The sequence below is a fragment of the Vigna angularis genome, chromosome 10 (assembly GCF_016808095.1).
Source record: "Vigna angularis cultivar LongXiaoDou No.4 chromosome 10, ASM1680809v1, whole genome shotgun sequence".
Taxonomy (NCBI): Eukaryota; Viridiplantae; Streptophyta; class Magnoliopsida; order Fabales; family Fabaceae; genus Vigna; species Vigna angularis.
The window spans coordinates 25915838-26060016 of record NC_068979.1 but is presented as its reverse complement, the minus strand read 5'-3'; the positions used below and the strand labels follow the sequence as shown (position 1 = coordinate 26060016).

General features: G+C 37.1%; 6 protein-coding genes, 1 long non-coding RNA gene and 1 other non-coding gene across 19 annotated transcripts; 4 read left to right on the top strand and 4 right to left on the bottom strand.

The window, feature by feature from the left end:
* The first annotated feature begins 73900 nt into the window (after positions 1 to 73900).
* LOC108335297 (ureide permease 1) lies at positions 73901 to 77421 on the top strand. 2 transcript variants are annotated; one of them, XM_052869891.1, is made up of 8 exons: positions 73901 to 74056; positions 74141 to 74355; positions 74915 to 75053; positions 75277 to 75451; positions 75667 to 75704; positions 75797 to 75897; positions 76098 to 76472; positions 76994 to 77421. In XM_052869891.1, exons 2-8 carry the CDS (start codon positions 74209 to 74211, stop codon positions 77144 to 77146), a joined length of 1128 nt encoding a protein of 375 aa, XP_052725851.1. In that variant the 5' UTR covers positions 73901 to 74056; positions 74141 to 74208; the 3' UTR covers positions 77147 to 77421. The 2 variants fall into 2 exon arrangements, with proteins under 2 accessions (XP_052725851.1, XP_017426770.1); XM_017571281.2 differs by having other exon boundaries at positions 73943 to 74355.
* A 4430-nt stretch (positions 77422 to 81851) lies between these two features.
* Positions 81852 to 89011, top strand: LOC108334934 (pentatricopeptide repeat-containing protein At5g50280, chloroplastic-like). The gene is made up of 2 exons (XM_052869889.1): positions 81852 to 82702; positions 83946 to 89011. Exons 1-2 carry the CDS (start codon positions 81900 to 81902, stop codon positions 85090 to 85092), a joined length of 1950 nt encoding a protein of 649 aa, XP_052725849.1. The 5' UTR covers positions 81852 to 81899; the 3' UTR covers positions 85093 to 89011.
* Positions 89012 to 89230: 219 nt separating this feature from the next.
* On the bottom strand, positions 89231 to 95769 carry LOC108336136 (protein root UVB sensitive 3). 5 transcript variants are annotated; one of them, XR_001832819.2, is made up of 17 exons: positions 95546 to 95769; positions 95404 to 95461; positions 95195 to 95254; positions 94916 to 94954; positions 94771 to 94833; positions 94532 to 94588; positions 94298 to 94361; positions 93072 to 93155; positions 92723 to 92805; positions 92480 to 92609; positions 91792 to 91884; positions 91323 to 91461; positions 90892 to 90932; positions 90612 to 90799; positions 90315 to 90411; positions 89815 to 89924; positions 89231 to 89582 (listed from the first exon to the last, which is right to left on the bottom strand). XR_001832819.2 is itself a non-coding variant. In XM_017572489.2 (17 exons), the coding sequence occupies exons 1-15, from the start codon at positions 95668 to 95670 to the stop codon at positions 90316 to 90318; spliced, it is 1320 nt and encodes a 439-aa protein (XP_017427978.1). In that variant the 5' UTR covers positions 95671 to 95769; the 3' UTR covers positions 89232 to 89582; positions 89884 to 89924; position 90315. The 5 variants fall into 5 exon arrangements, 3 of the variants coding, with proteins under 3 accessions (XP_017427978.1, XP_052725850.1, XP_017427977.1); XM_017572489.2 differs by having other exon boundaries at positions 89232 to 89582; positions 89884 to 89924; XM_052869890.1 differs by lacking the exon at positions 89815 to 89924 and having other exon boundaries at positions 89233 to 89582.
* Positions 95770 to 99131: 3362 nt separating this feature from the next.
* TRNAN-GUU (transfer RNA asparagine (anticodon GUU)) lies at positions 99132 to 99205 on the bottom strand. The gene has a single exon. It is a non-coding gene; the product is annotated as a tRNA-Asn (tRNA).
* A 22-nt stretch (positions 99206 to 99227) lies between these two features.
* Positions 99228 to 104448, top strand: LOC108336028 (pentatricopeptide repeat-containing protein At1g69290). 7 transcript variants are annotated; one of them, XR_001832800.2, is made up of 3 exons: positions 99228 to 99600; positions 100772 to 103245; positions 104134 to 104448. XR_001832800.2 is itself a non-coding variant. In XM_017572319.2 (3 exons), the coding sequence occupies exon 3, from the start codon at positions 101076 to 101078 to the stop codon at positions 103041 to 103043; it is 1968 nt and encodes a 655-aa protein (XP_017427808.1). In that variant the 5' UTR covers positions 99228 to 99600; positions 100772 to 100911; positions 100995 to 101075; the 3' UTR covers positions 103044 to 104448. The 7 variants fall into 7 exon arrangements, 6 of the variants coding, with proteins under 6 accessions (XP_017427808.1, XP_017427807.1, XP_017427806.1 ...); XM_017572319.2 differs by having other exon boundaries at positions 100772 to 100911; positions 100995 to 104448; XM_017572318.2 differs by having other exon boundaries at positions 100772 to 100911; positions 100990 to 104448.
* LOC128194362 (uncharacterized) lies at positions 104002 to 105392 on the bottom strand. The gene is made up of 2 exons (XR_008245808.1): positions 105126 to 105392; positions 104002 to 104383 (listed from the first exon to the last, which is right to left on the bottom strand). It is a non-coding gene; the product is annotated as an uncharacterized LOC128194362 (long non-coding RNA).
* A 56-nt stretch (positions 105393 to 105448) lies between these two features.
* On the top strand, positions 105449 to 113443 carry LOC108335828 (probable inactive purple acid phosphatase 1). The gene is made up of 13 exons (XM_017572001.2): positions 105449 to 105691; positions 105836 to 106053; positions 106195 to 106286; positions 106655 to 106721; positions 106864 to 106986; positions 108090 to 108182; positions 108411 to 108540; positions 108652 to 108733; positions 109154 to 109286; positions 110816 to 111021; positions 111121 to 111246; positions 112168 to 112477; positions 112729 to 113443. The coding sequence occupies exons 2-13, from the start codon at positions 105883 to 105885 to the stop codon at positions 113032 to 113034; spliced, it is 1839 nt and encodes a 612-aa protein (XP_017427490.1). The 5' UTR covers positions 105449 to 105691; positions 105836 to 105882; the 3' UTR covers positions 113035 to 113443.
* On the bottom strand, positions 112620 to 119712 carry LOC108335829 (magnesium transporter MRS2-5). The gene is made up of 7 exons (XM_017572003.2): positions 119500 to 119712; positions 118187 to 118799; positions 117798 to 117868; positions 114291 to 114419; positions 113862 to 114197; positions 113526 to 113573; positions 112620 to 113418 (listed from the first exon to the last, which is right to left on the bottom strand). The coding sequence occupies exons 2-7, from the start codon at positions 118614 to 118616 to the stop codon at positions 113188 to 113190; spliced, it is 1245 nt and encodes a 414-aa protein (XP_017427492.2). The 5' UTR covers positions 118617 to 118799; positions 119500 to 119712; the 3' UTR covers positions 112620 to 113187.
* Between the last annotated feature and the right edge of the window lie 24467 nt (positions 119713 to 144179).

Genomic DNA, 144179 nt, shown 5'->3' with positions numbered 1-144179 from the left:
TATTATGCAAGTACAGGCATTGCACCATTGTTAAAATTTGTTAGAACCTGTATTAAATATTTCAATGCTGATTTCAAGCACTTACAATTATCAAATGTAAACCCTAACCTGATTTGCGGAATTCAATTTGCTCTGCAGATTTCAGCTTCAAAATCACCCAATTTGGAAGACAGCTCCTCTAAAATGTTTAACCCCAAATCGCGATTTCTGCAACCCAAACCCTAACTCAGAATTTTTTAATCGTTACCACGTGAACTTTAATCAAAATCACATGTTTACCCCTTATGCAGTCACGTTATGAACCTAAATAGCCACGTTGCACAGATCACTCCACGCTGTCAGTCGTTAAATATTTAATGCCATGACCAAAAAGGATTTAATTGTACACTTTTTTCACAAGTTGAGACCACATCGAACTTTTAAAAAAGGTAGGACGAACTTGAACATTTCCCATATAAAGAGGGACCAAAAGAGGTATTAAGCCTTTTGTATTTATAATAGAAACTATTTGGATACCAAAAATTTAAGTTTATAAATTAGTATATAAATTAATCAAAAAACTAATTATTATTATTTTTTAAATAATTATTACTTAATGATTTTCTTGTGGTATATAAATATTTTATAAAATTTAAATTCATTCATAAAATTTAATTTTAATGGGAAAAGAGAAAAACAATTATATGAACCATAATCCTATAGTAGTATGAACAAATTTCATCACAAAACCTCATTTAATTCTTTAAAATTATAACTAACTTGTATCATTATGTAAAAAATTCTCTAAGAATGTATACTTTTCTAAATAGTTATACCATAATAGTAATAAATAAGACGTTTTCATTTAAAAAGAATAAAGATTTGAATTCAATATAACGTTAAAGTTATTGTTTTTCAATAGGATTCTAAAATTTAAAAACATGTAGAAATATAAATTTTAAAAAGCACCCACCACCAATTATTTGACCACTTTTACATAAGTAATCCTGGCCATACATCGTTTATGTATTGTATCCAATGGTCAGAAATAGCAGTTGACTATCAGCCGGTACTTCCAACAAAATTTGACTCCTTCCGTTGAAAAAGACATTTAATAATGAAAAGTTATGATCATTGCAATTACGTTCGGAACACGTGTTTGAAAAAACTAATTTTTTTCAAAGAATATTCTTAAAGTAACTGTTAATTTATAGTAGGTTTCTATTAATTATTTTATATATATATATATATATATATATATATATATATATATTCTACATCTTTTCTTATGACGATCTATGTTGTGAGAGTGATTGAATTTTTAACGTTTATGATTATTAATATATTTTAATAATTATATCATGATCCAATACATTATGTTTGGATTTTTCTTTCTGAAAAATCAATTTCAAACTCATTTAAATATAAATTGATTGTTGTCAAAACCATGAGACTTAATTAATTAATTAAAGAAAATGTTAGTTTACACACTTGATTCTCTTAAGTTTTGAAGAAAACTTCACATCACATATTAGCTTTTTTTATATATTTTAATTTTATTGATAATTTTATCTTTTAAGTGTAGCATTAGAATAACAACATTGAATTATAACTCGCCACAATAAGAAGAAACAAGAAATATCAAGAATGAATCATGATAAGTTTTTTTTTTTCTTTTTCTAAAGATATATGTTGTGGAGTTTCTTGAAGAAGAAAAGATGACGCAACAGTGGAAAGATTAATGGTGGAAGAAGCTTGGAAATGTTGGAAGAGGGTATGATAAGGTGGTACGTATATGTAAGGATAAGCAGTGAGAAAACTATCTAGGAAATGATAAGGACGTGGAATCGTATTCAATATATATGTAAAATATAATATCTCAAATATAATATTAACATAATACGTACAAGTATAATCATTTATGTTTTTAATTCTAAAATTAAGAGTTTCAAAAGTTTATATATAAACATCCTCAATATAATAAGTCTACTTGAATTATTTTATATATAGTTTTATTAACTTAAATATCAAAACAACTTGATGACATAGAGCTCTTTCTATATTATTAATATTCAAATTTTGGTTTATAAAGCTTAATCATATATCAATACTTAATCATATTTCATCTTTACCATAAGGGCATTTTACATAATTTGTAAACATGTCAATTTATATATATATATATATATATATATATATATATATATATATATATATATATATATATATATATATATTTTTTTTTTTTTTCTTTTATCACATTAATAAAATCACTTATGAGTTTTTTACTCATTTATTTTCTCAACCTTAATTTAATAAAGTTTATTTTCATTCTATTTTTCTTTCTCTCTTTTTCATCTTTTACTATCTTATTTTCGCTCTCTCCAAACCAAGTATAAAAGTTTCACTTTGATTATTATTGAAAATTTAAATATGAATATAAATTTCACATTGAATAAAAATAAATTAAATAACAATGTCATGAAATTATTATTTTAATAAAATTTTGAGTAGGAAATGGTATTAATATGTGTTGGAGTCAAGTATGATTATATCCCTTATCTAACTTTTATATATATATATATATATATATATATATATATATATATATATATATATATTCAATTTTCAATAATTTAGTGTGTGATGTGATGAGGGAGCCATATGAACTATGGAAGTTAATGGTGAAAGCATTTGGTAGAAAAGAGAATTTCAAAACTATTTAAGCAATGCTGGAAAGAAGTTGGACAAAAAATGGATCATGATGACAACCTTTCTTTCTAGTTGAAATAGAGGAATCCAAAAAAGTTGTGAGGATATATATGCATGATTATACCTAATAGGATACATATTGATATTTTCCTTAAAAGCTTAAAATTTTCTAGAATTTACGTAGAGATCCATGTTGATCTACATTATGGTCATAGATGGAGTTAGAATTTGTCTTTTGAGAGTGTAATTGGCGATGACATTTATAAAAATTCTAAAATTTGAAAAGATTTAAATAAAAATCTAGACAAAAAAACATATAATATTATAAAATATAAGATGACTATATGAGTAAGATGCTTATAGCATGTGTGCAAATATCTATCGTTCTAATTATAAAGGGTATGAAAACAAGTTATTTAGAGAGGATAAAAGAGTTAGTCTTAAGTTAGTCACTACAGGAAAAACAATTAATACCGACGATTTATTACCGAAGGCCTTTTGGCCTTCGGTAAATGTAATTTACCGAAAGCTTTTCCGAGGGCTTGTGTAACATGACTTTACCGAAGGATTATAGCCGTCTGTAATGGACATGAGTGATTATCGAAGGCAAACGATCGTCGATAAGTGAGTAATGTTTATCAAATTAGAAAGTCAAATATTTCGGAAGCATTTCGCGAAAACTCCTTCTTCCCTCCAATCTTCACATTCTCTGCCCTAACTTCATCGACGAACTGAGTGGCTGGCTTGTGCAGACTACTTCCCACCCTAAGCACAATCTGGATACGCTTCTTCTCCACTCCTCCATTATAGGTGAAGTGTCCCATTCTCCCATCTCATTTTGTGTTCCTGTTACTGTTTTGGATTACGCGTCAATGGTGTAACCTTTTTCCTTGTAGCGTTTTGCAGTGTTCTGAGCTGAGAAAGGTGGTGGGTGGCTGAGTTGAAGGCTACCATTGTCGAGGGAGGATATTGGACGACGCGGCATGGACGAGGCGGCGTAACCAGGGCAGTGTCGCTGCGTGACAAGGTCTTCCAGTACTGCTTCAGAGGCTATCGAAGGGGCTACCGTCGAGGTAAGTTGTTATTTTCATTGATGAACTATGAAAGCTAAGAAGCATTTCTTCTGACTTTGTTAAATGTATGCTCTGAATTATTTTGTTCAATATGATTTGGTATAGAAAAATTGTTCAAAGTTGACATTTTGATTGGTAATCTCATTTTTTAGAATTAGGCATTTTAAAACTAAAGCAAGGTAATATCAGTAGATTATGAAAACTGATAACAGTTACTCACTGAGAGTAAAAAGCTACTAGTACACCTAAAAAGCCAATGACATGTTGTTAACTGAAGGGCAAGACAAAGGATTGCACGAAAATGGAGGAAGTTTCTATATTGGCTAAACTTTTCTCAATTCCACCTTGAGAACAATGTGAATCTTTCTGGGCTGGGTACTGTTAGGACACAACCTCCTATTATGAAGGTCCATAAAAGAAGAAACAAGGGAAAAGAAAAATGCAGCTATTTGTTTTAATTCAAATAGCTCTGAAATTTGTTATTTAAGTTGTTGTGTTGGGAAACTTGTATAAACATAGGTGTGTTTTCAAGATTGGGAGGGAGGGAGAAAATTAGTTGATTAGTGGGACGTTCGTGGACCCTCAAAGTGTGTGTCTGTAAAGGAATTTTTGAAACTTCTACACGCAGTTCTCAATTCCTTTGTTTGAGTTTCCTTTCTTTCTTTTTTTTTTTTTTAGTTTCTGATCCAGTTTCTATAACATTCTTACAGCACTTCCAATCCTTTCTGACAATCGAACTTAACCATTTTAATCATTAAGTATCAAAAATCAAAAAGACCAGTTTTACATATCTTCTACTGTGATGAAATCCTGAAGCAAAGTTACAAAATTAATAACATTATTTTAATTGAAAAAAAAAGGCAGAAATATTAGCACAATACCTTTTGAAGAACATGCACCTTTTCCCATTTTTCTTCAACCAACCTATAGATGTGCATTGCATTATTGTTTGGACTTAAAGCAACCACTACAGAAGGAGATAACTATATTATAATATTTGAAGAAATATTTGAAGAATTAACAGAAGCAGTAATAATATGCCTTAAAGAGGATAAAAAGCATAAAATTTTCTACTCAAATGCACTCTCCTTTGTCTCTCAGTAGTGGTACTGGTAAAGTGGTTGGTCCTTTTCCCCCCTCTCTTTTTCCCCACATCTTGAGTGAACTCCACCACCCCATTTCCAAAATCTTGGTTGGCAATTCCAGTGCCTTGTATGACCCCCCCTCCTCCAAAGGCAAAATCATTTCCAAGAGCTGTGGGAGGTGCTTGCAGGTTCAGATGCAAGAAAGGGTCATAGGAAACAGATGAGACGTTTGTGCTGTTTACTGTTCCCATAGGGCCAGAGAGTTTCGGAACATTGGTGCTTGGGTTTTCAAAGGTCATTGGCAAGTGGAAAAGGCTGAGGAGATCTGGTGTTGGTGTGGAATAAGGAAATTGGTGATGATGGTGACCCCTCTCAAGTGCGGAGGAGTGAGTGGGGAAACAATAAAGCTACTCACATGAACCATGGTTTTTCACCACTTGCACAAACTGGGGGTTGAAGTTATTAACTTGATTGTATGAGTTTTGTTGAGGGTGTGCAATGATTTCCATAGCAACAGCAGAAGCATCTTCTCCACTGGAAGATGTGTAGGCTAAGTTTTCCATCCCAAGGGTGTTTTGGGGCTGCATGCTAGTCAGAGACATAACTGCCTCTGATTTGGAAACCATCTAGGAAAAACAGTCTTGTGCCACCATCCCATTCAGATCAAAGTAACTACTTTCTTCGTACATGTTTGGACCCCCACTGATTTTGATGTTTGCCTCTACAAACAAAAGGTCTAATTAATATAACATAGGAACTAATGCAGCTTATAGAAAACAAAAGGGTCAATAAATTACTGATTTGTAATCTTCCAATGTTTCACAAAATTTCATACAATTGATAGAAGTTTTTCTATAAGAGTGGCTGTGTGGGAGAGGTGTAATTCTCTTGGTGGTTTTGAGGTTACATAGACTGTGAAGGCTTTTTCAAGTGTAATGCTTCAGCCTTTGTATTATTCTAATATCAAATTTATTATTACATGGAATGTATGATATTAATATTGCAATATTAAAAAGAACAATCCCTTTCCTAGCCAATGCCTTATGCATGAGGTACCTACAAGAAAGCAAGAATGTGACACTGTTTTGGCAATCTGCATAATTTGAGCATGGGATTATGTTCAGCAGTACATGGATCATTTAACATTTAATTTGCATGATTGAGAACAATGGTGGATGTAGATCCACCAGGATTAACTTAATGAGACAGAGTGTTTTACTTGCACAATTATAGGAGAAATTTGGGATTGGTCTTGAGTTTAATTGTATACTGTGAGTTGCACTGCAACAATAATAACTGCATAATTTGAATATAGGTAGTTGCATGTGTTGGTCTTGAATCTTGTTGTACTAGACTTAGGTTCAGCAGTAAGTTGAAAGTAATACTCACATGAACAAGACTCTTAGAATGTTTCAGTTGTGTCTGTCAATTTAAACTGCTAATTGTTCCAGTGCTTTGATTTGGTTTGGAAAGTGATGCCTAATCTTTGTTTAGGGGAAGTAATTTCTGTAAAATATGTTATAGAAATGAAATCATTGTTTGGAGTTGAATGTTGTTGCTGTTCAGTCCAACAAACATGTTATAATTATTGATTATTTGGTGGCCACAGGTGGAACTGTATTAGCAGCAATTAGACCTGTAAGTGATTTCCTCTTGCAGCATTTTACGATTGAAGGTACTCATTTGTCCTAAATTCTCTTTTGCAAGAATAAATGTCTTATTAAGTGAATGTATTTCTGTGGTGAGTAAGTAAAGATGCATTCAGCTTTGATTTCTCATGATTGTAGACCATGGTTCACTTTAAATAAAAGTTTCATACATGTAACTGTCTAAAATGGTTAAGTTTGCTTTCAATTGTAGAAGTTGGTGTTGCTAAAGTAGTGCACTGTGCTTGTGTGATTGGTCTCTCTGATCTCAAGGTAATGGCTGAACTGAATCATTGTTTTTGTAAGTTCTGTTTTAGTATGTAGTGTTACAAAATTCCATATTCTTCTTCACATGCTCAAGTAAAGTATCATTTCCAAATTCATTACCTTTTTGTCATAGTTTGAGTGATCCCCTAATGGTTAGAAGTAAAAATGAAACGAGCAAAGGTGACACATTCAGAAATGAAAACTTGGCTTTTGGCACTATTGAAATTAAATTACAGAGAGCTTTGGAAGAGGAAGAGGCGAGAGCCTCTTCCAGGGCCGTGTGTCAACACTCAATTTCGTCCGGATTGACTAAATATTTTTGTTTTATTGTATTCTCGAAAAATTAAAAAAATGTGTGTATATAAAAAGAAAAAATATAATAAAAAAAAAAAAAAAAAAAAGAGATGAAAACGTTCGTCCAAACAGTGACCGTTCGGTTCTCCCCACTGTTGCTGAAACCGTTCGGTTCTCCCCACTCTCAGCTTTTAATCGTTCGTTCTTGATCATAACAGACGTTCGGCCAATCGGTCTCATGGACGTTCGACAATCATTGGATCGTTCGTCATATACCGTTCGTCCGTACCTGACCATTAGCGTTCGTCCTGCATCATTTGGCGTTCGCTTTTTCCTCTTCAAAACGTTCGTCCTCCATGTGCGTTCGGTTTATATTTGTCTTATGAGCGTTCGGTCATCACTTGAACGCTCGGTTTCTCACTTGAACGCTCGGTTTCTCACTTGAACGCTCGGTTTCACTTTTGAACGCTCGTCTCATACCGCCCCTTAGTGTTCGTCCCCTTTACCCTACATACAAACGTTCGTCATTTCTCAGCCCAGCGTTCGTCTTTCACTGTAGCTTTAGGACGAGCGTTCGCGTTCGTTCTCAAGGATCGTTTGTCCTCTGCATGGCGCGACCGTTCGTCCTCTATTGACGTTCATCCTCATTTGTTCATACTCGACCGTTCGGCCATTCATTCCTTTTGGACGATCGTGCGGTTTTTCTTTGGTTGATCCTCTGAACGTTCGTTCTTGGCTACTGTTTGCGTTCGGCCATGTTTCACCTCGTGAGTGCTCGGTATGAGCGTTCGTTCATTTAATATGAACGGACGTTCGTTTTCTGTTTGACCGAGCGTCCAAATAGTTGGTGGCTGCGTTTTAAATTTGTCTGAGCGTCAGTGAAGATTCCCACCGTCGACTGCCAAAAATGTCTGCCATGTGAAAGCTGCAGAAGGCATGGATCTTTGGAATTTAAAAGAGGGGTGAAGCAGAGAATATTCCTGGCTAACACTTCCGTTTGTCTTCCACGAGCTCCCACATGACGCATCTGGAACGGCTGCCCTTGCAACTCTGTAATATCAGACTCCACTATTTCCACCTCCCGCTGCCGCTACCCACGACTAACAGTCTGACAAGCCACTCGCAGCATGGGTTTATGCGTAAAAAAAAAAAAAGGGAGAAGAAGAGAATCACTTTGCTGGCACTCCCACCTGAGTTTGTCTCCCACGAGCGCCCATCTGGCTCCTCTGTACTGATTTCGGTTAGCCTCTGAAAGGCAAGCAGCTCACCTTCAGTATGGGTTTCCCGAATAAAAAAATGAAAGGAGGGAATCATTTGGCAGAGGCACTGACTTTTTGTTTGTCACCCACGCAATGCCCAGGGGGCACCCATCTTACACCAGGGAGGAGGAGGAGACTTCGGGGGGGAGAGGGGAGGATCCTGATTCTTTCATCCTCCATTTTTTGGGCACACAGCCGAGATCACCACCTTCATCCATATTCATTCACCACATTATTGAACACCATGACCTTCAACTCCAACATCGTATGACCACCACCCATCACCAACACCTCACGGGTCAGCCTCCCAAAAGCCGCCTTCACCTCCATATTCCCACATAACCAACAACTCACGGCCAGCACACAACAGCAAAGCTTCATCCAGCCGCTACTTTGAGGGAAGAAAATGGAGATGGGCAGGAAGCAAGGAAAGAAACGGCAACAGCAGTGGCAGTAGCTCTTCATCGAACCAAGCTCAGGATCTTGAATATGGATGTAGAGTAGGGAAAACACAAGAAAAAGGAGGGGGAATCTCCAGCAAGGTCAGGGCGGCATATCCATCTTGAACACCAATACCTTATACACAGCTCACACTCTGGGCCCCTGGGGAATCATCTTGAAGACCTGGGAAAAGTTGACTTCACCGGATCTTCATTTTTGAATCACCAATATACATTGCCTGGAACCCATTTTTCAGCCCACCATTATTCATCCATACCCTTCGGCCATCACTTTCATCTCCAACATTCCACCACTGGACCTAGAATTGACCCTTACGGCAGATCTCTCTCGAACACACTACTCTCCACCCCCTCACCTGTAACCATTCCAACCATACTTCCTTTTCACTCCCAGCTTCTCATCTAAAACAATGAAAAACACGCCCTAATGACCAGCTCATCTGCAACTCAAACCCACTCCTCCTTCACCTTACCACCGCAAGCCACCGTGAAGCTTCCATCACGCACCACCACGTTAAAACTCTGCATGTGGCAGTCTCCATCGCAGCCTCATCCACCGCCACCCAAACTCACCATTTCCTCCTCAATATATGCTTCTTCATAACCCCATTCTCTTCCGCCATCTTCATCCCTTACCACGCGTCACTGCACCCCCGCCAACCATCACCAATCTTCATTTTCATCTTTCCCTCATCTTCACCCTCGAACCCGCTACCACCACTGTTGCTGCTACTCCGAGGTTGTTGTCGTTCTCATCCTCATCTCTGCATGCACTCACCCCCAGCTTCAACCGCAATTCATCAACCACCGAGAGAGAGTTCCACCAAGTAGCTCCCATCCAAGCTTGAAAGAAGACTCACGGCCTGGAAGAAACTCTCCACCCTTGTAACTTCCAGAAGCCAGTGCAGCAACTCTCATGCATGCAAGCTGTCCAGGAGCTTCTCGGTAGTATAAACACTGTCCTAGCCACCCTCGGGCACCCATTATCACCTTCATCTGGAACCTCACGACCAACTTCATCATTTTCTTCCTTATTACCTCACCCAACACCATCATTCTTACACGCGGCCAACACCTCATGCCCACTGCCTGGGGACGCTGACGCCCTCTGTTACTATTTTCCAACCATCGACACACACAGCCAAACACCCACAACCAGCCCTCCATTTTCATCCTCATTTCCAGTAACTATTCTCACCCAGTCATCACCTTCATCCGTATGCACCAGTCACATAACCATATCCACACTCACGGCTATCACCCTTCCACGTCTTCTTTCACCAGAGAGAGGAAACCGCTAGAGAGGCTATGGGAAGGGGAATGCCATAGAAAGAGGAAGGAACCGAAGTGGAAAGGAGGGATCCGAAACGAATAACTGTGGGTACTGCGAAGAAGCTGCAAGCGGAGAGAAAGAAGAAAGGAAGATTACAGAGAGAGCAAAGAGGAAGCTACAGGAAAGAGCACAACACTTGAAGAAGGCCACGGAAAGCGGAAGAAACGAAAGGAAGCTTCAAGAGGTGTGTGTTTAAATTGATTTGTTTTCATTGTTGAAAGGCATCTCTGAAGTACGTAAATTTTTTTTAGCTATGATATTGGACTGCACGTCAAAGACTATCTCGTATGTTGATGTTACTGTGAATTATAATGTTGCACTGAGTTCATGTTATCTTTCCCATGCCCATTATTCAATCTGAATTTTGAAGATTCATGCTTAATCCACCAATTCACTGTTTCGTCTTCCTATCATTAAATCATGTCCATATCCATACATCCGGCGTTCCTTAACACAAACCAAATCACCCAGCCACCTTACGCCATCATCACTGAGACCACTGGTTCATTACCGTTACCTCCCACCATACACCAATCGTGAAACCTGATAATACCAGGAATCATCATTTCCTCTACAACTATTGCTTCACTGCTTTATCATCTCGAATCCTTCAATCACCACCTCTAACCACCGCCGGTCACCATGACCATTTCATTCATCAGCCACTACATGGCACCACCACGGCACCACCAAAAACCCATCTTCGAGTCATAGCCATTATTATCTTTCCATCACCATTGCCTCTGTCAGCCACCAGCTATCACCACCAGCCATTGTGAGTGCCACCAACATCCCATTCGAACTCTCATTTTCGTTCCCTCCTCTGTGAATGCGAGCTCGTGAAACTCCCTATCACCATCTTTCCTCCCAGCCAATATCGTCACCTTCACCGTTACCTCTCACCAACGACACAACCTTATTTCCATCTTCAACCTCACCACCACCATCTCCACACCTTATACACTGACCTCACGACCATCTCAATCTTCATTCAACACCCTCTCCAGTAGGAGGACCTTGATCTGGAACACCCGTAACGAACAGGGGCTTTCACCTCTTCACCCGTGACCATCTCAACTTCCACTCCACGACCATCATCTGGCACAAACCATTTTCCTCCATCACGGCTAACCTCACAAAATCACCAACACCTATAATCTTCATATTATTTCTCCATCATCATTCACAGCCAACTTCATCACCTTTATCCTTACACATGGACCATCACCATTCATCTTTATCCTGACACCTTATCCCACGGCCAAACAGCCTATCACCTTCATCATCCTTCACACCATCTATAACATCCTAAACTCACGGCCAACATCCAACATCAATCATTATACGTTCTCATCTACAGGACCTCAGGCCGCCATCCTTGCCAGCTACCATTACTGATCCTCATAACTACGCGACCATCACTCACCATACCTGTCATCATCACCATATCCAGCATCTGGACCTCACAGCCAATCTCCATCATCCTCACCAGAACGAAACTGAACCTCCAGCAAAGTCACCGGGGCATATTCAAACCGTACTCCACCACCAACATCATTATCCATTCACGCCAATCCTTCAATCATGATTTACTCATCAGTCACCTGGTTGCACCTCCACGGGACCACCAGGAACCCATCTTTGAGTCACAGCCGTCATCATCCCTAGCCCCCTCAGCCGCCATTGCCATCCTCAATACTACCGTCTAGCTCCCTCATCACTTTTGCACCACTGTAACTCTCCACTACCCATATTCACCCACTGTCACAAAAAAAGGACACAAGCTCCAGCTTCATCACTACTGATTTTCCTCTCGAACACCGAACCGGTACTGCACCTGTCACAACCTCCAACTACCGTCATCTTCAAACCACGGGCCACCACTCCAAACTCTTCTCCATCCTCATCACATCATTCTCAGCCCTCTTTACTGCCGTGAACCTCTATTCCTCTCCCCATATTCACTGGTCATCATCAACCTCCCAAAACACCCCACGGCCAACTACCCATCCTCCATATTCACACTCACGGTCCATAATTAAACGCTCGTTCCCAACGAACGTTCGTCCCCAACGAGCGCTCGCCGAAACGAGTACTCGTCATTCACCTCATTTCTCAGCATCCGTCCTTCATCGCTCAACGAACGCTCGTCCCAACGAGCGCTCGTCATTTCACCCCTTTCCCAGCGAACGAACGCTCTTCCAAACGAACGCTCGCCTAAACGAGCGCTCGTCTTCCCAATGGACGTTCGTCCTCAGCGGTTCTTTTTTTTTTATGAACGTTCGTCTTCCCTAACGAACGTTCGTCCCATGTACAGTATCCGCTCCTTTGTTTTTTTTTTTATATATATTTGTTAAACTTGTTTTTGTTTTTACATAAAAATTACAAAAATCATAAAAATTGTAAATAATAAAAAATATATATAAAACGTTAAAAAAACATTTAATGTAATAAATCGGTATGAGTACTCGTGCGATCGTACGCATCAGCCTAGTACTTATTGCCCAAATATAAAATAAATAAAAAGCCGTGTGAGTGCTCGTGCGATCGTACGCATCAGCCTAGTACTCATTACGCAAAACAATAAAAAGAGAAAGCCGTGAATCAAACACTTTTCTCTTGTTTTTATCTCGGCCATCTGCTAGATAATGGTCGAGCGCACTTTTCTCTTGTTTTTATCTCGGCCATCTGCTAGATAATGGTCGAGCGCAATTTTCTTTTTTTTATCTCGGCCATCTGTAGATAATGGTCGAGCGCATTTTTTCTTGTTTTTATCTCGGCCATCTGCTAGATAATGGTCGAGCGCACTTTTCTCTTGTTTTTTATCTCGGCATCTGCTAGATAATGGTCGAGCGCACTTTTCTTTTGTTTTATCTCGGTCATCTGCTAGATAATGGTCGAGCGTACTTTTCTCTTGTTCTTATCTCGGCCATCTGCTAGATAATGGTCGAGCGCATTTTTCTTTTGTTTTTATCTCGGCCATCTGCAAGATAATGGTCGGACGCACTTTTCAAATTTTGTTTTTATTTCGGCCATCTGCAAGATAATGGTCGGACACCTTTTCTCTTGTTTTATCTCGGCCATTCTGCAAGATAATGGCCGAAAGCACATTTCAGTTTGTTTTTATCTCGGCCATCGCTAGATAATGGTCGAGCGCATTTTCGTTTGTTTTTATCTTGTTTTTATCTCGGCCATCTGCTAGATATGGTCGAGCGCATTTTTCTCTTGTTTTTATCTCGGCCATCTGTAGATAATGGTCGGTGGCGCCTTTTCAGTTTGTTTTTATCTCGGCCATCTGCTAGATAATGGTCGAGCGCACTTTCTTGTTTTTATCTCGGCATCTGCTAGATAATGGTCGAGCGCACTTGTCTCTTGTTTTTTATCTCGGCCATCTGCAAGATAATGGTCGAAAGCACCTTTGTTCTTCTTTTTTTTATCTCGGCCATCTGCTAGATAATGGTCGAAAGCACTTTTGAATATTGGTATCTCGGCCCTCTGTAAGACAATGGTCGAGCCCAATTTTACTTTCTGTCATTGGTATCTCGGCCCTCTGTAAGACAATGGTCGAGCCCATTTTTTAATTTTTTCAAACGACCCTCTGCATGGCAATGGTCAGGTACAAATTTTTATTTTTTCAACGACCCTCTGCATGGCAATGGTCAAACCAATCAAATTCAAGTTTCCCATTCATTTAATCTTGTCTATTTTATTTATGCAAAAAAAACACAAAAAAAAAAAAAAACACAAAAAAAAATTTAATTAATTCGAAAACAATTCCCTGTTTGTTCCTGATTCTTTTTCTTTGAAATTTTCTCAGTTTTTCCTTGTGTATTTTGAAATCGAACGAAATTAGTATTTTTATCTTTACTTATCTTTTACTTTGATAATATGAAAAAACTTGTTTATCATATGATCTAGTAAATAAGTAAGAGGGGCGCTGTCAACACTCAATTTCGTCCGGATTGACTAAATATTTTTGTTTTATTGTATTCTCGAAAAATTAAAAAATGTGTGTATATAAAAAGAAAAAATATATAAAAAAAAAAAAAAAAAAAAAAGAGATGAAAACGTTCGTCCAAACAGTGACCGTTCGGTTCTCCCCACTGTTGCTGAAACCGTTCGGTTCTCCCCACTCTCAGCTTTTAATCGTTCGTTCTTGATCATAACAGACGTTCGGCCAATCGGTCTCATGGACGTTCGACAATCATTGGATCGTTCGTCATATACCATTCGTCCGTACCTGACCATTAGCGTTCGTCCTGCATCATTTGGCGTTCGCTTTTTCCTCTTCGAAACGTTCGTCCTCCATGTGCGTTCGGTTTATATTTGTCTTATGAGCGTTCGGTCATCACTTGAACGCTCGGTTTCTCACTTGAACGCTCGGTTTCTCACTTGAACGCTCGGTTTCACTTTTGAACGCTCGTCTCATACCGCCCCTTAGTGTTCGTCCCCTTTACCCTACATACAAACGTTCGTCATTTCTCAGCCCATCGTTCGTCTTTCACTGTAGCTTTAGGACGAGCGTTCGCGTTCGTTCTCAAGGATCGTTTGTCCTCTGCATGGCGCGACCGTTCGTCCTCTATTGACGTTCATCCTCATTTGTTCATACTCGACCGTTCGGCCATTCATTCCTTTTGGACGATCGTGCGGTTTTTCTTTGGTTGATCCTCTGAACGTTCGTTCTTGGCTACTGTTTGCGTTCGGCCATGTTTCACCTCGTGAGTGCTCGGTATGAGCGTTCGTTCATTTAATATGAACGGACGTTCGTTTTCTGTTTGACCGAGCGTCCAAATAGTTGGTGGCTGCGTTTTAAATTTGTCTGAGCGTCAGTGAAGATTCCCACCGTCGACTGCCAAAAATGTCTGCCATGTGAAAGCTGCAGAAGGCATGGATCTTTGGAATTTAAAAGAGGGGTGAAGCAGAGAATATTCCTGGCTAACACTTCCGTTTGTCTTCCACGAGCTCCCACATGACGCATCTGGAACGGCTGCCCTTGCAACTCTGTAATATCAGACTCCACTATTTCCACCTCCCGCTGCCGCTACCCACGACTAACAGTCTGACAAGCCACTCGCAGCATGGGTTTATGCGTAAAAAAAAAAAAGGGAGAAGAAGAGAATCACTTTGCTGGCACTCCCACCTGAGTTTGTCTCCCACGAGCGCCCATCTGGCTCCTCTGTACTGATTTCGGTTAGCCTCTGAAAGGCAAGCAGCTCACCTTCAGTATGGGTTTCCCGAATAAAAAATGAAAGGAGGGAATCATTTGGCAGAGGCACTGACTTTTTGTTTGTCACCCACGCAGTGCCCAGGAGGCACCCATCTTACACCAGGGAGGAGGAGGAGACTTCGGGGGGGAGAGGGGAGGATCCTGATTCTTTCATCCTCCATTTTTTGGGCACACAGCCGAGATCACCACCTTCATCCATATTCATTCACCACATTATTGAACACCATGACCTTCAACTCCAACATCGTATGACCACCACCCATCACCAACACCTCACGGGTCAGCCTCCCAAAAGCCGCCTTCACCTCCATATTCCCACATAACCAACAACTCACGGCCAGCACACAACAGCAAAGCTTCATCCAGCCGCTACTTTGAGGGAAGAAAATGGAGATGGGCAGGAAGCAAGGAAAGAAACGGCAACAGCAGTGGCAGTAGCTCTTCATCGAACCAAGCTCAGGATCTTGAATATGGATGTAGAGTAGGGAAAACACAAGAAAAAGGAGGGGGAATCTCCAGCAAGGTCAGGGCGGCATATCCATCTTGAACACCAATACCTTATACACAGCTCACACTCTGGGCCCCTGGGGAATCATCTTGAAGACCTGGGAAAAGTTGACTTCACCGGATCTTCATTTTTGAATCACCAATATACATTGCCTGGAACCCATTTTTCAGCCCACCATTATTCATCCATACCCTTCGGCCATCACTTTCATCTCCAACATTCCACCACTGGACCTAGAATTGACCCTTACGGCAGATCTCTCTCGAACACACTACTCTCCACCCCCTCACCTGTAACCATTCCAACCATACTTCCTTTTCACTCCCAGCTTCTCATCTAAAACAATGAAAAACACGCCCTAATGACCAGCTCATCTGCAACTCAAACCCACTCCTCCTTCACCTTACCACCGCAAGCCACCGTGAAGCTTCCATCACGCACCACCACGTTAAAACTCTGCATGTGGCAGTCTCCATCGCAGCCTCATCCACCGCCACCCAAACTCACCATTTCCTCCTCAATATATGCTTCTTCATAACCCCATTCTCTTCCGCCATCTTCATCCCTTACCACGCGTCACTGCACCCCCGCCAACCATCACCAATCTTCATTTTCATCTTTCCCTCATCTTCACCCTCGAACCCGCTACCACCACTGTTGCTGCTACTCCGAGGTTGTTGTCGTTCTCATCCTCATCTCTGCATGCACTCACCCCCAGCTTCAACCGCAATTCATCAACCACCGAGAGAGAGTTCCACCAAGTAGCTCCCATCCAAGCTTGAAAGAAGACTCACGGCCTGGAAGAAACTCTCCACCCTTGTAACTTCCAGAAGCCAGTGCAGCAACTCTCATGCATGCAAGCTGTCCAGGAGCTTCTCGGTAGTATAAACACTGTCCTAGCCACCCTCGGGCACCCATTATCACCTTCATCTGGAACCTCACGACCAACTTCATCATTTTCTTCCTTATTACCTCACCCAACACCATCATTCTTACACGCGGCCAACACCTCATGCCCACTGCCTGGGGACGCTGACGCCCTCTATTACTATTTTCCAACCATCGACACACACAGCCAAACACCCACAACCAGCCCTCCATTTTCATCCTCATTTCCAGTAACTATTCTCACCCAGTCATCACCTTCATCCGTATGCACCAGTCACATAACCATATCCACACTCACGGCTATCACCCTTCCACGTCTTCTTTCACCAGAGAGAGGAAACCGCTAGAGAGGCTATGGGAAGGGGAATGCCATAGAAAGAGGAAGGAACCGAAGTGGAAAGGAGGGATCCGAAACGAATAACTGTGGGTACTGCGAAGAAGCTGCAAGCGGAGAGAAAGAAGAAAGGAAGATTACAGAGAGAGCAAAGAGGAAGCTACAGGAAAGAGCACAACACTTGAAGAAGGCCACGGAAAGCGGAAGAAACGAAAGGAAGCTTCAAGAGGTGTGTGTTTAAATTGATTTGTTTTCATTGTTGAAAGGCATCTCTGAAGTACGTAAATTTTTTTTAGCTATGATATTGGACTGCACGTCAAAGACTATCTCGTATGTTGATGTTACTGTGAATTATAATGTTGCACTGAGTTCATGTTATCTTTCCCATGCCCATTATTCAATCTGAATTTTGAAGATTCATGCTTAATCCACCAATTCACTGTTTCGTCTTCCTATCATTAAATCATGTCCATATCCATACATCCGGCGTTCCTTAACACAAACCAAATCACCCAGCCACCTTACGCCATCATCACTGAGACCACTGGTTCATTACCGTTACCTCCCACCATACACCAATCGTGAAACCTGATAATACCAGGAATCATCATTTCCTCTACAACTATTGCTTCACTGCTTTATCATCTCGAATCCTTCAATCACCACCTCTAACCACCGCCGGTCACCATGACCATTTCATTCATCAGCCACTACATGGCACCACCACGGCACCACCAAAAACCCATCTTCGAGTCATAGCCATTATTATCTTTCCATCACCATTGCCTCTGTCAGCCACCAGCTATCACCACCAGCCATTGTGAGTGCCACCAACATCCCATTCGAACTCTCATTTTCGTTCCCTCCTCTGTGAATGCGAGCTCGTGAAACTCCCTATCACCATCTTTCCTCCCAGCCAATATCGTCACCTTCACCGTTACCTCTCACCAACGACACAACCTTATTTCCATCTTCAACCTCACCACCACCATCTCCACACCTTATACACTGACCTCACGACCATCTCAATCTTCATTCAACACCCTCTCCAGTAGGAGGACCTTGATCTGGAACACCCGTAACGAACAGGGGCTTTCACCTCTTCACCCGTGACCATCTCAACTTCCACTCCACGACCATCATCTGGCACAAACCATTTTCCTCCATCACGGCTAACCTCACAAAATCACCAACACCTATAATCTTCATATTATTTCTCCATCATCATTCACAGCCAACTTCATCACCTTTATCCTTACACATGGACCATCACCATTCATCTTTATCCTGACACCTTATCCCACGGCCAAACAGCCTATCACCTTCATCATCCTTCACACCATCTATAACATCCTAAACTCACGGCCAACATCCAACATCAATCATTATACGTTCTCATCTACAGGACCTCAGGCCGCCATCCTTGCCAGCTACCATTACTGATCCTCATAACTACGCGACCATCACTCACCATACCTGTCATCATCACCATATCCAGCATCTGGACCTCACAGCCAATCTCCATCATCCTCACCAGAACGAAACTGAACCTCCAGCAAAGTCACCGGGGCATATTCAAACCGTACTCCACCACCAACATCATTATCCATTCACGCCAATCCTTCAATCATGATTTACTCATCAGTCACCTGGTTGCACCTCCACGGGACCACCAGGAACCCATCTTTGAGTCACAGCCGTCATCATCCCTAGCCCCCTCAGCCGCCATTGCCATCCTCAATACTACCGTCTAGCTCCCTCATCACTTTTGCACCACTGTAACTCTCCACTACCCATATTCACCCACTGTCACAAAAAAAGGACACAAGCTCCAGCTTCATCACTACTGATTTTCCTCTCGAACACCGAACCGGTACTGCACCTGTCACAACCTCCAACTACCGTCATCTTCAAACCACGGGCCACCACTCCAAACTCTTCTCCATCCTCATCACATCATTCTCAGCCCTCTTTACTGCCGTGAACCTCTATTCCTCTCCCCATATTCACTGGTCATCATCAACCTCCCAAAACACCCCACGGCCAACTACCCATCCTCCATATTCACACTCACGGTCCATAAATAAACGCTCGTTCCCAACGAACGTTCGTCCCCAACGAGCGCTCGCCTAAACGAGTACTCGTCATTCACCTCATTTCTCAGCATCCGTCCTTCATCGCTCAACGAACGCTCGTCCCAACGAGCGCTCGTCATTTCACCCCTTTCCCAGCGAACGAACGCTCTTCCAAACGAACGCTCGCCTAAAAGAGCGCTCGTCTTCCCAATGGACGTTCGTCCTCAGCGGTTCTTTTTTTTTTATGAACCTTCGTCTTCCCTAACGAACGTTCGTCCCATGTACAGTATCCGCTCCTTTGTTTTTTTTTTTATATATATTTGTTAAACTTGTTTTTGTTTTTACATAAAAATTACAAAAATCATAAAAATTGTAAATAATAAAAAATATATATAAAACGTTAAAAAAACATTTAATGTAATAAATCGGTATGAGTACTCGTGCGATCGTACGCATCAGCCTAGTACTTATTGCCCAAATATAAAATAAATAAAAAGCCGTGTGAGTGCTCGTGCGATCGTACGCATCAGCCTAGTACTCATTACGCAAAACAATAAAAAGAGAAAGCCGTGTGAGTGCTCGTGCGATCGTACGCATCAGCCTAGTACTCATTACGCAAAACAATAAAAAGAGAAAGCCGTGTGAGTGCTCGTGCGATCGTACGCATCAGCCTAGTACTCATTACGCAAAACAATAAAAAGAGAAAGCCGTGTGAGTGCTCGTGCGATCGTACGCATCAGCCTAGTACTCATTACGCAAAACAATAAAAAGAGAAAGCCGTGTGAGTGCTCGTGCGATCGTACGCATCAGCCTAGTACTCATTACGCAAAACAATAAAAAGAGAAAGCCGTGTGAGTGCTCGTGCGATCGTACGCATCAGCCTAGTACTCATTACGCAAAACAATAAAAAGAGAAAGCCGTGTGAGTGCTCGTGCGATCGTACGCATCAACCTAGTACTCATTACGCAAAACAATAAAAAGAGAAAGCCGTGTGAGTGCTCGTGCGATCGTACGCATCAGCCTAGTACTCATTACGCAAAAAAATATAAATATTACAGCAAAAATACCAAAAAATATAAAAATCTTCAAAAAACCAAAAACATCTACTTTTCAAAACAACGATCAATATCGCCTTCCAGAACTACGTGATCCTTGATTCTCCATCAAAAGTGGAGATACGTAGGAGCAAGGCCAGTCCTTGTCAGGCTCACTCTCCCAAAAATCCAAATCATTTTCCAAACAATTTCTGAAACAAATTTTCAAACAAATTTCTCAACAGTTTCTAAAAGAACTACGTAACCCTGATTTCTCACATGAGAATACGTAGGAGCAAGGTTAATCCTTGTCGGGCCCAAAAAGCTAAAAAATATTGTTTGTTTTCTTTAACATTTTATTTTAAGGGAAAGTTAAATACTTTGAAAACCACATCCACATTCGCACATTTAGTTAAAGGTACTGCCTTAGGGCAGGCGTTGTAGGGTGCTAATACCTTCCCTACACGTAACCGACTCCCGAACCAAGAATCTGGTTCAATTTGACCGTGCCTTATCATTTTATGGTTTTTCCGTAGTTTTCCAGAATAAACTATGGTGGCGACTCCAAAATCTCTTTTCAAAATTATATTTTAATCTCTTTTATTGGATCGTCGTCCCGTCGCGATTCCGGTTGCGACAGATGGCGACTCCACTGGGGATTATGAGAGAGTCAGGCCATTTAATTAGATGTGCGAATTTAATGTGGTTTTTCTTTGTGTTTTTCTTCCCCTTTTTCTTTGTCTTTGTTTGATATTTGTCATAATTGTATATGTGTTTGTTTTGATTATATTGAACTCTAGGGTAGAAAACATGTTATATCTGCCTGGGAATTTTCTGGTTGTTTTGCAGGTGAGGGTTTGGGGTGTATAAGTGCATTCTCCCTTCACACACACACGTCATATGCATATCATGAGTGAGGCCCTATACCCGGGTCTGAGCGCAACTTAGAAATAGAGGGGTTGTGTAGCGGTGTCACTCTGGGATGTACTTCCTGTTTGGCTATCGTGAGAACCCCAGCCAGAGTCTGTTCTTTTCATTTGTGTCTCCACATCTAGTTGATTACTCTGACTGTTGTGGAGAAACAGTGAAAAGAGCCATAGCTCTGGTGGCCTGATTTAAGCATTAGGAAGCTATCCTTGTGAGTGCATATATTTGGCCTTAGAACTTTTGTCATCCAACCTTTGATAAGGCACAAAAGGGAGAAATGTGTATTCCTATAACCCTCATGTTCGCTTAATAAAAATCACGCACCTTGTACATATCATCATATTCTCTTTATCTTTTTTTTCTTTCTTTCTTTTGCTTTTTCCTTTTTCTTCGCTCATTGTTTTTTTTATAGTCTTGTCACGTTTTGTGGATTCTAGTGAAAAATTATAAAGTTGTGATTAAGGCCTTAAGCTAAAAAGGGAAATTAACATGGAATTTTGAGTCAAGAGGTATTCGAGTTCATGCATTTTGACGAAAAGATGCACGTCGAGTAAAGGAGGATAATATTGGTGGGGTTTAAGAATTTGTTGAGTCTGTTAGAGGTGGAGGTTCAAACATCAGCAATTACTACTTTAGCCCAGTACTATGATCCACCACTAAAGTGCTTCAATTTCCAAGATTTCCAACTAGTACCACCAGTGGAAGAAGTCGAGCAAGTCTTAAATATGGAAAAGACTCCATACAGCTACCTTGAGCAGTATATCCTTGTCTTGCAGTTAGCGAGGATCAGGAAAGTACACCCAATGAAGTTGGAAAGCGAGTTCACAATCAAGGGCAAAGTGAGGGGCCTTCCTCAAAGATACTTATAGGAATACCTACATCGTTTGGCTTAAAAGGAAAATTGGGAAATGTTTACGGATGTATTAGCTCTTCTCCTCTATGGTGTCATGCTTTCTCCTAAATGTCAAGAACCTCGTCGATTATGCCGCTATGAATGCATTTGTGGGAGACAAAGAGCGCTGTGAGAATCTAGTCAGTGCCATCCTGGCTGAAGTTTATGGGACCCTTAATCGTTGTTACGAACTTAAAGGGTGAAGGATGTTATGTTGTCTACCAGTGTTGTATATGTGGTTCATTTCCCGTGAGACTGGAGATGCCTTAAATTCCCTGTACCCCATGGACGAATTATTGTAGTATGTAATCGATTACAAGGACATTTGTAAACGATTACCCGAGAGAAAATTGGATTTTGTACAAAAAGTCCATCACAGGTACTCAGTCAGGTGAACATGGGTCACCATTGGAAAAAGAAGTGACTTTTAGGCATTTTTGCGCTTGTCTTAGGCTGTTCCTTGTGAACCACATGTGAAAAGAGTAAATGAATGGGCGCAACTTTGTGCAAGTTTAAATGAAGAACAAGTTAAATGGTGTGTCCCTTGGCAGCATAGATCGCAGATCACATATCATTGCAGGAGGTATCCTAATGTACCCCTCATGGGTATTAGGTGTTGTATTAATTGCAATCCTGTGTTAGCGCAAAAAAAATTTGAGTATCCTGAGAGGATCGCTAACACCTGCATCTCTCGCCACATTGCAGATCATATGAGGAATGAATCTTCGCTGAAATGTTCCATCAAGTTAAAGACAATTGGGGGCAATGTTGTTCGCTTCAATGAAAGGCCCGAGATCATGAACTGTTAATGAAAGTTTCCCTTAGCCAATGAATCACAGAAAGGGTTAAGACAATCAAGTTGTAATGCAGATTAATTTCCCCTACCCAAATTATGAGAAGAAATTTCAAAATGATGAGCAGTGGATAGAAGCAACAATGACAAAACTAGAAGGAATGTCGGCGTTTAGCTAAGAGGGAACATAAAAGATTGGTGAGTCAGATGAAGAAAGAATATGTCGTTGAATAAGGACAAGCTAAAAGAATTGGAAGAGAAGTCTCTCACAGCTAGCTTCCCTTGCCAATGAGGCCATTAAAGACGTCCCTAAGTTCTTAGCTGATATTGAGTTTGTAATGTCAATCATCAACCCGCTTGAGGGGACTGAAACTTTCCTCAATTGCTGCAAGAAATTGATCAGACAAATGAAGAATGTGATGACCAAAGCCTGCGATGGTTGACCAAGAATTCCTATGTCTCGCATTTTGGGAACTTCTGAATGATGAATCACCTTATTGACTCTGTTTCGTATTAATTTCCAAAATTATACCGGGCCAAATATTTTCACAGCTTTATAGTTTCTGACTAGAGAATTTGAACTTGGTTTTCTTTTCTTTTCTTTTCTTTTTTATTTTTATTTTTATTTTTTTCTTAATTTGTTTCACAAAAAAAAATACAGTTAAACATCTAAGACACCCTAAAGGACACGAACCAGTGGCAAAATCATGGAGAACCAAGTAGAAGTTCAAGAGGGAATGAAAGCCGATATCCAACAGCTGAAGGAACAAATGAGACAAGTCCTAAGGACCCTGGATGCCTTACAAAGTCCTGGATGTTTATGCACACAACGATCACAACAAGGAGTTCCAGAAGACACAAACTTTCCCTTCCTATGGTCTTCCCCCGAATTATACTCCACCCTCAGAAATGGATTTGAGACATCTTGACGCTCAAAAAAAAAAAAGTCAAAGGGGACACAGTTGAAGTAGGAAACGAGTTTGGGGGGCAACCGTTTGGATGGTCCTTAGGAGAATTATTGTAAGCACTAGGAGGACAAAGCCACCTGAGTTGAATAAATCTGGTCAGCATGTCATCACATCAATGTTGAGGTTGTCAGGCACAAATTTGAAGAACTGTAAAAATTGTGAAAGCCATAGAAGGTGGATGAAATGCCAAGTTTGAAAATGTTGCAAAGTTTGAATAGGCTCAGATCTGATGGTACTTCCAAAATTCAAGTTTCCAGAGTTTGAGAAATATCGGGAAAGAGATTATCCCCAAAGCCATCTATGGCAAGAAAATAATGGTTCATGCATGTGATGGAAAGTTATTAATTCTTCTGTTCTGAGAGATGAGCTGGCATTGCCTCTAATGGGAGTACTCATCTCGAACCTTGATGCATCGGCCTAGGGAGAATCCGGTGGATGGTTTTCTTGAGACAGTGCAAATATAACATGGATGAAACATCTCATAGAGCATGATAGAGAAGGAGTGTGAATTATTCAAAGAATATGCCCAAGGTAGAGAGAAAAATTCTTCTCAAGTAGAACCACCTCTGAGCAACAAGAAGGTCACTACTGTACTCTACAACCATCATGAACACATGATAAGCAATGAGAGGTTGAAGGAGGAAGAGTCTCTGACAGGGTGCGGAGCTGAACCAAAGTACAGAAACGCTCGACACAAGCACACGGACAATCACCCTATGGACGACAGGGAGTACTTCGCTAAGAGCACAAGTGGACGTTCGCCCAGTGAACAGAAGAGGACGCTCGTCCACAAAGAAGAAGTGGACGTTCGTCCTGTGAAGTGGACGCTCGTCCTTCAGCTAGAAGTGGACGCTCGTCCAAAATGAGGCAGCCGCTCGTCCAACCAATGAAAGCGAACGCTCGTCCTTCAGCTAGTAGATGACGCTCGTTCAAGAAGCGCACGCCCGTCCAATACAGAGAATTGGACGCTCAAGTGGACGTTCGTCCACAAACTGAAGAAATGGAGGCTCGTCCAGCACACACAATTGGACGCTCGTCCGTAAAACTGAGTAGAACGCCCGTCCAAGAAGTTAACGCTCGTCCATAATGGAAGTGGACGCTCGTCCTGCACGTGATCGTCCAGGGCGTTCGTCCTATAAGTGGACGCTCGTCCTTCAGGCTGAAACGGACGCTCGTCTATGCTGAAACGGACGCTCGCTCGAGCACAAATGGACGCTCGTCCAAGCGAAATAGACGCTCGTCCAAGCTGAATTTGACTCGCCTCTAACGCGCTAGTCCATCCGAACAGAAGTAGACGCTCCGCCTGCCTTTAGAAGAGAACTCTCATTGACGAGATGGAAGAGGACGCTCGTTCTCCAATGAGAAGATGATGTTCCTCGAGAGAAGCGCTCAATTGACGCTCGTCAAGATATCGGTCCGTTAAGATTTCAGTGAATTCTCGTGCGCGATTTTCCAGAGAGCTTCAAGCCCGGGCGCGAATGAGAAGGTGTCAGGCACGACGTTTGCAGATGTATCTATTTAACCTCAAAACGCGAAGGAAAAATGGGTCTTTTGGTTCATTAGAGGCGCAAATTTCATGGGAAAGATAAAGAGAAGAGCTAATTCACATTTTACTGCCTATCCCCAAATGTCGTATTGAGGAGGTTGCCAACTTCACTCCAATCCCTATGACCTATGCAGAGTTACTGCTAAATCTTCTCCGCAGTAACCTCATAAAGATTTGTCCAACCAGGCCTATACAACCTCCGTATCCAAGGAGCTATGACGTAAATGCCAGATGTGATTATCATGGAGGGGCGCGTAGACATTCAATAGAGGCATGCAAGGCTCTAAAACGTAAAGTGCAGTCTTTGATCGATTCAGGATGTTTAAAGTTTGAAGAAATGTAATCTAGCACTGCGGCAAGGCGTGAGTTCACCTCTACAAATGCCATGGACGAGTGAAGAGGACTCTCGGATTATTTGGAAAGCGTAAATTATTGTAAAAGTTGGAACTGATGTTGTTTTGATCGAGCTTTAATTTGTCTCACTATGAGGTTTACGCTCATTGATATCACGCTTTCATTCATGAACTTTTAATGAGAACTTTCATTACTTGGTATCTCCAAGGTTTACTGGAAATCATGTCCTAATAGGGTGTCACCAAACAAAAAAAAATGATGATATAAAAAAAAAGGGGTTTGTCTAATTTCAAATTGTGCAATTTTGTTTACGAGTTCTTTGTTCTTTTCCTCCCATTTCTTTGTCTCATATGCATAATGATTTCAAAATTGTGTTCTTCATGCTCACGGCGTTCATTTCATTCGAAGTCTTTTTTTCGTATTTTCTTTGTAAATATTTTATTTTCTTTTGAACCCGGTTTTCCATCATTTTGTTTAAATTAGAAATTTTTGTTAGACTGAAATAAAAAGAAAAACCATAAAAATATTTTTCATTTCATCATTGGAGCAGAATTACAGTAAGGTCGGAGATATTTTTGAACAATGACATCATTCTGAATACACTCATACGATCTTAACTTTTGATAAGTGAAATAAAAATGCATAAAAAAGAAAAAAAACAGATATAACAAAAAAAAGAAAGAAAGTCCAAAGTCACAAATTCAAATAAAGGCAAAAAAAAAAAAAAAGCGAATAAAAACAAAAGCAAATAAACAGTGTTCAGGGTTCGATCACTGGTGATCGTTAAGTTACAGACCAAAAAAAAAATAAGTAAAAGGAAATTTAGCGAAAGTATTCCCGAGCTGGTTGCGGTGGTCTGAGGGAGAGCTCCGTCGAGGGAGCTCTGGTCCGGAATGTGAGAAGCATGGGTGGAGCGATTTGCCGTCCGTCCCTGTCGTCGTCAATGATGATCGGAACCGGGAACAAGTTCAGCAGCCTCGGCGCCCTCATGATCACCCAGTCGTTTTCTTTCCAAAAAAAAAAAACAAAAAAAAATTGTCAATAATAATAAGAGGAGAAAATTTTCAAAAAAAAAAGGATGGAGGTGATCAGGGTACTTACCATACATGTACAGCGGCAGTTGTGAAAACTGAGTGCCAGTGGGGTCTACCTCCGCTTGCCAGCGCCTGACCCGATTGCCGTGGTTGTTAAACCAGCAGTGCACATTGTATTCAGTAGCGTCTGCAAAAACTCTTAGTCGAGATGCAATCTCGACGACTTGCGCTCTGCTGGGATGTGTGACCCCGTAGTTGTAGATATGGGTCATCATTTTGACCTGATCTTCAGTAGGTCTCCACCGCTGACTGGTGTACCTCTCCATCTCCATCTCGTTCATCTTTCCTCTCTAAGTTTTCTAAAACAAAAAAATAATAAAAAGTAAAAAGAACAAAAATATAACAAAGGCATAAAACAAAAAAAAGGTTTTTTTAGTGTTTTCTTTATTCGTTTTTGTTTCCTTTTAAGTTAATTTTTTTGTCCGGTCGGTTTTTATTATTTCAGTGTCTGGTCTCGGATCTGTTTCACGGTCCTTGTAAGAGGGTCCTAAACGGATCTATGTCCTTTTGTCCTTGTCCTTTTGTCCTTGTTCATTTGTCCATGTCCGGTTCTTTCAAATAATTTATCTTTTTAAGTTTTCTGATTTTATGGGGTACGTGGCGTTGTTCTACCCGATTGTCTCTGCCATACCTTCAATCGAAGGGAGATTAACGTTTGGTTTCCAGCCTATATACCCCTTAAGTTAAGACAGTTGTGTTTTTAAGTGTTTTAAGTTTTTAAAAATTTAAAAAAAAAAAGAGAGAAAAGAGAAAAGTAGACTCAGAAAGAAATGCAAAGAAGGGCAAGATGGAAATAAAAGCAGACAAAGCGGAAGGCAGAAGAAAATAGAAGAGCTTGCAGAAAGGAAAGCAGAAAAGAAAAAACATAAAGGGGAGAGGGGAAGTAAAGCAAGAATGAAAAGCGAAAGCACAAAAGAAAAAGCAGAAGCAGAAAGCTAAAGAATCAAAAAGGGACAACACAGAAAGCATCGAAAGAAAGAAAAATAGAGAAAGGTGAGAAGGGCAGAGAAACAGGAAAACTTAAAGGAAAGAAAGAAGATCGAAGAGTTTAGAGGACTTACCTGGAAGTGGAAGGCTTACAGAAGCTCGTCGCAGCCCTGGGACGCCTCCGAAAGCACACGGGGGCAGAGGCTCCTCGCAGAACTCAGACGCTCAAGGAAGAGAGGAAGAGGGAGAAGGAGAAGGATAGAGAGAGAGCGAAATCAGAAAATGTCGCCCAACGCGGAGGAACTCTCGACTTATAGCTGAGCAAATCCACTGTAGCTACAGTTCCGGTCACTACAACCGTCTGGTGTCGGTCTGATTTCTTTCTGAGTTTTAAAAAATAAATAAATTTGAAAATCTGAAAACGGGTAGGGTTTTGTTGGGTCGATCCGGCCCAATTCAAGACTTCTTGGATGATCCGATTTCACCAAAAAATATTAAAACAAAAAAAAAATCAAAAATATGATAAATAGAAATTTTTCCAAAAAAATAATAATTGGAGTGTTGTAAAATTTGAAGTGTTCAAAATTGTTCTTCATTTGCTTGATAAAGGACATTTTTCAGGTTCATTGGGCCTCATTACCATGTTAGCTTTCTTTGGACCCGATTCTTTCTGAAATATAAATTTGAGTGAAGAATTATTTTGGCATGTTTGTAATTTCACATCACACCATTTTGTTTGATTTTTATTCCTTCTTCTTCTGCATTTTAAAAAAAAAAGGAAAAAAGAAGGGAATAGTGCTCGAGCCCATTAGGCCCAATGGCCTTCGTGGTTTTCTCTCGAGCCTACTTCTTTTGAAAAGATGTCAAAAATATTTTTGTTTTCACATTTTTGCTGTTGAATGATGTTTTGTACTTTTGTTCAAATTGTCTTGTGTGATTTTCTTTGAATCTGTAACAAAAAATCTCAGAATGAAAGATGAACAGTTTTTGAGCCCATTAGGCCCTTTGTCATATGTGGTTTCTCCTGAACCAGTGCATCTGAATTTCTAAAAAAAAAATAATAAAAATCCTTGTTTGTGTAGATTTTGTGTTTTCAATTCATATTTTCCCTTTTCATTTGTGTGAACAATTATTTGTGCAAAAAAAAAAAATGTGTGTTTTCTTTGTCATCTTCTTGTGACAAGTTCACACGGCTCAGGTCATCTGATCCATTGGGTCAATGTGCCTGGTAAGTCCAACTTCCTTCTTTGTTACTTCTCCTCAGGGCTGATCCGATCTGGATTTTCCTGTGTCAGAAAGTAAAAAAACAAAAAAAAAAAAACATTTTTATTTTTTTTTTTAAAACGTTTTCCTAAATCAAATATTCTCATATCATTCTTGCATTGCTCACCAAGCCTAGTTTCTGCACTGGTTCCCAAGCCCTTGTTTCCATTTTGGCTCAGAATGCCCATTTCTCATACTGGCTTGCAAAGCTCAGTTTCCATACTGACCCGCAAGGCCCAGATTCTACAGAGACCAAAAAAAAAAAAAAAAATCTCAATTTCCACAACAACTCATAAAATTCCATTTTCCATTGGCCAAGAAATCCCATTTCCCCAATGGCCAAGAAAGCCCCTTTTCCCATGTTGGTCTGCAAAGCTCAGTTTCCATACTGACCCGCAGGGCCCAGATTCCAAAAAAAAAATCCCAATTTCCCCAATAGCTCACGAAGCCTATTTTCCATATCGTCCCTTAAGGTCCAGTTTCCAGGCTGGTCCGCGAAGCCCAATTTTCAAAAAAAAAAAAAAAAAGAATCTGTTTTTCAACTAGCATCATCATTTTCATTTCATATACTTTTCTTCATGCATAAAAAAAAAAAAATACGCAAAAGTTTGAGTCATTTGTTTTCAATGCAAATCATCCAATTTATGAGATTTAAGAAAAATGTAATGGATGTCATAATCTCCTGAAGTCAAATGATCAAATCACATATTTCTTAAGAGATATCTGTGTGTGCATTGCTTGAAAACATCATCCTTCAGCCTTCACCTAACCAGAGATTGACCCAATCATGTTCTTGAGCCCAAATAATAAACACCAAGTTTTACACTGGGGCAGATTTTCCGTCATCTCCACTGGCTTTCATTTGGGAGATCCTAAAATTCGTTGTAAAAAAAAATGAAAAAAATGACTCTGTTGAGATCATTTAGTCTTTGTCTCTTAATTGATCTTTTGAAAATAAAACAACCAAATTTTGAAATGATGTGTGGCCATTTTTCTTCATCCAAAAAACAAAAATATATCCTTTGATACCCAATTTGAGCCAATAAGAAATTTCTTTTCAAATTTTACCTGAAGAAGAGTTACCATCACAGTAGAAGTCGACTCAAGTTGCAAGAAGAACACACTTAGTGATCAAATGAAGCGAACTCCTCAAAAGTGAAGCAAAAATACAAAGAATCACAAAGTGATGGCAAGCAAAGAATGAAATTTGAGAAAAGGGCAAAGTAGTCAAAATAGTTTTGACGAATAACTGATACAAAGTATAGATGGTAACCATTGTTTTTTCAAAAAAAATACCCACAAAAATTTATTTGGGCCTTTATATCCTTTCTTTCAATACCCTTTAGCCCAAGCCACATTACAAGCCCAATAAAAGTCCACACAGATTGAATAATGGTTGTTTAAATTTTCATAAAGCTTAATTTCTGAGATAAGACAAAAATGACTAACAATGCAGTTGTAAAAAAAAAATGACGAAAAAAATATATAAATCGGATGAATGGAACTTCTTTTTGATCAAAATTAAGATTTTACAAAGGAAAATCAAACCGTTTGGGGCAATCTTTTCAAGCCAATCCTTTCCATATCCATCACAAATTCCTGAACACATTCAAATCCCATTCAAACTCTTCCCCCGGGTCCCAAACTTGGGGCAACTTTGTTAGTCTCAGATTTGTTCCATCTGAACCCTTGTTGGGCCTCTCAGATTTGTCCGTACTGAAATTCATAGATCCACCCTCAAGACAGGGGCAGACACTTTAGGGCTTTGTATGATTTTGAGTCCATCTTATCATTCGTAAACCCAAAGTGGGGGGCAACTTCTTGTGGAACCTCGCTTAATTGACTCATACCCAAAACCAAGGCAATTTGTAACTTTCATATGTTTCGACCCATTCAGAGTATTGAGCAACTTTGTTAAATCACCAAAATTTTTCATCTTGAATATTCAAAGCTCATACAAAGATTGGGGCATCCCCTGTTGGGCCTTGCATGATCTTGGTTCGCCCCGAACTTCAAAGAAATTCATCACCACCAAAATTGGGGCAATTTGCGAATCCCACATGATATTCTCACTCCCTGATTCCTGACTTATTCCCTCTCATTTCAGATACATGTGTCCATACCAATACTTCTACCATGTTCCAGAGCAGTTTCTGGGTATCTACTACCTCATATTGGCCTTTGTAGCCATTTTAAGGAGTAAGAGACTCAAGTAGTCAACCCGGTACTCTCCAAATCCTTCCAATCATCCTCCACATATTTTTTCCAACCCCTGATATCAAGCATGTACACACTAGTATCTCGTCAAGAAATGCGTAGCACACAAGCTCCATTTTGAACAGTTGACTTTAGGATTGGACATCCATGAAAGGAAATTGGAAGTCTAGATCGTCATAAATTGGATGTTTTCAAAGGAAACAAATTGAAAAAAATGTCATAGTTTCATAATCTTCCAATACATCATGTACATATTTTCATCAACTTTGATTTTGCCTCCATGTATTCATCAAATTTTCTTCCTTCAAAAAGACAAAAAAAATCAACATGTATCAAAGTTTTCTTCTCATTTCAAAATTTTCATCAACCAAGTTTCTCTTGCATATCAAGATTCCATATACTTGTACAAAAATGCAACACCTTGTTTCTTAATTTCAAATTTTCAAACAAAAAAAAAAAAATCAAAAAAATCAAAGTCAAAAATCAAAAAAATTTCTCAAAATTTCAACCAATTCCAATTTTCAAATTCAAAGCAATCAAACACTTTTCTCTTGTTTTTATCTCGGCCATCTGCTAGATAATGGTCGAGCGCACTTTTCTCTTGTTTTTATCTCGGCCATCTGCTAGATAATGGTCGAGCGCACTTTTCTTTTGTTTTATCTCGGCCATCTGCTAGATAATGGTCGAGCGCATTTTTCTCTTGTTTTTATCTCGGCCATCTGCTAGATAATGGTCGAGCGCACTTTTCTCTTGTTTTTATCTCGGCCATCTGCTAGATAATGGTCGAGCGCACTTTTCTTTTGTTTTATCTCGGTCATCTGCTAGATAATGGTCGAGCGTACTTTTCTCTTGTTCTTATCTCGGCCATCTGCTAGATAATGGTCGAGCGCATTTTTCTCTTGTTTTTATCTCGGCCATCTGCAAGATAATGGTCGGACGCACTTTTCAAATTTTGTTTTATTTCGGCCATCTGCAAGATAATGGTCGGACACCTTTTCTCTTGTTTTATCTCGGCCATCTGCAAGATAATGGCCGAAAGCACATTTCAGTTTGTTTTTATCTCGGCCATCTGCTAGATAATGGTCGAGCGCACTTTTCTCTTGTTTTTATCTCGGCCATCTGCTAGATAATGGTCGAGCGCATTTTTCTCTTGTTTTTATCTCGGCCATCTGCTAGATAATGGTCGAGCGCACTTTTCAGTCTTGTTTTTATCTCGGCCATCTGCTAGATAATGGTCGAGCGCACTTTTCTTGTTTTATCTCGGCCATCTGCTAGATAATGGTCGAGCGCACTTGTCTCTTGTTTTTATCTCGGCCATCTGCAAGATAATGGTCGAAAGCACCTTTTGTTCTTCTTTTTTTTATCTCGGCCATCTGCTAGATAATGGTCGAAAGCACTTTTGAATATTGGTATCTCGGCCCTCTGTAAGACAATGGTCGAGCCCAATTTTACTTTCTGTCATTGGTATCTCGGCCCTCTGTAAGACAATGGTCGAGCCCATTTTTTAATTTTTTCAAACGACCCTCTGCATGGCAATGGTCAGGTACAAATTTTAATTTTTTCAAACGACCCTCTGCATGGCAATGGTCAAACCAATCAAATTCAAGTTTCCCATTCATTTAATCTTGTCTATTTTATTTATGCAAAAAAAAAAAAAAAAAAAAAAAAAAAAAAAACACAAAAAAAATTTAATTAATTCGAAAACAATTCCCTGTTTGTTCCTGATTCTTTTTCTTTGAAATTTCTCAGTTTTTCCTTGTGTATTTTGAAATCCGAACGAAATTAGTATTTTTATCTTTACTTATCTTTTACTTTGATAATATGAAAACTTTGTTTATCATATGATCTAGTAAAACCTAAGTAAAGAGGGGCAGCTGTCAACACTCAATTTCGTCCGGATTGACTAAATATTTTTGTTTTATTGTATTCTCGAAAAATTAAAAAAATGTGTGTGTATATAAAAAGAAAAAATATAATAAAAAAAAAAAAAAAAAAAAAAAGAGATGAAAACGTTCGTCCAAACAGTGACCGTTCGGTTCTCCCCACTGTTGCTGAAACCGTTCGGTTCTCCCCACTCTCAGCTTTTAATCGTTCGTTCTTGATCATAACAGACGTTCGGCCAATCGGTCTCATGGACGTTCGACAATCATTGGATCGTTCGTCATATACCATTCGTCCGTACCTGACCATTAGCGTTCGTCCTGCATCATTTGGCGTTCGCTTTTTCCTCTTCGAAACGTTCGTCCTCCATGTGCGTTCGGTTTATATTTGTCTTATGAGCGTTCGGTCATCACTTGAACGCTCGGTTTCTCACTTGAACGCTCGGTTTCTCACTTGAACGCTCGGTTTCACTTTTGAACGCTCGTCTCATACCGCCCCTTAGTGTTCGTCCCCTTTACCCTACATACAAACGTTCGTCATTTCTCAGCCCATCGTTCGTCTTTCACTGTAGCTTTAGGACGAGCGTTCGCGTTCGTTCTCAAGGATCGTTTGTCCTCTGCATGGCGCGACCGTTCGTCCTCTATTGACGTTCATCCTCATTTGTTCATACTCGACCGTTCGGCCATTCATTCCTTTTGGACGATCGTGCGGTTTTTCTTTGGTTGATCCTCTGAACGTTCGTTCTTGGCTACTGTTTGCGTTCGGCCATGTTTCACCTCGTGAGTGCTCGGTATGAGCGTTCGTTCATTTAATATGAACGGACGTTCGTTTTCTGTTTGACCGAGCGTCCAAATAGTTGGTGGCTGCGTTTTAAATTTGTCTAAGCGTCAGTGAAGATTCCCACCGTCGACTGCCAAAAATGTCTGCCATGTGAAAGCTGCAGAAGGCATGGATCTTTGGAATTTAAAAGAGGGGTGAAGCAGAGAATATTCATGGCTAACACTTCCGTTTGTCTTCCACGAGCTCCCACATGACGCATCTGGAACGGCTGCCCTTGCAACTCTGTAATATCAGACTCCACTATTTCCACCTCCCGCTGCCGCTACCCACGACTAACAGTCTGACAAGCCACTCGCAGCATGGGTTTATGCGTAAAAAAAAAAAAGGGAGAAGAAGAGAATCACTTTGCTGGCACTCCCACCTGAGTTTGTCTCCCACGAGCGCCCATCTGGCTCCTCTGTACTGATTTCGGTTAGCCTCTGAAAGGCAAGCAGCTCACCTTCAGTATGGGTTTCCCGAATAAAAAAATGAAAGGAGGGAATCATTTGGCAGAGGCACTGACTTTTTGTTTGTCACCCACGCAGTGCCCAGGAGGCACCCATCTTACACCAGGGAGGAGGAGGAGACTTCGGGGGGGAGAGGGGAGGATCCTGATTCTTTCATCCTCCATTTTTTGGGCACACAGCCGAGATCACCACCTTCATCCATATTCATTCACCACATTATTGAACACCATGACCTTCAACTCCAACATCGTATGACCACCACCCATCACCAACACCTCACGGGTCAGCCTCCCAAAAGCCGCCTTCACCTCCATATTCCCACATAACCAACAACTCACGGCCAGCACACAACAGCAAAGCTTCATCCAGCCGCTACTTTGAGGGAAGAAAATGGAGATGGGCAGGAAGCAAGGAAAGAAACGGCAACAGCAGTGGCAGTAGCTCTTCATCGAACCAAGCTCAGGATCTTGAATATGGATGTAGAGTAGGGAAAACACAAGAAAAAGGAGGGGGAATCTCCAGCAAGGTCAGGGCGGCATATCCATCTTGAACACCAATACCTTATACACAGCTCACACTCTGGGCCCCTGGGGAATCATCTTGAAGACCTGGGAAAAGTTGACTTCACCGGATCTTCATTTTTGAATCACCAATATACATTGCCTGGAACCCATTTTTCAGCCCACCATTATTCATCCATACCCTTCGGCCATCACTTTCATCTCCAACATTCCACCACTGGACCTAGAATTGACCCTTACGGCAGATCTCTCTCGAACACACTACTCTCCACCCCCTCACCTGTAACCATTCCAACCATACTTCCTTTTCACTCCCAGCTTCTCATCTAAAACAATGAAAAACACGCCCTAATGACCAGCTCATCTGCAACTCAAACCCACTCCTCCTTCACCTTACCACCGCAAGCCACCGTGAAGCTTCCATCACGCACCACCACGTTAAAACTCTGCATGTGGCAGTCTCCATCGCAGCCTCATCCACCGCCACCCAAACTCACCATTTCCTCCTCAATATATGCTTCTTCATAACCCCATTCTCTTCCGCCATCTTCATCCCTTACCACGCGTCACTGCACCCCCGCCAACCATCACCAATCTTCATTTTCATCTTTCCCTCATCTTCACCCTCGAACCCGCTACCACCACTGTTGCTGCTACTCCGAGGTTGTTGTCGTTCTCATCCTCATCTCTGCATGCACTCACCCCCAGCTTCAACCGCAATTCATCAACCACCGAGAGAGAGTTCCACCAAGTAGCTCCCATCCAAGCTTGAAAGAAGACTCACGGCCTGGAAGAAACTCTCCACCCTTGTAACTTCCAGAAGCCAGTGCAGCAACTCTCATGCATGCAAGCTGTCCAGGAGCTTCTCGGTAGTATAAACACTGTCCTAGCCACCCTCGGGCACCCATTATCACCTTCATCTGGAACCTCACGACCAACTTCATCATTTTCTTCCTTATTACCTCACCCAACACCATCATTCTTACACGCGGCCAACACCTCATGCCCACTGCCTGGGGACGCTGACGCCCTCTGTTACTATTTTCCAACCATCGACACACACAGCCAAACACCCACAACCAGCCCTCCATTTTCATCCTCATTTCCAGTAACTATTCTCACCCAGTCATCACCTTCATCCGTATGCACCAGTCACATAACCATATCCACACTCACGGCTATCACCCTTCCACGTCTTCTTTCACCAGAGAGAGGAAACCGCTAGAGAGGCTATGGGAAGGGGAATGCCATAGAAAGAGGAAGGAACCGAAGTGGAAAGGAGGGATCCGAAACGAATAACTGTGGGTACTGCGAAGAAGCTGCAAGCGGAGAGAAAGAAGAAAGGAAGATTACAGAGAGAGCAAAGAGGAAGCTACAGGAAAGAGCACAACACTTGAAGAAGGCCACGGAAAGCGGAAGAAACGAAAGGAAGCTTCAAGAGGTGTGTGTTTAAATTGATTTGTTTTCATTGTTGAAAGGCATCTCTGAAGTACGTAAATTTTTTTTAGCTATGATATTGGACTGCACGTCAAAGACTATCTCGTATGTTGATGTTACTGTGAATTATAATGTTGCACTGAGTTCATGTTATCTTTCCCATGCCCATTATTCAATCTGAATTTTGAAGATTCATGCTTAATCCACCAATTCACTGTTTCGTCTTCCTATCATTAAATCATGTCCATATCCATACATCCGGCATTCCTTAACACAAACCAAATCACCCAGCCACCTTACGCCATCATCACTGAGACCACTGGTTCATTACCGTTACCTCCCACCATACACCAATCGTGAAACCTGATAATACCAGGAATCATCATTTCCTCTACAACTATTGCTTCACTGCTTTATCATCTCGAATCCTTCAATCACCACCTCTAACCACCGCCGGTCACCATGACCATTTCATTCATCAGCCACTACATGGCACCACCACGGCACCACCAAAAACCCATCTTCGAGTCATAGCCATTATTATCTTTCCATCACCATTGCCTCTGTCAGCCACCAGCTATCACCACCAGCCATTGTGAGTGCCACCAACATCCCATTCGAACTCTCATTTTCGTTCCCTCCTCTGTGAATGCGAGCTCGTGAAACTCCCTATCACCATCTTTCCTCCCAGCCAATATCGTCACCTTCACCGTTACCTCTCACCAACGACACAACCTTATTTCCATCTTCAACCTCACCACCACCATCTCCACACCTTATACACTGACCTCACGACCATCTCAATCTTCATTCAACACCCTCTCCAGTAGGAGGACCTTGATCTGGAACACCCGTAACGAACAGGGGCTTTCACCTCTTCACCCGTGACCATCTCAACTTCCACTCCACGACCATCATCTGGCACAAACCATTTTCCTCCATCACGGCTAACCTCACAAAATCACCAACACCTATAATCTTCATATTATTTCTCCATCATCATTCACAGCCAACTTCATCACCTTTATCCTTACACATGGACCATCACCATTCATCTTTATCCTGACACCTTATCCCACGGCCAAACAGCCTATCACCTTCATCATCCTTCACACCATCTATAACATCCTAAACTCACGGCCAACATCCAACATCAATCATTATACGTTCTCATCTACAGGACCTCAGGCCGCCATCCTTGCCAGCTACCATTACTGATCCTCATAACTACGCGACCATCACTCACCATACCTGTCATCATCACCATATCCAGCATCTGGACCTCACAGCCAATCTCCATCATCCTCACCAGAACGAAACTGAACCTCCAGCAAAGTCACCAGGGCATATTCAAACCGTACTCCACCACCAACATCATTATCCATTCACGCCAATCCTTCAATCATGATTTACTCATCAGTCACCTGGTTGCACCTCCACGGGACCACCAGGAACCCATCTTTGAGTCACAGCCGTCATCATCCCTAGCCCCCTCAGCCGCCATTGCCATCCTTAATACTACCGTCTAGCTCCCTCATCACTTTTGCACCACTGTAACTCTCCACTACCCATATTCACCCACTGTCACAAAAAAAGGACACAAGCTCCAGCTTCATCACTACTGATTTTCCTCTCGAACACCGAACCGGTACTGCACCTGTCACAACCTCCAACTACCGTCATCTTCAAACCACGGGCCACCACTCCAAACTCTTCTCCATCCTCATCACATCATTCTCAGCCCTCTTTACTGCCGTGAACCTCTATTCCTCTCCCCATATTCACTGGTCATCATCAACCTCCCAAAACACCCCACGGCCAACTACCCATCCTCCATATTCACACTCACGGTCCATAAATAAACGCTCGTTCCCAACGAACGTTCGTCCCCAACGAGCGCTCGCCTAAACGAGTACTCGTCATTCACCTCATTTCTCAGCATCCGTCCTTCATCGCTCAACGAACGCTCGTCCCAACGAGCGCTCGTCATTTCACCCCTTTCCCAGCGAACGAACGCTCTTCCAAACGAACGCTCGCCTAAACGAGCGCTCGTCTTCCCAATGGACGTTCGTCCTCAGCGGTTCTTTTTTTTTTATGAACGTTCGTCTTCCCTAACGAACGTTCGTCCCATGTACAGTATCCGCTCCTTTGTTTTTTTTTTTATATATATTTGTTAAACTTGTTTTTGTTTTTACATAAAAATTACAAAAATCATAAAAATTGTAAATAATAAAAAATATATATAAAACGTTAAAAAAACATTTAATGTAATAAATCGGTATGAGTACTCGTGCGATCGTACGCATCAGCCTAGTACTTATTGCCCAAATATAAAATAAATAAAAAGCCGTGTGAGTGCTCGTGCGATCGTACGCATCAGCCTAGTACTCATTACGCAAAACAATAAAAAGAGAAAGTCGTGTGAGTGCTCGTGCGATCGTACGCATCAGCCTAGTACTCATTACGCAAAACAATAAAAAGAGAAAGCCGTGTGAGTGCTCGTGCGATCGTACGCATCAGCCTAGTACTCATTACGCAAAACAATAAAAAGAGAAAGCCGTGTGAGTGCTCGTGCGATCGTACGCATCAGCCTAGTACTCATTACGCAAAACAATAAAAAGAGAAAGCCGTGTGAGTGCTCGTGCGATCGTACGCATCAGCCTAGTACTCATTACGCAAAACAATAAAAAGAGAAAGCCGTGTGAGTGCTCGTGCGATCGTACGCATCAGCCTAGTACTCATTACGCAAAACAATAAAAAGAGAAAGCCGTGTGAGTGCTCGTGCGATCGTACGCATCAGCCTAGTACTCATTACGCAAAACAATAAAAAGAGAAAGCCGTGTGAGTGCTCGTGCGATCGTACGCATCAGCCTAGTACTCATTACGCAAAAAAATATAAATATTACAGCAAAAATACCAAAAAATATAAAAATCTTCAAAAAACCAAAAACATCTACTTTTCAAAACAACGATCAATATCGCCTTCCAGAACTACGTGATCCTTGATTCTCCATCAAAAGTGGAGATACGTAGGAGCAAGGCCAGTCCTTGTCAGGCTCACTCTCCCAAAAATCCAAATCATTTTCCAAACAATTTCTGAAACAAATTTTCAAACAAATTTCTCAACAGTTTCTAAAAGAACTACGTAACCCTGATTTCTCACATGAGAATACGTAGGAGCAAGGTTAATCCTTGTCGGGCCCAAAAAGCTAAAAAATATTGTTTGTTTTCTTTAACATTTTATTTTAAGGGAAAGTTAAATACTTTGAAAACCACATCCACATTCGCACATTTAGTTAAAGGTACTGCCTTAGGGCAGGCGTTGTAGGGTGCTAATACCTTCCCTACACGTAACCGACTCCCGAACCAAGAATCTGGTTCAATTTGACCGTGTCTTATCATTTTATGGTTTTTCCGTAGTTTTCCAGAATAAACTATGGTGGCGACTCCAAAATCTCTTTTCAAAATTATATTTTAATCTCTTTTATTGGATCGTCGTCCCGTCGCGATTCCGGTTGCGACAGATGGCGACTCCACTGGGGATTATGAGAGAGTCAGGCCATTTAATTAGATGTGCGAATTTAATGTGGTTTTTCTTTGTGTTTTTCTTCCCCTTTTTCTTTGTCTTTGTTTGATATTTGTCATAATTGTATATGTGTTTGTTTTGATTATATTGAACTCTAGGGTAGAAAACATGTTATATCTGCCTGGGAATTTTCTGGTTGTTTTGCAGGTGAGGGTTTGGGGTGTATAAGTGCATTCTCCCTTCACACACACACGTCATATGCATATCATGAGTGAGGCCCTATACCCGGGTCTGAGCGCAACTTAGAAATAGAGGGGTTGTGTAGCGGTGTCACTCTGGGATGTACTTCCTGTTTGGCTATCGTGAGAACCCCAGCCAGAGTCTGTTCTTTTCATTTGTGTCTCCACATCTAGTTGATTACTCTGACTGTTGTGGAGAAACAGTGAAAAGAGCCATAGCTCTGGTGGCCTGATTTAAGCATTAGGAAGCTATCCTTGTGAGTGCATATATTTGGCCTTAGAACTTTTGTCATCCAACCTTTGATAAGGCACAAAAGGGAGAAATGTGTATTCCTATAACCCTCATGTTCGCTTAATAAAAATCACGCACCTTGTACATATCATCATATTCTCTTTATCTTTTTTTTCTTTCTTTCTTTTGCTTTTTCCTTTTTCTTCGCTCATTGTTTTTTTTATAGTCTTGTCACGTTTTGTGGATTCTAGTGAAAAATTATAAAGTTGTGATTAAGGCCTTAAGCTAAAAAGGGAAATTAACATGGAATTTTGAGTCAAGAGGTATTCGAGTTCATGCATTTTGACGAAAAGATGCACGTCGAGTAAAGGAGGATAATATTGGTGGGGTTTAAGAATTTGTTGAGTCTGTTAGAGGTGGAGGTTCAAACATCAGCAATTACTACTTTAGCCCAGTACTATGATCCACCACTAAAGTGCTTCAATTTCCAAGATTTCCAACTAGTACCACCAGTGGAAGAAGTCGAGCAAGTCTTAAATATGGAAAAGACTCCATACAGCTACCTTGAGCAGTATATCCTTGTCTTGCAGTTAGCGAGGATCAGGAAAGTACACCCAATGAAGTTGGAAAGCGAGTTCACAATCAAGGGCAAAGTGAGGGGCCTTCCTCAAAGATACTTATAGGAATACCTACATCGTTTGGCTTAAAAGGAAAATTGGGAAATGTTTACGGATGTATTAGCTCTTCTCCTCTATGGTGTCATGCTTTCTCCTAAATGTCAAGAACCTCGTCGATTATGCCGCTATGAATGCATTTGTGGGAGACAAAGAGCGCTGTGAGAATCTAGTCAGTGCCATCCTGGCTGAAGTTTATGGGACCCTTAATCGTTGTTACGAACTTAAAGGGTGAAGGATGTTATGTTGTCTACCAGTGTTGTATATGTGGTTCATTTCCCGTGAGACTGGAGATGCCTTAAATTCCCTGTACCCCATGGACGAATTATTGTAGTATGTAATCGATTACAAGGACATTTGTAAACGATTACCCGAGAGAAAATTGGATTTTGTACAAAAAGTCCATCACAGGTACTCAGTCAGGTGAACATGGGTCACCATTGGAAAAAGAAGTGACTTTTAGGCATTTTTGCGCTTGTCTTAGGCTGTTCCTTGTGAACCACATGTGAAAAGAGTAAATGAATGGGCGCAACTTTGTGCAAGTTTAAATGAAGAACAAGTTAAATGGTGTGTCCCTTGGCAGCATAGATCGCAGATCACATATCATTGCAGGAGGTATCCTAATGTACCCCTCATGGGTATTAGGTGTTGTATTAATTGCAATCCTGTGTTAGCGCAAAAAAAATTTGAGTATCCTGAGAGGATCGCTAACACCTGCATCTCTCGCCACATTGCAGATCATATGAGGAATGAATCTTCGCTGAAATGTTCCATCAAGTTAAAGACAATTGGGGGCAATGTTGTTCGCTTCAATGAAAGGCCCGAGATCATGAACTGTTAATGAAAGTTTCCCTTAGCCAATGAATCACAGAAAGGGTTAAGACAATCAAGTTGTAATGCAGATTAATTTCCCCTACCCAAATTATGAGAAGAAATTTCAAAATGATGAGCAGTGGATAGAAGCAACAATGACAAAACTAGAAGGAATGTCGGCGTTTAGCTAAGAGGGAACATAAAAGATTGGTGAGTCAGATGAAGAAAGAATATGTCGTTGAATAAGGACAAGCTAAAAGAATTGGAAGAGAAGTCTCTCACAGCTAGCTTCCCTTGCCAATGAGGCCATTAAAGACGTCCCTAAGTTCTTAGCTGATATTGAGTTTGTAATGTCAATCATCAACCCGCTTGAGGGGACTGAAACTTTCCTCAATTGCTGCAAGAAATTGATCAGACAAATGAAGAATGTGATGACCAAAGCCTGCGATGGTTGACCAAGAATTCCTATGTCTCGCATTTTGGGAACTTCTGAATGATGAATCACCTTATTGACTCTGTTTCGTATTAATTTCCAAAATTATACCGGGCCAAATATTTTCACAGCTTTATAGTTTCTGACTAGAGAATTTGAACTTGGTTTTCTTTTCTTTTCTTTTCTTTTTTATTTTTATTTTTATTTTTTTCTTAATTTGTTTCACAAAAAAAAATACAGTTAAACATCTAAGACACCCTAAAGGACACGAACCAGTGGCAAAATCATGGAGAACCAAGTAGAAGTTCAAGAGGGAATGAAAGCCGATATCCAACAGCTGAAGGAACAAATGAGACAAGTCCTAAGGACCCTGGATGCCTTACAAAGTCCTGGATGTTTATGCACACAACGATCACAACAAGGAGTTCCAGAAGACACAAACTTTCCCTTCCTATGGTCTTCCCCCGAATTATACTCCACCCTCAGAAATGGATTTGAGACATCTTGACGCTCAAAAAAAAAAAAGTCAAAGGGGACACAGTTGAAGTAGGAAACGAGTTTGGGGGGCAACCGTTTGGATGGTCCTTAGGAGAATTATTGTAAGCACTAGGAGGACAAAGCCACCTGAGTTGAATAAATCTGGTCAGCATGTCATCACATCAATGTTGAGGTTGTCAGGCACAAATTTGAAGAACTGTAAAAATTGTGAAAGCCATAGAAGGTGGATGAAATGCCAAGTTTGAAAATGTTGCAAAGTTTGAATAGGCTCAGATCTGATGGTACTTCCAAAATTCAAGTTTCCAGAGTTTGAGAAATATCGGGAAAGAGATTATCCCCAAAGCCATCTATGGCAAGAAAATAATGGTTCATGCATGTGATGGAAAGTTATTAATTCTTCTGTTCTGAGAGATGAGCTGGCATTGCCTCTAATGGGAGTACTCATCTCGAACCTTGATGCATCGGCCTAGGGAGAATCCGGTGGATGGTTTTCTTGAGACAGTGCAAATATAACATGGATGAAACATCTCATAGAGCATGATAGAGAAGGAGTGTGAATTATTCAAAGAATATGCCCAAGGTAGAGAGAAAAATTCTTCTCAAGTAGAACCACCTCTGAGCAACAAGAAGGTCACTACTGTACTCTACAACCATCATGAACACATGATAAGCAATGAGAGGTTGAAGGAGGAAGAGTCTCTGACAGGGTGCGGAGCTGAACCAAAGTACAGAAACGCTCGACACAAGCACACGGACAATCACCCTATGGACGACAGGGAGTACTTCGCTAAGAGCACAAGTGGACGTTCGCCCAGTGAACAGAAGAGGACGCTCGTCCACAAAGAAGAAGTGGACGTTCGTCCTGTGAAGTGGACGCTCGTCCTTCAGCTAGAAGTGGACGCTCGTCCAAAATGAGGCAGCCGCTCGTCCAACCAATGAAAGCGAACGCTCGTCCTTCAGCTAGTAGATGACGCTCGTTCAAGAAGCGCACGCCCGTCCAATACAGAGAATTGGACGCTCAAGTGGACGTTCGTCCACAAACTGAAGAAATGGAGGCTCGTCCAGCACACACAATTGGACGCTCGTCCGTAAAACTGAGTAGAACGCCCGTCCAAGAAGTTAACGCTCGTCCATAATGGAAGTGGACGCTCGTCCTGCACGTGATCGTCCAGGGCGTTCGTCCTATAAGTGGACGCTCGTCCTTCAGGCTGAAACGGACGCTCGTCTATGCTGAAACGGACGCTCGCTCGAGCACAAATGGACGCTCGTCCAAGCGAAATAGACGCTCGTCCAAGCTGAATTTGACTCGCCTCTAACGCGCTAGTCCATCCGAACAGAAGTAGACGCTCCGCCTGCCTTTAGAAGAGAACTCTCATTGACGAGATGGAAGAGGACGCTCGTTCTCCAATGAGAAGATGATGTTCCTCGAGAGAAGCGCTCAATTGACGCTCGTCAAGATATCGGTCCGTTAAGATTTCAGTGAATTCTCGTGCGCGATTTTCCAGAGAGCTTCAAGCCCGGGCGCGAATGAGAAGGTGTCAGGCACGACGTTTGCAGATGTATCTATTTAACCTCAAAACGCGAAGGAAAAATGGGTCTTTTGGTTCATTAGAGGCGCAAATTTCATGGGAAAGATAAAGAGAAGAGCTAATTCACATTTTACTGCCTATCCCCAAATGTCGTATTGAGGAGGTTGCCAACTTCACTCCAATCCCTATGACCTATGCAGAGTTACTGCTAAATCTTCTCCGCAGTAACCTCATAAAGATTTGTCCAACCAGGCCTATACAACCTCCGTATCCAAGGAGCTATGACGTAAATGCCAGATGTGATTATCATGGAGGGGCGCGTAGACATTCAATAGAGGCATGCAAGGCTCTAAAACGTAAAGTGCAGTCTTTGATCGATTCAGGATGTTTAAAGTTTGAAGAAATGTAATCTAGCACTGCGGCAAGGCGTGAGTTCACCTCTACAAATGCCATGGACGAGTGAAGAGGACTCTCGGATTATTTGGAAAGCGTAAATTATTGTAAAAGTTGGAACTGATGTTGTTTTGATCGAGCTTTAATTTGTCTCACTATGAGGTTTACGCTCATTGATATCACGCTTTCATTCATGAACTTTTAATGAGAACTTTCATTACTTGGTATCTCCAAGGTTTACTGGAAATCATGTCCTAATAGGGTGTCACCAAACAAAAAAAAATGATGATATAAAAAAAAAGGGGTTTGTCTAATTTCAAATTGTGCAATTTTGTTTACGAGTTCTTTGTTCTTTTCCTCCCATTTCTTTGTCTCATATGCATAATGATTTCAAAATTGTGTTCTTCATGCTCACGGCGTTCATTTCATTCGAAGTCTTTTTTTCGTATTTTCTTTGTAAATATTTTATTTTCTTTTGAACCCGGTTTTCCATCATTTTGTTTAAATTAGAAATTTTTGTTAGACTGAAATAAAAAGAAAAACCATAAAAATATTTTTCATTTCATCATTGGAGCAGAATTACAGTAAGGTCGGAGATATTTTTGAACAATGACATCATTCTGAATACACTCATACGATCTTAACTTTTGATAAGTGAAATAAAAATGCATAAAAAAGAAAAAAAACAGATATAACAAAAAAAAGAAAGAAAGTCCAAAGTCACAAATTCAAATAAAGGCAAAAAAAAAAAAAAAGCGAATAAAAACAAAAGCAAATAAACAGTGTTCAGGGTTCGATCACTGGTGATCGTTAAGTTACAGACCAAAAAAAAAATAAGTAAAAGGAAATTTAGCGAAAGTATTCCCGAGCTGGTTGCGGTGGTCTGAGGGAGAGCTCCGTCGAGGGAGCTCTGGTCCGGAATGTGAGAAGCATGGGTGGAGCGATTTGCCGTCCGTCCCTGTCGTCGTCAATGATGATCGGAACCGGGAACAAGTTCAGCAGCCTCGGCGCCCTCATGATCACCCAGTCGTTTTCTTTCCAAAAAAAAAAAACAAAAAAAAATTGTCAATAATAATAAGAGGAGAAAATTTTCAAAAAAAAAGGGATGGAGGTGATCAGGGTACTTACCATACATGTACAGCGGCAGTTGTGAAAACTGAGTGCCAGTGGGGTCTACCTCCGCTTGCCAGCGCCTGACCCGATTGCCGTGGTTGTTAAACCAGCAGTGCACATTGTATTCAGTAGCGTCTGCAAAAACTCTTAGTCGAGATGCAATCTCGACGACTTGCGCTCTGCTGGGATGTGTGACCCCGTAGTTGTAGATATGGGTCATCATTTTGACCTGATCTTCAGTAGGTCTCCACCGCTGACTGGTGTACCTCTCCATCTCCATCTCGTTCATCTTTCCTCTCTAAGTTTTCTAAAACAAAAAAATAATAAAAAGTAAAAAGAACAAAAATATAACAAAGGCATAAAACAAAAAAAAGGTTTTTTTAGTGTTTTCTTTATTCGTTTTTGTTTCCTTTTAAGTTAATTTTTTTGTCCGGTCGGTTTTTATTATTTCAGTGTCTGGTCTCGGATCTGTTTCACGGTCCTTGTAAGAGGGTCCTAAACGGATCTATGTCCTTTTGTCCTTGTCCTTTTGTCCTTGTTCATTTGTCCATGTCCGGTTCTTTCAAATAATTTATCTTTTTAAGTTTTCTGATTTTATGGGGTACGTGGCGTTGTTCTACCCGATTGTCTCTGCCATACCTTCAATCGAAGGGAGATTAACGTCTGGTTTCCAGCCTATATACCCCTTAAGTTAAGACAGTTGTGTTTTTAAGTGTTTTAAGTTTTTAAAAATTTAAAAAAAAAAGAGAGAAAAGAGAAAAGTAGACTCAGAAAGAAATGCAAAGAAGGGCAAGATGGAAATAAAAGCAGACAAAGCGGAAGGCAGAAGAAAATAGAAGAGCTTGCAGAAAGGAAAGCAGAAAAGAAAAAACATAAAGGGGAGAGGGGAAGTAAAGCAAGAATGAAAAGCGAAAGCACAAAAGAAAAAGCAGAAGCAGAAAGCTAAAGAATCAAAAAGGGACAACACAGAAAGCATCGAAAGAAAGAAAAATAGAGAAAGGTGAGAAGGGCAGAGAAACAGGAAAACTTAAAGGAAAGAAAGAAGATCGAAGAGTTTAGAGGACTTACCTGGAAGTGGAAGGCTTACAGAAGCTCGTCGCAGCCCTGGGACGCCTCCGAAAGCACACGGGGGCAGAGGCTCCTCGCAGAACTCAGACGCTCAAGGAAGAGAGGAAGAGGGAGAAGGAGAAGGATAGAGAGAGAGCGAAATCAGAAAATGTCGCCCAACGCGGAGGAACTCTCGACTTATAGCTGAGCAAATCCACTGTAGCTACAGTTCCGGTCACTACAACCGTCTGGTGTCGGTCTGATTTCTTTCTGAGTTTTAAAAAATAAATAAATTTGAAAATCTGAAAACGGGTAGGGTTTTGTTGGGTCGATCCGGCCCAATTCAAGACTTCTTGGATGATCCGATTTCACCAAAAAATATTAAAACAAAAAAAAAAATCAAAAATATGATAAATAGAAATTTTTCCAAAAAAATAATAATTGGAGTGTTGTAAAATTTGAAGTGTTCAAAATTGTTCTTCATTTGCTTGATAAAGGACATTTTTCAGGTTCATTGGGCCTCATTACCATGTTAGCTTTCTTTGGACCCGATTCTTTCTGAAATATAAATTTGAGTGAAGAATTATTTTGGCATGTTTGTAATTTCACATCACACCATTTTGTTTGATTTTTATTCCTTCTTCTTCTGCATTTTAAAAAAAAAAGGAAAAAAGAAGGGAATAGTGCTCGAGCCCATTAGGCCCAATGGCCTTCGTGGTTTTCTCTCGAGCCTACTTCTTTTGAAAAGATGTCAAAAATATTTTTGTTTTCACATTTTTGCTGTTGAATGATGTTTTGTACTTTTGTTCAAATTGTCTTGTGTGATTTTCTTTGAATCTGTAACAAAAAATCTCAGAATGAAAGATGAACAGTTTTTGAGCCCATTAGGCCCTTTGTCATATGTGGTTTCTCCTGAACCAGTGCATCTGAATTTCTAAAAAAAAAATAATAAAAATCCTTGTTTGTGTAGATTTTGTGTTTTCAATTCATATTTTCCCTTTTCATTTGTGTGAACAATTATTTGTGCAAAAAAAAAATGTGTGTTTTCTTTGTCATCTTCTTGTGACAAGTTCACACGGCTCAGGTCATCTGATCCATTGGGTCAATGTGCCTGGTAAGTCCAACTTCCTTCTTTGTTACTTCTCCTCAGGGCTGATCCGATCTGGATTTTCCTGTGTCAGAAAGTAAAAAAACAAAAAAAAAAAACATTTTTATTTTTTTTTTTTAAAACGTTTTCCTAAATCAAATATTCTCATATCATTCTTGCATTGCTCACCAAGCCTAGTTTCTGCACTGGTTCCCAAGCCCTTGTTTCCATTTTGGCTCAGAATGCCCATTTCTCATACTGGCTTGCAAAGCTCAGTTTCCATACTGACCCGCAAGGCCCAGATTCTACAGAGACCAAAAAAAAAAAAAATCTCAATTTCCACAACAACTCATAAAATTCCATTTTCCATTGGCCAAGAAATCCCATTTCCCCAATGGCCAAGAAAGCCCCTTTTCCCATGTTGGTCTGCAAAGCTCAGTTTCCATACTGACCCGCAGGGCCCAGATTCCAAAAAAAAAAATCCCAATTTCCCCAATAGCTCACGAAGCCTATTTTCCATATCGTCCCTTAAGGTCCAGTTTCCAGGCTGGTCCGCGAAGCCCAATTTTCAAAAAAAAAAAAAAAAGAATCTGTTTTTCAACTAGCATCATCATTTTCATTTCATATACTTTTCTTCATGCATAAAAAAAAAAAAAAATACGCAAAAGTTTGAGTCATTTGTTTTCAATGCAAATCATCCAATTTATGAGATTTAAGAAAAATGTAATGGATGTCATAATCTCCTGAAGTCAAATGATCAAATCACATATTTCTTAAGAGATATCTGTGTGTGCATTGCTTGAAAACATCATCCTTCAGCCTTCACCTAACCAGAGATTGACCCAATCATGTTCTTGAGCCCAAATAATAAACACCAAGTTTTACACTGGGGCAGATTTTCCGTCATCTCCACTGGCTTTCATTTGGGAGATCCTAAAATCCGTTGTAAAAAAAAATGAAAAAAATGACTCTGTTGAGATCATTTAGTCTTTGTCTCTTAATTGATCTTTTGAAAATAAAACAACCAAATTTTGAAATGATGTGTGGCCATTTTTCTTCATCCAAAAAACAAAAATATATCCTTTGATACCCAATTTGAGCCAATAAGAAATTTCTTTTCAAATTTTACCTGAAGAAGAGTTACCATCACAGTAGAAGTCGACTCAAGTTGCAAGAAGAACACACTTAGTGATCAAATGAAGCGAACTCCTCAAAAGTGAAGCAAAAATACAAAGAATCACAAAGTGATGGCAAGCAAAGAATGAAATTTGAGAAAAGGGCAAAGTAGTCAAAATAGTTTTGACGAATAACTGATACAAAGTATAGATGGTAACCATTGTTTTTTCAAAAAAAATACCCACAAAAATTTATTTGGGCCTTTATATCCTTTCTTTCAATACCCTTTAGCCCAAGCCACATTACAAGCCCAATAAAAGTCCACACAGATTGAATAATGGTTGTTTAAATTTTCATAAAGCTTAATTTCTGAGATAAGACAAAAATGACTAACAATGCAGTTGTAAAAAAAAAAATGACGAAAAAAATATATAAATCGGATGAATGGAACTTCTTTTTGATCAAAATTAAGATTTTACAAAGGAAAATCAAACCGTTTGGGGCAATCTTTTCAAGCCAATCCTTTCCATATCCATCACAAATTCCTGAACACATTCAAATCCCATTCAAACTCTTCCCCCGGGTCCCAAACTTGGGGCAACTTTGTTAGTCTCAGATTTGTTCCATCTGAACCCTTGTTGGGCCTCTCAGATTTGTCCGTACTGAAATTCATAGATCCACCCTCAAGACAGGGGCAGACACTTTAGGGCTTTGTATGATTTTGAGTCCATCTTATCATTCGTAAACCCAAAGTGGGGGGCAACTTCTTGTGGAACCTCGCTTAATTGACTCATACCCAAAACCAAGGCAATTTGTAACTTTCATATGTTTCGACCCATTCAGAGTATTGAGCAACTTTGTTAAATCACCAAAATTTTTCATCTTGAATATTCAAAGCTCATACAAAGATTGGGGCATCCCCTGTTGGGCCTTGCATGATCTTGGTTCGCCCCGAACTTCAAAGAAATTCATCACCACCAAAATTGGGGCAATTTGCGAATCCCACATGATATTCTCACTCCCTGATTCCTGACTTATTCCCTCTCATTTCAGATACATGTGTCCATACCAATACTTCTACCATGTTCCAGAGCAGTTTCTGGGTATCTACTACCTCATATTGGCCTTTGTAGCCATTTTAAGGAGTAAGAGACTCAAGTAGTCAACCCGGTACTCTCCAAATCCTTCCAATCATCCTCCACATATTTTTTCCAACCCCTGATATCAAGCATGTACACACTAGTATCTCGTCAAGAAATGCGTAGCACACAAGCTCCATTTTGAACAGTTGACTTTAGGATTGGACATCCATGAAAGGAAATTGGAAGTCTAGATCGTCATAAATTGGATGTTTTCAAAGGAAACAAATTGAAAAAAATGTCATAGTTTCATAATCTTCCAATACATCATGTACATATTTTCATCAACTTTGATTTTGCCTCCATGTATTCATCAAATTTTCTTCCTTCAAAAAGACAAAAAAAATCAACATGTATCAAAGTTTTCTTCTCATTTCAAAATTTTCATCAACCAAGTTTCTCTTGCATATCAAGATTCCATATACTTGTACAAAAATGCAACACCTTGTTTCTTAATTTCAAATTTTCAAACAAAAAAAAAAAATCAAAAAAATCAAAGTCAAAAATCAAAAAAAATTCTCAAAATTTCAACCAATTCCAATTTTCAAATTCAAAGCAATCAAACACTTTTCTCTTGTTTTTATCTCGGCCATCTGCTAGATAATGGTCGAGCGCACTTTTCTCTTGTTTTTATCTCGGCCATCTGCTAGATAATGGTCGAGCGCACTTTTCTTTTGTTTTATCTCGGCCATCTGCTAGATAATGGTCGAGCGCATTTTTCTCTTGTTTTTATCTCGGCCATCTGCTAGATAATGGTCGAGCGCACTTTTCTCTTGTTTTTATCTCGGCCATCTGCTAGATAATGGTCGAGCGCACTTTTCTTTTGTTTTATCTCGGTCATCTGCTAGATAATGGTCGAGCGTACTTTTCTCTTGTTCTTATCTCGGCCATCTGCTAGATAATGGTCGAGCGCATTTTTCTCTTGTTTTTATCTCGGCCATCTGCAAGATAATGGTCGGACGCACTTTTCAAATTTTGTTTTATTTCGGCCATCTGCAAGATAATGGTCGGACACCTTTTCTCTTGTTTTATCTCGGCCATCTGCAAGATAATGGCCGAAAGCACATTTCAGTTTGTTTTTATCTCGGCCATCTGCTAGATAATGGTCGAGCGCACTTTTCTCTTGTTTTTATCTCGGCCATCTGCTAGATAATGGTCGAGCGCATTTTTCTCTTGTTTTTATCTCGGCCATCTGCTAGATAATGGTCGAGCGCACTTTTCAGTCTTGTTTTTATCTCGGCCATCTGCTAGATAATGGTCGAGCGCACTTTTCTTGTTTTATCTCGGCCATCTGCTAGATAATGGTCGAGCGCACTTGTCTCTTGTTTTTATCTCGGCCATCTGCAAGATAATGGTCGAAAGCACCTTTTGTTCTTCTTTTTTTTATCTCGGCCATCTGCTAGATAATGGTCGAAAGCACTTTTGAATATTGGTATCTCGGCCCTCTGTAAGACAATGGTCGAGCCCAATTTTACTTTCTGTCATTGGTATCTCGGCCCTCTGTAAGACAATGGTCGAGCCCATTTTTTAATTTTTTCAAACGACCCTCTGCATGGCAATGGTCAGGTACAAATTTTAATTTTTTCAAACGACCCTCTGCATGGCAATGGTCAAACCAATCAAATTCAAGTTTCCCATTCATTTAATCTTGTCTATTTTATTTATGCAAAAAAAAAAAAAAAAAAAAAAAAAAAAAACACAAAAAAAATTTAATTAATTCGAAAACAATTCCCTGTTTGTTCCTGATTCTTTTTCTTTGAAATTTCTCAGTTTTTCCTTGTGTATTTTGAAATCCGAACGAAATTAGTATTTTTATCTTTACTTATCTTTTACTTTGATAATATGAAAACTTTGTTTATCATATGATCTAGTAAAACCTAAGTAAAGAGGGGCAGCTGTCAACACTCAATTTCGTCCGGATTGACTAAATATTTTTGTTTTATTGTATTCTCGAAAAATTAAAAAAATGTGTGTGTATATAAAAAGAAAAAATATAATAAAAAAAAAAAAAAAAAAAAAAAAGAGATGAAAACGTTCGTCCAAACAGTGACCGTTCGGTTCTCCCCACTGTTGCTGAAACCGTTCGGTTCTCCCCACTCTCAGCTTTTAATCGTTCGTTCTTGATCATAACAGACGTTCGGCCAATCGGTCTCATGGACGTTCGACAATCATTGGATCGTTCGTCATATACCATTCGTCCGTACCTGACCATTAGCGTTCGTCCTGCATCATTTGGCGTTCGCTTTTTCCTCTTCGAAACGTTCGTCCTCCATGTGCGTTCGGTTTATATTTGTCTTATGAGCGTTCGGTCATCACTTGAACGCTCGGTTTCTCACTTGAACGCTCGGTTTCTCACTTGAACGCTCGGTTTCACTTTTGAACGCTCGTCTCATACCGCCCCTTAGTGTTCGTCCCCTTTACCCTACATACAAACGTTCGTCATTTCTCAGCCCATCGTTCGTCTTTCACTGTAGCTTTAGGACGAGCGTTCGCGTTCGTTCTCAAGGATCGTTTGTCCTCTGCATGGCGCGACCGTTCGTCCTCTATTGACGTTCATCCTCATTTGTTCATACTCGACCGTTCGGCCATTCATTCCTTTTGGACGATCGTGCGGTTTTTCTTTGGTTGATCCTCTGAACGTTCGTTCTTGGCTACTGTTTGCGTTCGGCCATGTTTCACCTCGTGAGTGCTCGGTATGAGCGTTCGTTCATTTAATATGAACGGACGTTCGTTTTCTGTTTGACCGAGCGTCCAAATAGTTGGTGGCTGCGTTTTAAATTTGTCTGAGCGTCAGTGAAGATTCCCACCGTCGACTGCCAAAAATGTCTGCCATGTGAAAGCTGCAGAAGGCATGGATCTTTGGAATTTAAAAGAGGGGTGAAGCAGAGAATATTCATGGCTAACACTTCCGTTTGTCTTCCACGAGCTCCCACATGACGCATCTGGAACGGCTGCCCTTGCAACTCTGTAATATCAGACTCCACTATTTCCACCTCCCGCTGCCGCTACCCACGACTAACAGTCTGACAAGCCACTCGCAGCATGGGTTTATGCGTAAAAAAAAAAAAGGGAGAAGAAGAGAATCACTTTGCTGGCACTCCCACCTGAGTTTGTCTCCCACGAGCGCCCATCTGGCTCCTCTGTACTGATTTCGGTTAGCCTCTAAAAGGCAAGCAGCTCACCTTCAGTATGGGTTTCCCGAATAAAAAAATGAAAGGAGGGAATCATTTGGCAGAGGCACTGACTTTTTGTTTGTCACCCACGCAGTGCCCAGGAGGCACCCATCTTACACCAGGGAGGAGGAGGAGACTTCGGGGGGGAGAGGGGAGGATCCTGATTCTTTCATCCTCCATTTTTTGGGCACACAGCCGAGATCACCACCTTCATCCATATTCATTCACCACATTATTGAACACCATGACCTTCAACTCCAACATCGTATGACCACCACCCATCACCAACACCTCACGGGTCAGCCTCCCAAAAGCCGCCTTCACCTCCATATTCCCACATAACCAACAACTCACGGCCAGCACACAACAGCAAAGCTTCATCCAGCCGCTACTTTGAGGGAAGAAAATGGAGATGGGCAGGAAGCAAGGAAAGAAACGGCAACAGCAGTGGCAGTAGCTCTTCATCGAACCAAGCTCAGGATCTTGAATATGGATGTAGAGTAGGGAAAACACAAGAAAAAGGAGGGGGAATCTCCAGCAAGGTCAGGGCGGCATATCCATCTTGAACACCAATACCTTATACACAGCTCACACTCTGGGCCCCTGGGGAATCATCTTGAAGACCTGGGAAAAGTTGACTTCACCGGATCTTCATTTTTGAATCACCAATATACATTGCCTGGAACCCATTTTTCAGCCCACCATTATTCATCCATACCCTTCGGCCATCACTTTCATCTCCAACATTCCACCACTGGACCTAGAATTGACCCTTACGGCAGATCTCTCTCGAACACACTACTCTCCACCCCCTCACCTGTAACCATTCCAACCATACTTCCTTTTCACTCCCAGCTTCTCATCTAAAACAATGAAAAACACGCCCTAATGACCAGCTCATCTGCAACTCAAACCCACTCCTCCTTCACCTTACCACCGCAAGCCACCGTGAAGCTTCCATCACGCACCACCACGTTAAAACTCTGCATGTGGCAGTCTCCATCGCAGCCTCATCCACCGCCACCCAAACTCACCATTTCCTCCTCAATATATGCTTCTTCATAACCCCATTCTCTTCCGCCATCTTCATCCCTTACCACGCGTCACTGCACCCCCGCCAACCATCACCAATCTTCATTTTCATCTTTCCCTCATCTTCACCCTCGAACCCGCTACCACCACTGTTGCTGCTACTCCGAGGTTGTTGTCGTTCTCATCCTCATCTCTGCATGCACTCACCCCCAGCTTCAACCGCAATTCATCAACCACCGAGAGAGAGTTCCACCAAGTAGCTCCCATCCAAGCTTGAAAGAAGACTCACGGCCTGGAAGAAACTCTCCACCCTTGTAACTTCCAGAAGCCAGTGCAGCAACTCTCATGCATGCAAGCTGTCCAGGAGCTTCTCGGTAGTATAAACACTGTCCTAGCCACCCTCGGGCACCCATTATCACCTTCATCTGGAACCTCACGACCAACTTCATCATTTTCTTCCTTATTACCTCACCCAACACCATCATTCTTACACGCGGCCAACACCTCATGCCCACTGCCTGGGGACGCTGACGCCCTCTGTTACTATTTTCCAACCATCGACACACACAGCCAAACACCCACAACCAGCCCTCCATTTTCATCCTCATTTCCAGTAACTATTCTCACCCAGTCATCACCTTCATCCGTATGCACCAGTCACATAACCATATCCACACTCACGGCTATCACCCTTCCACGTCTTCTTTCACCAGAGAGAGGAAACCGCTAGAGAGGCTATGGGAAGGGGAATGCCATAGAAAGAGGAAGGAACCGAAGTGGAAAGGAGGGATCCGAAACGAATAACTGTGGGTACTGCGAAGAAGCTGCAAGCGGAGAGAAAGAAGAAAGGAAGATTACAGAGAGAGCAAAGAGGAAGCTACAGGAAAGAGCACAACACTTGAAGAAGGCCACGGAAAGCGGAAGAAACGAAAGGAAGCTTCAAGAGGTGTGTGTTTAAATTGATTTGTTTTCATTGTTGAAAGGCATCTCTGAAGTACGTAAATTTTTTTTAGCTATGATATTGGACTGCACGTCAAAGACTATCTCGTATGTTGATGTTACTGTGAATTATAATGTTGCACTGAGTTCATGTTATCTTTCCCATGCCCATTATTCAATCTGAATTTTGAAGATTCATGCTTAATCCACCAATTCACTGTTTCGTCTTCCTATCATTAAATCATGTCCATATCCATACATCCGGCGTTCCTTAACACAAACCAAATCACCCAGCCACCTTACGCCATCATCACTGAGACCACTGGTTCATTACCGTTACCTCCCACCATACACCAATCGTGAAACCTGATAATACCAGGAATCATCATTTCCTCTACAACTATTGCTTCACTGCTTTATCATCTCGAATCCTTCAATCACCACCTCTAACCACCGCCGGTCACCATGACCATTTCATTCATCAGCCACTACATGGCACCACCACGGCACCACCAAAAACCCATCTTCGAGTCATAGCCATTATTATCTTTCCATCACCATTGCCTCTGTCAGCCACCAGCTATCACCACCAGCCATTGTGAGTGCCACCAACATCCCATTCGAACTCTCATTTTCGTTCCCTCCTCTGTGAATGCGAGCTCGTGAAACTCCCTATCACCATCTTTCCTCCCAGCCAATATCGTCACCTTCACCGTTACCTCTCACCAACGACACAACCTTATTTCCATCTTCAACCTCACCACCACCATCTCCACACCTTATACACTGACCTCACGACCATCTCAATCTTCATTCAACACCCTCTCCAGTAGGAGGACCTTGATCTGGAACACCCGTAACGAACAGGGGCTTTCACCTCTTCACCCGTGACCATCTCAACTTCCACTCCACGACCATCATCTGGCACAAACCATTTTCCTCCATCACGGCTAACCTCACAAAATCACCAACACCTATAATCTTCATATTATTTCTCCATCATCATTCACAGCCAACTTCATCACCTTTATCCTTACACATGGACCATCACCATTCATCTTTATCCTGACACCTTATCCCACGGCCAAACAGCCTATCACCTTCATCATCCTTCACACCATCTATAACATCCTAAACTCACGGCCAACATCCAACATCAATCATTATACGTTCTCATCTACAGGACCTCAGGCCGCCATCCTTGCCAGCTACCATTACTGATCCTCATAACTACGCGACCATCACTCACCATACCTGTCATCATCACCATATCCAGCATCTGGACCTCACAGCCAATCTCCATCATCCTCACCAGAACGAAACTGAACCTCCAGCAAAGTCACCGGGGCATATTCAAACCGTACTCCACCACCAACATCATTATCCATTCACGCCAATCCTTCAATCATGATTTACTCATCAGTCACCTGGTTGCACCTCCACGGGACCACCAGGAACCCATCTTTGAGTCACAGCCGTCATCATCCCTAGCCCCCTCAGCCGCCATTGCCATCCTCAATACTACCGTCTAGCTCCCTCATCACTTTTGCACCACTGTAACTCTCCACTACCCATATTCACCCACTGTCACAAAAAAAGGACACAAGCTCCAGCTTCATCACTACTGATTTTCCTCTCGAACACCGAACCGGTACTGCACCTGTCACAACCTCCAACTACCGTCATCTTCAAACCACGGGCCACCACTCCAAACTCTTCTCCATCCTCATCACATCATTCTCAGCCCTCTTTACTGCCGTGAACCTCTATTCCTCTCCCCATATTCACTGGTCATCATCAACCTCCCAAAACACCCCACGGCCAACTACCCATCCTCCATATTCACACTCACGGTCCATAAATAAACGCTCGTTCCCAACGAACGTTCGTCCCCAACGAGCGCTCGCCTAAACGAGTACTCGTCATTCACCTCATTTCTCAGCATCCGTCCTTCATCGCTCAACGAACGCTCGTCCCAACGAGCGCTCGTCATTTCACCCCTTTCCCAGCGAACGAACGCTCTTCCAAACGAACGCTCGCCTAAACGAGCGCTCGTCTTCCCAATGGACGTTCGTCCTCAGCGGTTCTTTTTTTTTTATGAACGTTCGTCTTCCCTAACGAACGTTCGTCCCATGTACAGTATCCGCTCCTTTGTTTTTTTTATATATATATTTGTTAAACTTGTTTTTGTTTTTACATAAAAATTACAAAAATCATAAAAATTGTAAATAATAAAAAATATATATAAAACGTTAAAAAAACATTTAATGTAATAAATCGGTATGAGTACTCGTGCGATCGTACGCATCAGCCTAGTACTTATTGCCCAAATATAAAATAAATAAAAAGCCGTGTGAGTGCTCGTGCGATCGTACGCATCAGCCTAGTACTCATTACGCAAAACAATAAAAAGAGAAAGCCGTGTGAGTGCTCGTGCGATCGTACGCATCAGCCTAGTACTCATTACGCAAAACAATAAAAAGAGAAAGCCGTGTGAGTGCTCGTGCGATCGTACGCATCAGCCTAGTACTCATTACGCAAAACAATAAAAAGAGAAAGCCGTGTGAGTGCTCGTGCGATCGTACGCATCAGCCTAGTACTCATTACGCAAAACAATAAAAAGAGAAAGCCGTGTGAGTGCTCGTGCGATCGTACGCATCAGCCTAGTACTCATTACGCAAAACAATAAAAAGAGAAAGCCGTGTGAGTGCTCGTGCGATCGTACGCATCAGCCTAGTACTCATTACGCAAAACAATAAAAAGAGAAAGCCGTGTGAGTGCTCGTGCGATCGTACGCATCAGCCTAGTACTCATTACGCAAAAAAATATAAATATTACAGCAAAAATACCAAAAAATATAAAAATCTTCAAAAAACCAAAAACATCTACTTTTCAAAACAACGATCAATATCGCCTTCCAGAACTACGTGATCCTTGATTCTCCATCAAAAGTGGAGATACGTAGGAGCAAGGCCAGTCCTTGTCAGGCTCACTCTCCCAAAAATCCAAATCATTTTCCAAACAATTTCTGAAACAAATTTTCAAACAAATTTCTCAACAGTTTCTAAAAGAACTACGTAACCCTGATTTCTCACATGAGAATACGTAGGAGCAAGGTTAATCCTTGTCGGGCCCAAAAAGCTAAAAAATATTGTTTGTTTTCTTTAACATTTTATTTTAAGGGAAAGTTAAATACTTTGAAAACCACATCCACATTCGCACATTTAGTTAAAGGTACTGCCTTAGGGCAGGCGTTGTAGGGTGCTAATACCTTCCCTACACGTAACCGACTCCCGAACCAAGAATCTGGTTCAATTTGACCGTACCTTATCATTTTATGGTTTTTCCGTAGTTTTCCAGAATAAACTATGGTGGCGACTCCAAAATCTCTTTTCAAAATTATATTTTAATCTCTTTTATTGGATCGTCGTCCCGTCGCGATTCCGGTTGCGACACCGTGGCTTCCTAATTCCTACTCCTAATACAATCCTAATATCTCCCCTCAAAATCTGATCTCTGCTGCTTCATTTATAGCCCAAAAATCAGACTAACTCCCGTGGGATGCTCTCTCATTCAGCTTGGTTGTTTTGTCTTGTTCTCAATTTACAGCCTAAATTCCTTTCACTTTTCACGTTTGTTTTTGTCTCCCAATAGATTTCCTGAATTTCCTCCTGGACGTTGTCAAACATGATTAAATTGTGTTTCCTCTTAGTCTTGTCCTCTTCTTCAATTCTGTGGACATTCCAGCCAAGCATTCTTCTCCCTTCTCAACATCACTGCTGGACGTTTGAAGTGTTGTTTTTCTCCAGCCTAAACCAACCCCATGATACAGCTTGCACTAGCCAATCCCGAGAGTTCTTCTCCAGTCGTTGAAGTGGCTGCTGTTGTGTGCTTCTGCATGTGGCAGCCGTGTGCTTCACTTGGTGGCTTCTCATTCTCCATTCAGCCATGACACCTCTCCACTCTGTTGTTGCTTTCTTCTGGACCAACATGAGCTGTGTGCTTTAGTTTTCCAGTGGCCTCCATTCAATGAATCCCCTACACTTTCTTAACTAAGTCCGTGTGCTTCCTTGAAGAAGTGGTCCCTTTTTTTTTAATTTTGGTGTCTCCTATTCTAAAGAGAATAAAAGATTCCTGTGAGATGACATTTCCGTGCACACCAATTCATTCTCTTTGAATATGCTTCCCCTTTTTCAATGAAAAAGATTACTTTTTTATTTGGGAGTGGATGGACCGTGACAAATGCTTGGAAGTTGTGGCAACCCATTTTATCTTTTATTTCACCACGTAAAACACTTTTCCAAATTAATTTGGCCGTGTGTCTCATTGTCCTCTTCTATTCGATCACTAAAAGTAAGAAAAGGGACCCATGGCTTTTGATGCACAACTTCTTCCAAACCCATCACTTGAGGTGTAGGCCGTGACCCTAATCCTCTACATAATAGATAAGTGCAGATTTTTATAATTTGTATATAACAGATAAGCTTTTCAAGGGTCTTCTTTCTGTAATTTGTATATAATCTGGCTGGATTTTCAATCTGGCTTCATTTTCAATGCTGTAACAAGTTTAATACAACAATTACAACCTGTTTAAACTGCCAAATAGCACAACATCCCTGCTGCACGAAAATAGACACCCAATACAAGTTTTTCTTTTTCAAAAGAACTACATAAAGTGCACTAGAATGGTTCAAAATTGCAAACTGCATAAATACATCCATGGTTAAATTGTTGTATATATCCATGCTTTTATAGATATTTGATTGCCTAAATTATGTTGATGTCTATATGGTATGTTCATTTACCTGGTATTTCATTTCTTAGCCTATAACTTCATTAAGTGGAGTAGTCATTTAAGTACCTATGGTACTACACACATTCTCAAATCAATGAGAAGGGTAAAAATACACTAAACACTTAGAAACTAGAAATTATTAGGAAGTACTCTAGAGAAGAGAACTTTTGTTGTAATAAGTTGTCTCCTCCAACTTTAATACAGAGTCCTCCTTAGTATGTCTAAGGCATTTCAATACCGAGGACTTCTCTTTGCATGCCCTTATTGAATGCCTATGACCATAGTAATGAAATTGCCTTCCATGTTCGACTTGAGTAGTAATAGGTTTATTACTTATGTCACATGGAGTGTTGCTGTTTTGGCTAAGTTTTGATTTGTTTGGCTTGTCACAGAACATGGCCCATTTTCTCAACCATCGTGGATGGATGTACGACCGTTGTTATAGTGGAAGGAGAGGTTTGAAGGAATCTTTTGTCATCGGAGTTGAAGAGTTCGTGGAGACGGCCCGACGATATCAATATTATGCCCTTGATGGAGGGATCCGATGTCCATGCATCAAGTGCGAATGTACAAGGATTTTGAAAGATGAAGTCGTCAAAGTTCACCTTTACCAAAAAGGGTTCATGCCTAATTACACGGTCTGGACATTTCATGGTGAAGAAATTCCTTCGACCTCCACTGCAGCTGAAAAACGACTTGCATCAGGTTCGAATACTGTTGTACATACATGTGAGATAGATCAATTTGCCTACATGCAAGAGATGGTCGACAATGCTCTTCGTCACCATGCTGAAGAAGCACACGATAGTCATGATGAAGAGCCTCCAAATGAAACGACGCAGAGGTTTTACAATTTACTGACATAGGCAAATCTACCTGTATTTGAAGGTTCATCTGAGTCAAAATTGTCAGTGTGCATTAGACTCATGGCTGGGAAATCTAATTGGAACGTTCCCATTCAAGCAGTGGACTTCTATACAAAATTGATGTTAGATTTGACACCACCAAACAATTTCATGCCGAAGAACTATTACCAAGCCAAAAAATGTGTTTCAAAGTTGGGATTGGATGTGAAGAAGATTGATTGTTGTGTTAATGGATGTATGTTATTCTATGACAATGACAGTGGCAAAAATGATGCATTGTTGGTGGAATGCAAGTTTTGTGGCTCACCTCGATATCAGACAATGCATGCTGGACGGAGGCAAAAAAAACCAATTTCATTAAAGTCCATGTTCTACTTACCTATAATTCCAAGATTACAAAGATTGTTTACTTCAATGCAAACAGCAGAACACATGACATGGCATGATGGTAACAAAACTCCGGGACTTTTGCGTCATCCTTCTGATGGTGAAGCTTGGAAGCACTTCAATCGTAAACATCCATCCTTTGCTAGTGAACCGCGTAACGTCAGACTTGGTCTATGCTCTGATGGGTTTACCCCGTACATTCAGCCGTCTGCATCACCGTATTCATGTTGGCCCGTGATAGTTACCCCATACAATATACCACCTGAGATGTGCATGACAAAGCCTTACATGTTTTTATCGTGTATAATACCAGGTCCATCTAATCCCAAATCATTGATTGATGTTTACTTGGAGCCTTTGATTGATGATTTGAAGAAGTTGTGGAATGGTGTTTGGACGTATGACGTTTCAAGGAGGCAAAATTTCCTTATGAGGGCAGCCTTGATGTGGACTATTAATGACTTCCCAGCGTACGACATGTTATCTGGTTAGAGCACACATGGTCGATTAGCTTGTCCACATTGCATGGAACATACAAAGTCATTCCAATTGAGTCATGGCCGGAAAAGTAGTTGGTTTGACTTCCATCGACGGTTCTTGCCCATTGATCACCCCTTTAGAAGAAACAAAAAGGCATTTCGCAAAGGACAAGTTGAAACGGAGATGCCCCCGCCAAAGTTGAGTGGATCACACGTGTGGAGAAGAGTGAAAGACTATCCAAAAGTGACTGAATCTGGTCAGAATAGGCTAGAAGGGTTTGGGGAATGGCATAATTGGACTAAAAGAAGCATATTCTGGGAACTTCCCTATTGGAAGGACAACTTGCTAAGACACAACATCGATGTCATGCACACAGAAAAAAATTTCTTTGACAATGTCTTCAACACAGTTATGAATGTTAAAGGTAAGACAAAAGATAATGAGAAAGCAAGAAAAGATTTACCTTTGTATTGTGGACGAAAAGACTTAGAGTTGAAGGCACAAGGTAACGGCCGATTATTTAAACCAAAAGCAAATTACACCATGTCAAAAGACGAGACAAGAATAGTGTGTGGATGGATAAAGGAGCTTAGAATGCCAGATGGATATGCTTCTAACTTGTCCAGATGTGTCAATGTTCAGAACGGTACTATTCAAGGGTTGAAGAGTCATGATTGTCATGTATTCATGGAGACTTTCATCCCTCTTGCGTTCAGTTGTTTGCCAATGCACGTGTTAAATCCACTGATAGAAATCAGTAACTTCTTTAAAGATTTGTGCTGCACGACACTAAAGGAAGATTCCCTTAAAAAGATGGATGAAAATATCCCGATTATTCTCTACAAATTGGAAAGAATATTCCCTCCTTGCATTCTTTGATTCAATGGAGCACATTCCAATTCATCTTGCATATGAAGCTTGGCTTGGGGGACCCGTGCAGTACAGGTGGATGTATCCCTTTGAAAGGTTTATGGGAGAATCCAAACGCTCAGTTAAAAATAAAGCTAGAGTGGAAGGCTCAATTTGTGCAGCTTACTTGCACAGAGAGACAACTTATTTTTGTTCACATTATTTCAAGAACTTCATGTTGTCCCTCACTCATGTCAGAAATGAAATGCAATGGCAAGTTGAACCACGTGAAGGTGCATTATCAGTTTTCCGACAATCAGGCCGTCACGCAGGGAAAGAATTCACTCATTGGTTAACTGATGCTGAATTTAACTCTGCTCATGTCCATGTCTTGATCAATTGCAGTGAAGTAAAGTCGTACCTTGAGTATGTCATCATCCATCTCTTATCTATCAAACGATTTAATTGTTATACACTAATGAAGTTGATTTGTACCAGCTCATTTGTTGTGGCTGAGCAAGTCGCAGAAGGAAATACTTCTGCTAGAATACACTCAGAGTTTCCCCATTGGTTTAGAAATCAGGTCCGTAGTTTTCCCTACGTTTAGAGCAAGGTTAATTTGACTATGACTTTTATAATTTTGTTAGTACCTTTGTAGGTTTTTAATCAGGCATTAACTCCCACGATTCAAGAGTTAAGACATCTCTCCAATTGGCCAATGCGATATGTCAAAGAATGGCACACTTACTTCATCAATGGTTACAAATTCCATACACATGAATGGTCTAAAGGAAAGAAAACATCAAATTGTGGTGTGTATGTCAAGGGCCTAACAGAGGGGTCTTATGATGATTTCTACGGCATCATTCATCAAATATATGAGTTAGAGTACAACAGCACTACTTCTCCAAACAGAGTGGTACTTTTTTATTGTGAATGGTTTGATCCTTCTAGAGCTGGTACTAGAGTCGATCCACGCTTTAATATTGTCGAACTGAACCAGAGATTAAGATATGGGCCTTTTGATCCTTTCATTCTACCATCTAATGTCAGACAGGTTTATTATGTGCCATATCCACCATTTTGCAATATTGACAAGCGTGGTTGGGCCGTAGCAATACAAACGAAGCCTAGAGGTCGCATAGACTCAAATGAAGTTGAGGAAGATGTAGCCTACCAACTTGACCAAATGTCACACTCACAACAAATTATCGAAGTTGAACGTATAACCGCATTGGTCGACCCTGATGGTGATGGAGATGAATTAGAAGCAACAATACAAGGTGATGAAGAACAAGAGGAAGAAGAAGAAGAAGAAGAAGAAGAAGAAGAAGAAGAACAAGAAGAAGAAGATGATGATGATGATGACGATGATTGAATGTTGAACATCTATTGTAGCAAATTGGACTATCATTTCATTACCATTATCTAAAATACAATCTTTAAGTTGTATGCAATTACTTATACATTGACTTTGAAAACAATTGATCCTTCTTTATTTATTTATATTTTTTCGCTTTATTTGTAACCATTTGAATGCAGTAATGACAGGACAAGGTTCAGAGCGTCCTGATAAAGGAAAAGGGGTAGCAAGGCCTACAAAGAGGCAACGGCAGACACCAAAGTATGTACTTAGGGTGCCTGCTAGACTACCTACCCCTAGTATACAGACTCGTACACCTGCAGTAGACCCTACTCCTCCTCCTGCAATACACCCTTATACTACCACTGCAGTAGACCCTTCTCCTCCTCCTCCTGCAGCACACCCTTCTACAACCCCTGCAGCAGACCCTCTTCCTCCTCCTATTATTGCCACCCCCACTCCTCCCCCTATTGTTATTACCCCCACTCCTCTCCCTGACCCTACTTCTATACCTTCCTCATCTTCTGTACCTCCTTCTGAGACTGTCACACCACTTGGTGATCCAGATTCAAGTGGTGATGCTGAAGATCTTGACCCGCCCCTCCATGAGAGACCATGGATTGAGCCCTATGGTAAAGGGTAAGTTTATAATCTGTTGATATCATTTGATGTTTAAACCATATTGTAATTGAAATGAGTTTTGTTATGCAGGTTTATTCCATCTAGGGTTGCTTCCCAGGCCATCACACGTTCAATAAAGCAACAGTTTTTAAGTCCATGGCCTACTTGGGGAGCAATACCTATTGACGACAGAAAGCCATTCTGGCAGCGCTTTCAGGTGAGCAATCTATTACACTAATGTCCGTCTTATTTTAGTATGTTTTCTAATCAATGTTTGTTCTCTTTAATGTTACAGATGAAGGTGCAGTGGAAACCTGAACATGAAAGTCAGATACACAGAAATTTCCACATGAAAGCATCTCATCGGTTGTCAGAGATGTTTAGGGATGCCCGCAATGTAGGACAGCGCCCTAACTGGCTGGGTGAACACATTTGGAACTCTTTACTGGCCCATTGGAATACAGTAGAGTTCCGCAATAAGTGTGCCAAAGCCCAGCGGAACAGAGCGTCTGAAAGGGGTGATACCCTGCATACTGGTGGGTCGATCACCATTCATGAGCATGCCATTCGTATGGTATAATCTCATTACATAACTTTTTCTTTCATACATAAGTTATGTATATTCTATTTCATATGTACGCTTGTAATTCTTAATTATGTTACAGGCACAGGCTCTAGGACGGGCGGTCCATGTTGATGAGGTCTTTGCACAGACTCATGTTCGGAAGGGAACTAATGAATTTGTTGATGAAAGATCTCGGAAGACTCATGTAAGCAAATAACACTATTACTATTCCTAATTGTTCATTTATGTTATACTATCGTTCCCTGACATTGCTTTTAATGTTTCAACAGGAAGACTTTTCTACGAGACTTTCATAGGTTAGATCTGAACATGAGTCGGCTCCTACACCGGATGATGCCAGTAATGCAGATGATGACATCCGTAGGACACAGTGCTGGATCGACATCGTTGGTGGGAAGAAAAAAGGACGAGTGTATGGTGCGGGACAGCTTGCTGCAAACTATACAGCATCCAGAGGAGGTACTCTGAAGCACCAGCCTTCTTCTTCCACCAGTACTCCTGACGAAGTCGTTCTTCAACTCAGGCAGGAACTCCATCAACGTGACCAGGAGATCACTGATCTCAAAGCAGAGTTTACAAACTTTAAGGCCATGGTCATGAGAGTCTTGCCTCAAACCTCACAGGACGTACAAAATATCCCTCCGACCCAGTCACGACCCTCCTCATCACCTGCTGTCACTCAGCAGCCCACATCAGTCCAACCCACACCAGTCCACCCATCAGTAGAGGAGCAGGATGATGAAGATCATTCTGATGATAGTTATGTACATTATTAGTTTCATTTTCTTATTACTTTGTTAGACAAACATTTAGATATTAGAACATTTTAGACTTGATATCATTTCAGTGTTAGTTAGATCTACTTCCAGACTTTGGATGTTAGAACATCCTTTTGTTACATTGTTTTATATTTGAACTATAATTACATAATCTATACATTAATGGATGTTCTATGGATTAATTGATGTTTAATGGATATTGATAATTGATTGCATCTTTGAGATGCACATTATGCATGTTTGTATCTGCTTGAAAACTGATGTACAGGTCTGTTTGTAATTGAAATTTGATATACAGGTGTGGGTTACACAAGAAATACCATTTTTGTGAAACCTGCTCTGCAATTTACCGAAGGCTTTTGCCCTTCGGTAAATGCCCACAGCATCTCATTACCGAAGGCTTCTGCCCTTCGATAAATACCCTCGTATAGCCATTACCGAGGGCTCTCGCCCTTCGGAAATTATCGAGGGCTTCTGCCCTTCGGTAATTACCAAAGGCTTTCAGCCCTCGGTAATTACCGAAGGCTTTTGACCCTCGGTAATTACCGAAGGGCAGAAGCCCTCGGTAATTGGCCGTCGATAAGCCTTCGGTAAACACCCATTATCGACGGCCTTCGGCATTTTCCGAGGGCTTCTGGCCTTCGATAATACCCTACTTTTTTGTAGTGAGTATTGTGTACTCAGTATGAGTTTATTTAAATGTAAAAATACTACGGTAGAAAATGTGTATTACGATGATCAAAATAATATTTTTCCTATAGAATTTTTATCGTAGTTGATATTGAAATTTTTTGATAAAAAACTACTACAGTTTGGATACCATTGTGATTATTGTAAATCACTACAGTATTATACGTCATTGTTAAACAAATAAATTACATAAAAAATAATTATAATTTGAAATTAAACTATCACGATGATTTGGTTATTGTATCGTACGATTTTCACACTTGGTTACAGTTCTCCATATGGTTGTTTTCCTGTATGGTCTTTCCATGATCGTTCTTCCAGATCGACCTCCTAGATCGTCCACTGTCCTCCCAGGATGTCCTTCCATGATCGTGTCAACTAGTAATGACTCATTAAAACCCCCAATAAAAATTAAGGTGTGATTGAGCCGTCACTACAAGAAATATTACATTTACATACAAATATCTATATACGGATTATAATCCGTAGATAATTCAAATATTACATACGGATTTTATATACGGATTTTGAAAAATAAATTATATACGGATATTATATACGGATTTTTATCTACCAAATATCCATATATAAAATACGTATATAATTTTAGCTCGTAATGTCCGAAAGATTTTCGAAGGATAAAATTCGTATGTAATTTTTGTAATTCGTATATAACTAAAAACAAGTTTTATCTACCGATATTATATACGGATTTGGAAAATCATTATTTAAAATAAAAATCAAAGTTTCAGCCTCTTTCCTCGAACCCTTTTTTCCTCGAACCCTCTTTCCTTAACCTTCTTCACTTTTCTCTAAGCTTCTTCCCCATCTTCACTCCTCTTCATGCTTCTCCTTCAATTCAACGTGAACTTCTTGGGCCCTCCTTCGAGCTTTTTCTTCGTTTTCATCAGTGCGTGCGTGTGGCTTTTCTCCTTCGTCTTGAACACTATCTTCCTTTCAGGTTTGCTCTCATCTTTCACATTTCGTCTTCCTCGAGTTTCCTCTTTCCACTCGAGAGCTCCTCATTCACAAACCATTTTTCTTCACACAATCTTCTTCTTCTTTCATATTTAGCTTTTCCATAGCCTTTGCAACCATCGAACGTTTGTTCTACCGATTCATTAGTCGATCTACATCTCTAGTTAGGGCTCCAACCTCTTTTCACCATTTTCTTCATTTTCAACCGATTAAATCCTCTTTTCTATCGATTAAAAGCCTTTCCACCGATTGATTCTTCGATTAGCATCATTTACACCGATCAATCTTGCATTTGTACCAATTAATCGATCCATTTTAGGTTTCCTTCGTCAACCTAGGATTTTAGGGTTCTTCGCGTCGAATCCTCTCCGTTTTTGGAGTATTCCTGGATTCTCAGGGTTTGGAAGAAATTGCACACAAATGCTATTCAGGAGAACAACTGAAAGATGCGTTGTCCAGCTGGAGCCATGCTTTCACCACAACTACAGGTATCACTGGTTGGCATGAAAAAAGATTTCAAGTAAACAAATGGGTCCTTCGTACTTTCTTTGGTTTGAGAGTGAATGAAGCATAAGTTAAGGTTGTGAAAGAGAATACTGTAAGAACATTATTTATATAATTTTGAAACTTCTTTTGAAAGTGTTTTCTTTCTGAGTGTAATGCACGTGTTGTTAAATAAAGGTCCATTACAACCAGTATAAATAAAGGTGTTAGGTATGATTTCTGGACCACACTACTCATTATGCACACCACAAACATTATTTGCGGTACCAAACGTTTGGTCATTTTACTGACTTAAGTCTCGGAGCGCCTTTGACAGGTACGCCCCCATCCGACTCGGAGAAGGAGGGAGAGCGAGCTACGTCCGACCGATCCTCAACGTTCGTCTGTTTTGAGCTCCGTCCGTCCGCTTCAAGGTTCGTCCAGTCCTCAACATCCACCGTGGGGCCGAGTGAGTATCCCATATTGCAACCATAAGGAACCGATGAGTGGTGCTCTATAGGACATCATTCAATCATCCAGCCTCACAAGTACTTAGCCAAATTTGGCCTCAAGCAACCGGCCATCCGGCCTCAAGTACTTAGCCAAATTTGGAATCAACCTCAAGTAATTGGCCATTCGGCCTCAATTACTCGATCATCCGGCCTCACAGACTTAGCCAAATTTGGCATCAACCACTCGGGCATTCGGCCTCAACTGCTCGACCATCCGGCCTCACTAACGGTCGACGATTGTGGATCTTCACCAAGGGAATCCCGGCCGGCCTCACCGAAGGTCGACGACCGTGGATCTTCATCTAAGGATCCCGATCAGCCTCACCGAAGGTCAGCGACCGTGGATCTTCATCTAAGGATCCCGATCGGCCTCGCCGAAGGTCGGTAACCGTGGATCTTCACCAAAGGAATCCCGACCGGTCTCACTGAAGGTCGGCGACTGTGGATCTTCATCAAAGGAATCCTGATCGGCCTCACCGAAGGTCGGTGACCTTGGATCTTCACCAAAAGAATCCCGGTCGGCCTCATCGAAGGTCGGCGACTGTGGATCTTCACCAAAGGAACTAAAGGTCGGCGACCGTGGATCTTCGCCAAAAAATCTCGGCCGGCCTCGTCGAAGGATCAGTAGCGTATCCAGCTCAGCCGACATAGGCAAGACCCGTTTTTCAATCCACTCGCTTTGAGTGATGTTCGTCCGGTCTTCAAGGTCCATCCAGCCTTAGACAACATAATGTTTTGGGCAAGGGATCACCAAACCCAACCGAAACAGTTATTAACTGTCGTGATATTACAATCTCAAATTTAAAAAATTTTGGTTTTGGCGAGCTTATATCATAATGGTTCGGGTCATAATCATCGTTGAAGAGACTTTTTAAAGTGTAAGGACTTATAAGACATTCAAAAAAATTGTTTGAGTTAATATTATAAGGATTAAATATGCTTTTGGTCCCTTAACTTTTAGTGAAATTAAGTCCATCATCTCTAGAACTGTGTAAATTTAGTCATTTTAACCAAATTTTGTTAAGTTTATTTGAGATTTCAAATGTGTTTCATGATAGAATTTGAATCTTTTACATCGTTTAACACATTTTTGCTTCAATGAGGCATCAATGCGATTTGCAAGGTAAGGCAATCTTCCATCACCAACAGTTGTATTGACAAACCCTTTTCAGTTGTTGACTTAGTCCAAACTCAAGGCTTTGGAGGCATGTGTACTGTATATGCACCAGTCGGTACATATAAAATACATAACAAACCGATCATCCGGGTTGGGAGGAAACTGATCGGTGTTGATCAAAGTTAGCTAATCATCCAACTATGCTAAACAGACCAGTAATTAGGTTGAATAGAATTGAGCCATGATTAGGATGACCCTAAGAATCCCATGGGAAACCTATAAATACAGGTCAAAGGTATGGTCGTAGGACCTCTTACGATACATTTATTAAAGCATTAATTGTTAAACCGATCGAATACTGAACTGACTTAAGCATCAAAATATCTTTAGCAAGTATACCCGATCAATAGAAGTTTTCGAACAACAAGGAAGAAAGCTGAAGAGTGAGAAAGATTGCTTTAAGTGAATACTCGACCTCATACACGCGAAATATTTTGGCACCCACCCGATCAGTACATATCAACTGAACTACCCCAAAACGATCGCCCGAGCTGGGAGGAAAGCAATTTGTGCTTATCAAAATCAGTTAATCATTCAATTAAGCTAAATAAGTCGGTAATCAAGTTTAAAAGAAGTGGGCCCTAATTAGGCTGATCATAATCATAAGCCCATGGAAAATTTATAAATACAGGTTAAAGGTATGGAATGTATGATTGTGGAAACTTTGACGACACATTTATTATATCATTAATTGCTTAAATAATCAAATACCGAGTTAACTTAATATTATAGTATCTTTACCAGGTACACTTGATTGGTTAGAGTATTTGACCCGAAGAAAAAAAGCTAATGAGTGCAAAAAACATTTTTAGGTGAACACCCGATCCGATACACCAAAAACATATTTTAATCATGATGGATTGAACTCCATTACCAAATGATTATTATAAATTATAAATAAAAAAAGTATTATTTTGGTGTAATCACGTGTTTTTTTTAGATGCAAGTTTCTTGTGAGTAAATAAATATACCTATTATATAAGAAAAAAAAACTCTTTTTTTCAAGCATTTAAAGTACGCATTAAGTTAAAATTGCTAGTTAAGTCAACTTTCAATATTTTCAATATACTAACATCAATACTTAAAATTCATAAAAGAAGGGGAAAAAAAATACTTATCATATTTCAAATTAAACTTATAAATGTTTTGATTTAAAAATTGTTCCAGTACACCCAATCCACATCACCCAAGAGTTGAGGTCAATGATAATTTAAATATTTCTTTCTTCTTTCACATTCAAGTCATATTTTAAGGACAAAACTATGAGGGAATTTCAAACTTTAAAGTGGAATACCTTGGATACGGTGATTGAGATGTCACTTGATAAACTTGGAACCAAAACATTGACACCATTTATGGAGACAAAAACTCCTCTAGCCCTATGTTAAAAAGTGAACTTTAAGTCTTGAGTATGAGACTAGAAACTAATGAAATATGTCTCACAACCAATAAATTTCTCGTAAGAGGAGATTTTGTAGAGAGGTTCAACACACACATAGATATGTGGGACTTTGTTTGTATCGGCTTCACCTGTGGTTTTTGTACCACTCCAAAAGGCCTCTTATCAATGGAGGTATCTTATGTGTATATAAACCCATGTTCATCTCTTATTTTATCCGATGTGGGACTTTGTTTGTACCCAACAGATTTGTACCCACTTATATATTTTAAACTGACTTTACTTCTAATCGATATGAAACTAGGAGGTTTGTTCTAATACACCCAATTCACATCGCTTAGGCCTTGTTCTTTTGAGTGGATTTGAGGGGATTTGAAGATAAATTTTTTTGTCGTTTATTTGAATGAATTTGAAGGTAAATGAGAGTGAATTTGGAAATAAATTTTTTTAATTTGTCACGTCAATACAATTCTATACTAATTCTCACAAATTTTATTTCTAAATTCACTCTCATTTATCTCCAAATTCACTCAAATAAATAACAAAAAAATTTATCTTCAAATCCACTCAAAAGAACAAGGCCTTAGGAATTAGGTTTATTCCTATACATCCAATTCACACTCTTTAGAAATTAGGTAAATGAAAACTCCTCTCATTTTCTCAATAAGTCTTTTAAGAACAAAATTGTTACTAAATTCCAAACATCAAAGCAAATAATACCTGTAATGACTGTAATGATTAACCTAAGTTGGACAAAAAAAACTAACTAATTAGTGTGCATGATATAATTATTAAATATTATTGTGATACTTTTTATTTTGTAATAAGAGTATAACTAAAGCATATTTTAATGGATAAATACTCTTTTACTTTTAATTAATTGACGATATATAAATTTCATACTAAGGCGGAAATAAGATGCTTATTTGTATCTGCTTTTTTATCATATTATTTTATTTTATGAATTTAAAATTTAATATTGATATACTTTTTATTATTTTGTTTGTAATGCATATTTTTTATAGCTTATTTATTTTTATGTATATTTTTCAAATTGAGACATTGTTTAAAAGATTTAAATTTAAAATTAAAGAAATTGAACAGTTAGAGAGGAATGTGAGAGAAGTTATTATAAACAAAAGAAGAAAAAAAATAGAAGGGGAGGAATGTGAGAGAAGATAAACTTTTAAAAAATATAATATGTAAAAAGTTGAAAAGTTACATTGATAATAATGTCAAAAAAAAATATGTTTGTTATGGACATTATTATGGCCCCAGCCATTCTATTTGTAATGTGCATACATGTGATCGGATCATCATTTGAAAATAAAAATTTGCAATTGATAGAATATACGTAGTAAGCAACTCGTTTGTCCTCGTAAACATGATTAGGTAAATAAAAAAATTAGAATTATTAGTTTCTTAAACAAGTTCGGTGCTATAAATCTTTTATAATTTAAGAGGAGACGTTTATAACGTACTCTTGATAAAAACTAGGAATATAATAAAACATTTTATAATAAAAATGAATATATTAATATTGTAAAATTATAATAATTTCAGATAAATCAAAATTAAAGTTTACACTAATATAGCTCTAAAATTATTATAAAAATGAATATTGAATCTAATTTAATTCTATAAAATTATCAAATAAAATGAAGCCTTTATTTATTTTTATATTGTAAATTAATTTTATTTTTAATGTTGGATTTCAGAAACAAAAAACATAACAAGAATATTAACTATTATTGTATTAAATTATAGCATGTGATTTGTACATAGGTTCAAATATTATGTCAGTTGTCTGGATTGAGATGGAAAAATAATATTCTTATCAAACTCAACTACACATTAAGTTTCTTACTCACGCTTTTCCTAGTTGCTTTTATTTTAAGCAGCAAAGAAAAAACTCAAATCTTCTTAGACTTCTGAACTATATATATATTATACAATTCATAAGCTTTCAATGCATGACACTAGTTTTGGTCCTTTTCTCTGATCACTTGCGTCACTTACGTGACTTCTTATGAGATTCGCTTTCATAACGCCGATAAAAAAAACAAAAATTAATTAAAAATAATATAAGGTTTTAGATACCATCAATTTACAGATATACGTATCCATAAAAAAAGAATGTTATTGTTATAACTGTACTCTAAAATCTCCATAAAGTATGGATACTATGAGATCATTCAGTAGTGATGCATATCAAATTAATTAGATATATTTCATTTAAAGTTTTGAATTTTCTTTTTTCATATTATGTGCACACATTAAATTTAATTTATAAAAAGATATTTAGGCGGTGTTATGCATGGTCACCAAGAAAGGATACAGTGATGATTTTGCAAGAATCTAGGAAAATTAATTTTTAATTATTTTCGTCCAACTTTTATTATTGATGTTATTCATAAAAATATTATTAAGGGAAGTGGAGGTCTTGTTGGTCCTTATTAAGATACACATAAAACTTACATTAATAAGTTTGACTGTACTACTTTGAAAGGTTTTTCTGCAAGTTGCAACAAATATGAATGACATATTTTTCATATGACGAAAAAATCAACACATATTATAGTTGTATTAAATATCTAAATATTATAGATAACGATGTGGGATTTTGACCATATAGTGATCTTTTTGGGATATTGTGGTCATAAAGAAGCAAGTAATGAAGTATTTAATGATATTTCGCGAAACTTTTCGATATTACTATTATGGATGTGACCTGGCTTTGAAGATTCGTGCCCTGTGGTGTGGTTGACTTGGGGTGTATTAATGAATATATGAGAGCATCAGCTAGCGTAGCATCTTGTGCTGTGTGGTATTGTGTTGATTTGTGTTGTGAAGTGAGTTTTGGAGTTTCATTGTTTGATTAATTTGGAGTTGATTTCAATGTATGTGGTAGAGAGCAAGGGGGGTGCCATAGTGTGCATACTGGTGTCCCTGTTGTTCTTGGGGACATGGCCTGCTGTAATGACTCTGCTGGAGAGACGAGGTCGTCTTCCTCAGCACACCTACCTTGACTACACACTCACCAATCTCATGGCTGCTGTTATCATTGCTTTCACCTTTGGAGAGGTTGGCAACACTGCCCCCAACTTCTTGTCTCAGCTCCATCAGGTACTCCTCTTCTCTCTTCTGTCTCTATGCAGAACACAAACATTTTCTATATCAGCTTACTATGCCTCATCACAGATTTCAATCAGTTTTCTTTTCAACAAGTATATGGATTTTTGCATTCTTATCTGTCATGTATGGTTTAGTTTCATGATAAGAATAGTTACTGAGAAATAGTTTATACTCTTTTTTATGAATTGTCTGGAGAGATTTTTTCTTTCATAGATTTGAGAGTTGTGTGCATTATAACTTTATTTGTTGTTTGTATGCAAATTAGTTCTTCATAGTATAAGCACTTTTGTATTTGTATCCTGATTCCTGTCACAAATTGCTATGAATAACTATATCAGAATTATCAAAATGGATCAATCAGAGAAAAATAAAAGGGATTTCCTTGTTACCAAGTATTCAATCAAATCAAACTATGTGACCAACCTAATTATAGAGTTATCTCTGGTTAGGAACTATCAAGTTGAATAGTAGAATTCTCAGTTTTGAACTTTATGATATATGACTATTTATTTTGGACTGGTTTATAAATGTGGCATGATATCTGATGCAGGAAAACTGGCCTTCAGTTCTGTTTGCCATGGGGGGTGGAGTGGTCCTCAGTGTTGGAAATCTTTCAACGCAGTATGCTTGGGCTTTTGTTGGCTTATCAGTTGTAGAAGTGATCACATCAAGCATAACTGTTGTTATAGGTATACCATCAAAGATGCCCCTCTTAGATTTTGAAGCTACGTTGCTTACTCTGATAAGAACACTGGGAAGAACACACCACAAAACTTAACCATTACTAGACTCAAGTCCTACATTGCAATGGATCCTCATACACTCAGAGAAGCTTCAATATCTATGTAGTTTATAGCTTGCTATGGACTAATACTTAGTGTAATTGCACTATTTCTGTTGTGGCTGTAACAGGAACAACCTTCAATTACTTTTTGGATGATAAGATCAACAAAGCTGAGATTCTTTTCCCAGGAGTTGGTTGCTTTTTGATTGCTGTATGTCTAGGTTCTGCTGTTCATTCATCTAACACTGCTGATACTAAGGCCAAGCTCAATGAATTTTCAGCTGATTACAAAGATGCAGCTAAGTATGTGTTTGTTTTTTGATATACAAAATGTATGAGAGCAAATGTTTCTTGCTTATGTTTGTAAATGAAGTTAACCTCTGCTGGTGTGTTTTGTCCAGGATATGAGGTTTAGATGATAATTTTGATCAATGCAGTTATGAGATTATGATTTCAGTGAGCTTTCTTTTTGAATTTTTAGCTAAGATCTCACCACCAAATTTTACTCTTGAAACCAGGAACACTACTTTGACCACTTCGATAGAAACAAGTGAAGGTAACTAGCCATCTTTAGCCAGCTTAGCCAAATGGAATTGCTGTATTTGATAAATGCTGGCATTTTTCGTCTCCTTTGTTACATATATATAGTTGATTCGAAGGATCTAGAAGATGGAAGTACTTCTGTACATAAAGCCAAAGCAGGAACTGCAGCTTTCCTTATAGAGCTTGAGAATAAAAGATCCATTAAGGCAAGTGTTACATTAGAAAGATCAAATCCAATTTTCACATACCCTTTTGCATTTTATGTTGTATATTACACAATGAAGAATGGAGAAATGCAAAAGATGTCTAAAATGTCAAATAAACTCTTTGAAAGATTTTGTTTTGGTGACATTGCTGATGAAGAATGATGTAGATGAAAATGGTGTTCTGTTAAACCGTTTTGCAGGTATTAGGGAAGAGCACTTTCATTGGATTGACTATAACATTCTTTGCTGGAGTTTGCTTCTCTCTGTTCTCACCAGCATTCAATTTGGCAACAAATGATCAATGGCACACTCTGAAGAAAGGGGTTCACCATTTGAGTGTTTGCACAGCCTTCTTTTACTTTTCAGTGTCTTGCTTTGTTATTGCCATCATTCTTAACATCAGCTTCCTTTACCACCCTGTCTTAAATTTACCAAAGTCATCACTGAAGGCTTATTTGAGAGACTGGGATGGAAGAGGTTGGGCTTTGTTGGCTGGTCTCCTTTGTGGCTTTGGGAATGGCCTCCAATTTATGGGAGGTCAGGCTGCAGGATATGCAGCAGCAGATGCTGTTCAGGTCACTTGTTACTTTTTAATTCATCTTCACAAAACTATTTTCATTTCAAAAAATGTAAATTATCAATGAAACATTTTGAAGAAAAGAATTTTTAGAGTATTTTGGAAATTCTACGTTATTTAGAAAGATGACATTTAAAATATAACGTGAGAATCCAAGTGTGAGTATAAGTCTCATCAGATAGAAATGAAAAAGTAGAGCATTTTATAAAGATGAAATAACTATTAATCCATTGTCTTAAGGTTTTGAACAGAGAGAAGTGATGTCAACCCCTTATATGATTGGATGTTTGTGTCTTTTCGGTAAACATCCTTCTTAATAGATCCAACAGTGGTATTAGAGCTTTAAAAAAAATCCATAATCTAATTGCATTTAATCTAGCTTTAGTGCTAATGATAGTTGTCATATTTACTTGAAAATTTCTCCCTTTTGCATGTATTTGTTTCAACATTTGACAAGTGCTTGTTCTTCAAACCACCAATTCTTACTAACTAAAGATTATATATGGTGTTTTTTGACAGGCACTTCCACTAGTGAGTACCTTCTGGGGCGTTGTTTTGTTTGGTGAATATCGTAAATCATCGAAAAGAACATATCTGCTACTTGGTAGCATGTTGCTCATGTTCATTGTGGCTGTTGCTGTGCTAATGGCATCATCCGGGCATCGAAAATGATCAACACACTTGAAGGATCAATCATCATATCATACATAGAATTCAAAGCTGTTGAATTCACTAATTCAGTGCTATATGTAGAAGTAACTTTGTTATGGTTCCAAAAACATGCAATGTTTTCTAGTATTTCCAAAGTTTAATGTTGTTAATCACAGACAGCATAGCAAACTATATGGAAAAAAAAAATAGTGAATACAGACCATCTCAAAAAGTGAATTTTGTAGAACAAGGTTTGCATTTACATATATATAATAAAATTTTCTTATTTTGAATCATATTAGATATTTAATTATTTAAGAAAGAAAACTGTAGGAAATTTTCGTACTAATTATCCTTTATCATTATCTTTTTACAATTTATTTGCATGGATGTCACGTATACGTTACACTGTATATTTCTTTCAACAAGTTGCTTAGTTCTTTGTTTAAATGTTCTTTTTGTGTGCTTCACAATAGTGGGAGAATGTATCTTAGGGATAATAAGTCCAAAACTAAGAATAATTTTTAAGTATGAAGTTTGAAAAGTAAGGAAAAAGAGTAATAATACACGTACATCAAGACATATTTAAACACTAATATCCAACATGCATGCATAAATTTTTGGATATATTTTTATTATAAAAAGTGTAATCGTTTTCTGAGATAGAATAGAGAGTATAAAATACTAAATAAAAAGTAAAAAAGACACGTTTAGATGAGAAAATTTTGTATATCGTGTTTTCATTACGAAATTAAGAGTGAAAAATGATAAACTTACTTCATATGAGGTACATGTTTTACACTTGTTAGTTAAATTAGCGCAATGTTTTGATTAAATTAATATAATTGTTGGTTAATTTCATATTTAAACCGATATCCCAATTGGAACACATCAAAACATTATTTAACCATTAAAGGACTTTCTGAATTCCCATAATCATCGAAAAAGAAATCAAATATCACTTTGATTATGATGGATATTCTAATTTTTTTAAGACTACAATCACTGCAACGTTTTGATTAAATTAGTATAATTGTGTGTTAAAATCTAAATAAATAATGTCAAATTAGTGTATGCAATTTTAACAGTATACCTCTATCAACACTTAATTAAGAATAGATGGATAATTTTAAAACAAATGGTTCAAACTAATAAATGGTTATATGCAGCAATTAGAATATATTCTTAATGGTTTTAATAATATATTAATAGTTCAGGTTTGCTGTAAAATGATCTTAATTTACAAAATTCAAATTAAAAAAAAAAAAACCTAACTTCTGCAGGACTTGGACTCTATGACTTTAGTTTAATTAATATAAGTTGAATAATTTCAAGATTGGTGTAGTTTTGAAAGTGAATTATTGACATTTAGTGATTCGAGTGGAAAGAATATTATTGACATTAATGGTATTGGAAGAAATTTCAAGATGCCAATAGTCTAATTTCAAAGGAGTTGGTCAATTATATTCCTGCATAAATTATTCCGATTATACAATTATTGGTGGGGTTCTTTGTTGACTGTTGACTTCTAAAGTCCACAGCAAATAAATAAAAAAATCATATTCTTGTTAATATTTCAATAATCTACTTTTTTATTCTTATTATGAAGAGGGTAAGAACATAGTAATATCTTACTCTAGTACTACCCTCGTAATGAAGGTGTAAAAGTTACATTCATGAAGAATATGGAGTTTACTTTTAATTCAATGATAGTTATTAGTCTCATAGTTTTGAATTTTAGAAAATATTTAAATTCAACTAATGTTTTTGAATTAATTCAATAGAAACATTCTTCAAATGTAATATTTTTCTTTTATAATGTTATTTCTATAATATATTTTAAAACAACAAAACCTCCATGTTTCGATAGAGATGGAACAAGTGTGAATCTTATGTATGTTTAATTAATATTTTTTTATATTATAAATTAGAATATATATATATATATATATATATTAATATTAGAATATATATTTTAAAACAATTTGTGTATCCATATTTAATTTTAGTAAAGTTTTAAGATTGTCTTGTATTACTAAGTTTTTAGTTCTAACACTGAGAGGGTTTTTTTTATTTTAAAAATATTTATGTTTTCTTTTGTGATTATTATTGTTAATTTGTAATTTGTAATGTTATTCTTCACGTGCATATTCTTACAAGTTAACAATAATTATTTTTATTGCATATTTTAGTGTCTTTTGTCATCTTGTTATTTGTTGTTGATTCGTCTATTAGTAACATGATGTTTTTAAGAAGACAGCAATAATAAAAACATTTTAAACATTATGTATTTACTCCTTTCAAACCTCCTGCTTGTGCGGATGCATGATTAATTATATTTCAATTTTTCGATTATTACAAAAAATAAATTTAATTGCATTTAGATAAGGATTATATGATATATTCAAAATAATAATAAAACTAATGAAAATAACGAATAATGACAATGTATGATATGTAATAACGAATAATGACAATGTTATAAATAGTTTATGGATCTCTTGTATAAAAGAATATTGCATTTATATGAGAAGTTTTTATTCATACTACAAAGCCTTTGATTAATTATCATGTTCATTCTGGTTGTGGCTGTTTTAGAATGCTTTTGATCCACATGTGGATATTTTTATGTTACTATTGTTTTGGTTATATAAAACAATCTCTTTAGTTTGGAACAAATTAAACCACTAAATTACTTTTTTAGACATACCAAGAAGTTTGAAAATATTGATCAATTACATCTATCTGTCATTCATCAACTAATCAACTCAAAACTTAAATTTGATAAAAAAAAAATTACAATTAAAAGAAACAGTAATTGAAATGTATTGTGAAATGTTGTAAGTCTTTGTTTTTACTCTTTTTAATTGTGATTAAAAAATAGAGTGATATTGAAAAATAAATTCTTTAAAATTTAAAAGACAATCCTGAATAATAATTGACTTTTTATGACGATTTATTATGATAGGTGAAATTCATATGTCATAATAAGTTAAGCGGTAACATTTTCGTAATAAAAATAATATATATTATAACATGTAAAAAGAAACTGTCATAATAAGTGAGTACGGTGACAAATTATAAATTATATGACAAATCTAGTAAAACCTGTCATAATAGCTTTTATTATGATTGTTAGTTACCACTAGTCATAATATGTTGGATGCGGTGGAAAATTTGAAATTATATTCAAAACCTATTATGACATGTTTAGTTTATACCTATCATTAGCAATTGCTAATCATTGTTCCTAATCATTCTCTTGTATTCCTTGCATAAGAAGCTAACACGTTATCCATTAAAAATACATTAGAGGTGTAAGTTTTCTTTTCTATTTTGTTTCTTTCCAATATTATTATTATGATTTAATGAATGTTTACTTTTTTGTAGGTCTTTGGAAGCTCATTCAATGTTGCAGGGTGTTCCATCTGTATTTAGGAAGAAGATGCAAATAATGACACATATAAACATGTTGTAATTATTTGTATTTAATTTGCAGTGTTGACGTAATTGGAAAGCTATGAGTATGGATATGAAACACATGCACATGATTATATGTACAAACATGACTGATTCATGAAATAAGATAACAAAAAACTGACTAAATACTTAATCTAATTTTGAATTACAATCGTTAGAAGTTCCACATCAATTAGAGATAATTAGACATAAGGTGAATTTATAATATATAAGTGGGTGCAAACCCCACCTCACAAATTGATTTTGTTGGAATGAATTAGGCTTAAAGTCCATTGTAAGAAACTAAATTATCAAATGACTTTTCCTATAATAACAAATTAGGAATTACATTTTTACTTAATTCATTAACTTTCAACCTTATAGAAAGATTTTTTCCTTAATAAATATTTCTTTGAAACATAATTAGTACATTTACTTTGAACTTCTAGATCTAGTATGTTAATTTCTCATGATCATCATATATTTACTTCTTTCAAACCTTTTTCTCTTTTTAAAGGTTTTACTATCACTTGTAAAAAGAAAAGTAAATATATATATATATATATTATATTATTATAACATAGTTTTTAACCAATTATAAGTAAAATATGTTTTCTTTTGTCTTGTAATTAAGACAATTTTCATATTAAGATAACATGAATAAGAATAACAACAAATTGGGTTAGTTACAAATAGTCTATTCACCGTTTCATTTGCAACAAAAAAAATTGCACTCGTCAAATAACATTTAAAAAAATATATACAAATATTTTAAAACATGTAAGTATCATGAATATTTACATATATTTAAAAAAATATTTTATAAATTTTTAAAATATAATATAATATAAATTTTAATTTTAATTAAATTTAATCTAATAAAATATAAATTATATTTAACTTAATAAAATATAAATTAAATTTTAATCTTTTTAAATAATAAAGATATAATAATATAATCCTTGTATCTATTTGTTTATGGACAAATATCTACATAATAATTTTGTCATGAACAATATATACCTATCATTTGTATTTTTCGGACTCCTTTTTTACTTTTGTCTTTAACATTTTATGCTGCAAGACAAGATTAAGCCACAACTCCATTGAAATGGCACATAAACTTTGTGCATATTTTAATTAAAACTCCATCCTAATTATTTTTCTTCTAATCCTTAGGTTTATTATATTTTTAAACTTCGAATTCAATGCACTTTAATTATTTCGTGTGTAAAAGTAAAAGACAGACACGCCCCCATGTCACAATGTGGAAAGAACTACAAGAAGATAGCCTCTGCATTTACAGAGACGAAACATGTCTCTGAACCTCATCCACCTTAAACCTCTTTCTTCTTCTTCTACTTCTTCCATCTTCTGCTTTCACTCTTACTCTTCACTCTTTACTCATACTCTTTCAAAACCTTTCTCGCTCTCACAATCCATAACTTCTTTGTCCTCTCTCTCTCTACGTGCAGCTCAATCTGATGCCCATCACTCTTCAACAACCCCCATTTCCCTCCCACATCTCCAGCAACCACAACACCAAGAAGACACAGAACACGAAGAAGGTCATGACCCAGATGATCCAAACTACAATTTCTCCGACAATGACGCATGGGTTTCCTCCCAAGACCCTCAAGACGAAGAAAAATTGTACCTTGAGGAGAACCCTTTTACCTCGTGGCATATCGATGAAGAGCCTGAAATGAGTTTGGAGATTGATGAAATGGGGTGTTGTCAAAAGAGGGAATTGCGTGAGGCTGAGGGCGTTGTGGGGGAAATTGTTCAACTTGCAAGGAACTTGCCTCAAAATATGACTCTGGAGGAGGCTTTGGGTGAGTATGAAGGAAGGGTCAATGAGAAAGATTGTTGGGAGGTTCTAGAAATACTTGGGGAGGAGCGCCTCTTGCTGTGTTGTGTGTGTTTCTTTCAGTGGATGAGGTTGCAGGAATCATCACTTGTTACACCTAGGGCATGTATTGTGTTGCTTCCGCTGTTGGGAAAAGGGGGGATGGGTGATGAGGTGATGGGTTTGTTCAGAAACTTGCCATCTAGCATGGAGTTCAGAGATGTTCATGTTTATAATGCCACAATTTCAGGACTTCTGTATGGTGGCAGGTATACAGTTCTTGCACAATTATATGGTTTGCTTTGTTTCTTCCTTGCTTCTTTTGTGCTTCCTACGACTGGTAAGATTAGCTTAAGTAACAAGGATTCTAATCAAAAATAAAAATGCTTGTACCTTTTTCTGAGGTTTTTAAACTCTGTAGCAGCTTGATTGAATTCCTTGTTATACGCTTGCAATTGTGGTTGAAATGTGATTGTGGAGACCCCAAAATCCTTGACATTGCTGTCACGATCAGTCTTGGATCATATTTTAAAACCTCTGTCTTTTGCTTAGATAAGATATATCACATTTTCCTTGCATACTATTTCAGTTGTCACTATTATAATTTTTCTAATTGTCCTTCTCCCATCTCCCGGAAAATGTAGAAAATAATTGTGTGCAACATGTCTGTTATCTTATCATTCCTGTAATTCTAATTAATGCTGATATCTAGAAAACTGAACAAAGACCAAACAAGATGATGTTGTGACTTGTGACATGCATATTCTCTCGCTGTTCTGATGCTAGTGCATCAGTTTTGGCATGATGTTTTAGGTTGTCTATATTCTTTTCAAATTCTCTTAAAGGGGTATAATTTTGCTTCCAAACTCCATTAATCCTGTGGTGAGAAACATTGTTTTTGTGTATTGCTCTATTAAGGCAGAACCAGAAGTTCATATTTTCTTAAATGTCTTTGTTTTCTAAATGTTTCTGTATTTCTGTTACAAGTGTCCAATTGTGGAAATATGGTTTTTGATAGAATATAATTTAAAATTTTAATTGAATGTTAAACATTAGTTGGTTACCACGTTGATGATTTGCCTTTCTGGGGTTTGAGCAAATCATAAGCATTTCTCTTCTACCAATTTAGTTTTTCCCTTATGGCAGATGAAAATCTTCTTGTTTACCTCTTGGGTGTTTGGTCTTATGACGTGGTTATTTTGTTACTAAGAAAACTTATAAATGACTATAAAGTTTATGAAACTTAATTTGCTACATGTCAAAAAATTATGATATTTCACATCACTTCACATGTTTAGGCGCTGCTTTCCAACATAATAATGTGCTACGTTGGGGGAATACTAATTAAGTAATTATCGTAAACACATTTAATTCCTTACCAAGAACTTGATGTTACAAAAAGTTATTTCATCTCTTCCTACTACAAATTATCTTACTCTGTTTTGGTCAGCATTTTTTTTATGAAATGCTATACAATGTATTGTGTAAGATTTTATCGTGTTCTTATTTTAGGTACGAAGATGCTTGGAAAGTGTATGAGTCGATGGAAATAGAGAATATTCATCCAGATCATGTGACATGTTCTATTATGATTACCGTTATGAGAAAACTTGGCCATAGTGCAAAAGATGCATGGCAATTTTTTGAGAAAATGAATAGAAAAGGGGTCAAATGGAATGAAGAAGTCCTATGTGCATTAGTAAAGTCTTTTTGTGATGAGGGTCTGATGCGGGTAGCTCTGGTCATTCAATCCGAAATGGAGCAAAAAGGGGTTTCTTCAAATGCAATTGTGTACAACACTCTGATGGATTCATACTGTAAATACAACCATGTAGAAGCAGCTGAAGGGCTTTTTGTGGAGATGAGAGCCAAAGGGATTAAGCCTACTGTAGCTACCTTCAACATTCTAATGCATGCATACAGCAGAAGAATGCAACCCAAGATTGTAGAAAAGCTAATGGCAGAAATGAAAGATGTTGGCTTGAAGCCAAATGCCGAATCATATACTTGTCTAATCAGTGCATATGGTAAGCAAAAAACCCCGAGTGACCTGGCAGCTGCAGATGCATTCTTGAGGATGAAGGAAGTTGGTATAAAATCCACCTCACATTCTTATACAGCACTAATCCATGCATATTCAATTAATGGCTTGCATGAGAAAGCTTACATAGCATTTGAAAACATGAAAATGGAAGGTATTAAACCTTCTGTAGAAACCTACAATACTTTACTAGATGTGCTTAGGCGGGCAGGTGAAGCTCAAATACTTATGGAAATATGGAAGTTGATGAAGAATGACAAAACCGAACCGACACGGACAACGTTCAACATTCTTGTTGATGGTTTTGCTAAACAAGGTCTCTACATGGAGGCAAGAGGCATAATATCTGAGTTTGGAAAGCTTGGAATGCAACCAACAGTGGTGACATACAATATGCTGATAAATGCACATGCAAAGGGAGGGCAACTCTCAAAACTGCCACATTGGGCGGACGCTCCACATTGGGCGGACGCTCCACATTGGCGGACCCAATCCTTGGGCGAACGTCCACTCCTTGGGCGGACGTTCCATATTGGGCGGACGCTCCACCTTGGGCGGATATGCAAACCTTGGGCGGACGTCCACCTTTCAGATGGTTGGCCGTTCGTTCGGTCCTGATTCCTGGGCGGACGTCCTTGGACGGTCGTCCGGATTACTGAGGACGGACGGTCCTAGACTATTTGGCGGACGTCCGGATTACTGGACGGGCGTGTCTTTATGCCGGGAGGACCTATCAGTACATAAGCCCCCCGAGCCCGAGCATAATTTTATTGTGCGAAGGGGTTGTCCTTGCCTGGATGGGCGTCATTTTGGAAAACCGCTGGATCCATGCAAACTCGGACTAATGTTTATTTGGGCGTTTTGGTCTTGGTTGCTTGACACGGGTGGCCGCTCGTCATTTTGAACGGACATGCCATCTTGGGGACGATCGTCCTGTTCTCAATTTTTGGTGGTCGTCTTGGCGTACCTTGGAGGACAAATGGCCGGATGGCTGGTTGACGTCCTCCTACTTCGGATTAGTGTTAAATGCCAGATTCGGCTAAGTTACGGATGGTCGGCTCTTTACTGAATGCCAGATTTGGCTAAGTTATGGACGGCCGGTCACTTGCTGAATGCCAGATTTGGCTAAGTTACGGATGGCCGACTCTCTGCTGACTGCCAGATTTGGCTAAGTTATGGACGGCCGGTCACTTGCTGAATGCCAGATTTGTCTAAGTTATGGATGGCCGGCTCTCTGCTGACTGCCAGATTTGGCAAAGTTATGGATGGCCGGCTCTCTGCTGACTGCCAGATTTGGCAAAGTTATGGATGACCGGTCACTTGCTGAATGCCAGATTTGGCAAAGTTATGGATGGTCGGTCACTTGCTGAATGCCAGATTTGGCTAAGTTATGGACGGCCGGTCACTTGCTGAATGCCAGATTTGGCTAAGTTATGGACGGCCGGTCACTTGCTGAATGCCAGATTTGGCTAAGTTACGGATGGCCGGTCACTTGCTGAATGCCAGATTTGGCTAAGTTACGGATGGCCGGTCACTTGCTGAATGCCAGATTTGGCTAAGTTATGGATGGCCGGCTCTCTGCTGACTGCCAGATTTGGCTAAGTTATGGACGGCCGGTCACTTGCTGAATGCCAGATTTGGCTAAGTTACGGATGACTGGCTCTTTGCTTTCTTGCCCGGCCAAGCTGAGAGTTGTTCTCGTTGGAACACTCTTTTTCACCAGCTTGGTCTTACTGGGGTGGACGGTTCTTTTGCCCAACCAAGCTGAGAGTCGTTCTCTTTGGAACGCTCTTTTTCACCAGCTTGGTCTTAATGGGGCGGACGGTCTTTCGCTCCGTCGTCCAACCAAGCTGAGAGTTGTTCTCGTTGGAACACTCTTTTTCACCAGCTTGGAGTTTAGTAGGGCGGACGGTCTTTCGCTCCGTCGCCCAACCAAGCTGAGAGTTGTTCTCGTTGGAACACTCTTTTTCACCAGCTTGGAGTTTGGTAGGGCGGACGGTCTTTCGCTTTGTCGCCATCGTTGCCGGTTACCTGCACCATGAAGGGAACATAGCGAATTTCAAGTTTAACGAAAGATGTGCCCGTACCTTGTAGGGCCGAAAATATGCTATGGCTAAATGGCCGAGAAAAGGTTGAGGCCGAATGGCCGAGACTGTAATGAGGTCGAACGCTCTTAATCAGGTGGAGGCCGAATGGCGAAATAGGCTGAGGCCGAAAATATGACGAAGCCGAACGGCCGAAATAGTTCTTAGACCGAGCGTCCTTAAATATGAGGAGGCCTAACGGCCGAGACTGCTGAGGCCGAACGTCCTAGATTATGCTGAGACCGAGCGGGCCTATAATATGTTGAGGCCGAGAGTTAAGGCCTTATGGATGAGCGCCTGATGAGGTGTGATGGACGAGCGCTTGGGTGGATGGGCACTCTTTGAAGCTGGACGGACGAGCGCTTGAGTCCAAATTTGGACGAACACTCTTTGAATCCGGGCGGACGAGCGCTTAGGTCCGGATTGGACGAACGCTTCAGTCCGGCTTGGTTGGTCACCTGCAGTATAAGGGAAACATGATCGTATTTCTAGCTTAAAGGGTGTGTTCGTACCTTGTAAGGTCGAAAATATGTGTCCGAATGGCCGAAAATAGGTTGAGGCCGAACGTCCGAGATTATGCTGAGGTCGAACAGTCGAGACAATGCTGAGACCGAACGTTCTTAAATATGAGGAGGTCCAACGGCCAAGACTATGCTGAGGCCGAACGGTCGAGACAATGCTGAGACCGAACGTTCTTAAATATGAGGAGGTCCAACGGCCGAGACTATGCTGAGGCCGAACGTTCTTAAATATGTGGAGGCCGAATGGCCGAGGACATATGTCGTGCGGCTATGAAGTACTGGTGATGGGGTGGTCCGTGCTCATTTCTCGTGGTCACCTTTGGGTAACCGAAGTTACACGGCCCCACGGTGGGCGCCAAATGTTTCGACTGGTGTCCGGGCGGACCCTGCAAAAACACACAAGCTTACTGTTGAAGGCGGACGGACGGACGTCGAATGTTGAGGGCGGGCGGACGACCGATGGCGGGCGAACGGACACTCGAAGACGAGCCAGCGAACGACGAAGACGCACTGCCGGGCGGATGAGAAGACGGGCGACTGATGGTGAAAGCTGGAGCCGGGCGGATGAGTGGTCACGAACCAAAGCAAGCTTCACTGGCGGGCGGCACCAAGATGAACGATCACTCTGTGCCCCAAACTGGGCGGACGTCCTCCAATCCGGACGTTCGCTCCCTGCTCCAAATTGGGCGGACGTCCTCCAATCCGGACGTTCGCTCCCTGCCCCAAGCGGGACGGATGTCCTCCCCTCCTGGCGGGTGATCCTTAGCATTCAGCTCCAAACTGGACGGGCGTCCTTCCTCTCCTTAGCACTGCTTCACCCTCCCAGTGGGGAGGGGCCGGGTACCTGCTAAAGGCACTCCGACGCTCAAGTCAGTAATATGACAAGGCGTTGAATAATGCATGCATGTGTTGCGTTCTAAGCAATCTGTCTAGAAATCATACCTGAGACCTTTATTTATACTGATCGTAATGGGCTTTTACCTTTTGGGGGCCTGGAAACGGCCCAATAATACCTTAATCTTCATTAAGGACTTAATGTGCCATTAGCATTTAACCGTGTAATCAGCGAAGTGCGTCGGTTGGGAATGATGGTCGGTCAGGGATGTTACCCTAGGTGGGCGTTCAGCTCTTGGCCGGACGATCCTTTGCTTGGGCGGTCGTCCAATCCTTGGGCGGACGTCCAGCTCTTGGGCGGACGTCCAGTCCTTGGGCGAACGTCCTACTTCTTGGGCGAACGTCCAGCTCTTGGGCGGTCGTTCCACATTGGGCGGACGCTCCACATTGGCGGACGCTCCACTTTGGGCGGACGTTCCACATTGGCGGACGCTCCACTTTGGGCGGACGTTCCACTTTGGGCGGACGCTCCACTTTGGGCGGACGTTCCACTTTGGGCGGACGCTCCACTTTGGGCGGACGTTCCACTTTGGGCGGACGTTCCACCTTGGGCGGACGTTCCACATTGGCGGACGCTCCACTTTGGGCGGACGTTCCACTTTGGGCGGACGCTCCACATTGGGCGGATGTTCCACTTTGGGCGGACGCTCCACATTGGCGGACCCAATCCTTGGGCGAACGTCCACTCCTTGGGCGGACGTTCCATATTGGGCGGACGCTCCACCTTGGGCGGATATGCAAACCTTGGGCGGACGTCCACCTTTCAGATGGTTGGCCGCTTGTTCGGTCCTGATTCCTGGGCGGACGTCCTTGGACGGTCGTCCGGATTACTGAGGACGGACGGTCCTAGACTATTTGGCGGACGTTCGGATTACTGGACGGGCGTGTCTTTATGCCGGGAGGACCTATCAGTACACCTTTAATTCTTTTAGAAAGCTTTTGCCTTGTTCACGTTATGCTTTGCGGGTATATGGTCAACCTAATGAAGGTTGGCGTTGGATACCTCACATCACTTAACATGGTTAACTTGGTTTCATACTTACCATTGTTCCCAACTTATGTTCGTCTTTGGTTCAACATAACAGACAAGAATAAAAAACATGTAATAAAAATAGAAACCTTAAACAAACATTCTATGACGTGATTGCCACACTACCTTTCTTTTTAAACATATGATCAGAGATTTCCGTGCATAGAAAAAAATGTGTTCTGAGAAAAGTAACTTAATAAATGTATCTGAATACCTCAAGAAAAATAATCTTTGTTTGTTGGCCAAAGAATATCCCTGGTTAATATGAAAAACTAAACATGTAGAAACAAACTTCTAAAAAAAGTATAACATGGTTATAGTTAAGAAGTGGTTGTTAATGGTGGACATTTTTCACCTTAACTGGGCTGTCATCCAATAATAAACAGTTTTATACGAAAATGTATGTTTGTTCACTGAATTGGGTGACCTAAATAATTAGGAAAGCTGCTTGACCACAACCAGAAAAGAGACTAAAAGTTGGGATGAATCAATGGTCCTTCAAGTAAAAACATGTCAAATGCCATACAATCCGTGATTGTAAATCCTTCCTCTTCCTTTTTTGGTACACATTCTTCATAACTGAAAACATCGGCATGATGAAACACATGAAGTACTTTAGAAGAAATGATAATGCTCGTTTTATTAATAAATTTAATCTACGTAAGAAAAAATAACCAATTTGGTTATAATTCAAAGATAAGGGGAAAACAAAAAAAAATTATAAGACTTAGGATAAGATGAATATGGTCTTTCAAATTCTAAGATTCTGAAAGGATTACTTAAATTTTGAAAAGAAAAAAAAAATCCTTACTACTGCACAGGTAAGCATAAGATTGGCTTTGGTGTCCTTCTAAATTGAATTGCCATCAAATCTACTTACCGAATTCCATACAAGTTGCTTCATACCTAACACAATTGATTCTGTTACAGCAGAACATAATTAAATGTGAGAAGAATTGAAAAACGTATAGCATCCATTAAAAGAAAAATTGTTAAACCATGAAGGTCAAACATAACTGTGAAAGGGAACTTCTGTTCACCTGAGACGTGTATATAAAAGCCAACATGTATTCTTTCTAAACTTAAAACTGGCACTAGTACAAGAGATAAATAAGGTGCAAGTGCAAGAAAAACCTCGACAGAACTTTGATGAAATCATAAATTTGAAAAAAGTTCATCACCAACTTTGTCAAGCATATAAATAATCATTTCATTTTGGAGCAAGGGCAAGGGCTATATATTCAATCTCCTAATAAAATAATCTCAATTCATTCCAGAGCCACAGCTAATGTTAATGGACAATGTTGATACCCTAATCAATTTTTTCTTCCAATGGTTCATAGCTCCAGTACGCCCTCCATATTATAGGTGCTAGAAGCCGTTCAGTCTTCCAACCTAATGACTTGAGCTGCACATAACACAACGAGTGTTCTTAATATACCATTTAGGATATGAAATTCAGTAAGAGCAAGTGACATGCTATCAATTTTTAGTTTAATTTCCATGGCATATCAAGAAAAGGAAAAGACTAATATATGGTACTGTTAAAATAATACCGAAAATATGGAAGAAGCAAAATCAAATTCAACTAGAAGCTTAAAGAATTACCTTCTTAATAAATAATTCATATTGATTATCAACCCACTTTTGGCCATCTGAATGCAAGGATTTGCTTTTATGAGCATCCTTTGCCAAGACCAGAGCATGAAAGAATGACTTTAGGACATCAGCAGCATTCGAATCTTTATGCACAATAACATCAACGATTCCCTTCCTTTCCACAAGTATATACTTGGCTATATACAGAAACAACAAATAGTGATACAAGGTTTCAGACTACAGATGGTATGGAGAAAATCAGAAGTAAAAGTAATGAGGCAAACTAAACCTTTTGCGTAGTAAGATGCCGCATAAAGCAAATGCTCCTTACTGTTAATGTCAAATGAAAAAAGAACTTGATCATTAAGCTCTGGTAATGACATTCCAAAGGCACTATTGCACAATAATCAAGTCTCAATCATGTATAGGCCGGTCAAGGGCAAATCAATGCTTTCGATCTTTCATAGATTACTCTATCGAACTTTGTTAGCTAGTGATAGCAAGATAATAGTGCACTATATGACTAGGGTTATTATAAGTTAGAACAAAACATGGTGTACCATTTACCCTGAATGTCATTTAGATTTTGCTAATGGAAAAGAGACAAATAATGCAATGAAAAAGTGTTCAGGTAACATAACTGCAAAACTATAGCTGTGCATTAAGAACAAATCTATTTTCTAAATAAATTGGGAGTCAAACCAAATTTTTGCCACTCACATTTCCATGTTATCGAATGAAGAAATCCTCATGCCTAAACGTACTTTCTTATGCATATAATTAGAATTCCTTGAGCTCCATGAAATGAACCGTATGGGCAAAACATGCTCCTGTGAAGAGACCTGTTCAGGGGAGAGAACTGGAAAAAAGTTTAGAAGCAAGCATTAATATACATCATAGCAATAATTAAAATGGACTAATATGGATATTGAAATCATGGAAATTATGTTTCCCTGTACAAAATGCTAAATTTGGGAGATGATTGAGGAAGGGGTTAAAGACACACCAGACAGAGACCTCAATGTGAGATCCCCAACACAAAAACTAGACTATACCTTGTCTCAAGGTGACAAAAATTTGTTCTCAGATATGACCAAGTTTACGGTAAGAATTAAAAAGACGGAATAAATTCTCAAATATCAAAGACATGTTGTGGATACAAGCAATGAAGAATGGAAACTGACAATACCTTGGCCAGTCTCCATGAAATGATGCAAAAGAATAGAGCTTCTTTCAGGGTTTATTGAGTTCAATGCCAGGCATCGAACAGCTCGGTAATTTGCTGCATGGAAAAGAGACAAAATCTGGTGTTCATATATAATGTCGATGCTCAGATTTAGCTGCTGTATTTTGGGTTAAGGAGAGTATGCATGGAAAAAGGCTGCCATATACCTTCAGATTGAAATTATAAGCTCTCTAACATAACAAATAAAATGGGATAGTTTAAAATGAGCAGAAGTGTTTCAATTAATTGAGAAAGTAATGTAGCACAATCTGATTACAAGCAGCAAATACTCATTCCATCTCCATTCTAGCACAAACCACTAACACTCTTTAACAAGATTTAAACATTAGTTACAATAAAAAGCAACTATTGTCTATCCAAGAAAGAAATAGATTACATATTTGTCCCAAACACACTGGTAAGAAAATGGATTAATTACATCACTGTTTGCAAGCTAATAACATCTATCTAAAACCTCCTTTTACTACTGGAAATGGTAAATTATAACCAAGGATTCCCTCATATTTTTTCTTGTAGTTTGTACAACCAAAGCAGTATTGCAGAGATAGGTTTATACCTAATACCAAACTGAAGTTCACAATTCTACAATGCAAAGGATAGGCATGAAACAAATTATAATTTAGAGGCTTACCATACATGTGAAACACTGTCAAAGATAGAAATGAAAACCATATGGCCAGTGGGTATCCAATGGTAATGCGAGCAACAAGCATACCCATGGCCATGCCAATCATTGTGGCCACAGTTTCTTGACTTCCTTCCTATAGGTAAATCTTAATAAGTCAAAATATACTATCTAAAGAATATGTCCAACTGAACGAAGACATAATTATCAGCTAATAATCTAAACTTTCATAATAAATGTTACTTGTACCTTAGCAGATATATCAGCAGCATTATCCTGAAGAGCAAAATGCTGAGTTAAAGCTGCTCTAGTGGCTCCACTAGCAACACCAGCTATTTCAAAATCATATTTGAAGAGAAAATATACAAAAAATGTCAACCAGCAAATAAAAGAGAAAAATGTCTTAATCTTGGATAACAACATATTTTTCTACATAACATCTTTTTTAATTAGGAAACGACAGATCACACAATGTCACACTAGCTTATCTTTCTTACATGGAAAAAGAAGAGGGAACAAACCTACAGCCACCAACTAACTTTAAATCGCATTAGTGATTAGTGAATTAGTTTTGAACTCCAGCAATGTAGGAACTTACTGAAAGATCTTGAAATGCTTCCCAAGCAAACAACAAACACAAAAGCTGATGGAAACAATGGAGAAATGAGGTCCATTAACATTCCTGTAAATAATGAAAAAGTTTTAACAAATCATGTGATATACAAATATGAAAGATCAAATTTAACAGAAATCAGCCTCTTGGAAAGATACACTTGTGAGCTACTATTAATTTTTAGTTTAACAAAGCAAAGATAAAGAAATTTAGACATTAGTAGTAAAGTAAAGTATGCTTCATCTAGAATTTCTCCTCAGTTATAGTCTCCGTATACTATCAATATACTCACAAGAAATGCATATCCAACTCTGTGTATGTGAAATCAAAGATATAATGAATGCAAATCTGCAGCAATATTCATATTAGTTGAGAACATAAAAAATTACATCCGACAGGGTCAACCAATTTGGAAGACACTGCTAATGTATAACCAGGACCATGTTCACATAAAACAGCGTTCCATTATGAAAAAGTAGTAGTTCTAATATAAGTTTTGAAGATAAAAAACAAAGCTAAGCTCAAATTGTTTCCTTAGAAGACAATCTCTTTAGTTCTGTGTTTTGATTTGTCAAATAAAATTGTAGCAATTACAAGAAATTAGGGAAGTCTGTCCTCCTTCACCATCCAAGGAGAAGAGACTGACTCCATTCTGACAACTGCCATATCCTAAAATCTAAAAGTTTCCATTTAAATATTGGGCAATGTATAACTATGCCTACTAGATATATAGCCTAATTGTGATGTGAGTATTTAGATTAGTAGTACCCCACACATGATAAATCTCATGCACTCTGACACTATCAAATATGGATTGGGGTTAAATTTAAAAGTATTAGTTGTAACTGGTAACCGGCAATGTTATCTGTGGGCAAGTGGAGAATGAATCATGCATGAACCTCAACTTTCAATCTATCTGCAAACCAATTAAAACATTCAAGTAACTTTTGTGCTCAAATGATTTAAGGGAAGTTTACTCCGTCGAAGAATTGGTTGACAAATTTATCCATACTTCTGCTCCCAACCCTTCAATTATTCCCAATCTCAATTCTTGAATCAACATACTAATAAACCAGGACTCCCGTATGTAAAACTATTTTGTGCTTATGCCTATACTACAGAGAGAGAGAGAGAGAGAGATTGCATGTAGAAAATGCCTGCACAAATTTTTTTTTCACATTTTTTTAAAAGATAAATGTGAAAGAATCTACCAAGGTCATTCATAAAATCTGCAACCAAACGCCACATTTTTGCATTGCTATCAAGATTTGATCCCTGCAGCATATAGGATAAATATAAACATACCTAAAAAGAATGGACTCAGAATCATTCAAAAAGAGAGAACCAGAATAAGCCAATCGGTTGGTCCACATAAAGCTAGTACCACACATTTCAGTTCAAAATTAATAAGGACAGATGAACACGCTTGCATGGGAAACGCATACCTGGTAAAAAGTGAACAAGATTCCTCCAAGCATACCTGTTAGATCCCTCAAAAACCACTGGAAACAGTTTCAAAGTTCAATATCCTACTGTCAATGCATAAGAAATTGCAGCCTAAGAAACAGAGAAGATTAAACGTACCAAAACAAGATAAAGTTAACACAAAAGGCCTGAACTCACAAGCCTCATCTAACAAACTAGGTTTCAATCATTAAAAAATAGAAAATATAACATCTACTACCTGAAAAGTAGCACCAATGACAGTAGCTGATTTTTCACCAACCCCAATAGCACTCAGGAGAGCCTGAAAGGGATTTCATTGACCACTCATGTACTTATGTCTTTTATGACAAACACTATAAATAATCAGTTAAACAGAGCCTTACCTGGGTAGAAAGCATGGTCCTTATGTACGTTGAAAGGCCCTGCCACAGTGAATCCAGGATTAACTCAAGAACATGATTTTGATATAACGATAGTGTTTAATTCCTATGCAATGTAAGTAAAAACTGTTTTACACTATCAACCTACAAAAATTCATGGTAATACGTTAAGGTGATTTGTTAAAGTCTACAAACTCGTCATACACCATAATTTGTGATTAGATAATTAAAATCATTCACATTTTGCACCTCAAAACATAACTGCTTCTCATTTGGTATTACCTGCAATGAGTCCCATATTTGAAAAGGAACATAATCTGCAGTCACACTGCTTGGAAAACCCTGTATGTTACCAGCAACAAGGAAAAAGAGAAACCTTTTTCAACAATGATGAACTTAAAGAACACCCACATGATGAAATAGCAGTGGCAAACAAAATTTCAGTTCCTTTTCATTTCTAAGAGAACATGTGGAGTAAAATAGAAGCTTGCCTCAGGGACAAAAGCTTGAAGTAAGCGTCTCCAAACATGGCTAAATCGGGCACCAGATCTGTAAATAAGGAGAAAGAGAAAGGGTGAAAGAGAGAGAGGCTGTTGAAGATGGTGATTGGTGGTGATGGGAAAAGGGAAGTACCTTGTAATGGTGACAGAGGAAGAAGAAGCCTTGATGGTGAAAGTCTTAGAGAGCTTTGTGGGTGATGAACCGTTCCATTCTTCTATAGTTATGGTCTTATTAGACACGGATGAAGATGCTTCCATGCCCAGAAAAAGGAGTTGAATTGCCACCAAAACCTTAATCACTTCGCAGTTCGCAGGTTGTTTGTGGAAACTTAAAACTCAACTCACGAAGGGACTTTGACCGAATTACAACTTTTTTTATTTTTAAATTACACCTAATTGGCATTAGATTTATTTTATTTTCTTCTAAGATCTAATGGATTCTTACGCGAAATTAATTTATCTAAGGATAGACTTCAAATTAATAATCGGAGAGCGGTCAAATATGTGTTTTGAATTATATATCAAAATTTTAGTTCAATCTAAACAGTAAATTAATATTGAATTGAAGGTTTACTAAGATAATTTAATGATAAAAATAAAATGATAATTAAGTTTCTCAAAAATATGAAATTAATTCTTATAACATAGACTTCAAATTAATATTTTGAAATTGAGAAGTGAAGTAATAATAAGTATTAGAAATCATGTATCAAAATTTTACTTTAATCTAACAATAAACGAAATGAAAATAAAGATTTTACTGAGATAACTCAAAAAATAAAAAACAAAGAAAAACACAAACAAAAAAAAAAACCCTAAAGATGGACAAAATAACTCCCCGTACTAAAACCTAACATACTCATATCTCGTAAATTCAAATTCTTCATCCTAAAACATACAATTATCGTTAAAAAAAAACAGAGTTAGCTCTACCTATCTCTTGTCTTGAATAACTTCAATCATTTTCTTTCCGAATTTGAATAGCTTCAGAGACCAAGATAGCCTATGCATTTTTAGAATCTCTCTACACTTCAGAGGCTTAAACTCCTCTTACAACCAAAGGTGGTTCTCTCCTCTTTTGTGGTATGCTTTTCATTCTTCATTCTTGTCATATATATATATATATATATATATATATATATATATATATAGCAAACCAAACTTAACTTTGTCCTCCATTTACTATTTACACCTAATACCACACTTAACACTTACTTAACTCTATCCTTCATTTACTTTTCAGACCTAATATCACACTTAACAAAATATGTATTTTATTGTTGCATTATACCTATTTTACTGTAACATTATACATATTTTATTATAACATTGTTTTTTTACTGTACCATAAAAATTTATCTATTTTTCAAGGTTTTTACATTAAGCATTCTAATTTCTTCAAAATAACAACACTTGAGGGACAGTCCAACTAATTAAGGCCAGGAGTGCATCTCCGATAGAAGGGATGAGTGTACCGATGCTCACTAGAGGTAGATAGATCAACCAAACCCAAGGTCCAACTACAAACTTTCTAAGTACAACAACTTAAATATATTCTATTAGAGCTGGAATTTTCGCAATTGTTAACTCTAAACTTGCCCTCCAATTAATCATTAAGGGATTTAAATGCTATTATATATTGTTACTTATTATCACCACCTCCCCATATTAGGATTGAGTAATTTGCACACCTACTACCTTCCTTGGATGTGGTAGTCATTTCTTCCGTCCTGTTTTTGAAATTGAACCCTAAGTCATTGTCACGTGTTACCACCATGGTAGGCCACTATCCTACTATCAAAAGTTGATAGGACATAAATTTGAATGATGCATCGTCGACATAAGAGTTATGTGATCCAACAAGTTATCATGAATAATCAAAGCAATGTGTAGAACTTACGTAAATATTTTTATCTAATAAAAACATTCCTTCCGAAAGCTGGAGTTTGTTGCATGTATTAGCTCTAGAATTACTATGATGATTCAGTAGATACCCTAAAAAATAAAATATAACTAATTTAATGAGTCATTCATAGTTTAAAAGTTTAAATTAGTACATATTTACACATTCATGACTTATTCTTTGAATAAGTTGTTAGACAACTACTACCATGATAAGGCTTGCCTTATGTTAAATTAATATACAAAAGTTAAACTTATACAAATAAATACACTTTTTCTTAGTAAACATATATCTATATACAAATAAATACACTTTTTCTTAGTAAACATATATCTATATTTAAATTTAGAGATCAAGTTTTAATGAGATTTTTTTAGGAATCTTTAAAAAAAATGGTATCTCTTTGTTTCCTAAATCTCATAATTTATTTCCACGAGAAAGTATTTTTTTCCTCAAAGAATCAAAATGCATAAAATCAAGAAAATGGAAAACATATTTAAACAATGAATTTTGGATTGATTTTTTTTCTCTCTCCACCACATAATAATATAATAAACTTGTCCATCAAATTTCATTTACATTGCCATAATACTAACTTTTGATGAATTGGTTGAGAAGAATGTTAAGAGATAGGAAGACATTCTGAAAATGTTTTCTTAATGTCTTGTGTTTGACGTATCCATACAAGCAACATAGTTGCCTTATGGAAAAGTAGCATAACACCTAACCTAGTACCAAAATGTTATACACCTACGTGAAAGTTAATGCTCTAAGTAACAAATCTTTTTCGAAAAAACCTATATAAAGAGAAACACATGAAGAGAAGATAACAATAATCAAGATTTATTATTGCATATACACAATCAAAACTATCTTTCGCTTGCATCATCTAAAACTCTCTTTGAAAAAAAATAATCTTTGTTACAAGTTTTCAAATATTCTTTGTATTGAAAAAATATCCTCTCCGCGAGAATCATTATATGTACTTATTTTTCATAAAAACATGTTATTTTTGTAGAATAAGAAGTGATTCAAAATACTTGTATGTTTAACAAAAAGAAGTTAAATGATATAGTTGATACCAAGAGTGGTTATACTCGTTGTAAACACCATAAGTGATTAAACTCATTGTAAATTTTTCAACGATTAATGGAACCTTTTGAGAGTGCTTAAGGGAGAACTGGACTTAATTCAGATTAAAGTGAATCAGTATAAAAACACGTTTTCTTTTTTGTTATCATTTTAAAAGTTTTCTAAATGCTTCTTTAAATCCTTAACTCTTCAACACTATTTACAAATCATCTAATCCTTGTAAATAGCATCTAACACTAAATTGTGAATTCTTTTTAAAACTCTATTCAAACTTCCTTTATAGAGTTTATGTAATTTCAATTTTTTAATAATATAGCTAATAGTTTTTCTAATTTTTTTATCTTTTTTTTTAAATTCTTATACAATCATATTTTTTATGTATTTTTTATTTGGAAATAGTTGTTTATAATTTAATTAATGAATCATTTTTTATTTACTTATATTTTAAAAAAATTATTGTTTTTTTTAAATTTACATAAAATTATTTTTATTTTGAAATTATTAGAAAATTTAATTATTAAATTTATATTTACAAAATTTATTATAAACATAAAAAAATTGAAAAATCTAATAAAAAATATTTTAAAGTTTAAAAATAAGTTCATATAAAAATTAAAAAAAAAACATAAAAACTATAATCTTTAAAATGTGAAAAAGTTATAAAAATTAAAAGAAAGAAATCATATATTATGCTACAAAATCTAAAATAAAAAACAGAGCAAAACGCTAGAAGGAGGGCTTGAACCTCCGACCTTGTGGTTAACAGCCACACGCTCTAACCAACTGAGCTATTCCAGCTTACATTATGAGCAAATCTGATTATTGTTTATAATTTAATTTAAATAAATAAGGACATGGAAAAGAGGAGAGAGCTTTCTCCTCCCTAATCATGCAATTCTGATCAAACCGAAGAACTACGATGGTAGATGAAAAATTAAGATGAGAAAATTAGGCGGGATACACTTCACTTAAAAACTCTAAACTATAGTTTATCAATACTACTAGGTCATTCTCTATCACAATTTTCTCAACTCGCGCCCTGTTGAAAGCTTGCCGCCGTTGAAGACTCGCCGCCGTCGAAGGTTCGCCGCCGTCGAAGGCTCGCCGCCGTAGAAGGCTTTTCCGCATTCTGCCGTCGCCGAATTGTCAAAGGCTCTACCAACATTGTCGAAGGTTCGCCGTCGCCGTCGAAGGTTCGTCGCCGTAGAAGGTTTCTCCCTCTTCCTTTTCAATAGAAAAGGTGGTACTTTTTTGATAGAATTTTGATGGGTGTCTCTGTTGTTTTACTTGTGTGGAGTGGGAGAAACTAGGGTTCTTTTGTTTTTTTTTCTGTTCGTGTGGTAAGTTGTGATATGTTGCAGTGTATGGACCCATTTGTGCTGTTTTCTTAATGTTTGCTGTTGAAAAATTGATTTTTTGTTGTTGTGATTCTAGGTTGTTTCTCCTTGTTTCCTTTGGCTCGTGGGTTAAGATTAAGAAACTCTTGAAGATTAAGGTTCTAAATTGTGGTCGCAGAGTCTATTTTTGTTGAGTTCTTGGTATTGCAGGAAATTGCAGCTACAGTTGTGGTTGTGGACTGGTTTTTTAAAATCTTGTTCAAGGTTTAAAAGATCTACAGACTCTTTCAAGGTTTCAAAAATGATTTGCAGTTTCAATTGTGCCACAATTTCAAGGCTTTTTGGGGTCTCCAGTTATAAATGGGGCCGCATTTGTTGTATTTATTTAATTTTCGGTAATGTCATGCATTGTGACAAAACCATGACTGTAGTTGCAATTTAGAACCTTGGACTTATGGTTTAGTTTCAAGTGAGGAGAGGAACTGGAAAAAATAAAAGCATCATGTTTTGAGAAGAGAACTCTTAATTGGAGGGGAGGTATTTGAGGTCCTCATTTTCCCTTCCCTCTAAACCTTTGAAGCAAACAACAAATTTTATTCAAATCCCTCTCTCTCCTTCCTTGTTTTTATATCTGTGTTGTACGAGGATTGGATCCCATGAACTGTAGTTTAAGTCATTTATGAAGAATATTGTTAAAATCTAAGGAAAAGAGATAAAAATGCTATCTTTGTATTGATTTCTTGATTGGTAAATTGGAATGAAACTATTGGTGTTTTAAGGAAAAAATGTAAATACTTCAGTAACTGTGTTGATCTTTAACCCAAACCTATATTATGCTAATTACTAAATTGAAACTTTAATTTTGATCAGAGAACACCAAAAGCACTAAGGGATTTCTATCTACGTTTTGTCCTTGGCATTATACTTACTTTATCTGTTAATTTTGGGTTTTCGTTAAATTTCCTTTTTAAGTATTTGGTTGAGTTAAATTTTCAAGTATCTCACCTATCCCCATCTTTGTTAGCAGCAGCACTACAGCAGAGCTCAGCGCTGAAACACTGGAGGAGCAGGCTTCAGTATTTGAGAAAGAATTGACCTTGAAAAGAAGGGAAACTCTTGATGTGTTGAAAGAATTGGCTGGACCGTGAGCTGAACACTGCACTTTCAGTTGAGTTGTACTGAACTATTTTTTAGTTCAGTATAGTTTTCCTAAACTGGTTTATAGTTAACCATAAACTTTTATAGTGCAGTACACTATAGGACAGTTTGTCCACCCCTAGAGAAAATTAAGAAAAGAGTAGTGATGATGACGATTGGATGAATGAAGAAGAATGGGAAAAAGAGTTGCGTCCTTTTTTCTTCCCTACAGAGCCTTGTTCTTCTCCTCCACCACTGAAACCCCCAGCCTTTACTCCTTCCTCCAGCCCTCAGTCTTTACCCTCACCATAAACAAGCAGCAACCCATTTCAGAAGGCTCCCCAAAGGCACCAACTTTCCTCTCACCTTCCCAACACTCCACTCTCGAAACCACCCTCCACAAGTCCCTCCTAAGCAGCAACACTGATGAGGCATGGAAGTCCTTCAAGGCACTCACCACCCACCGAGCCTTCCCTCCCAAACCCCTCACCAATTCCCTTCTCTCTCACCTCTCCTCCCTTGGTGACACCCTCAATCTCAAGAGGGCATTTGCCTCTGCTCTCTTTCTCATGGAGAAGAACCCCTTGTTGCTCCAACATGACACCCTCCACCACATGCTCCTCTCCATGAAGGCTGCCAACACTGCAGCCCCTGCATTTGCCCTTGTCAGGTCCATGCTCAGGTTCAGGTTCTTTGTTCCTTTTCATGTTTGGGGGCCTGTGCTTGTTGAGATCAGTAGGAACTGTGGTAACCTTGCTGCTTTCTTGAGGCTCTTTGAGGAGAATTGTAGGGTAGCTCTTGAGGAGAGAGTTGAGTTCATGAAGCCTGATGTTGGTGCTTGCAATGCAGCACTGGAAGGTTGCTGCTGTGAGCTTGAGTCTGTAAGTGATGCTGAGAGGATTGTGGAGACAATGTCAAGTCTAGGGGTTAGGCCTGATGAGTTCAGTTTTGGGTTTCTGGGGTATTTGTATGCACTCAAGGGATTGGAAGAGAGGATTAGGGAGTTAGAAGTTTTGATGGATGGGTTTGGCTGTTTGAACAAGAAGGGTTTTTATTGTAATTTGATTAAGGGTTACGTTAAGTCTGAGAATTTGGCTTCTGTGGAGGCAACTATTGTTAGATTTCTGAATGATGGATGTGGGAAGGATTGGGGTTTTGGTGTTGAAACTTTTTGTGAAGTGATTAAGGTTTATTTTCAGAAGGGAAATATCAAGGGGTTGGCTAATTTGATTGTTAAAGCTCAAAAGATAGAGGGTTCAAATATTGTGGTTGATAGGTCTATAGGGTATGGAATTGTTAATGCGCGTGTTAGTATTGGACTATCTGATAAAGCACATAGTATTCTTGATGAGATGAATGTTCAGGGGGCCTCTGTGGGTCTTGGGGTCTATATACCTATCTTGAAGGCTTACTGTAAAGAAAATAGAACTGCTGAGGCTACTCAATTGGTGATGGAGATTAGTAATTCCGGTCTTCAGTTGGATGTGGGAACCTATGATGCTTTGATAGAAGCATCCATGTGCAGCCAAGATTTTCAGTCAGCGTTTTCACTGTTTAGGGACATGAGAGAGGCAAGGATTCCTGACTTGAAAGGGAGTTACTTAACTATAATGACAGGTTTGATGGAAAAACATCGGCCTGAGTTGATGGCAGCTTTCTTGGATGAGGTGGTTGAAGATCCTAGGATTGATGTAGGTACTCATGATTGGAATTCTATCATCCATGCTTTCTGTAAAGCTGGGAGACTTGACGATGCAAGAAGAACTTTTAGAAGGATGACGTTCCTGCAGTTTGAGCCAAACGATCAGACATACTTGTCTATGATTAATGGATATGTCTTGGCTGAGAAATATTTTCTCGTGCTGATGTTGTGGAACGAGGTTAAGAGGAAGCTATCCATGGATGGGCAGAAGGGGATCAAGTTTGACCATAATTTGGTTGATGCGTTCCTTTATGCTATGGTCAAGGGTGGTTTCTTTGATGCTGTTATGCAAGTTGTGGAGAAAGCTAATGAGATGAAAATATTTGTTGATAAGTGGAGATACAAGCAAGCATTCATGGAGACCCATAAAAAGCTCAGGGTGGCAAAGTTAAGGAAAAGAAATTTTAAAAAAATGGAAGCTCTTATTGCTTTCAAGAACTGGGCTGGCTTAAATGCCTGAACCTTTTACAGTGGCTACTTCATATCATAGGGATTAAACCATCATGTCTGAAAGAAACAATGCAAAATGAAGGCTGAGATGGTTCAATATTGCAGATTCTTTCAATAAGCGAGCTTCAATTCCACCAACTTAGGAGCACTTCAAATTTTGATTTTCTTGAATGATACACTTAGTTTAGGCTTGGAGGGTTCGGCTCAACAAGGTTCTTTTCTCCTATTTTTTTGCCTTGATGCTACAGAAAGCAATTATTTGACACTGTCACTGAGTTTTTATTCAGCTAATTCTTTCATTTTGGGCTAAATGTATTGATTTCTTCTTCCCTTTTGTTCTCTGCCGTCCCCCATTTTTGGTGGTTGATTGCTGTCTTCACTTGTCTTCTTGTACTTGTGACTGGAAATTTAAACACACTGAATCAAGGAACTGCTTACACTTCTTGATAACTATCTATGAAGTAACTTGTAAACTATGGCAGAAAGTAATAGCATCACACATAGTACAGATCAATTTTTTTCCCTATTTTGTACTTCTAGTGAGTTGTTTATAGAAAGTCATTATCTTTATCTGAACCAAATTAGAGTTAAGCACTATAAATGAACATGATCTGAAGCAGGAGATTGTTCATCCCCTGGACGTGTATGTTCAGGTTTAATATTTTTATTTAGCCTAGTTTTTTTTTTCTTCAATAGCTCAAGACTGTGGGTAGTAATTGAGACTTGATTTGCAGTGTACTATATCAGTTGCAGTTAGTGAGGGCAAACGTTTTTCATCACAACATTCTGAGTTAATTACTTTACATGACATTATAAATAAAATAACAAGAGGTTTTATGTTTTAGCAAACTAAACAGATGATTTGCCTTAATTTACCAAGTTTAAACTGAATGAATTGAATAGGATTTTAAGGAGGGAACAATATGATTTTGATTGTTTTTGGAGAAAATAATTAATTTACTCAAAAGTTCTATCTGAAAGTGTTTGTTTATAAGCTGTTGGAAATACAAAATAAGCCAAGCTTTCACTGAGTTATTCACATTCCATATAATATAGACATTCCTTGTTCATAAATGTTGAATACTTGGCATGCCTTGCAGATTAGGACACATGACAACTCAAGACTCAAATATTTCATTTTAGTATGTGATGTGTGCCAGTTTGACATTGCACGAGGCAAGGGCATCTCTGTTTTTGCAGGTTCCATTCTTTGTGCTGCTTGTTGCTGCAATGATGGCGTGGAAGTAAAACACCCCACTGGTGTTAAAGTATCATAGTCTAACAATTGGTTTACTCCTATTCTTTGTGCCCTCTTTCTTGTGCTTCTAGGATGTTGAAGGATGAAGTAACCTGTAACTTAAGGCACAAATTTATACATCACACATGGTAGATATAATTTTTTTCCTCTTTTTGTACTTCGAGTGAGTTGTTTGAAGAAAATCAATATCTTTAATAACTCCTCACTAAATAAGTTCAATACGAAAGTAAATATAATAAAATGAAGTTAGGAAGAACTCATCGAGTAAAATAAATTTTGATAATAAAAATAAATAAATATTCATAATTTTTTTATTCAAGCACATTTACCACAAAAGCATTATAATGATTATCTTCGAACATGATTCTTATACCAACTATTGTTATGTTTAAATAAATTTCTCCGTAAATTTTTTGAAAGAAAACATCGAAAAATTAAAAAAACTTTCTGGTACACTAAAATGAACTTATGTAAAAATTAAAATAATTTTTAAGAAACCCATATAAAAATTTAAAAATAAGGTTATTCAAGTTATCTGTAGCTTCTAAATTTTTTTTTGTTTTTTTTCCTCATTTTTTCTATATAAAGTTTTTATGAGTAGATTTAAAATAGAACAGCTTTCTATTTAACATTAAATTTTAATAACAAAAAGAAAAGAGAGAACATTCTCTTCTTCATAAAAGGAGTCAAATACAAATGAAAATAGAAGAAAAAAAAACTTAAGTCTTGTGACCCAAATACATACAAATGCGTTTTTTTTAAAACCAAAACGAAAAAGATGAAGACTTTATCATCAACTCCATCAGAAAAGAGCTTGGAAACAGAAAATTGAACCTGCTTGCTAGAAGAGATGACAACAGATGCACTCTCAAATAAGTCTATGTGCAATAGCATGGCCAATTTCCTTAGTGCAAGCTATCACAATTGTTACCTTTCCTTCAAATCTCTTACCTTTTCCATGTCTTCTTTCTACGCAATCAACCCAACTCAGCTAAAAGAAAGAGCCTTTTTTGTGTGTTTGATTGAGAAATGACAAAAAGGAAAGAAGGAAGATCAACCATTTGAGGAGATGAATGAGAAAAAACAACTCTGATTAGGGACGAGTAAGCAATTTTCAAAACAATAGCACACCTCACCCTTTCAACAAGTTGCAGATCACAAATTTCAGCCACTTATTAAAAACTTAATGTATCTGACAGATAAAATAAGTGGTCCACGTGTGCGGTAGTTTATATTTGTTAACTCAACCTTAGGTGTTAAAACATTTTTTATTAGTGAAAGTGGCATCTTTGGTTTTTGCTCCCACGATTTCTCTTGCAAACTATGTTCCTGTGAAATATCTTTCCCTCAGATTAAAACCACCCTTTTGAATTTCAACAAACCAATTAATATCATTGAAGGCAAGTGAACTCTAATCTCATCTACTTCTTAGAAAAGTCGTAGTTGCCTTTCATATTCTATAATTTGTCACTATCTTTTTTGTTTTTTCTACTACGTGACTTTTGCAACAATAATATAGTATAATTTTGTAACTACATATATAGGATGAGGTGTAATTAATCAAAGAATCATACTCAAACAGCTACCTGAAATGGGAGAATCCATGTTTGTCTCCTTGGCCTTTCTAATGCTTTGTACCATGCTCCAAAGGGTGTGGTCACATGGAGATCAGCCTCTTTCAAAAGTTGCTGTTCATAAGGCAACAGTGTCACTTCTTGACCTTGCTTACATCAAAGCATCACCAGCTATTCTTGGACAAGAAGTAAGTTTTGACACTGTAAATTCATCAGCAGTGTCACTTGTAAACTCTCTTGATGATAACCAACTTGTTTTAGTTTCCATATTATTGCTATATTGCATATTGCCTCATTGCTGATGTAAGTTTTACTGGTTTCTTTTATAGGGGAAAACTGCTGAGTGGATAACCCTGGAGTACAGTTCTCCAATTCCATCCATTGATGATTGGATTGGAGTATTCTCTCCTGCAAACTTTAGGTAACATTCAAAGTAGATGCCTATCTAAAATCTTGCCCTGTAACCTATAAAGGTTCTATTTGATTGTTTCGGTTAGATATACTACATTTTATGTTAATTAGGAAAACTTAGACTTTTGAAATTGTTTGATATCGGTAGATATTGTTTTTTACCAATATCTTTTATTTATTATATTTATGTTTGGTTGTCATATATACTTGTATCATTCTTTATTATAACTATATTACTCTATGTGTATTTTACATACATGGAAGATTAATCATATACCTAGTTTTACTATATTCAATAGTTTCAATCAAATTCTTGCCTAGTACAACCAAACCTGGTTGCTGAGTTTTAGTTGATTGCTCTTGTTTTGTGCATTTCAGTGCTTCCACATGTCCAAAAGAAAACCGTAGAGTCTATCCACCACTACTGTGTTCTGCGCCCATTAAGGTACCCCTGACCTGTCCTATGTTTAGTAATGACATCACCACAACTGTTTTTTTTTTTTTCTGTAGCTTTTCTTGAAGCTAGGGAAATTTATCAAAGAAAATGTAGAAGTGAAGGTCTAATGAATGTTTACCCCATTGTGCAGTATCAATATGCAAATTACTCAAGCCCCTTATACATAGTACATGGAAAAGGGTTTCTGAAGCTTCGGTTGATCAATCAGAGATCAGATTTCTCATTTGCACTATTTTCTGGTGGCTTGTCAAATGTAGGCCATCATTAGTTTGAACTTTCTTGATCAAGTGGATGTTAATATTCCATGATTTTTATTCTTCTACAAATCAAGTTGCATTGAAAAATCATTTCGGAGTAGATTTGGTCCATGAGAATATTTCCATATTTGTTTTTCTTTTTTGAACAGTGAATAGAAGTTAGCAAATTCCTTGAAAGGCTACTTCAAGGATGAGTAGAAATTATCATTTTTATTTGTTTCCCTTTTCAGTATGCATTTTTTGTCCACTTCTGCTCTGCTTTTCTATCAGTCATATTTTCCTTCGGATACTGTGGGAGTCTTCGCATTATCTCTTTTAAGATTTTTCTATTCTCATACTATCTATGTGTACATGAATTTTAAAGATTAGCTCCTCTTATGCTTTCATTTCACACCTGATATGCTTTCTATATAGGCTAATGGAATATGTGAACAGAATGTATGAAAGTTTCCATTCCCTTGTTCAAGAAATGAACAGAATGGTAAGGAGACTACTAGACAGCAAGTTGGTTCCACCCCCAAATTAGGACAGAAGAAAAGCAGAGGTATTATAGATACAAACAATGGAAACCAATAGTAGTTTTAATGTACATTCATAGAACAGCAACCAAATACACAACACAGACAGCTCATGCTCAAAGTTTCACAAACATATACATAAAAAATACCAACTCGCTCACCTGATTTTCCTCATTTGCATACTGGTATTATGGATGACACACATTTCTTTTGGATTTACTTATGTTTACATTACAATCCTAATTAGTGGAGCTATAATGTTGGCCTAGAGGTAAAAGTTGGAAGGGAGGGTGGAAGAGGTTGTAGGTTCAACTTTCCGACTAACATTTGCGAGATATAAGACTGATTTGAAGGATTTGAAAGAGAGGGTAGGAGAGGTTGTGGGTTTAACTCTCCCACTAACAAAAACTAACAACTAACATTTGCCAGTAAAAAGAAATCCTAATTAGTAATATCAATTACATTGCCAAATTCTACATATTTAGTAACAATTTTATGTCTCTCCTAAACTCCTAGTTTGCTCATCAATTATGAAATGACTAAATGCATTTTCTCATTCGTTTTTATTTACCTCATGACAGCCAAAGCTTGTGGCAGTGTCAAATAAAATAGCTTTTGCTAATCCAAATGCTCCAGTTTACCCTCGCCTTGCACTAGGAAAGTCATGGAATGAGGTTAGATCTTATTCTCTAGTCCTAGATTGCATAAAACTTACGCAGTTGAAATTTTCCTATGTTAGCAAATGTTATGTGAACTTTTGAAGGAAAAAAGCATACAGCATGCTGCTACTATCTCTTTTAGTTTTCCTTTAAATTACATTTTTGTTACATTTGCTGTTTTTCATTAAAAGGTTTCTTTCTTTTTATCAAAATAAAACAGTATCATTTTGATCTTTAAATCAGATGAGTGTAACATGGACAAGTGGATACGGGATCAGTGATGCTGAACCTTTTGTTCAATGGGGTCCAAAAGGAGGGGATCATATGCATTCACCTGCTGAGACACTGACTTTCACTAGCGATAGCATGTGTGGTATGGGAACTCATCAACCAGTAAATTTATGCACTTAATCATTCATTTTGATGGATTTTCTTTTTCAAAAAGGTTGTTCATTGCACACTATAATTATCTATTTCTGAACAGGTTCACCAGCAAGAACAGTGGGATGGCGTGACCCTGGATACATACACACAAGTCATCTAAAAGAACTGTGGCCCAATAGATTGTATGTTATTTCTAGATTAGGCCTAGTTTTAAGCACTTTTCAATTTTATTTTTCCCTTGGAAAGGTGTACGGCATATCCATGATTCTGATATTCAGATTTTGTTTTACCTTAAAGTACATTACCTTTTCAATAATTTTTTGAGAGCTTCACTCTGAAGCCATCAATTTTTATTTGATACTGTTATCTATTATGGTCGAACACCACCTAGTAGATTCTTGTTATCTTGTTGCATTGTCACTATATGCCATATATTTCAGCTTGATTTAGATCTGTTAGCCAATGAAAAATAATTACTATTCTTTTGTTATTGAGCTCCAAACTAGGTAAACCCTATTGTGTTGAACCGTATTTTCTACTTAAATTATGTTTGCTGTAGTGAAGTCATGACAATTTAATTGTGCTTTCTGCTGATTGTGCAGATATGAGTACAAGATAGGACACAAATTAAACAATGGTACATTTATCTGGAGCGGAAACTATCAGTTCAGAGCACCTCCTTTTCCTGGACAGAAGTCCTTACAACGTGTTCTCATATTTGGAGATATGGGAAAGGTTTGAACTGTTACAAAAAGTATGCATTCATATATTCGATGGATGGCATCTGTCATGTTTTTCAGTGACGTTGGTCCTATATATATGATAATTTGATGTCTAAAATTGTGATATATGCTCATACTCAGTATATTATATCAATATCTTGCTTGGACATTCAAAATTCTAGTCTATGGTATTTAGCCAAAGAATATACTATAGAATAAATGAATACTTATGAGAAGACTTGTTTCGTTACTCATTCGTCATGAGGCAGCCATAGTTTCATGTGTTCTACATTTAAAGTGGATATAATTGTTTAAGTGTAAGATGTAGTTGTTAGTAATACAATGGTGATGAGGATTATTCTTAGCCTCAATGAATTTTGAATCTAACTAGAGTTTGGAAGTCACTTATAATATCAATAATATTATATATGAGATTTAGAGAATGATATTATCAAGGATTGACAACACTTGAAGAATTGGAAAATACAAATTATAACCTGTAGAACTGATAATAGATGGGAAAAGACTTAAAAATAGGCACCACAAACAATGAGGTTTGATAAGCCTTGAAGATCGCCACAAGCCTTGTATTGGGTCTTAGGCTTCTATTTGATCTTGAATATGGACTTCATGATTATTAAAAGTTTCAGCATTCTCAATGATCATCATTCCCCTCTTCAAAAGGCTTTGTCCTCAAATATGATAAATCATCACCCATATCAAAAGAAGAGAGATCAACCACACTAAAAGTATTACTTACACCATACTTACCCTGCAAATCTAGTTTGTAGGCATTATCATTTATCTTGGCCAATACTTGAAAAGGACCATCCACTCTTGGCACATGCTTAGACTTCCTTTGTGTTGGGAATCACTCTTTTCTGAAATGCACTCATACCTAGTCACCTAGTACAAATGTAACCCTTTTTCTTCCTTTGTTGGCATATTTTGCATACCCTTCCATTTTCTTCTCAATTTGGGCCTCCATGTAACTTGACATATTATGCTTTATCCTGCCTAGATTGATCCTTATACTGAGAAGTGTTAGGTAATGGTAACAAATCCAAAGGAGTTAAAGGATTAAAACCATAAACAATTTCAAATGGTGACAATTGAATAGTATTATATATAGCCGTATTGTAAGCAAATTCAACATGTGGTAAACACTCTTCCCAAGTTCTAAGATTTTTCATAATTGTAGCTCTAAGAAGAGTAGAAAAGATTCTATTCACCACCTGAGTTTGTCTATCTGTTTGGGGTGACAAGTTGTTGAAAACAACAATTTAGTTCCAATCTTACCCCACAAAGTCCTCCAACTAAGAAATTTAGAATGTGGGTCACTTACAATACTTTTAGGAAAGCTGTGCAACCTTTGTAAAAAGTGGAGCACATCAAATGGTTGCAATTGTGGCTGCATCAGCCATATTTTTCTATAATTTCCCGCAATATCAACAATCTTGATGAGACTAAACACGACTATAATTTTAAACCTTGTGCCTATGAGATCAATTATGAGTATTTGATGCATAGTTAACCATGCAGGAGGAAGTTGACGGTTCCAACGAATACAACAATTTCCAGCATGGCTCAATTAACACTACTCTGCAGCTTATCCAGGACTTGGAAAACATTGACGTTGTTTTCCATATTGGAGATATATGTTATGCAAATGGTTACCTTTCTCAATGGGATCAATTTACAGCACAGGTGGAGCCAATTGCATCAGCTGTGCCCTACATGGTTGCAAGGTTTTTTATACAGCTTACCAAAAAATTAGTCTAGGATGTGTTTCAATTTATTTATTTATTTATAAAAATGATACTCTTGTGGTGTCTTTGGTCTTACAGTGGGAATCATGAGCGAGATTGGCCTGAAACAGGATCCTTTTACGAGAACATGGATTCTGGAGGAGAATGTGGTGTGTTGGCACAGACTATGTTCTACACCCCTGCTTCAAACAGGGCTAAGGTTTGGTATGATAATATGACCTCCATTTGAGATGATAATTACTAAAATAAATTTTGTATATTGTATGATTTTTCCTGTGTAGAAAGTTTATCTTCTGCTGGGTTTAATGATTTTTCATGATTTGGGTATGAACAATGAATTAATAAGAATTGCAACGTTATTCAATTAAGTGTAAATAGTCAAAATAATTCTAAGACTTTCCAATTTTGCACCATCTCTTTTTTTTCTTAATGATGCTACCCTTTTTTTTAACTATTATTCAAAAGCTATCCTCATTTAACCAGAAAAGGTTTACAAATCACTTTTGAAAAGTTAATCCCAAGAAATATTAAAACTCTCTTCCAGAATTTGAACTGCGAAGTGATTCAGGGAAAAAAATGTTGTTAGAGCTTACAAATCACTCATAGAATCAGACTTCTGAAAAAATCATTACGTTCTGGAATTAAAATTTTGAAGAAATAATGACATTTTCATTTTGTTTTGTAATAACAGTTAAAAAATGAATAAAGGGGAATGCCATTGATAACTCTCAACATAAAAAAGTAAAGCAACTAGAACCACCACCTTGTATTGATCATATTATCATCAGTTCCTAAAATATGTAGCTCATTAGGCTGAGTTATTCGGCATCAAAATCTAAATTAAGGGTTTTCATTCATACTCTTTTTTGGACTGAAAGTAAATAGGAGGGAAAAGATAACGAGGTGGGTTCAATATGTAAAGCTTAGTGAAAAGGAATATCATTTATTTTAGTTATGGCAAATAAATACATTTTAGTATTTGGAAGGTTAATGTAATGAGGCATTGTAATAATTTTATAATAAAGCTCACCAATGGTTGCTTTTGGTTTAAAAAGCTTTAGGTAGTATGGAATATTCAACACATCAGGTATTTGGAACGTGTTACATTTCTACTTCTTTCACCAGGTATTCAATTGACTATGGCATGTTCCGCTTCTGTATTGCTGACACTGAACATGATTGGAGAGAAGGAACAGAACAATACAAGTTCATTGAGCATTGTTTCGCTTCAGTTGACAGACAAAAACAGCCGTGGCTAATTTTCCTTGCACATAGGGTACTTGGATACTCCTCTTGTATCTGTTATGCAGAAGAGGGATCATTTGCTGAACCAATGGGGAGAGAGAGCCTTCAAAAGCTATGGCAGAAGTACAAGGTGGACATTGCCGTATATGGCCATGTGCACAATTATGAGAGGACATGCCCCATATACCAGGTTTCCTCAACCGTGTGCTTTCTTCCATTCAATTTTTTTTAACATAAAGCTAATATTTACATTAACAACACATCAAGAATTAGGCGTAAAGAAATCAAAAGGCCAAGTTCCCTAATCCCTACTGTGCTCTTCTTGACCAAAATGAAACAAATAGCATTTTACATGCCACAAATATCATCATTTAAACCTGAAAATCGGAAAGACAATGTGCATTTTCTCTACTAACAACTATCTTTTACATTTTGCAACAGAATATCTGCACTAATGAAGAGAAATACCACTATAAGGGAACCTTAAAGGGGACAATACATATTGTTGCTGGTGGTGGTGGATCTAGCCTTTCAACATTTACTTCCCTCAAAACCAAATGGAGCATCTTTAAAGACTATGACTATGGATTTGTAAAACTAACTGCTTTTGATCACTCAAATTTGTTGTTTGAGTACAAGAAGAGCCGAGATGGGAAGGTTTATGACTCCTTCAATATATCGCGTGATTATAGAGACATATTGGCCTGCACCATGGATAGTTGCCCAAGTATGACAATGGCATCTTGATTGATAAAATGGAAAAAGATTCAATGTATCCAGCCATGTTGAAGCAGTGAATTATGAGTAAATTATCTTCCACAAGCAAATAGATGTTATATTCGGCTGCAAGCTGTCATCTTGACCAATGCGAACGCACGCTCAATTTATTGGTATTTAAGTTTAAGCTGCAAGCACTTTCTTGTACCTAAAATAAAATAGGAGAGCGAAATACAATGCTATACAAGCAATACCAGTAATTACCAAAACCAAATTGAATCCAGATGGATAGTCAAAAACTGTGGTTTCAAAGTTCATTCCAAATACACCTGCTACAGCAGTAAATACTGCAGCTACCAATGTAGCAGCTGTAAGAAGCAGCTCAAACTGTATTAGCTGGTTTTGAATATTTCCCTGTAATAAATAGAGTGAAAAGTAATGATGCCTGTGTCACAGTTTAGAGCATCAAAGAATTAAAGGAATATTCAGCAGAATGTTGAAAACTGTTAATGTCAGCTTACCAATTTTATGTTGATAAAATCTTCTGTGTCGTCAATGTACTCTTTGAGCTGCATTACCAGCAGAAAAAAAAAATATTTAGCACTTGCATGAAGCGCCTAAATAATAAAACCATATGCTATTAGTTAATATAAAATGAAACTGTGGCTGCTACTCATAAGAGAAAAATCATAATGCAACAGCTGATTGGGTGAAGGCTTGCCTGAGCTAATTTAATGTTTATATAAGCACCTTAGCTATATTACCCAATACTATGATATCCAACGTAAAATAACCTATGCTATAAGCAATATGGGTAGATTGTAATGCTACAGCTGAGTAGGTCAAACTTTTCATACCGATAATAGTGTGTTAAGAGTATTATCAATGAGTACAAAATATGCTTCAAGCAACATTTCGAGTGGCTCAATCCTTTCCTCGTTATCAGAAGAGACCATTGAGCTACCATGTTTACTAGAATTTCCAATGCTGCTGAAAGCCCTTTGCAACATCTGGACTCCACTAGTCGTTCGCTCGGGTGAAACAGGAGCTGACTTTGAAATCACTCCACCAGATGCATTAGTTTGAAAACAGTCATTAATAGTGTAAGTATCAGATCTTCTCTTTTTCTCAGTTAGACACATCTCAGCCATGTCACCATCATCATCCATAAGATGTTCTATTTCATCACGAACCTGGGAATTAACAAGGAATTACTAGTTGTAGGTGATAGAAAGCCAGAAAAAATGAGAATAGTAATCAAGGATAATAATTCAACATTGATCAACCTTCTGAACTCGTTGAGTCAAAGCAAGCAGGTGACCTTTAAATCTCCTAACACGTTCCAGATTTAGAGTACTGATAGATGAGGCTAGTTCATCTAGCACGGGATATATTTCCATTTCCAGTTCGTTTACCTGTCAAATAACATCCTTCTTAATATACCCGATTCAAGATGACAATTTAATTGCATAAGGCTGGAAGCTTATTCAACATCTTTTTCTATGCGTTAAGCTATGCATATGATATAACGTGACATAAACGTAATGACCTCAATTCCAACACTAAAACAACCATTTGCAAGATACAAGCTATACGACTATACCTGGTCTTGAGCCACTGAAATTTGCATTACAATGATCTAGGTCCTAAGATAAAATTAGATATCAGAGGAGTGATAAACCTTCACTCCTATGGATTTCTTGGGGACATTGTGAAACTTCATATGTTAATTTTAAATCTTGTATTGGTTTTTCCCAATTTCTCTTGTTTTACAACAAAATTAATGAATTAGATGAGTTCAGATGAAAATAGGTCATCACATTTGATGGAGATATAAACCAAAATGATTTTCTGAAGATATCAACAAAAGGAATTGTTGAAGAAAATTATAGAGATATCTATTCTGAGGCAATTTAAAGAAACTCTATCCAAGCAAAATATATCCAATCTCAATCTCAAATTTGGTGGAAATAATGAAGTAATCCTCTCTCTATCCGTATGAAAAGAGTAGGAACTAGAGATTGGATACACTCATCTTTGATCATCCTATCATCTTTCATAATACCTCAATTTTTTTACTCAATTCACAATATTCTGTCGTCTTGGCAATCTTGGAGCATCACAAACATAAATTGTCAAATAGTACACAGTAGCAGCAATAACTCAAGCCAAAGTCATTGCAGCTATTGCACAGGAAAAACTGAAAACAGGGTGAAATCTTTTTGTTCATAGATCGCTCAGTGTAGCGGCATTTCTCGTTCTCTTGGGTATGAAGAATATATTTAGAATTATGACCTTTGTTATATAGTAATACCAAAGTTCAAGATTCGTCTCCTGGATCAATAGAAATTTATCATAATGACATTCTAGCAAATTATCAATTGCTACACATGAATTTCTATATGAATTTAAACAAATAGAGACAATTATGACAACTAGCTGGGAGAAAAAAAGTCTAGCAAAGTCTCAAGGTTTTGGGTGAGATTGTTTGATGGTATAATTTATACATAGTATTAAAAAGTAATATAAAATATTTCTTAAAAATACTACATCAAAATTTGTATATATTTTAATACCAACAAACTTATTATAAGGTTTAAAAAATCTCAATTGAATATCACCAAAATTTTCTGTTTTCCTTAAATAAATTCTGATAATTTAATTGATACCGCAATGCTTATTTCTATCATTCAAGAGTCTTGATTCAATACCAGAAGAATTTTTGATAAAAAAAATCTTTCAAAATCCTAATCAAGGCACTCTCCTTAAATTATAACTTCCATCCATTACTTATGAACATACCTTAAATTTTGGATTTGTATTATTATTTTTTAGCTTTAATAGAAGTCTACTATAAATGATTCAATATAATCTAAAAAATTCAAGCACGTATTCTAAAAAGTTTGAGTTCATTGCTGCATGGAAAAAGGGATTTTATCTTTTTATTCGATGTTTTCTACCATCTTTTGAATCTTTATGGTTGAAATATATGTTTGAGTACCAGGCATTTTTTCATTCTATAACTAAATCCACAGTTTGGGCTATGGTGGACCTTGGGATTTGATTCTGGATCTTCCCAGTTTTAAATATATTGTATTTCTGTTCATTAGGTTTGTTACATTGCACTTAGCTGCATTCAATTGGCCATTCTTAGATGTATGAGGATGGATTGATTAATGATGACAAATATAATTAATCATCAGGTATAAGGCAAATCAGGTCAATGGTTATTCAATAATCAAACGGAAACTCTTACTCAATTGTTTAATGGATAGCACCCAACAATCTCTTACACTTATATATGGGAATTTGGAATTATAGTAAATTCAACACAACTGAGTCATGAACCATAGATTCATCTATAATTGACATCCTTGTGTTTATTTATATCTGCAAATTACTCCATTGTGCACTAAGTTTTTATTCTTATTCTACATTTTTTCACCCTCTTAATTTGTTGTCTAAATGGATTAAGAGTCTTGCAACATTGGTAATTGCACACATCAGATGCTGATAGCAACCAAAACCGGAATTCATGTTTGTTATCTTGACAATCAAAGATCATTTGCAATGTCATCCGCCCCACCCCCAATTTTCATTCTACCATAAACAATGATAGGGTAGAAATTGATGTAGGACAAAGAGGAGTCATTCATAATTATATGTCATGACACCTGGACTTCTATTCAAGCTATTATAACTTGATGCTGATAAGCTGATGTCCCAGAGTACTTCCCACATACCATTCATGATGCTAAGTTCAGGTATTTCAAAAAGGCAAGTGTCTAACATTGCCTTGTTTTTATTTTCCATTGCACATGTGATAGTGAGACACATAAGTGTTGCTACAATGTGATTTAATTAAAATATTTTTTCAATACAAAGCCATTATATTTTGAATCAGATTACGGTTTTTAAATGTTACCATTATTCAAAGTGTCATATTATGGTTTTGAGCCATTACTCTGTCAGATATATTTTCGATTTAATGCATACTAATGTTTTGGTATTCAACATTTTTATCTGCTCGTTTATTTCTTATTTAATGATTAGGAGAATTATTCCATATAATCACTCTATAAATAACCTCTTTTAAGACAGGTTTTGCATACACCAGACAATTCTCTTCTCCTATCCTCTCCTCTCTTCTTTCATTGGATTCTTGTGTTTTGCTAGTTATGCTACCTTAATTCTTCTGAGAACTGTTCTCCTTCACTGAGACATGTACTAGTCGCTCCCATTGATTTCTGTTCGATTCTAGTTAGAGTTTGAGATGATCTGGATATAGACCTAAGAGTTAGGATTTGTTTTTTTACAGGGGTTTCATACTATACAAATAGGTCTCTTGGCTGTATAATAGGAGAAATAGTTGTCCTTAATAATAGACGTTTTCTTATATTTTCCTAAGATATTAGCTAGACGACCACCACCCTTTTGTTTGTTTCAAATCTCCTTGCACACTATATTACCTTTGTGCTACGCAAAATTAATCCTTGGGTTTTAACCAGCCAGAATCTTGATTGCAGTGAATGGTGGAAAATATTGTGGGCAGTCAATAGAGTATAATCACGGTCGAGTTATATAGATTATTTGAATTTGCAGGGAAATACTTAGAGTGTATGATGAAAATATTTCCAACATGATAAATCCTGAAGTAATTTAACCATAATACTGACAAACATGCAAATTCATAGCTACCATTTTCAATGTAAATAAGACATAGAAAATATACTATCATATTCACAGCCCTAAGGTGGAAGATTCCCCAAGTAGACCTTTAGGTCAATTTATACCTGAGCATCTAAAGATGTGCATGTCAATTCTAGAGCCAACTCCAGTGCCCTAATTTCAAAAGGTAGATCATCTGTTAAAAAATGGCAGACAAAGTAAGCAATCCTATGCAGTAATTATCTCCATCAAAAAACTTAAAAAAGTGCTTAATAGCTTGGAAATATAGTAGATTTAATAAGTATTAAGAAGAAAATACTCGACAGTTAAAAGAAAATTCAATGTCTATCCGTTATTATTCTTCATCCATTCCCTAACAGTGTCCCAACAGAAAAGACAAATAGGTAAGTTAAAATCGTCACAATAAACCTAGATACATATAAGACATTTTTTAATGAGTCTTCCTTTCACCTAAATCTATGTTACATCAATATGAGCTGAACTCCTTCCTTACCAGCTTTTTCATTCTTAAGGCGACTGCATAATTCTGACCTGTACTGACCAACACTACCATCCAATGAATTCATCAGGATGACCTCATCCGCAGTGATTATACATCGGATTTGCTCAAGGTTGACTACAATAGCCTTCTCCCGTCCTAATATTGCTGAAGGATAAATAAACATTGGATCCAATAGCCGGAGATCTCTAGAAGGCAAAGAACAATTTCTCATTATAGTTGCCTTGTCAAGTCTCACTGTCTCAAAATTCCCATCGTTACCAATTTTAATCCAAGACCGACTTCCATGACCTCTCTTCTTCAGGCCTGGCATCCCAGTCCCACGATTTATTTGCGCATTGGAATAAGACCTCACACTACCATCACGAGACAAAGAAATCTCAGGTAGACTGGAAGAATAATACTGATCTTGTGTTTCATCCATAGCAATTGCATTATAATTTTCACACTTGCAATACTGATACAGAATTACTTTTAACTGTGGTAGTCTCCATCAGTATTCACTATTCAGCATTCGTTTCCACCACAACCTTGATATACAGGTGATAACCGGATCAAGAACTGAATCTGAGGTGATCCATACGTTGTGCCTTTCTCAAATTAAAACCTGAAATTGGTACCCCGACAAGAAAATTACTGAAGAACGGAATGTAAAAAAAAAAAAAAAAAATACAGAAAGTGGCCATATTCACGTCTCCATCTAATTGACGAATTGACCGCAACCAATAAGAAAACTAACAAAGTGACGCCTCAGTCGATGTGAAAACTAACAAATAGGAAAAAGAATGTTACACTTTAACCACATATCGCGCTTTAATTGAAGGAGCAAGGAACGGACAAGTAGTTTCAACTCAATAGAAAAATAAAACCTTAACCCAAATAAGCAATCAATAAAAACAAGGAAGCAATCAATTAAACAATAACAAAACGAAAGGGCGAGAAAACGCAATGCTGTGATAATTACCATCATTCAATACATAATTTATCTTAAGATTCAAAAAATTGCTTTGCCAGTAAACTCGGCCAGATACTTTAAACTTGCCAACACTAATGTTGTGCCGAAATACCAATTCACACTAGGGAGTCCTTCAATCAATTTCAACCCAACTGAAACAAATTGACACAGTTATGTTCTCCATCATCTGAACTAAGTCCCACGCTCCCCCTCCTTAACCTTATACTGACAGCACCCACCAATTCCCGAGTCTCATACAAGATTTCATCTTTTGCATAAATACCACCACCCGGTTAACAATTTCTATCAAATCAGATTCAAACAGTGGAGTAAATCGAAAACCCAGAGTTACCTGAAGGTCGAGAATATGCAAAAAAGGTTTGAAAGGTGGAAGATGGGTTGAAGTAAGATTGCGAACGGGTTTCTATTCTCAGAGTTACGAACACTGCATTACGATGAAAGAAACGATGGATTGTACGTAAGCGCTGTTCATCCGAATTGCTTTAAGTGTTTGATTACTAATCACTAACCTTTTGGGTTTATTTGTTTTCGAAAGAGTAAAACAGCTTGACAGAGGTAGTTATTAGTTGTATATAATACGCGCTACATAAAAGGTTTCTTCTTCTAAAGTATTTTTTTAATTTAGTAAATATGTGTTTTATTAAATATATAACATATGTTTTTTATCTTTAAATTAAATTAAATTATAATATATTTTATTTTTTCTGTATGTAAAAGTTATATTAGATATTTTCTAAAAAAATTATATATGTGTGTTATATTTAAGTGTGAAATTCTTCTTTTTCTTTTTTATGAAAAACACATTTCACATATAATTTTTTACAATGATATTTTATATTACTTTCATAATAAATATTTTATGTTTTAATTTAAAAATAAAATATAATTTCTTACAATAATTTAAAAAGAAAAAATATATTTAATTTTTTTGTTTATATGTATAAATGCAATTCCTACTAAGTTAATGTTTCTTCTTTATCCCCTTTGTAAGGCCCATGAAAAAAAAATATATATTTATAGTAGTAAATTTTAGCATTTTATTAGTAATAATAATTTTAATTGATAGAAAAATGAAAATTTTGGATATAAAATTATAGTAATTTAGAAGGAGAGGTTTAAATTTTGATAACTTATTTAGTATTTTTTTAAAAAAATCGAATAGTAAAAAGTGAATAGTGAATAGTAAAAAGTGAATAGTAAATAGTAAAAAAAAATGAAAAAAAAAGAGATAAGAATTTCTTAGCATGGAAGGAATTAAGATCAGATTTGAAGACATTATTAAGGAATCCATTATGAATCCATTAAGTAAAGTAGTGATTAAGAAATTAATATAATAAAATAATATTAAAAAAATTAATGAATAGTAAAATTTTTTACCTATAAATAGCCATGGGAGGGAAGGGCATTTTGCACAAAGAAAAGAGGAATCAAGTGAGAGCTTGAGATATAGAGAAGAAAGAGTTAGGGAGAAATTTTTAGTTAAAAGAAGAGTAGAGGTTCTGAAGAGTTTTCGGGGAACAACTTTTAGTAGGAAAATAATTCTGGAGAAGAGGTAAGGGGAACTAACCTTTCTATGCTTTTATAATATGATTTATAGTATTGTTTTTATTACTATTCATGTCTTGAAATTCTGTGTGAATAGTGTTAATGTTTACTGTATATTTATTTATGTGGAATTTCGGTGTTAATATTATATGTTGCTGTTTTGAATCTGTAAATAAGAAATTTGTTAAAAACTAGTTGAGGAACACTTTGGCTAAGGAAAGACTTGGTACTTAAGTTGTCCATTGTGACGCACCTCTCTTTCCTAGAAGTCTACTCGACAAGTTTTTAACTTAAATCCTATTGAACAGATTATGTACTATTAATTTATTTTGTGATATATTCAGTTTGTATGATTTCTAAAATGATTGGATTTTATTGCATTTGAATTATGCATCTGAACATGGTTGTGAACTATAATGATGTATGTGAGTATGAATTGGACATCTCAGGGAGAGATGACTAGAAGTGATTGTGTGGGGTGTTGTTGTTGTTTTTTATAACTGTAGTGAACTTAGGATCGGTATGTCTATCCCTACACTCAAAGCATTGTTCATGCTCACATAGAGAAGAGCAGTGTCAGTGGTGAGAGTAGAGGGAGGTCCTCGTCTATAGCCGTTGATGGAAGAGATAGGCAGGTTGGGGATTTACCTTGCTAGTGTTGGAGAAAGACCAGCAGAACTATGCAAGTGCACAGACTACTGTTAGTTCGACAGTTATACAAATCTGGATGAGTCGTGTGAGTGTGTGAGTTGTGGTTTAATGAGTATGCTTTAATTGTTCTTTCATATGTACTATGTATGATGACATGAATTAACTGTACTATATGTATAACATGCTTTTTATATCTAGCTCACCCTTGCATTGTTTGTTGTGTGCTGTTTGGGTATGTTTCTTTGGCGATGATCATCCACTTGGATGGGAGCAGATGTTGTCGAGGAGATTCCCTTGGAGCAAGAACTAGAGGATACTGATGTTGCGGTGTAGTCTACTTAGGAATTTCCTATTTGAACGCTTGTAGTGTTCAATTATTTTAAACTACTTAAGTTTAAAATTTCGTCTTTTATTTGAATGACTGTAATTTTGCACTTAATTACACATCATAATCTGACTGTTCTCTTTATTTGAATGTTGACGTCCTTATTACATAAGTTGTTATATAATTGGGATGTTACACCCTTCTTATATTGGTAAAACAAATCAGCTATGTAACCTAAAAGTTAATTAAATATTTTATAATTTAATTTAAAAATAAAATATACATTTTTGAAAAAATATAAAAGCAAAAAAATATATTTAATTTTTTTGTATGTATGATAAAATATAATGCAATTCCTACCACGTAATGTTTCTTCCTTATCTCCTTCTTAGATTGATAAAATAAATCTGTAACATAAAAATTAATTAAAGATGGAATATATTAGCCTAAAAATTAATTAAGTATGAAATATATTAATAGTTGATATATTATATTTTTTTACAACACTGGTATTGCTATAAAGTATTTACTGATTTTATTGATAAGTAGTATATGTCTAAGAATATATGTCTCACTATTTTTTTTTCATTCACATTAATTAGTCTTTAAACAACAACGAAGATAAAGGACCAAAGTAAATTCTAGAGCAGATACAGATTAGTTAATTAAATATATGCCTAAAAATATGTCTCATTATTTTTGAATTGTTTTTTTCATTCACATTAATTAGTCTTTAAAATAAATTCTGGAATAAATACAGATTAGTTAATTAAATATAAGTGTTTGATAAAATTAGTAAAAGCCTTTGTCAAGGTGGAAATAATCAATGGGTAAGGAAGGCATCCTAGAGTCGTCTTCTTGAGAGTTATAGGAAAAGTCTTACACATGATGATATCACTGATCGAGTATAGACGAATATGGGTGATGTAAATAGAGATATGTTTGTTTTGATCTATGATACCATCGTAACAGCCTAGGGTCAAAGACTTCCAATGTTTTGGAAGGTAAATATTTATAAATTAGTGTTTACTTACTGTTTCAGATCAAATCATTAAAAGACCATTATTAAGAAAAAATCATCTATACGTCTAAACGCTCTTATGTTTTGAAGTTTAATCAATTAACATTAAACGAGATAAGAATTTGAAAACACCTAAACTTGAAAAATAGGATAAGTAGAAACCCAAATGCTAGAAACAAGATTATCAAATCATCCATCAACATAGAAAAACCTTAGGAAAACAACTAGGTTAAAACCTTTCAAATGCAATGCTAAACGACTTACAAGTCAAAGCGTCGAAAGAGAGTTATGCTAAACGCGTAAGCTATATTGTACCCAATGATATTCAGTTGAACTCTCAATAAGCAAAAATGTGTTGAGACAATGTCTTTGACCAAAACCTCTAAAAGCCTTAAACAAAGATTGAAAACTTATAAAAGAAGAAACGTACTTAACGCTCAAGCTCTAAAAGGCAATATTTCAAAAAGCGTTTACATTAGTCTAAACGATACCATGAGTTAAACCCTTTACTTCGTTCAACGATGAAGTTCTTACTCAACAAATAATATCTTTAAGAAAAACTTAATTGATAAACGCTACCTCAATAGTAGAAAATGTAAAAAGTACTTTTTTGTTCTGAACAAACATTAAATGACATTAAATGCTTAACAATCAAAAACAACAAAAGTGATAAGAGATAAGACATATTTGTTGTATGCACAATCTACTCTTTTCTATGCAAATAACCTACTATACATATTCACTGCTTTATTTGAAACATATTAGAAATAGTCTGAAAGAAAGTACAACTTACTTCAAGTAAAGTTCTAAAAAGGCATGCTTACTTTGACAAGCTGGGTTTAACCAACGTCTGTTTTACACCCAAGACAGAGAAGACAAAACAAGATTCAAGGCTAAGAGCTCACAGTCTAACAGATATATTTTCAAAGAGCCTTTAAATAGAAGGTCATTCAAAGGAAGAATCAAGAGGATAGCCAAGCGAAAAGCTTACAATGAAAATATTAATCCTACAAAAAACATTTAGAAGAGAAGCACAAAAAAAGATCAAGCAAAAGAGAATATCTGAGTAGAGAAAAAGAAAATTCAAGCAATACTCTCGAGCTTCATTGTTATATTTGCTTATTGTTGTAAGAAGAGAGAAAAGAGAGAAACACTCGGTGAGTCTCTAGATTGTATTGTATTGTAAACATATCCTCTCTATGAGAGTAATAGTCTAAACGACTTGTAAGCAATCGTTGATTGCAATTCTGAAGAGAATTAAAACATTTGTTGTTGAAACTCTAAGGAGTTAAGGAAATCTAGACAACGTATCAAAAGATACCAAGATTGTCTAGTACCAGGAGTGGTGGAATACTCAACTAGTCTAGGGTAATGGAAGATTATTCGCTGACTAGAGATACCAAGAGTAGTATGAATACTCAACTAGTTTAGGGTAACGAGAAGTTATTCGATGACTAGGGATACCAAGAGTGATGAAGAATATTGCACAATCAAGAGTGAGTGAAACTCAACTAGGCAGCATATCAGTGGATACCAGGAGTGCCTAAGGATACTAGGAGTGGTGAGAATACTCAGTTGTAATCTTGTTGAAAATTATAGTGGAACCCTCTATGGATAGAGGAGACTAGACATAACTCAGTTGGAGTGAACCAGTATAAAAATATTTGTGCATTTATTGTTTACTTCTGCCTAAACGCTTCTCTTATAAAATCTATAGTTGCACTTTACTTTTACATACAAAAAACTTCTCATACTAAACGGTTGTTCTTTAACGAATGAAGTTCTTACAAACATTGCATTGTGTATTCTGAATAACATGTAAAAGAAGTTATCGTTCATAATCATTTGTAAAGTCGAGCGTTTAACAATTACTTGATAAATCTCGTACTCGACGAACATGTTATATTATAAGTGTTGCAAAAAAGTCTTTTATTAACACTATTCAACCCCTTTTAGTATTTTTCAAATACTTCAAACATTGTTTTTTGCAAATGATTGTTCATTTACCAAAGACTTGTGATTTAGGGCATGTTGATTGATGACATAAGACACTAACTAAAGCGGGTGGCCCACAGGCTTGGGCCAAGATCTATGTGGGATGAGTTAAAAGACTGAAGGCTATATTTGTAAAAGGGGGTTACTCCCTACACCACCACACATTGTTCCCTACACCACCACACATTGTTCCCTACACTACCACATTTTTTTTAAATTCCAAAACTATCCTTTATATTTTAAAATATCCTACACCTCCTCATTTTCTCTTGCACGGATGTCGACATCCGTTGAAGAAAAAAATTCTTCAACGGATGTGCCACATCCGTTTAGTTTTTTTTTTTTTTTTAAGTTTTTTTTTTTTTAAGTTTTTTTTTTTTTAAGTTTTTAAATTAATATATAAATTTTATTTAATTTTTTTAAAACTATTATTTAATTATTTATAAATTAATTTTATTTTATTTTATTAAAATTATTACTTAATTATTTATAAATTAATTTTATTTTATTTAATAAAATAATTATTATTAATTTAATTTATATATTATTATTTTAAATAATAATTAAAATACTTTTTAAAAATTTATTAAATCCATGAATTTTTTTTTTTTAAGTTTTTAGTTTTTTATTTTATTATATTTTAAATTAATATATAAATATTATTTAATTTTGTTAAAATTATTATTTAATTAATTATAAATTAATTTTATTTTATTTAATAAAATAATTATTATTAATTTAATTTATGTATTATTATTTAAATAATAAAATAGTTTTTAAAAATTTATTAAAACAGTCGTAACATGAAGTTTTTTCTTTTTAAATTTTTAGTTTTTAATTTATTATATTTTAAATTAATATATAAATATTATTTAATTAATTTAAAATTATTATTTAATTATTTATGAATTAATTTTATTTTATTTAATAAAATAATAATTATTAATTTATTTTATATATTAGTATTTAAATAATAATCAAATAGTTTTAAAAACATTATTAAAACGGATGTCACAACCGTTGAAGATTTTTTTTTCTTTTTAAATAAAATAAATAAATTAAAATATAAAATATATGAACGGACGGATGTCAACATCCGTTGAAGGTGAAACGGATGTTGACATCCATTTTAGAGAGGAGTAAAATTGGTATGGGGTGGTGCAGGAAACATTCGGTGGCGGTGGAGGGAGCAACTGCCTTTGTAAAATGAGATGGACCAATTTTACTCGCATTTTGCGGGCCTAACATGGGCCAAAACGGATCGAGTTGGCTTGTATTATTACTCCTATCATAAAGTTTAAATAATAAAATATTTATATTTAAATTTGAATTATTATTAGTTTTTTTTTCGATGAGTATGGTTTCATTTAAATAGTGTATTATAATGAATAAAAAATAAATTTCATTATCATATAGCGAAAGAAGTCAAAAGACTTTTTAAATATTTTTAGAGATAAATATTTGTTTTGTTTGATAATCTTTTAATGGAATTTTTTTTAACTTTATCAACTTTGTTTCAAATGTTTTTAAAATTAATAGATGTTTTGACGAAATTTTATTTATATATAATTATATTATGTAGTTATTTTACTTTTATCTAATTGTTATTTAATATTTTGATTTAAAATTTAAATTTATATAATTATAATTTTTTAAAATATTTTTTATTGAACACGTTTTTTAATATCAAATATTTGATAAGGTAATGCTTTTTTTATAAAGTTTAATTAATTGATTTTAAAAAGTAAGAAAATGACGATGAATATGAGTACGAATTGTTCAATATAAATGAAGATGAAAAAAAAATATACCTAATAAATATAAAGATATAAATTTTTATTGAGATAATAAAAGTCATTATGTTTAGTCGTCATTCCTAATAAAAATCATATGTCTCCAAAATTTTAAATTTTATCATGGATTAAAAATTAATTAAACTCTATGTGACTATATATATATATCAAAAAGCAAATAAATTGAAATTAATTACAATACTATTTAAAAAATAATAAATACAATTATCTTCTGTCACTGGAAGTTACCTGACATACCTTGTGTCTAACACAATTAGTTGGAGATTTGGCGCCAAACGAAGGAACAGTTATTCACAGAATGGAATCCAAAACTCAATTCCTATATTGTCGCAACAATCCTCTCCGTCAGATTCTTCTGAAAACCCTAATTTTTCATTTGATTTTTCTTTCTAATCAGCTTTCCATTCCTCTCCTCTCCACCACCTTTCAAATTCAACAACATATTTGTAGCTAGATGCAATCGTCACGTTAAATAAGCAAAGGTTTCGACACAAAATTGTTTTCTCAGTTGTTTGACTTTTCAGGTGCATCTCTTATATACTCAATCAAACCCGTTTGGTTTTTTTTATCTTGGGTTATAACAATTTTTAAATTTTGAAATCTATATTTTATGTTTTCTTTTTTCATTATGTTTTTCGATTATTCTGTGTTTGGTTTTTGTTCTTTTTACGAACAAATGAATCAACCTGGATATATCAAAAAGGGGAGGGTGTAGAATTTTTGGAAAGGGGTATCTGAGCTTGAACATGTCTCATTTTGGAGATGAGTAACGTGAAAAATGAAGCAAGATATGGGATGATAACAATTTTATTGAATTTTGTGTTATTGAATATTTGAAACGTATATTGCAAATGGATTCTGGAATAATGATATTAAGGATTCAAGGTTTTAATTGTGGTTTTGCTGAAATCCTTGATTTTGCTTAAAGCGGCAGTTAAATACAACCGATATTGTTGTGTTGCAGCCGTCTATACTCAAAAATGCCTTGACATTACAACCGATGTAGTTGTGTTGCAGCCGTCGAGCCCCAAAAACCTTGACATTACGGTCAAAAACACCGTTGTGGATCGTTTCTATGAAAGTGAGCTAATGCGTAATTCGACCTCAGAAAACTAATTTGGAAGGAGAGTTTTGTACCTCATTTCTACGTTATGATGTGGTCATGTCCTTAGTTAATCTAGAATCTACAACAAACCCGCGTGATATTAATTATATATTTTTAAGTAGTCTATCTAGAGCTCTAGCAAGTGACATAACAATCCCAGTGAGCATAATTAAGGTAGACTTTAATATCATCTTAGTAATGGAATTCGCATCAAGTTTTTGATGTTCAAGGTGTTTTGTTAATGTGATTCTTAATCATTAATATTAAATATCTCATATATTGCTTGCTGATATGCTTTTGAAGTCATTAAATTTAGCACTAGTCTGCACAAATATATTATTCTCAAGGTCTTTTGTTTTTTCTCTAGTTGTTAGGCTACATAAAATTCCAAATTTCAATGTTCTTACGTGACATATAATTCATTATTTCTTAGCATGCGGTATTTATTAATCCTGAAACACCATTTACTCTTTGTCATCTTTCTATAACATCTTCGTTATTTTCAGAAAAGACAAGCTTTTGAGCTTATTCATGCAGTACAAATGGAAATGCACTTCAAGTTTACATGTCAATATCCTGACACTGAAATGTGGAAATATAGTATAACGTAAGTCAAGTTATCAAGTAAAATTCACAAGGGACTGGGGCATCGCAAACCAAGTTCCCAGCATTCGAAATCCTGCGAGGGAAGAGAAGTAGAAAGTGTTCAAATGGATGGAGAGTCATTTGATCATAGTATACAAGATAAACAAGCAAAAGTAGTTTCAGAAACTATCGGTGACAGTCCGAGAAGTAAAGATTCCAGCCGTGAGAGTGGAAGCAGTAGTGATTCACCAAAGCAAATTTGTGTCATCAGTAAAGTTGAAAGTGATAAGGCTGAATTCTCTGACACACATACCGATGGCACTAAAATCACGTCTTCATCAGCTAGAAGGGGAACTTCTTGCTCTTCATCCGAATCATCATCAGATGATGCCTTTGAAATGGAGGAATCATTTACGAACACCAAATCTGGGAAAGATTATGTTTCTAGCTCTGAGAGCTCTGACAAGTCTGAAGTTGACAGCAACTTTGTACTTCCAACATCAACATATGAAGTTAACAATTTGAGCAACAGCCAAAAGGATATTTCACCAATTGCTAGTCCCCCCCTCCAACTGATGGATCGATCTGGAAGTTATGATGCATCTATTGTTCCATCTTCAATTTTTGAAACAACTGCTAATCCTTCAGAATGGAGTATTGCTTCTAATGATTCACTATTCAGTATTCAAATAGGGCAACCAAGTTTCTCCAGAGAAAAAGCGCTTATGTATGGTGAATTATGCTTGTCAACGGAATTGACCAAATCTGGCGGGCTGAATAACCAAACACCTTCAGTTATACTACAAGAGATAGGCACTACTGAAAATAATGTTGCTGTAGTGGAGATAGACACTGCCATAAAGAATGCTGATGTAGAGGACCTGCAAGCATCAACATCATTTGGATCTTTCAGGTTTGAGGGAGAAAGTCACCTTGAAGACAATAACGAAACAGAGACTTCACCTGAAACTAAGACTTCACCTAAAACAAAGACTTCACCTGAAACTAAGACATCACCTGAAACAAAAAGTTTGAAATCATCCAAGTCCAATGCGTCTATTCCTTCTCATTGTGACAATGAAATTTTACCTGATCCTCCATTGTGAGTTCATTTTCATCTTTAATTCTTTAATCATATATCTATTTTCTATGGATTGTACCTTTTTTAATAAGAAAACAAAAATGTTAAAACATCATTATTCTGACTACAATACTAACTAGGTTTGCATCTCAACGAGTATTACTCATCTACATCATTCCCAGACTATATTTAAAAAAAAATACAAAATAGGAGACCAAACCAAATCTACTAACAAAAAGAACCTAGGGAAGACCACAATAAAAGTGTTAGAAACATTGACAGAGAAAGCAATGTCCATGTGGAATTCTTATATTTGTACACATCCTTTACAACTGATTTATAAATATATGTTAACTATTAGCATGGTAAATTACAAGGACATTCATCCATAGATATTGAAAACTCAGTCAAATCCAATTATTGAGGAATATCCCTTATGTACATTGCAGAAAGAAGCGATCACGGAAAGGCTACTTTTATAGTTGTGGCTGGATGAGCCATTTGTGGCCGAGCTGCAAGTGTTTGAGTTGTTGCTCATCATTCTCCAGTTGTTGGATTTGTAATCGTACAAAGTGTCATCATCCCACCTCCCTAATGTATGTTTTTTTCTCTTCACCAATGTCACATTTATTATTTAGACATCAAGTTAAACAACTTAAAGTTGTTCTTTGGTTCTTGCTACATGTCTCATTTTACATTCTATTTACCTTATTGTTATCCATGCTTCTTTTTATAGCATCAAGTATCTCCTTGTTATCTATTTTGATGTTTGCACACGCTGAGGCATTATAATTTGTCTTGAGATTCTCTGAAAGTTCTCTTAGTTTCAGCTCTAACTGTACAAGCATATTGATTTGAATCTGTTCTGGAATTATTGTAGTTTGAAAGAAGAAGGAAATGGTTCTACGAATATGGATGTTTCACCACAGGAATCAGATAAACCACATGAATCAGATAAAGAAGAATCAGGAATGGCTTCGGACTCTACAGCCATCCAAACTAAACAACAATCCGAAGTGCTTTCCAAATCAAAAGACAATAATTCCAATTGGATCCATTCTTTTTCTTGTCCATGGAAACTACCTTCCAAACATTGTTGTTGTTGTTGAGAGATCTTTTACAGAATTCAGATGCCTCGTTTGTTTATATTTTACCACCACCTTTAGGTACATAGTTTTGATCACATGGCAATGAACACATATGTTGGAGCTTCATGTGAACCACTCTTCCCTTCAAAGAGTAATATGAATGTATATGCGAGCTAGATTCATAATGAGTAAAGAAAAATTATATGGTTTCATCATAAATTTAATGGTTTTGACACTTCCTGGGAAGTTCTTTCTCCCTCTTAGTGTCTCTTGATGTGTTTAAAATCATTCAATTATCGGTCTAAAAGCCAATCATACCAAAACCCTTAAGAGTGTTTGGGTATAATAGGAGCACTCACGAAGAAAATTAACATGAACCTGCAATCTGACTTTGCTCTAAAATTGAACTACTTAAAGAAAGTTTGCTAATTTTATGTGACAAATCATTCCATAATTGTAGAGGACTTAATTTGAAGACAGATCAAGAGATTGTTTTGGTGTTGTATTTCAATGAAATCCTGTAATTTGTTTCAGAGACATCAATTATCATTAGTATAATATTTAACACACTGACAGATTTAATTAACCTGACCATGAAATTTTAAGCCATATATCGTCTTGATCTTTAGCATAAATTAATTGTACGTAAAAAAATGTGATCAAATGGCTCATTGCTAGGTAAGAAATGGAGTATTAACAGAAGCAATCCTTTGTGATGTAGTTACACTTTTTTTCTAAATATATTAACTAATTAAATATTAAAAATTCAAAATACTAATATTTATTGAATAAACATTACAAGAAAATGCCTAAATAGCAACCAATTTTAGAAACAAAAAGTAATTATTTACTATAATAACTAATTTAAATACCAATTTATAAACTAAAGATTATTTAGTGTACTATACTTGGTGACCGATCGGCTAAGGAGAATCCGGAGCCAAAACAGGCAACCGACCGGGCAGACACACCAATCGGAAAGGTAAATATCATTAATGGTCAATTAATACGTTTAATGGTCATATTAAATGCAAATATACGTTGTTTATGACTGATTGACAGGTCATATTGCACAAGAATATGATATTAATGGACAGTTAGCAAGTATTATTGGATTTATTGTCATATCAAATATGAATTAATGAGCTTAAAATCTATTGTAATAAAATATAGACTTCTTTATGAAATATATCTTACTTGAGCATTGGAGTGTTTTCTGCGGGTCACATAGTTTCCATTATGAATACAAATTTATAATTGATTTGTAAATTTGTCACTAACATTAGATGATCTCTAATTTACACACTAATTTTTTTTATGGTCAAAATCTTGATAACTAATGATAGAAACCAATTTAGTGATCAATTCACAAATCAATTATAATATTTTATTCATAACAAAACTATTTTAAATACGAATAATTTTTAATTCATAAAATTTGTCACTGCAGTGACTAACTAACTATTTTTAGTGTTTAAATTAATTACTATTTGTACACTTTATTATGAAATGCATTTTTCCCAGTAGTCAGGAGTAGAATGGGGATCTTTTAGCATATAATTGGAATTCAAATCCTACGCTTCTACTTACGACCTCGCATGTTTAAGTTTATTAAAATTGGTATTTAAGGCTTACGAGCCTAAAGGTCAAAATAGCAAATAAAAGAAGTGCCATTAGCAAAGGAGGTGCAAGCGGCCTTTTGGGAGGTGTCATTAGAAGTGAGCAAGCACATGGGTTTCCTTGAGGAAGAAGGAGATGAGGAGCGGATGGTTTAAACACCAAGAATGGAGGTGCGCTTAGAAGAGCACATGGGCTGCATTGTGCACGGGTGTTTTACTATGCACCTCCAACATCTCATCCCACACCTCCAACTTTTTAGAAAATTTTATTTCTAACCTTAATAAATATTTTTTTTTTATTTTTTTTTCTTATTAAAGTCACTCTGCACCCTTTTAACATATTTTAATATCTCAAACAATAATGAATTCATGTTGTAGACTCAACTCAAGAGGTTTAATCATCAATATAATTGTCGCATGAAGCTTATCATCCAAAACCAGCTCACCTCTAAGGCTAAAACCATTATTCATTCCTACTCCCTAAGAGTTAGTGCTTACTTCTCTTGTTCCTCCTTAAGCCTTACATGCGAAATACACATGTGCCACTTCACAACACTCTTCCAAAGAGCTTTCCTGGTGAGGTTCACCTCTGATACAACTACATTAAGCTCACCACTCCCCGTTGCTCTCCTAGAGATCATAGTTGGAGTCCCCAAGGTCAGCTCTCAAAGCCTCCTCACCTTTTGTTAAGACATAAGCCTTCATTTCATGTTACTCTCCCAAAGACCATAATTAAAATTCTTTGGGTCAACTCCCAAAGCTCCCTCAAGGTCAGCTCCGAGAACCCCCTCACCTCTAGCCAAGACACATTCTTCTCATCTGCACCGTTACATAATATATGTAGGAATTTCATTCGCAATAACACATATTCTTTTTTCATATTATCAAATAACCACATAACTTAAACTCAAATCATTACTACATAATATACAATTAAGGTGATACTCAATGCCCATATCTTAGCACACAAATATATTAATAATATTATCCTATAAATATAAATGAAATAATAATGTGTGACATATATATTTAAATACAGACTTTCAAATATTATATTTGTCTATCGAAACTTTATTTATAATAAGTGATTTATTCTCACACATCAATAATTGAATCATGCGGCAATTAAAATATACAACCACAATTACTTTTAAGGCAAAACATTTAAAACTTGAAAAGACAAAAAAAAAATATTTTAACTTTATCACGTAAAACATCAATGCATGAAAACACAACAACACAATATCAATCCAAAACCACTGCAACGTTGAAAGAAAACCCAAAGTCACTAAATTTACTTAAACATTATACCTTCACTAAAACATTATACCTTAAAACTAACAATACAAAATAAAATATTACAATTTCACATGCTTCACTACATGAAAAATACCATACTCGTAACTTTGTTTTTACTGCCAAAAGCAAAAGCAAAAGAATTACTTTTCTTCTCTACCTAATTCTTAAATTTTGTACAATCCTTCTTCTTCATATGATTAACTTGATTCTTCTTATTTTTAAGATATGATTAACTTGATTCTTCTTATTTTTAAGATATGATTAACTTGATTTTTCTTATTTTTAAGAGAAGTAGTCAAATTTACTATTTCACCTTCTTTCATTAGTAATCTTTCTTCTTTTTAAACACCCATGATAAAAGAGTATTTAATAGATTACTTGTTTGTTAGCACGAAACTCTCATCGTACCAAGTGAAAAAATATTGTTATGTTTTTAGAGATTTATACAACACTTAATAACTCTTACAAAGTTATTGACAACTGGTCTATGCTTCAATTGCTCCTCACATTATCATCTCAACCTCCAATTTCATAGTCCATCATCTTTTCCAACCCAGAAGTAACAAAACCTCCATAAGCGAAAATGTAGACTCAAGAAAAAAAAACAAGAGATTTCCAACGTACCAAACAACCTTCAAAAAAATCTCTCCCAATAACCTTAAACAATTTATACTACTTAAATTGTCTCTACTATTCAAGAAGACCCTTAAAAAAAATAAGAACAATTTTTCAATAATTTAAATCACTCAATTTTTTTAAAATAAAATTTTAATTTTATATTTTTTTGAAATTTTAGTAAATGCTATTTTCAGATAATGTTAGAGAGATGAGTATTATTTAATTAGAAAAATAAAGACACGGTAAGATATAAAGTTAACATAAAAAACTTAGTTATAAAGAAAATTACAATATCGAATATAATCTTTTCAATTGTTGTATCATCTTCGATTATATAATTTTAAATTCTCTAATTTTGTATTCTTATCTATTTTGGTTGTTGATACATTCCAACAGTAAAAACAATTTAAAACTTTGTTTCTGATTATTTTAGATTAAATATTTTTTTCAAACAAATACAAAATGCTTTATTTTCCCATTAAATTAAATTATAAAATATTTTACTTTTACAATTTATGAAAATCGTGTAAAATAATTTTTTAACAAGTAATATGTAAAAATTATATTATAATTTACTATAAACTCCATTTATTAAATGAAAAACTTTTCATATATCATTTAAAAACTAAATATGTTATAATTTAATTTAAAGTCATAATTATATACTAATTCAAAGGTAAAATACTATTTAACGTTCCACAGATAAACCTGTTTCTCTTTTTTAGCAAACGCAACGAAGTCATTAGATGAAAAAGATGTTGAAGGGAAGTTTTAGTTTATTCGAAAACGTGAGGCAAGAGTGACACGTGCGCATGATGACGTAACGGCGTTGGCTCCAACAGACACCGAAGGGTCGCTCTCAGCTATAGTTGATTGATGTGCGGTGGCACAGAACTCTCGCCCTCACCCGAGGCGCCACGTGGCACCCTGTGGCTGTCACACACGTGGCATTCCCACGTACACCAGTCCTTTTGCATGTCCTTTTCTTTTCTGACCCTTTTCTTATCCCTTTTCCTTTTCTATTTTAATCGAAATAAGCGCAACTTGACATGTGGGTCCCACCTCCATCATACCCTCTGTTTGGGACCATGTGACGTGTTGCCTCCTCTTTCTCTCCACCGCTTCTCCCGGTCACCCACCTCCACCACGCTCTGCATCCTTCGTTGACTTCTTTTTTTACGCTGCTTTCGAGTCTAGCATACTTTTCTTCTACTTTTCTTCCTCTAATAACAAATTCTATTTTCAAAGTGATTATGTTTAAGGGTTAAATATATTTTTAGTCTCTTAAGTATTAAATGATTTTGTTTTTAGTCACTACTCAAAACTTTGATGAATTTTAGTTCTTATTGTTTTGAAACTCTGACTAATAGTCCTTAAAATTGTACAATGTTAAATTTTAGTGGATGTAGCAAACAGCGTTGCCACGTGATCACTGATCTGCTCTATTCACTCTCTGCCACATTGGATGTTTAAGTGTTGAACTGAGATTAAGTTAGTTAATTACGTTGTTCTATGAAATCAGATATAGGGTTCACAATTTGTCAAATTAAATTTTTGAATTGGGAGAAAAGTAGTTTTACTCGAAGCATTGTAGTGGAAACCTTTCAGAGGAAGCATTGTATCTTGGTGGTCCTTGCGGTGGTGGTTGCGGTGGTCGTGAAAGAGAAGCGTAAAGACAAGCGTAAAGGTAAGTTAAGCTATTGTTTTTCTGTTTCGGTTATGGTTTTTCCAATTTGTGCGTAAAGCGTTGATGTTTGAATGTAGGTCTAGAAATGGTTTTCGACATTTGTTTGCATCACATGGGGAAGTTTGTTAGTAATAAGGGGCTACAGTATGTTGGAGGAGAGATACACGTGATCAAAGGACTTGATTCGGATCGTTGGTCGTATTTTGAAGCAGTTGGAATAGTTAAAGAATTTAAGTATGATGCAGACTTCAAACTTTGGTGGAAGGGGTCCAAACAAAGGCTGATGAATAATGTGAGATTATTGAGTGATGACAGTGAAGCACTGTACTTGGCTAATTATGCAGAGGAGAATAAGGAAGAGGTAGAAATCTATGTTCAACATGTTCCTAGTGAGGCAGTGGAAGTTCACTTTCTTAGTTGTGGTGAAGTGGCTGAGGAAGTGGAAGAGGGTGATGTTGAAAAAGGAAACATAGACACGGAGGAAGTGGTTTCCAAAGTGGATGAGATTGTACAAGAGGGTGGAATGGGTCTAGAAGAGGGTGAGGAAGATTGTGATGGTGGTCATGAACAGCAAGAGGTTGAAATGGGTGAGGAACAAGAAGAGTTTGGTGGTGGTCATGAACAACAAGAGGTTGAAATGGGTGAGGAAGAAGAGTGTGATGGTGGTGAGGAACAGCAAGAGGTTGAAATGGGTGAGGAAGAAGAAGAGTATGGTGGTGGTCATGAACAACAAGAGGTTCAAATAAGTGAGGAAGAAGAAGAGTGTGATGGTGGGGACGAACAACAAGAGGTTGTAATGGGTGAGGAAGAAGAAGAGTGTGATGGTGATGATGAACATGAACAGGTTCAAATGGGTGAGGAAGAAGAAGACTGTGATGGTGATGATGAACATGAAGAGGTTCAAATGGGTGAGGAAGAAGAAGAGGTTGTTGGTCGTGATGAATATGATTATCTTGGGGAAGAAGAGGAAGGGGGGAATGTTGTTGAGGGGGAAGTAGAAGCTTCGGCTGAAGAATGTATGGATGACAGTGAAGAGGACAGAATGGCTAATGAAGATGATGGGTTTGATGTTCAGAATGATAGGGTGGACCAATTTCGGAGAAACATTAATCCAGTTTTGGATAGGTGGAATAAAATGAAAAAGAAGAAGAAATGTGTGACTAGAAGAGGCAATGTTGGGGAAGGTTCACTTATACTGAATGAAGAAGTTGGAGATCATGACATGAATGAACAATACAATAGTGATGAATTGGATTCAAATGTAGATAGTGATGAGGATGTGAGCAAGTCAAAGGGGAAGTTTAAAAAGTATAGAAAAGATGATATGAACAAGAACTTCAGATTTGAATTGGGGATGAAGTTCTGTTCTTTAAAGGAATTTAAAAATGCACTATTGGAGCATAGTGTATTAAATGGAAAAGAGGTTAAGTTTCTGAAGAATGACCTCAACAGAGTAAGGGCAGTTTGTAAAAACAAATGTGGTTTTCTGATTATGGCTAGCAAGGTAGGAGGCAAGCAAACATTTAGGGTGAAAACCTTGGTTGGACGACACAGTTGTGGAAGGGTCTTTGGAAACAAAAGTGTAAATGTGAACTGGATTGCACAAGTATTAGTAGATAGGTTTGTAAATGTGGCTAACATGACAGTCAACCAAATAATTAATGACATTAAGAAGTCATTCAGTGTTGGAATAACTGCTTGGAAAGCTGGAAAGGCCAAGCAAATTGCCTTGGACTCTTTGGTTGGTGATGGAGAGCGACAATACGGTCGTCTATATGATTATGTGGGTGAATTGGTAAGAGTGAAGGCTGGAACATTTAAAATTAAAGTTTATCAACCCCAACCAAGTTTGCCTCCAAGATTTGGGTCATTCTATATGTGTTTAGAGGGTTGTAAGCAAGGCTTCTTAGGAAGTTGCAGGCCCTTCATAGGGGTAGATGGTTGTCATCTGAAGACAACATATGGGGGTCAGTTGTTGGTGGCAGTGGGCAGAGACCCGAATGACCAATATTTCCCACTAGCTTTTGCTGTGGTTGAAAATGAATGCAAAGAGAGTTGGAGATGGTTTTTGACACTACTACTGGATGATATTGGAGGCATTGATTGTCAACGTTGGGTTTTCATCTCTGATCAACAAAAGGTATCTGAATTTAAATATTTCCCTATTTTACTATTGAGCAGGACCTTTTCTGATTTCCAGGGACTAATGACAAACTTTTGTGATTTGCAGGGACTAATGACAGTTTTTGATGAGATATTGGAAGGAGTGGAACATAGATTGTGCTTAAGGCACTTGTATAACAATTACAAGAAGAAGTTTGGTGGAGGAGTGCTTATTAGAGATCTTATGATGGGGGCTGCGAAGGCCACATTTAAACAGGATTGGGAAAAGAAAATGGGTGAGTTGTCCAAAGTTAACATTGATGCTTACAATTGGTTGCTAGCTATTCCAACTAATCGTTGGTGTAAACATGCATTTAGTAGTTATCCTAGATGCGATGTCTTGTTAAATAATTTGTCTGAGTCATTTAATAGTACAATTTTACTAGCTAGAGACAAACCTATCATATCTATGATGGAATGGATTAGAACTTACATTATGAGGAGGTTTGCAACACTTAGAGAAAAAGCAAAGACATATACAGGAGCTGTGATGCCTAAACCACGAAATAGGCTTGATGGGGAAGTTGAGAAGAGTGGAAATTGGATTCCAACTTGGGCAGGGGCTGCAAAATTTGAAGTCACTCACGGGTTTACTATGGATAAATTTGTAGTTGACCTAAGTAACCATTCATGTAGTTGTTACTTTTGGGATTTGGTAGGAATTCCTTGCAGGCACGCTGTGACTGCCATCAATTACAAACTAGAAAACCCTGAAGACTATGTACATCCTTATTACAAGAGAGAGGCTTATGAGACTTGTTATGGCCCTCAAATTGTTCCAATCAATGGACAACAGCTGTGGTCAACTTCTGAATCTGGTTCCCTACTGCCTCCAATTTATAAAACACCCCCTGGGAGGCCTAAAAAACTAAGAAGAAGGGAGGCTGATGAATATGTGACTCATACAAAATTGTCAAAGAAGAATCTTGTTATGAAGTGTAGCAGCTGCAATGAATTTGGTCATAATGTAAGAACATGTAAAAAGGGAAAGAAAAAGGTACAAAATCAATGTTTTACAACTTCACTTATTTACACATTCAAACTTATTTACACTATGACTATTGCAATGTTGCTTACTTCCATTTACAGAACACAAGGGCCACTTCAACTGTAGGGCCACTTCCAGTGCAGAAGGTTCTCAACCAGAACCAGCTCCATCAACGTCACAAGGAGGAGCAACATCAACAAGGGCAAGAACAAGTGGCAGTGGAGCAGGAGCTGCATCAAGTCACCAAGGAGGAGGAACATCAAAACGGGGAAGAAGAAGTGGCAGTGGAGCAGGACCTGCATCAAGGCACCAAGGTGGAAGAAGAACATCCTCACGACTAGCTGCACAACATCTAGGGTCCCAAGCTAGTACCAATTGAAGATTTATTGTATGCAACCCTTTATTTTAATGAGAATTTTGTAAGTCACAGTGACCCAGGGAACAATATTAGTAGTGGGTACAGTGGTTGCTGTGGTTGCTTTTAATATTTTTTGTAGTGGAAAGGGACCACTAAACTTATCTTATTTAATACTCTGGGACCACTTCATATTATATCGTGCTTCGTGTTGTATTCCATCTTTGCATAATGCCAAGTTAACTTTATTTATTCCAAGTCCACATTTACAGATACTCTGCTTCTACTTTCTTATGCTGTGAACTCTTTTCTTTATTAACATAAATCAATATACCAGTAACACTGGAATGTTAAAGGGAAAACAAACAACAACCACAATTTCCAGACAAACCTCATTCTATTAAACCATAATTCTTAATTACAATTCATCTTTAACAAAAACATAATACAAAAGAAAATTGTTAACGCCCATGACAAGACAAACAACAACAACATCATTTTCCCAACTTTCTTCTCTTCTTCTAATTTCCTTTTCAACTTGTTGTTCTTCTTCCTTAGATCCAATACAACTTTTTCATTTTCCAAACACATTTGAAGTTCTTCACGTTTTCTTTCAAAGCTTCATTCAGCTTCAGAAACTCCTTCATCATCCCATTCAAAGTAATTACAACTTGAATTACTCTGCAATCAAAACAACACAAGATTAATTCAAAATTCAGCAAATGAAATGAAAGATTTAATCACTTACTGCCCAATTTCTACATCTATAAAACAATCTTCCTTTGTTCTTCACAGTAGTTGCCTTCAAAACCAACAATGTTTCACCACAACCACACAATTTAGAAGGTAACCGTGAAGATGATCCACAGCTTTGTGACTTAGACGAACCAATTGACCTTCGCGTCCAACCATTTCCTCCACTCTCACCTTTCATTTCACTACAACAAAGCAATCCCTTCATCAGCTTTCCTGCCCACAAAAACCCTATATCCCAAATCCTCATATTGACACGAAGAACAAAAGAAGAAAAAAACCAAAACATATGAACTTACCTCCTCAAGAACACCAACTCCAACCTTTAGATGTACCCAAGTTCTTTGCCCCCAGCTGCAGCCACGAAGAAGAACCGAACTTCTTCAAATCTGATTTATAAAAGATCACGAAGTGGTCTTCACTTAATCTCAGTTCAACACTTAAACATCCAACGTGGCAGAGAGTGAATAGGGCAGATCAGTGATCACGTGGCAACGCCGTTTGCCACATCCACTAATATTTAACACCGTCCAATTTTAAGGACTATTAGTCAGAGTTTCAAAACAATAAGGACTAAAAACCATCAAAGTTCTAAGTAGGAACTAAAAACAAAATCGTCTAATACTTAAGAGACTAAAAACATATTTAACCCTATGTTTAATGAACAATACTCCCCTTTATATTATCAATAAAGCAACACTTATTTCTATCTTATTTTAATTCAAAATATTATATTGACTAAGATTTGATAAAAAAATTATAAAAAGTAAAAAATTTAAAATGGAAAATTAATAGTTTTTATAAACGAAAATTTAGCAATAACTTATTTTGTAAATACGATACGAGAACCGAGTATCATTTTCCTAAAAATATAAAAATATGTATTTATTGATTAAAAATATAAGGACTGTAAATGTTTATTTAAAAATTATAAGAAGTGTATATAGTTTTTATTAACAAATATGAATGTTGTAAATGCTATTCGTAAAACCAAACAATGACGTAAGTGTCATTTAGTATATTTCAATGGAGAAAATTTCATTAAAAAGTTTTTTCAGAATTTAAATATAAGAGTTGATTAATTTTATATATTTTTATTTTAAAATCATTATAATTTAATTTTTTTTTAGAATAACACTAGATATATTAGTTGTTAATGTAATTTATTAAAGTAACATTATTTTCTTTATAAAAGTATTATTCTTTATCTTTTATAATTAAAATTAAAATTTCATTTCACAAAAACATCATTTATTTAGCGTACATTTTTTTGTTTTCTTTTTAGTTTTTTAAGATTTAGACCTAAATCTATTATAGAAACACTAATAGAGAGAAGAAAACATGGTTTTGATAACCATATTATATATATATATATATATATATATATATATATATATATAGTTTTATTATATAATATTCTCAATATTTTTCATATGTTAGATTTTAAACTATTTCCATTCATTATTAATAAATTGGATTTATTTTACATGTTTGATTTAATTTTTTATTTTTCTTATATGACTTTGTTCATTATTTTGGTTGTAATATTCTCTGTAAATATTAGTTTTTTAATTTAAATTCTACATTTTGGGGCTTTAAAATTTATTGAATTTGAACTCTTATGTTATTTTATAATATTTTAAAAGTTGAGGCAACTCAAGAGAACTATGTATATTAGTTTTTGCTGGTTTAAGTTAGGTCCAATTTTGTTTCTATTTTTTGAGCTTCTATAAGAATTACTTGTGTTCTGATATAGAAAGAAGAATACATTTTGTAAAATTTTAAGAGTTTTAACTTTTTTCTTTCTTTCTTTTCTTTTTAGTTTATTTTTACCCTTTCATATTTCTCTTCATTTTCTATCGTTGTATTGTGTTTTCTCTTATATAATAGAGATAAATCTTTGGTAATCAATTCACGAAATCAAGATAAAAAAAACAATTCGAATTGAGTTTTGAATGCATCGATCTTTTCTCTAAGTTTATTCTCTTCCCTTTTTTTCTCTAATTTTGGTTTACTTTTTGTGATATCAATTTGCATTTATGAAATTAGATTTCATATTAGGAATCAATTAAATGTTGATTTATAATTTAATACAAATTAGATTGAATGATATTGATATTTATTTGGTATAAATTGGTTTGATTGATTAATAGTTGAAACTTATGAATCTTTAAATTTGGTTATTGAATATGTGATTAATATGTTTTAATTATTTTAATTTTGGTTTTAGACTTCTAATTTTGTAGGTTTTAGGATTAGTTCTTACATTAACAATATTAAAAATACAAGGGTGTTGCTCTCTCCACCACCACACCTTGCTCCCTCCACCTCCCCTTTACTATTTTGCCCCTCAGTAAAATTTTATTTTTAGGGTTATTATTTTTTAATTTTACCCATTCACAACCTATTTCACTAATAACCTATTCTAGTCCCGTACATGAGTAAAATACTTTTCCTTCATTTTAACATTATATTTCTTTCTCTCTTTCTTTCGTCGTTGTGAGATACTACAAGTTGCAAAGGTTGGTGGTGGTGGAAAGAATTATCAAGCAGTCTCCCTCTCGTGGTGCAGTGTCGCTCTCGTGGTGCAGTGCATGGAGTGGTGCAGTGCGTGTCGTGCTTCCTCCAGGTGCGTATTCGAATAAACCTTGAAATAAAACCCTAAAATAAAAAACGTAACCTTTAAACGGAGGTGACATCCTTCAACGAATGTCAACATCCGTTTAAGGAAAAACGGACATTTGTTTTACCTTAAACGGATGTTGACATCCGTTGAAGATGTCACCTCCGTTTAAAGGTTACGTTTTTTACTTTAGAGTTTGTTTTATTATGGGACATCCGTTGAAGGATGTCACCTCCGTTGATGTATACTTCCTCACGCTGGTTGATGCTCTGGACGCTCCTCGATGTTCCTCCACACCACGGCGGCGACGCTCCTTCACACCACGGCGGCAATGGAAGCTTTCAAACCAAAAAAAAACTGGGAAGAAAAAGGAATGGAAGTGCAGGAGGTGGGGAGGTGAAACGGAAATGGGGAAAGGGGAAGAGAGTTCCGTGGGTGGGTGCTGGGAAAGTAAAATTAGGGTTTCAAATTATTTAAAATAGGGTAAAAGTAAAAATCTTTTTAACTTAAGGATATAATTATATTTAAAATAATGTGGGGAGGTAGAGGAAGTATAGGGTGGTGGTGGTGGAGGGAGCAACACCCAAAATACAATATGGGTCTTTTGAGAATCGAACATAGTTGTGTTTTATATTTCAAAATTTAGAGAACCTTAATATATTTGATTTCATTCGATAATTAATATTAAACTCACTTATCAGTTTTGTGCTTAGAGTAAATTTCTTTTTACAATTTTTCCTTAGTTTATTGTTTGTTGGATGATTTGTATAACTATGTAAAAAGGTGAATACCTTGTAGTTAAGAATTATAGTGATACCTTTGATTTGATTATTAAGGGTTTTTGTAAAAGTAATGACAAGTCAACTAGTCTGAACTGAAGTTTTTGCTAAGTTGACATAGGTCGAAGGTCAAGTTAACTTTAGGACTAAACCCTAGATGACGAATCTTGTGTCCAAAGGTATAATGAGAAATGGCCTCAAGGTAAGGGTTTTCTAGCCATATCGAGTTGAGCCTACCCATCCCTCCTTGGTTGAGGGAAGATTCCAATTACCATGTCAAAAGGAAATCATCGAATTCACTCTTCTGGCTTCTGCCATTGAAGTAATCCCGAGATCTTTAAAATTCCCTTTTGGCAAAGTACACTGGTGTGACCATTTGGCTCATCTTGATAGTCAGGGTTAACCCTCTCAAAGCATGTATTAGAAAGAACTTAGAAAGTGATAGTGGGGAAAGCTGCATTTTTGGTTATTCCAATCAATATGGAAGTTGGCTCAAAGGTCAATTCGAGTTAGTTCTAACCAAAAGTCTATCCGAGTCGACCTGACTTAAAAGGTTAAGTTGAGTCAACTATAATTGAAGGTATATTTATTCAATCCAAGTTCGATTCAACCTCATCTATCTTGATCTTAAACCAACTCACATAGGTCAACTCATGGGTTGACCCAGACCCATGGGCTTTTGGTTCTATTTTGGCATTATGGGCTTTTTCTTATGAGATCTTTTGGTCATGTGGAATTTTTTACCTTGACCCCTGTAATTTAAGGTCAATCCATGTAGGTTTTTTCAAATTAATAGGTCTACATTAACCAAATATCATAAACCTCTTTGCATTTTTCATTTCATTTCGTCTAATGCATCATATGCCTCTAAGTTAAACATTGTGATGAAGACCCATTTTCATTTTAGCAAATATTGT

Coding starts and splice junctions, on each gene's coding strand:
- LOC108335297 (XM_017571281.2), top strand. CDS start 74,128: ATGTATGTGGTAGAGAGCAAGGGGGGTGCCATAGTGTGCATACTGGTG. Junction 75,452..75,666: donor GATTACAAAGATGCAGCTAA/GTATGTGTTTGT, acceptor TCTTGAAACCAG/GAACACTACTTTGACCACTT. Junction 76,473..76,993: donor CAGCAGCAGATGCTGTTCAG/GTCACTTGTTAC, acceptor GTTTTTTGACAG/GCACTTCCACTAGTGAGTAC.
- LOC108335829 (XM_017572003.2), bottom strand. CDS start 118,616: ATGGATGAAACACAAGATCAGTATTATTCTTCCAGTCTACCTGAGATT. Junction 114,198..114,290: donor TGACTCAACGAGTTCAGAAG/GTTGATCAATGT, acceptor GTTAATTCCCAG/GTTCGTGATGAAATAGAACA. Junction 113,419..113,525: donor ATTTTATCAACATAAAATTG/GTAAGCTGACAT, acceptor TATTTATTACAG/GGAAATATTCAAAACCAGCT.
- LOC108334934 (XM_052869889.1), top strand. CDS start 81,900: ATGTCTCTGAACCTCATCCACCTTAAACCTCTTTCTTCTTCTTCTACT. Junction 82,703..83,945: donor GGACTTCTGTATGGTGGCAG/GTATACAGTTCT, acceptor TTCTTATTTTAG/GTACGAAGATGCTTGGAAAG.
- LOC108336028 (XM_017572317.2), top strand. CDS start 101,076: ATGGGAAAAAGAGTTGCGTCCTTTTTTCTTCCCTACAGAGCCTTGTTC.
- LOC108335828 (XM_017572001.2), top strand. CDS start 105,883: ATGGGAGAATCCATGTTTGTCTCCTTGGCCTTTCTAATGCTTTGTACC. Junction 106,722..106,863: donor TGTGTTCTGCGCCCATTAAG/GTACCCCTGACC, acceptor CCCATTGTGCAG/TATCAATATGCAAATTACTC. Junction 108,541..108,651: donor CACTAGCGATAGCATGTGTG/GTATGGGAACTC, acceptor ATTTCTGAACAG/GTTCACCAGCAAGAACAGTG.
- LOC108336136 (XM_017572489.2), bottom strand. CDS start 95,670: ATGGAAGCATCTTCATCCGTGTCTAATAAGACCATAACTATAGAAGAA. Junction 95,255..95,403: donor TTCAAGCTTTTGTCCCTGAG/GCAAGCTTCTAT, acceptor GGTAACATACAG/GGTTTTCCAAGCAGTGTGAC. Junction 91,462..91,791: donor TTTCATGGAGACTGGCCAAG/GTATTGTCAGTT, acceptor ACTTTTTTCCAG/TTCTCTCCCCTGAACAGGTC.